Source organism: Megascapheus bottae, chromosome 15 (assembly GCF_031878675.1).
Source record: "Megascapheus bottae isolate mThoBot1 chromosome 15, mThoBot2.hap1, whole genome shotgun sequence".
NCBI lineage: Eukaryota > Metazoa > Chordata > Mammalia > Rodentia > Geomyidae > Megascapheus > Megascapheus bottae.
The window spans coordinates 6,169,099-6,311,519 of NC_143523.1; the positions used below are offsets into that span (position 1 = coordinate 6,169,099).

Genomic DNA, 142,421 nt, shown 5'->3' on the forward strand with positions numbered 1-142,421 from the left:
ATTACATTAATTGCCCGTGGAGTAACAGCTTCCCAGGAAGCTTTTAGCATCCTACGTTATGGCCATGCCATCTCAGGCTCTGTGGAGAGGAATGTGGCTCTTCAATTATACATGCCCTGTGCCTGGCCGCAGAGTCAGCACCCAGGGACAGGGGGAGAGGGGAGAGGTTCGCACTGGCAAGCTGGAGCCTGGGATGCCAATCCCCTGAGACAAGGAAGGAACAAACACTCACTTCTGAGGCTGCCTCACTGGTTCGGCCCCCTCCCCCCTGGGCTGCCCCTCTTGGAGGAACTTGGAAGTGACAAAAGTCGCCTGATGGATGAAGGATAAACAGGAGAAAAGGCACCCCAGTTGCAAATCCCTGCAGAAGAGGGGATTGCCAGAGTGAACACAGCACAGGAAATACTTGTTTCTGTTGGTTTCCGGCCCTAGATCTGGAAATGGAGGTATTTAGGTGACAAGTCTTGCAAAGCATCGAATTCACACCTTCGGTTTAGGGACAGGGATGCTGTGACCCCTCCCCCAGAGCCCCACACAGGTGGTGGGAAACTGAGATGCTTCTCTGTAAGTATAGAGGGAGGACTCAGCCAGACTGCCTGTGACCTGTGTTGACTCATATTTGGTTTCCAGGTCTCAAGGGACAGAAAGCAAACATTGCTTATGGAAGGCCCACATTCTTTAAAATGGGAGCAAAATGGAAATGTCTAGAAAGAAGATCTGTGCTCTCCTGCATAGGGTATAAATGAAGGAAGGAGCGAGCTGGGCGGCCTTGGCCTTCCTCCTGGGGTCTCTGAGTGGTGGCAGTGGGAGCTAGTCCCAGCAATCCCGTCTGCAGGCTGTGATGGACAGAATTGCTTGTTTCTCCCTCAGAGTCGTGTTGTGCAGCCCCTACCCCTTTGGGGATGGTATTGGGAGATGAGGCTTTAGGGGTGATTAGAGTTGGATGGGGCATGAGGCTGGACCCCCTTGTGTCCTTGTAAGAAGAAGCACTAGCACTGAGAGTGTGGCTCAGAAGTAGAACATTTATCTATCATGTTCAAGGTCCTGGGTTTAACCCCTAGCATGAGAAAACGAGAGATAGAGAAGGGTGGGGCATGGGGAGTTTGCCCTCGCTTGTCCTCCTGCAAGTGAGCACATATTTTTAAGCCAGGAAGAGGCCCTCACCAGAATCCAGCCACATCGGCACCCTGATTTTGGACTTCTAGACAATAGAGATTATTAATGCTTACTCAGTCTGTGGTGATGTAACACACTAGCTGTTTTGTCTCCAAGGATCTCTGACTCTTTCTGCATTTAGATGAAATAGTTTAGCAAGGAAAAGACATTGTTTTACTCAGAGCAGTGTCATGCCTCTCTTACTTGGGAAATGTGTTCTCCAGGCATTGGGGTTCAAACTGAATAGTAATTCTATTCCTAAGAGCTTGGATGGCACCTGACGAGCCTTGACATACATTGACTACTGAGAAGGGCTATGGAAAGCAAAGACCAATCAAGTTATTCCCTCTTCCCTGGCCCTTCATGGTCTATCACCTCAAGGGTTCTGCCCCAAGGGAGAGAGAGAGTTAGATTGTGAGCCTGGGGAGACCAGGGCCATGCTTTTCCTGCACTTAGAGAGGACCTCTGTGAATACTGGATGGATGGAAAGGTGATGGAGAGGAGAGTTTTGGAGGCCAATCTTGGCTTTGCATCCAGACTACCCTCAAGGCTATCCCTGAGCCTGCAATTCCTTGGTTTTCTCCAGAGGGTCGAACAAGCCAATGTTGTCAGCTCCTTTCATTTAAATACTCTGATTGCATTGGCATTACAGCCTGCAAGAGCAAGTATCCTGGTATATGCACAGAGCGGATGTCTTCGGGAGGCTTGGCAAAAACGCCTGGCCATGGGTCCTGTGAGACTCCAGAGGCCTAATGAGCTCACGCTGGGACAGAGGCAGCATGGGCCTCCCTGCAGTGCAGCTCCCAGCTCTGGGAATGCATGCAGTTCTGTTGTGGACACAAGGCGGAGAGCTGTAGCTCAGATCATTCTGCTCAACCCAGAGTGGGCTTGATGTCTGACAAAAATGCCATATTCAGGTGTAATTTTCCTCCTGTTATAAATCCATTAGGAAATTAAAATACTCAACTGTGACTAAACTAGGGAATGGAATTTTCTTCAGAGCCCCCAGGTAAAATTTTTTTCCCATAGTAAAAGCAGAAATCCAATGAATCCAAACCTTCTCGCTGATGGCTAAGTTCCCCGAGGTGGCTTCTAAGTGCACTCTTTAAGGACTTAAGGCTGGGACAGTGTGTCGAAAAGGTGATATAGGAGCTGACAGTGTTTACCCCAGGCTGGAACTCTGAGCTTTGGCTCACATACAATAAGAAATAGCCACTGGAGCCCTGAGGTGTGCAGGAGAGGGAGAGGAGAGGCAGGCTAACTTAGAGATGTCTAGGATCCATCCAGACCACAGCAGGTCACAGCTGGTTTTGTGATATTCAGAGCAGGGTGGAAGCATGCTGAAATGATTGAAATAATATTGACCAGGGCTGGCTGGGATATCACTAGGGAAAGTTAGAATACAGCCAGATCGTGGCTGTTTACACCCAGGACTATAATGACAGAATTGGCACAACCAAGAATGTTAGCGTCTGACACGGGAACATTCTAATAATTCTCTACTTGTCTAGAAATCAGAGTTGCAGGAGATCTAGGTCTAGTACAAACTCAAGATCTGGGCCTAGGGATGCAGGATAAGTAACACAGGGCTCTGAGAAGTGGTGCAGCTCCGCAGTGGGAAGAGAGGCTCTGAGTTCTTCCCTGTGGCTATGCTGTATAAAGGCAGGAGTGGAGCTGATCCATCACATGGCCTCCAGAGGAGTAGAGGGAGATGGGTAGAGGGGCTACAGCATTGGGCAGGGGCCGGGGGATCTAAGACCAGCCCTAGCACAGCAGATGCTCAGTCTCTGTAGTAGAAAATAGGAGCATGGAATGATCTCACCGAGGAAACAAAATATTCTCTGTTGAACCCTAAAGTCAGATAATGGTTTTTGCACAACTTGATTCAATCTATGTCCTAGTTACAACACAAATGTTGGCTAATCTGCCTACAATGCCACTGATGGTTTAAAGCTGTCACCCGGAACTTATTGACATGGATCCTGAACAAAGAGTTCTGTCTTATTAGTAATTTTGTGTTGGGGACCCTGTTCTGATTCCATTTTTGTCTATAACTAGATGTGGGACCTGCTATAACAACCCCTTGGAGTCTCATTTTCTGTAAAAATCTATAAAAGTTTGTGTAGATACGGGAGGATCATTCATACCCAGAATTTATATAAAAATCACCAAAGATGATATTTTTAAGATGTGCAAAGCCACACCACACACTGAATCTACTGAGTCAAGACATCCACAGTTAGCTTGGGGAATTTGGATGTCTAACGAGCTTTGTGTGTGATTGTAGCAAGGACAAAGAGCCAGGAAGTGGTCATTAGATAACGCTAGCTTCTTTAGATGAATGACAACCCAAATTTTACTAGTTCAATGTAATCTGTCTTATCCTCATTGTTGTTGTCATCTTTCCCCTCCTCTCCCTCCTCTCCCTCCTCTTCCTTTCTCCTCCTCCTCCTCCTCCTCCTCCTCCTCCTCCTCCTCCTCCTCCTCCTCCTCCTCCTCCCTTCTCTCTCTCTGTCTCTCAGGATTGAGGTCAGTGATTGTGCTTGCTAAGAAAATGCTTTACCACTTGAACCACATCTCTGGCCTTTGTTCTTATTCTTGTAAAATCTAGCTGCTACCTCAGCAGCCATCCTCCAAGGAGCCCTTGGATCACTCTTGTTTTGTCTGTCTTGTGTCTCTGTCATCTTCAAAGCCACCTTGATACCTCTGTGGTCTCCAGGGGTCATCTCTGCTCTCATAAGCTGGAAGGGAAGAATGGAGAGCATGCCATGTGGGTGGTTCAGATGAGCCAGGTGGGAGGGAGCTCATTTCATTTCTGTTTCTCCTCTGAAGAGTTCATGACATGGCCACACCCCCTGCAAGGCAGGCTGGGAAATGTAGTTCATGAACAAAGGAGATGGATTTGGGTGACAGCTGGCAATGTATTGCAGCACTGATATGAATACTGTGTAAGATTGTTTTCAGCAACAATGATCCTGAATGTTCATCTGTTTTGCAGCCAGTGTTCAGTCAGGATGTCTGGTTCCTTCCGCCTTGCATTTGAGATTCTCTGTATTGCTTCTAGCCCAGATGGTATCTCTATAAGCAAGGGCTATGTCTACTCATCATTCTTCCTGTTCCCCAAAGCACCTGCACTCTGTTTTATACATATTATGGACTCAAATGTTAACTGGGTGAATGTCTTAAATATGTGATTTGTATAAAATCCCTAAGCCTGGTGCCTGTAGACTTGAATTCCATCCTGGCTCTATTTCATATACTGAGTCTCTCCTTAAGCCTCAGTTTCAGTAATGTTGGGTGACAACAGAATGGACCTCATGAGGTTGCTGGAAGGATTAATGAGATAATGGCAAGGGTGTGCTGAGTGTAGCATGTGGGCACACATCGGCTTTCCCTCATCATTGTGTGGGTTCGTGCCATCTCCACAAAGTCTCAGCAGAGGTCATGTTGCAGACTGTTCTGCATCTATAAATGGCCTGGAAGCCTGACACCTTGGAAAATAACTTCTAGACTGTTCAATAGTTTCTCCAGGGGTTCAGCTAAACCCTGTGGAGTCCCAGCAGGCTGCAAGACAGCTGCAATGCCACCATCATTCCTTCCATTTTTTGAGTACTTGATGGCACTGTGGATCTTTCACATGTGTTGTCATGTGACTCCAGCTGATTGGCTCAGGGTGACAGAATTCAAGGCCTATAGACCTGTAGTCAGTGACCAATCTGAGAACTGGAACTACAAAGTGTGCCTTTGGGGCGTACCGGCCCCCTGTCCCTCTGTTCCCTGGGCTTCTCATTGCTGAGATCTTGGTGACACCTTGTAGAAGTTTGCTAAACAAGGGACTGGAGCAGGTGACCTAGTGATTGGGCAGCAGGGGGCAGGCATGATGTCAGCACTGCAGGATTGTCCTGTAGCAACAGAGAGTTGGAGAGGAATATGTGTTCCAGAGTAGAGAAAGAAAGAGACTAAAGAATGGGAGAGATGGAAAGACAGAAATAGACTCCTAGACTTCTGGTGATAAAGAGAGAGGGACATGAGGTTCTAATGACATCTTTCTTCTGCCTGCATTCTGCTTACCCTCAAAGTAAGACCTTTCCTTGCCTTCCTGACTGAAGTGCAGCAATAATAGTGCAGCAAGGCTTGGGTTCTGACCTGTAGAACTCAGTCTCAAGGTTGTTCTGTCATTCAGTGTTAGTCCCCAACTTTGATAGCTTTTTACTCCATCAGAGGCTAGGAACCTCCATGGTAAACTGAAGCCAGTTTTCCTGGAGTTCTCTCAAGCTGGGATGTTCCCTGGCTTCTACAGTGTTCAAATCACCCTCCCCTCAGCTCCCTGGATGCTGTCTTCACTTCCGGGAACTTCTAGGGCTGAGGAAGCACTGGAGCAATAGCAGTCCTGATTCTATCCTGATCAATGGACAGAGCTCCTCCCATATGCTGTCCATACTACATAGATACCTGCACAATATATACACCACACACGCATATACACACAAATTATACATACATACCACACACCCAGACACATGCCACAAGATCACATTTACACACAAACACCACACACATCCAGACATCCACACCACACACACCATGCACATCACACACAGACACATAACATATAGACACATCCAACACGTATCTAGACACCCACACAAACCAGACACATCGCATTCATAGGTCATGTACATACAATGCCACGTACTTACAAAAACACATCTACTTAAAAATTATACCATGTATGTATACCACAGACACATGGGACATACCATAGAATATATACAACACACACACACCCCACCACACGCACACGCCACATATTCCATGCCATTTCCTGTTATCCTTCACTGTCAAGGTGACCCTCGCAGTCTCCTCTTCACACCAACTGCATCCAAACTGTGGGCTTCTGAGCCATTCAGCAGTATTCCGGCTGTGTTCCCAGCTCCCCTCATTTCCTCCTATTGTTCCAGGGAATGTGTTTGAAGCTTGTGTGTTTATAAGGAGGAAATGGCAGCAGGATGGCCTGTGGTGGTGGCATTCATCACGGACGGGGTGTGGGGAGGTTTGAAACAGGAGGGAGGCCGGTGATCCTGGCACCTCTCCTCCGGCTCCTTTTCCATGGTTTTGGCATACAGTTGCTAACCACCCACTCACCCACTTCACCCATGGGAAGACACAAAGAACCAGGAAGTCTGGCCCCAAGTCCAGAAGGGACGGGAAGGAGCCACTGGCTCAGGAGAGAGCTGCTGGCTGACACTTGCTGGCTGCTCTGGGCTGTGGGCCTGAGATGGCTAGGCTCCATTTTATTCTGTTTTAGATATGAAGAAAACATGACTTAATAGGATGTGACATCATGATTGGGTTAAAAACAACATGATTTGAACCTGGGTCTCCTGGGACTTGGCCACTAGACTTTCTACCTTGGAGGAGGTGGGGTGGGGGTGGGGAGGGAATCATAGGAAAAGAAACAGCTTCCTATGTGACCTTAACTAGGTGCATAGAAGGCTTTGGGGTAGCCAGGGGAGAAGACCAGGTCTTCCTGCTGGTCCCTAGGTTCTCAGCCACTCAGCCTCTGAAATATCTTCACAAAAGGACTGATTTTAATCAGGTGTACACTAGAGCCAAGTCAGTTATCTGAAAAGAGACCTCAATGGTTTGCTCAGTCACCTGGGAAGCAGCCTTATTCCTCTCTGGCTTTTCCCTCCTGTAGGCCCAGTCTTTCTCCTCCAGCCCCAGGTTCTTATCTCTAGACTATAGTAAAATCTCAAGTAGAAGGTGTCTTTAGAATGACATTGAGTGATCTTTGTCATATAGATAAAAATATGATTTCATTTTCTTTTTCAAATTCTCAGTGGAAGAGGACTATTAGCCCTTTTTTTTTTCTTAAGTATTCAGGGGGCTGATGTAGGGGCAATTAGAGCAGTCACTTAAAAAATCCCCAAAGTGCTTTGAAAGTGGTGTGCTAATGGTGATTGAATTATAAATTCAAGCTGGGTTCATGCTAGAAAGAGGAAAACCTTGCTGAGCTGTGCTCTGATCTGCAAACTGGGACCAGAGGATCGTGATGGTGGAAGGTGCCTTGAGCTAGCAGCAGTGATATTACAAGGTTACAACACAGAGGTGCCCCAGAGGAGGTGGGAAGGGAGTCAGTACAGCCAATCTGAGAAGCAAGCCCTCTCCAACCTTGGGAAAAATCCCTTGACTACTGGATGGATGGACTGAGTATCAGATTTACAAGCTGTTGGTTTCAAATGAAAGCAAAGGTCTCTCAGTCCAAGAAGGATGAGCCTGGACTGGGGATTCGAAATCACAAAGAGCAGGTATGGCTATCCAGAAGCCACAGCTACGCCTTTCCTGGCCATGAAATGGGTTTGTTTTACAAACTCATTGTTTACAGGGAACCCCTGGGGATGTTTTGCAATATGAATTACTGCTTAAAAGCAGGGTGTGTGGGGTGGGGTGGTTATAAGACTGATAATCTCTTTCTCTGTGATTATTAGAATTAAGAGAGCTAATTCAAGCACAGAGTGCAGAGCACTATAGAAATAGACACATAGTCCCTGCAGCACTGTCTCAGACTCTCTGGGAACTGGGTAGATTTAAAAAGCACCCAAATTATCTTCCAAAGAGACTGGGGAAGCTTGGGATGGACCCCCCCCCCCCCAGCCATACTTTCCCAGGTGTTGTGGGAGGGAAAGTACTTCTGGAATGCCAGCCTCACAGGAAATCTCAGCAAAAGCTTGAGTGAAGATTTGCCTAGACCAAAGCTCACTCAGTGGCTTCTGCCATAGTTAAAGCCTTTGAGAGCATTGTCTGTCCTCACTGCCTGTGGTCTCTACTCCCAATCTTTTATGTCTGCCTTCCCGGATGGATTTGTCCTCCTCACGCTTGGTATTAACACGATACACATTTTACTAGAGTCCCTCGGTATCCATGGAGATGGTTCCAGGAACTCTCTAGGATATGAAAATCCACAGGTGCTCAAGTCCCTTCTACAACCCAGCATAGACTTCTCACAGAACTGAACACGCATTCTCTTCTGCACTTCAAATCATCTCTTAAGGACACAGTGACCAAAACAGGGAGCTTGTGTACTGAATTGTTTAGGGACTAGAGGCAAGAAGAAAAGATCTGCACACTCTCAGTACAAATGAGATTTTGTTTTATGAATTTATGTTTTTTTTTAAACAAAATGTTGTTTTCTTGCAGTATGGGGGAATCAAGCCCAGGCCCTCGAGCATGCTAGGTGAGAGCTCTACTGATGAGCTGTATCCCATCCCTTAAAAATCTTTTCAGTCCATGGCTGGTTGAATGTCTGCCTGAAGGCCCCAAAGACACAAAGACTCATTATATTTCTTAGCTTTGCCATCACCAGTTTCCCTACTAGAGGATAAGCTCGCTCAGGGCAGGGATTTCATCTGGTGAACTCAGGACTGTGATTTTAATAACTAAAGTGGTACTGGTTGTTGGAAGGGATTAAATGATTCCCCCCCAAACAAGCATGTAAATTTAGAGACTATGAAATACTCATTTTTTTCCATTGGATTGCCCAACTGAGATGGGTCCCACGTGATCCTCTCTGGCAGATAAGCTCCAGAGGCTGGTAAATGTTCCCAAGGTGACTGGCTCCCAGCCCTGGGCTTTAGCCCCTGCTGCCTCTAACGAACAGCTTGATTCTAGTTTCCCGGATGACTGGTAGGGGTAGCCTCATGTCCACCAACTGTGTTACTGAGTCAAGAGTGAGCAGGAACAGAACAGAGAGTCAAGTTGGAAGTGACCTGTATTAACCCCATGACCCAGTACCTTCCTGTGCTCATCCTCGCTCCTGGGCTGGCCTGCAAGAGCCTCCCTAGCTGCCGTCATTGGGCAAAACATCGATTGCATGATGCATTGGTTAAGATATTACATTTGGGGGTGTAATTAATTTCAAGGCAATTAGGTACTCGATATTTCATATTCTGCCTGCCAGTAGGAATTAATAGAAAACCTTTCAATCACCAACAGCTGCAAAACCATTTCTAGCCCCAAAGATAATCAATATTACCCAGCAGAGCTTCCTTCTATCTGCAGACAGAAGGCTCTTCATTTCCGGTCTTTTTCATACCAGAGAAGCAAGTTCCATTTCCAGCTAGACCGTGTCCCTGTCCTTTACCTGCAGTCTTTACATGACACAGGAATTCAGGTGACTTCTTCTATTTATCTGCATGTCAAGATCTATGACAGAAGTGTTCCTAGAAAATCCTGCCCTTGAGAGTTTGGCCTAGTGGTAGAGTGCTTGCCTAGCATGCACAAAGATCCGAGTTCGATTTCTTGGTACCACATACATAGAAAAAAGCCAGAAGGAGTGTTGAGGCTCAAGTGGTAGAGCTCTAGCCTTGAGAAAGTCCAAGGACAGTGCTCAGGCCCTGAGCTCAAGCCCAGGACTGGAAGAAATTAAAAAAAAAGAAAATCCCACCCTTGAAATGGAGGGGAGTGACAACCATGTCATGGAGAACATTAGTGTTCGCTTCCTGGAGCCCTTTTCCAGAGTTGCTGGTGCCTTTGATGGAATCTTGAGAATACAAGAGCCCTTGGTCTGGCCCCTAAAGCCTGTGACGGACCTGGGATGGACCTAGGTTCTCCAAAGGTCATCTCCACACATCTTCTCTTCCCTCAGCCATCAGACCCAATTCAAGGATGGCGTCCCTTTCCTGCTGACACAAGGATGAAAGTCCTGCTTGCTTGACAAGGCCCTTGCTATCCTGTCTAGCTCTTTCCAGATCCCTCTCCTAGGTGGAAGCTTGATGTGGACGTAGGGGATATGGAACAAGATTTGTTATTTTTGTTGTTGTTGGATATTACTCCTTCTGTTGTATTTTCTCATCTCCCCTCCTTTTTCCCATGTCTATATCATAGAAACTTGAGGGATACTTGAATGATGGAATAAGGGGAATGGGAAGATTTTTCTATGTTAATAGAGGCAACCTCAGAATTATGTTCATGTCACAGGCAAGGGGACCATAGGTCAATCTAGTTATTGAGGAGACACAGAGAATGTTCTAGGAGAAAGGCATCCTCTGTACTGGCTTCTTGGATATGAGCCCATTGGAAGCAATGCCAGGTCTTACTCTCTGCTGAGGAAACGCCACAGGGTGTCTTTCCCACTGCCTTGAATGTATTGTAATGGCCCACAGGCTCCAGTCTTGGAGATGCCATAAGGGTTCTGAACACTGAGGGGAAAGGTGCCAGCTAAACACCTCTTGTAGAATAGAGGGCTGTATCGGCCTCAAAGGTCTGAAGTCAGACAGATGTGACAGGGGCAACTCGGTGGCCAGTTGACCAGGAGGGAGCAAGTGAGGTGGGAGTAAGCCTGGGAATGCATGGGAGTTCGAGAGCCTCCGTGTGATGAGGCTGGAGGAGGCCTCTTGGCCTGGGCCAATGTGGGATGTGTCTGGGTTTTCACAACAAATAAATCATGGTCAGTCTTGGCTACATTCTCAGCCTGAGATAGGAAAACAACCTATTTAAGCAGAACCCAAATTTGTAATATCTATGAGAGAATAAATTTTAGGAGGCTAAGCATCTCAGTGAGAAAACATTCATTCCTAATTACTAACTGGCCCAAGTCCTTCTTTTCCCTCGCTCCTTGTTGCCCTCCATCTTGACCTGGGCTTCCCACTCCTTCACAGAGCCAGCTCCTTTGGTCTGCCAAGCAGAGACCTACCATCTACAAAAACAAAGGCCCTCGTGTCACACTTTGGACACCTGAGGTGCAGGGACACAGAGGGACCCCGCTGGCAATCTGCCAGTGGTCACCAGGCTGAATTATCAACCCGTCAGGAGATTTCCATGTGCCTTCCTCAGCAGGACTCCCAGGAGATTTCTGGATGAGCTCAGCACACTGTTCCTTAAGTCCTGGCGCATCTGGTCATCCACTTACCACACATCCAAAGAACACTTAGGGTACATTAGGCAGCTGCTTTGGGCAGGGTGGCTTAGCGAAGCCCTGATTCTGCCATTGATTCTGGTTTTCCAGTCTCCATGCTAACATGTCCTTGGGCTTCGGGTCTGAGATTTCCTGCTTTGTTTATTGGTGAATGGAACAAGGATGCCACGGCTGTGTTTTCAATTAAGCAGGCTTTTTAATGAGCGTGTGTTGACACAGGCAGTCACGGCGTTGGCACTGGTCTCTGAAGGCAGAGAGTCAATGTATGCTATACCTCTAGGGAGTTTATTACTTGTGTCAGAGTGACAGCTTGGTAGGAGCCACATTGCACCGAGTGTCTGATGTCTTTCTGTGGTGGCCTAATCTCAGTGGCTGTGTGATCTGTTCTATGAGTGACTTTTTGTATCTAGTAAAGGTTCTTTGAAAAGACAGGGCTGTCATAGACTAGTGGGTCCTCAGCTTGTACCTGCTTCCAGTCTTTCCTGCTCCTAGCTTCCAGTGACCCCCTCTACAGACACATGCTTTTGCTCAGACTTTTACCATCCATCCATCCATCCATCCATCCATCCATCCTCCACCAATACTCATGGCCTTTCAGGATGAGGCCCACACTCAACATATATGAGTTTAGAATCTTTTTTTTCTAAGCTGTAGAAGGCCTTGACTCAAACTAGCATAAACTATAGGGTATTTATTGCCACACAATCCAGAACCGCAGGGCAACATACTTTCCAGACGAGATTCCTGAGTCCCCTGAAGCCCCTTTGCTCTGCCAAGTTTGTTGACTTCATCCTTAGTCTGGAACCATCAAAACCAGGGCCAGACTTGCCACTGTCCTGAGGAAGAAGAGAACTCACTTCTCTGTCTCCTTCCCAGGCGTGTTAAGGTGAAACAGGGTGTACAGGGCAGGGCAGGGTAGACAGGAGATGAATTTCACTTGTGTGTTTCCTAATCTGCCAGAGAAGCCAGGGACTGACCTTGAAGTATGAATTTCAACCCACTGGCTGTCTTAGTGGGTCTTAAATCAGGCCAGGCCAGGAAAAAGATAAACAAACAAGCACCATCAGCAAATTTCTGGAACCAAATGCTCCATCCACCAGGCACTGCCATCCTAGCAAGTCCCCATCCTGAGGTTAGCACTGGGCGTCCCTTCTCCCCAGAGCTTGGCATTATGGGTCAGTCAGTGAAGGACAAAGTGTAAGCTGTCTGCTCACCTCCCTACCCTCCTCCCACAGTCCCCACCCACTCCAGGGGCTGACCTCTCCCTGTGCGCCTCTAAACAGACTTCGTGCTTATTACCTTGGGGTCACTTTTCTTCTTGCCCAGGAAGGAAGACAGTCAGCATAATGGCTCCCTTGTGTTACATGTGATACCCGAGGCCAGCCTGCCAGGGCTGTTTGCAGTTTCCCTCTCCCCCCTCACACCAGTTCCTGTGGCCTGTAGCCTCTCTGCCAGTCTAGCAGACCCTCTCAACTTCTATCTGTCCTTCCCCAGCTGTTTTTGCAAAGGGGCGAGGAGGGAGCTCTATCCTGGTCATCTGTCTGGAGATGTCAGCTGTGGTGGATGAGCTGTGAGGGCTTCTTCTGGGTGTATCTCGCCTCTGCCCCCAGCAGCTTGCTCACCTCTCCCCTGGGGCTCCACTGCATAAAATGAAGGAGAGAAATCACTGTCTCACATCAGGGTTCACTTAGCAAATTTGGCCAAGTACCTTCTGGATGCTTAATCTGTGCTAAGTGTTAGGGATTTGGAAGGATCTAGAGTCAGAGAGGTCTATAGTTATGGGCTCAAAATGGTGGCCCTCAGTAGTTGGTAACAAATGAAGCTACGTGAGCCCTCAGAGCCTCACCTTCCTGATCTGATCTGTAAAATGGGTCAGTAGTAGTTCCTCCCCAGGATGCTGAGAATTGGGTGAGGTGAGGGGAATGTGTAAAGCAGTCAGCATTTAGGAATGATAGACAATGATAGCCAACTTCCTCCCTGAGCCACGGGTCACTGTGGAATATGGGCCCACCTCCCTGTAAAGGGGAGGAGAGTGGGGAGGGCGGGGAGAGCATGTGGATTTTCTATGGCCAATAGATCTGCCCCACACAGCATGGGGGCAGGGATGAGATGATGGCCCGATGGCAGCCAGGATGACACAAGGTGCCAGGTGAGCTATGAGTTCTGATCACAAGGGAAATGATGGATGGGGCCAAGAAGACTGCTAGGTAGGCTCTTCTAGGGATCTGAGCAAGGGTAGAGGCCTGACCAGGGGCCATTGCAACAGGGCAGGGGAGGAAGGTCCTCAAGCTAACAAAGGTGCTTAAGTTGGGGACAAGAGCAATGCCCAGGCACTGTCCCACCCAGGCGACTGTCGTTCCTGAGTGAGAGATCAGGGATCTGGGCAGCATGGGGGACAGTGAGGAGCTTGGTGGTGGGTCTGTCAAGGAGCAGGTGTGGCCTTGGAGGGCTCAGAAGAGAAGCCTGGCTACAGAGCACTCAGCCGGCTAAGCACCCAGATTGCCATGCCTAGCGCCTGCCGGAGTTTTCTTCCCTTCTCCTCGGATCCCCGCTGGACACTGTTTGAGGAAGCAGGACCATCCAGTTCCCACATAGCAAAGTGGAGGTGGCAGCACGAGAAGCTCACATGACCCTGGAGCCAGCAATCAACTGTGAGACTGGTGGATCAGTTCAGTGTGAGCAAACCAACTCTCGGCTGGCAGGGTTAGACACAGACAAGCAGGGGCGTGCTCAGAATTAGGGCCTGTCACGCAAACATCATGCCTTCCAATCCTAGGATCCATGCACAAGCAGCCCTCTACAGTCTTTTGTCTTTGAGATTGGAATCCAGGGTGTCGTAACATGCCCTGTCCGAACCTGGCTCTCTCAGTTTCTTCTAAGGGCAGGAAAATGTTATCACCACATTACAAAATACCTAGTGCATGATTGCCTAGTGACGGTAAGGTAAACGCCTTGACTGCTTTCACCTTTTCTCTGTGTACCCTGGATATCCCAAAGGCTTCTTGAAGTCACCCGAGACTCATTGCTCAGCCTCCAGGGAGAAGCCCCATCAGTCCAGATGGGGAGGCTTAGCCTTCATGTCCATGAAGAATCCGGTTATCTGGGCCTGGAGTGGAGCAGACCTCTTTACAGATCAATCAATACTTGCATTTTGTTTTAGCCATTGGCATGGGTAAATAGAGGTGCAGAGGGCTAAATCATTCTCATTAGGGGGAGAAGAGGAGCCGGAAATCCTGCTCTGGCAGATGTCAGTTCTGGCTGTATCCCATCCTTTGGACAGCACAAGATACTAGACTGATAGAGGATGCAGATACCCTGAGGAATAATCCTGTGGGGAAGTGGCCGGCTTAAGAATACAGCCATGCCTTTGGAGCAAGAGGTGAGAGGCCCAATTACCTTTTTATGAAACAGAAGACTATATTCAACAATAAACACTGCTCATGCAGGGCCAGAGACGTTACCACAGTTGGCTCCTTCCCAGCCTGGCTGAGTCAGCAGGAAATAATCCAAGGTGCAGAAAACCTTGTGTTCTGTGGTTCTGGTGTGTTGATATCTTTTAAATAGCAGGGCTGGAAAGTCTGAGGACTGACAGACATCCACAGACAGGCTACCACAAGGGTCCCTGGCCGCTTGGAACTGAGAGAAGGGGAGAGGTGGACAGAAGGGAGATGGAGTGAGGGACTTTGAGAAGGGGTCAAAGTAAAGCTCTCTGGTTTCTTTAATCATGAAATGGGTTAAAATGCACTTTACAGGGCTTCAGTGAGTTTGAGGTTTTACAAGTGTAAGGGGTTAAGCAGGGAGAGCATTAGAAGTAGGCCTATTTATTCATTTATCTGTTTATTGGTAGTGCTGGGAGATAGAATCCAGATCCAACCCAGGCTTGATCAAATTCTCCAAGTTACAGTTATGACTTATTAGCTGTGTGCCCCTGGCTTTCCCCTTTCTCAACATACTGCTCCCGTTATAAAACAGGGCATCAGTATTTCCTATATGAATCTTGCAATCTTTCTCTGTCGAGGGATATTTGGATGTATAATACCCATGAGCTATACAAAATTATCAAAATAGGTGCAGATTCTTGCAATGAGAACCAGGCAAGACACATCATGTGGCTCCTCACGTTACCAAATGGTTTTTCAGGCCTGAGATTGCCCCTGGGCTCCGTGCTCCTCATCCCTGCAAGAGGTAAGTACCCAGCCCATGGGACCAGCTGAATGTGGAAGTGTTTATGCTGTGAAGCTCTGGAGAAAGTCAAAGCATTACTGGTTTTGGTGAGGTTGGTACTTGGGCACTTTGCCTGGGGCAGGTCCTGAGCAACTGTGGGACCTGTTTATTTGTGTTCTGCTTTTAGCCAAGACTTGGAACAGCTCCTTCATCAGAATGCCACAGGGAGGAGTCTCTACACCTAATTAATATTCCAAAAAAAGAATTCTACAGCAGTCTCTATGACTGTTTGATTCATCAGTTATCTGCTCAGTTCTATCTAACAGAATTATGGCCACCTCTCCTGGATAGGCAGTTCTGAACTCTGGTCCCAGCCTGAGAAGTAATGGCTTTGGTTGGCTGAGGATAGGAAGCATGAGACATGTGTAGCTTCCATGGGATCTGAAGGGAGAAGCATCACTCGGGTCATTTGGTGACAAATGTGAAAGGAATCCCCTGGGTGGAGGCTGGTTTCAGGTTTGCTCCCAATATCCAGCAGGTCCATTGGTCCAAGGCCAGTCCCCTCTTAGATCTGGAGAAAGCAAGCACATGAGAAGAAGTTTTGCTGGACATTCAAACCAAGTCAGATTGCACACGGCCCCTGTGCCAATCAGTTGTATGTATCACTTTGGCTGACCTATGAGATACCTATATATGTGGTCAAACAGCAGGTCTAGGAAAGCAGCTTGCCTTTCAGATGTGGGGGGTCTCATCCAGTATGTTCAGAGTGTAGTAAGAAAAATCTCTGTCTCTGTCTCTGTCTCTCTCTGTATGTGTGTGTGTGTGTGTGTGTGTGTGTGTGTGTGTCTCTTTCTCTGTCTCTCTGTCTCTGTCTGTCTCTCTCTCTTTCTCTGTGTGTGTGTGTGTGTGTGTGTGTGTGTGTGTGTGTGTATGTGTTGAGAGATATGCTGTCAGAATATATATTCTCCCTGCCTCCAGCTCCCAAGTGCTGTACCTGTACCTGTACCTGGTTCCAACCTTATTCTGCAACAGGGAACAGGGAACCCAGCAGAGTTCTGACCAATGAGCTGTGAGCTCAAAGTCAGTGGGTTTGAGACATCTTTTTCCTTAGCAATAGAAGAACAATGGAGATACTAAGAAAAACCCAGTTCTGTCCATGCCTTGTGAGGGATAACAGAGATTCTGATGAAACACTGGAGAGTCCTAAGGGACTGTCCAGTCCCACCATTCCTGTCACAAAGAGGGACACGATACACACAGAAGGGTCACAGCAAATGAGGTCTGAGCCCCAGCCTGAGGCCTTGCAGCATTTCCTGAGTGCTCAAGCGCATTTAGCAAGGTTCTGATGGGCTCCTGGGTACAGGGTTTGACCTGGCTGCTTCTGCTCCCCTGACACCCACCTGGAGCCACAGTCACATCCATGCTGGGTGTTAGTTTGGTCAAGGGAGACCACCAAGTCGGCTGCCCTTGAGATACTTTGGGAAGTAGGGGGATGGTGTTGACAGGAGAGATAGAGGGGCAGACGGGCCCAGAGAAGCAGCGGGAATGCAGCTATGGAGCTTCGGGGTCCATTGTATCCAGGGGAAGAGCCCACCTACGTACTCAGAAAGAACCAGTTGTAAAGGTCGAGGGCAGAGGTTTATAATTGGAGGTGGGGTGTGATGGGGGGAGGTCATGAGTCCTGAAACTTGAAAAGGCCATGAGGTTGTGGAATGTGCAGCGTTCAGATCCTGTCTTTGATGTCTGAAATAGAACTTCTCTGGCACTGGGGCGCAAGAGTGCATTTTAAAATTTGAAAGTCAGGCTTGGGACCAGATGATGGCTAACAGGATAGTGGATACAGAAACGTGTGCCAGGAGCTAAGCATAGTACTCCTGCAGGTGCCTGGGCAGGTGTGTGTGGGGGGGGAGGTTAGGCCTCACAGTAAATCAGTCAGCCACTCCCAGCGTCTGCCTGTGGGTGTTCTTTCCTATTACCCTGTTAAGCATCACTTTTAACATTTGACTGTCTTAAACCCTCTGTTGGGAAAGCAGAATTCATTAGGAAGGTGCAAGTATTTCACATTTAGGGCAGGTGATGCTGCTGTAAATGTACCACATCAACAGCTCATTTTATTGTTGGGTGGGTTGTAGATCTTATGACAAAAGCAAGTAAGTAGAATACTCCTGGCTGTAAACTTTATCTTATTGGCAAAATGTCTATTATGCAGCTAAAAACATCTAGTTAATAGGCGCTGCCTGTCAACTACGGGTAACCACAGAGTCCTAGGCGGTGATAACAGTGACATTGTGTCTCTTTCATCACCCGTGGAGGCTTTGTATTGCCAATTACCAGGCATGTGCTCCCTCCTGGCTCAGAGACTGTGTAAGAACAGGTGTACCATCCTGTTGTGTGTCCTCTCATGTGTCCTTATGTGATTGTCCTTCAGAGGGGCTGGCCTGGAGCTTTTGCATCCTCCATCTTCATTGATGGGGATCTTAGGGAATAGAAACAATTGTAGGAAGCTTGATGAAAAAGCCCCCAACCCAGACGGGCCATTCCAACTGGGGTGGTTGCCAAAGACCTATGGGCAGGTCTTCATGTCAGGCTGTGACTGAGTGAGTGGCATATAGGTCTGTGCCCCGGATGCTTTGAAAGAGGTCTGGTCACCCCATCGGACATCTCTCCTGTCACAATATGAGGTTAGACATTCAATTAAAACTTGCCCCATCCTTTCTTCCCTGAAGATTTGGTGCAGTCAAATCTTCCACTTTAAGAAATCATTACTTATTATCCTAAATCTTGTAGAGGTTTTGGATCGGGTATAGGAAATTTTCACAAGAACCCAAATTTCACGTCGATTTGTGATGGATTAGCATACCAAAATTGGCTTAAAGTGCCCTTAATGGATGCATTACTGCAGAAAGGATCTGCCTAACCAGAGTATTTCTAAATTTATGAAAATTGAAATGCACTTCAGGTTACCGAGCAGGCTAAATCTGTCAAAGTCACAGGGTAGGAGGCAGGTCGTGGCTGGTAGCAGAGGGGGCAGGAATCCGAAGCTAGGCCTGCCAAACTGAATCTGGGAGTCTATGCCATGACTCAGAGTTGCCCATGTGCCCTGGTGTACCCTTCGCAGCGGCAGAAGCCGCTGGGTCTGTGTGTTGATATGTTTACTAAGCTTCTGCATGCGTGGGGCATGGTGTGTGACAAGTTTCTTCCTCTTCCGTGTCCCTCGTGCATGATCTTTGTTGACTTGAATCCACAGGCACTGGAGTATGTTGATGGCATGGGTGTGGCCTTTGGGGTTTTTCTAAGTGTTGGCGGTTTTGAGTGTCAGTCTGCCAGTCTGTTTTGAGGGTCGGATGATGGAATATGGGAAGGTGATTCCTTATCACCTGTGGGGCTTTGTAGTTCATTTAGGAGGGACTGACACGTAAGTCATTACAGTCAGCCCCAAGTGTGGGCCAGAGAAGATCTGCTGAATGAATGGACGGCTGGATGTTATTTTAAGGAGATTGTTGGGGCCATAGCCTGTTGGTCTTCTGGTATCTTCTCAGTCTCTTAAACAAGCCTGAGAATTTATTTGGAGATTCTGGTAGTAGAGGGCAGCTCACTGTAGATCCTAGGAAATAGTCTTTCCTAGAAGGTCATCCACCTTGAGGGAGCAGGCAGCTTCAGGAGGGTCACACATGGGGCAGCGAGGGAGAGAGGGGACACCTACCTAGCCAGCCAGATCAGCTGTTAGAGTGGTTGCTAGACATAAGAACCATCATTTTGAGGGTAGCTGCCATCTTACAGAAAGCTATTTTAGTTAAGCCACATCCTGTTATAGGATTGTTTTTCTAGGGGCCGGAGGCTTGGCTCACATGGTAGAGCACCAGCTGAGGAAGAATTGTTTTTTTTTGACAAGTTGGCAAATTTGGCAAGGAATCCTGGTTTTGGTGGATTGTTTGGGAGGGAGAATGCCAACAACCTTTTAACCCCTTCAAATGATTTAGTCATGTAAGACTGTGAAGCATAGTTGTGATCAATCACAGAAAACAACAGTAACATCATTTGGGATTAGAAACTGAGCACACTGCCAGGCATAGGGGGTCTGCAATCCTAGCTACTTAGGAGGCTGAGACCTGAGGATCCCAGTTCAAAGGCAGCCTGGACATGAAAATCTGTGATAACTCTCATCTTCATTTAAACACCAGAAAACTGGAAGTGGCCATGTGGCTCAAGTGGTAGCACACTGGCCTCGAGCTGAAGAGCATAGGGACAGCGAGTGCCCAAGCCCAGAGTTCCAGTCCCAAGACTGGTAAAAACAAAATAAACAGCAACAACAAACGAAACGGAGCACCCTTGCTTACTTGGCTTCTAACAACTGTGTCCTTCTGCAGAAGTACACTGCCTTACTGAGTTCCTGTCGAATGGCTATCCTTATTGCTATGCAACACCTTAATAGGGGCATTTCCAGTGAAAGGGTGACAGGTATTGCAGCCGGATGAACCTTACATTCCTCTCATGAAATCCAGGTCATACTGTTCACTTATTCAGTTAATCCACTGATAATTATGATATGACTATGGCATGCCAAACTACTTTCAGTAATAGTGATTGCTAATGATACCACTAATAGTTTGAGCTCTTACTATGGTCTAAGAATTACACTTAGTTCATTTCCAGTACTTGTCATTAACCTGTCCATCTTCCTGGTGTGGGTATGTATTAATTGGCATCTGTCACAATACACTGCATAGTGTAATGAAATGGTCTGTAGTAGCGTTTTTTCCATGTGCATGTGCATGTGCTTGTAGGTCAGTGGAAGCACAGGTATAGCTGTAGGCAAGGTCTTGGCTGTAGCTTGCAAGTTGAACTCAGGTCTGTACCATGGGAGTTCATACTGCAGTCTTGCTGGAAGGAGAAACTGCTACTTGGAAAATATTTTTTTTCTCACAGTAGACCCCCCCAAACCTAAGAAGGAAGCCCAGCCTTGCACTCTCTGGATCTCTTGCTTCGCGATACACTAAACTACCTTAGGGTTTTTCTAGTAAGAAGACCATGATTGGTTCTTGCGCCTCTACAACAGTGGCCTCATGAAACCTCTTTTCTCTCATGTGGTCTCAGCCCCAGGTATTTTATTATGGGAACACCGATGTGAGGAGAGCTAATTCAGTAATTCAGTCTACCACTGGAGGCTCAGAAAGATGTGACAGATGTGACTTGCCTACAGCTACTGACTTAGTAGGTGGCAGAGTAGAGCTAGAACCCAGGCAATGAAGACTATAATCATAGAGGTCCAAGACTTGCTGGTTTTCGTCAGGTATCTGCCCTGTTATCACCTGTGACTGGCCATTGCTGTGTCAGCATGAGTCCAGGCAGTTATACATCCACTCATCTACCCACCATCACACACGCCTGACATTTGCATGTGCACTGATCTTTCTAGAATAACAGGCCCACGTGTAATTCATGTATTTTTTTTTAACAACAAGTTAATATTGGGGGTGGGGGTAGGAAATCACTCCGCAGTTAATCAGACACATGTATAATGCCACTGGAAAGTCCCTGGTTGGACTCATATCAAAGCAGCACCATGACTTTACTTAAAAAAAAATTTGTTCCACCTCAGCCATGATTTCTGACACCTGAATTTGGAAGTCATCTGGCTGGGCCCTGTGCCACCCCAAAGGGCATGAGTTCACATGGTCTGAGGAGAGGATAGACCTGTATGTGTGGCCCTGGAGTCGAGTGTTCCACATGTCCTTATGGAGGGAATTTCCTCCTCGGCTGTTTCCATTGAACCTTCCCTGTGTTTGCTTAAACCAGCTCCACACTCTGCTCTGACAGCTGCCTGGCCCAGGGCCTTCCTTCCAGACGACTGAACGACTCACCCTCTTTAACAGCACCCTGCACTGTGTTCCTGGTGCAATTACTTGCATATATAAACCACACTGAAAGGCAGGCTTTTCTTGGGAGCTAATAAATAAGCCCTGAAGCCACAACGTGTGTAAGACCTTGAAAAATGGCATCATCATCTATTGGGAATTGTGAACCCTGCAAAAAGCGGCTCATTGTGTTTTCGGGGGGGGGGGGAAGAGGTTTTTGTTTAAAAAAAATAATAAAGAACAAAATCACTGAGCAGAGTCTACATGGAAAAAAAGCAATCTAGGCTGCGACTCGAAGGCTGGTTTCATTGCTGCATTAATCTTTCCTAGCAGGTTTTATGTAAGAGGCATTACTTGTAGGAAAACAAGACAGGGTTTAAAGAACTCCCCTGTCATCCTGGGTCCCCATCTGCAGTTATAATCCTGGTTTTTGACTTCTGAATTAGTTGCCATGGTTGCAGAATGGAAGTTTAGGATCTCAGGGTGATTTTAGCTTCTGGGGGGGGGCAGTAGGGGAGAAGAAAAGGTGCTGTCAAGAATCACCCCCTCGGCACATGCCAGGCACTGTATGGTTTAGATTCTGGTTCTAGCTATCAACCCTGAGGAAGCTTTCCTGTCCCTCAAACTCGGTTTCAGGGGACTGGGCTTGGCATTATAAGAGCCCTCGGGGTGACTCTTCAGTTTCAGGTGTGTTTTCATGATCTGATTGGCCTCTTCAGCCCAGGACCAAAGGAGCCTCTTTCTCCCCCTAGATAGGCCCAGGCGGCTCCTGGGAGCCATCAGTCTCCTCTGGGCCACTGCGGCTGGCTGGCAGTGAGTCCAGCAGTGAGCCCAGCCGAGCCCTACTGCCCGAAGAAGCAAACACCCTGGGCGGGGGAGCCAGGCCGGCCTTCGCAGGATGCAAAAGCACCACAGAGGGCGCCGAACCCACCAGCGCCATGGCCTTGAATATCAATGTATGGGTTGTTTCCAGACCGCCAAGTTCCTTACAGATGTCTGTGACGCGTGTGGGGGGGGTAGGGGTGCCTCCGCCAGACTCGGGGGCCTCTGGGTTCGCTCATTTGGGATCGGGGCGTCGCGCGAGCCGTGTTTACTTGGCAGGGGACGGGGCAGACCCAGCCCGCCGCGGGGCGCACACGCCCGGGTCTCCCGTTCCGGCCCGGAGCCGCGGGGTGTCAGCGCCCCGCGGGGCGGGGGCGGGCCCTGTTCGGATGTTTCATTCGCCATCTGCACGTCACTCCCAAACTTTTCCTCCCTGCGCTCGGGGAGTCAGGTTGACGCGCCCTGGATGCGGGGCGCGGGGCGCGGGGCTCGGGGCTGAGCGCGCTCCCGCGGAAGCCGGAGCTGCGGAGGCTTCCGGGCTGGCGTCGGGCTGTTCAGGTACAAGTTCGGGAGCCAGGTGCGGGGAGAGGGTTCTGCGGAGCGGTGGGCGGAGGTCGGGTTCGGGTCGCGGAGCCGGAGTCCCGGCGGCGGAGGCTGCGCGCGGCGCGGAGGCGGCGACGGCCCAGGCAGACAATGAACTTGCGAGCGCGCCGAGCCCTGGCAGGTTTGGGGCCCGCGCTGCTCGGCCTGGCCAGGCGTCTCCCGGCATTTTGTGACCCCCCCCAGTGGGCGGCGTCCCCCTCGCCGCCGGTCCCGACCGCGCTCCGGGGTTCCCGAAGGGAAAGGCCGCCCGCCGCGGCGCGGGGCTCGCACGCCCCCTCCCCGGCCGAGGGAAGGTGGCCGGAGCTCCGCGACCCGGGCCGGGCGGTGGCGCGGTGGCGCTGTGGACCGCTCGGAGGCCGGCGGAGCACGCACGCCGCGGGGCGCGCACCCGCCGGCTGTCCCGCAGAATCGCCCCGGGAGTCGGAAGCGGTGTCCCCGCTCCGCCCAGCTGAGAGTGGCTGGCGGCGGGCGGGAGGACCGACGGACGGAAAGGAGCCGCGGCGGCGTGAGCGCGCCCCGGGGGACGTGGAGAACCGGGGTCCCCGCCCCGCGCACTTCGGGGAAGTTCCCAGGCGCTGCCGGGGGAAGGAAGGTGGGTGTCCGCCGAGGTCCGCCTGGGTTCGGGCCGCCGCCAGCCCCTAGCTCCGGACGCACTCCGGGTGGGGAAGCGTGGGGGGGAGCAGGGACGGGGACCCCCCCCCCCGCCCGGCACCGGTCATGGAGACGGGCCTGGAGGGACTTAGGAGGGAAACCAGGGCGCGGCTGAACCTCGAGCGACCTCAACTTTTGCTCCCGGCCTTTTCCTCCCGCCCCGCCGCCCCCCGCGCCTCCCCGTCCACTCCCGCGCTGCGTCTCCCCAGGCGCGGTGACTCCGGAGTTGCCGGCGCCCCCGCCAACCTGGGCGCGGCGAGGCGAGCCGGCGGGGCTGCGGCGGGCGCGCGGCGGGAAGCCCGGCTGCGGGCGCTGAGGCCGTGGGGAGCCGGGAAGGCGACAGCCCCGGCGCGGCGCGGGGGCGACGCCGGCGACCGCGATGGGGAGCCGGCCTGCCGGGCCGCGTGTGCCGGTGGGAGGACGCGGTGGCTGGGGGTGGATGGTGGCGCGGGATGGAGCCCAATCCTCTCCTCCCTCCGGGATCGCGGATGGAGGCGCCGCGGCGAAGGGGGCCTGGCCTTGGGGCAATGAATGAAGAGCGGCTCCAGAGCCTTCCGACTGCTCCGGGCGATCCGGCCGGAGCGCGCGCCCGCGCCCGTGCAGGATTCCCGGCCTCTGAGCTCTTGGGCACCGCGTAGCCTGCACGTCCGGCCCCGCCGAGCGCCGGGGGAGCAGCCGGTGTGGCCGCCGGAGGCTCTGGTTCGGTTGGTTGTCTGCTGCTGCTGCGGGTGGACGTCGGCGCCACCAGTAAGCAGCACGGAGGGCCAGGGCCAGGGCCAGGGGGGCCGGGACCAGCTCCGGGGCTGTGACAGCGAGGCTCCTTTTCCATGGCCGTGCTGGATAAGTTTAGTCATCTGGAGTTTTTAGGAATGAAGTTGTGGCTTGTGAAAGCTTCTGGAACGAGATGGAAGGAGGGACTCGCACTCCCACAGCCCCTCTTACCAGCTGCCATTTCTGACTGCAGATCAGAGGGGCCGTGCCCGCAGGGAAGCCCCCACTACAGTTCCTTCTGAGTGCACTCACCACCCAAGAAGGCTAGCTGGGGGCATCTGCAGCCCCGGAGGAAACCGAGGCCTACCAATTTGCTACAAGTTTCCCCCTCATCCTTCTCCACCTGGAGCTGTCCTGTGACCCCTGCTTTGCAAAGCCAGGATTTTTCCTTCCAGAATTTGGCCCCCTAGGGACTTAAACATGTGATTGGCTGATCAGTGAAGACACCCAGATCACAGGGCTTTGTTCAAAATAGCACGAGGACAAAAATGTCTCTTAATTAGGTTGTTTGTACAGAACAAGGTTTTCTCCCCTCAAACTGATGGAAGACTGGGAGGGAGATACTTATCCTTGTTGTTTCCTGGGTGAATCCAGTTCATCCCTTTTTGGGAAAACTGAGTCAGGATGTGAGTGGCTCCACTAGGCGATAAGCCAACCAAAGGTAGACTGCTCACCCTTCGGGTTCTACCTCTGCAGGGAGCCATTGCAGCTCCTCTTTCCCCTGAGAGAACTGGACAAGATCATTGTCTCTTCCTATGGGCATGGCAGGACAGCAGCAGGAGGCAGGTGTATAGCGTTCCTTTGTGGAGGACCTGTGCAGTGAGGCTGGCTTGCTTTTCTGTGATGATTAGAGTCTGTAATGCTTAGACCACTACCCCGACCAGGGACCCAGCTCCATGGCCACTGTTAGGTTACCCATTTCCTTCCATACCTTCGTCTCTCCGTATTGCTGCTACTCCTCATCAGCAGGAGGAAGAGGTGTAAGAGGATTGCTGTCACATGCCTGAGAAAGAGAAGGCTAGTTTCTGCAGCAGGCAGAAGCCAGCCTTGCAGAGAAGGTTGGGCAGATCGCAAGCAGGCTTTGCTCACTTGGTGCCTTTAGGAGAATAACCCTGAGTTAAATTGCTGGGTCCTCGGAGCTTGGTTGGTTTGAACCTGCATGAGGAGGAGCAGCTGCTGGAAGGTGCCTGCCAGGCAGGTGGGGAGGGATGGAGCATGTTTTGAACAGGTGAGCACATGTCTCCCCTTCCTGGGTTAGCCTTCACTCTGCCTTAGCTGGTTGGGTAAAAGGCAAAATTGACAGTTTAATTTCAATGCAATTCTCAAATTTGAGAAGTATACTGGAGGAGTAGAGTGAGTGCCCTATGACCCTTGACATCTTGCTCTGTGTTTTATATATTGTGTTTATATATCAAGGAGGATGTCACACCGGGGGTGGGGTGTGAGAATTGGTGGCTGTCTGTCTCACCTGGCTTGGGTCTGGCATTGAGACCTGCCAAGGTCCTGTCTGTGCTGTGCTGTCTGTGTGGGTCTTGCATTCAGAAGCCAATCCATGAACCCCATCATGTGGACAGTGAATCCTGTCTAAACCTTCTCATATAACTTTATTTACTGAATGGTTCTCACAGTTGAGCCTCTAGGAGAAGGGGTTTCCCAGGGGGATTAAGACCAAGTCCCAGTCTTCACAGGGATGGAGCAAGAATACCAGTAGCAGACAAAGGATGCCTAACCTGTGGTTAGACCTGGCAAGAAGGACAAAGCAAAACAGGAGACATTTGTGTGTGATGTAGGGTGGAGTGAGTGCAGGGCCTCCTTTTCCTGATGTGACAATCGAGGCTCAGAACATAGAGTAGCATGCTGCTTTATGATTACTGTGATAGAACCTCTTAGAAATGTATAGGTGGGTAAACACTCCACAGTTAGTAGCCCTCACTTGTCCTCTCCTCATGTCCTAACCCTGTCTCCCTATCCAGAAATGCCAGGGCTCCAGAAATGCCATTCGCAGCCTATTTGTATGAGAGAAGAATTTGTCTTAAATTCTAAAAGCAGACTCTATTTTGTTTTGCCAGCCCCTAGGCTTGACCTCGGGGCCTGAACACTGCCCTTGGGCTTTCTCAAGGCTAGTGCTCTACCACTATGTATGTGGTACCGAGGAATTGAACCCGGGACTTTGTGCATGCCAGGCAAGCACTCTACCACTAGGCCAAACTTCCAACCCCCAGACTCTATTTTTAAAAGTTGTTGCTGGCTTGAGAGGGTCATATGTTTGAGCCATCATTCAAAGGACATGCCTTTAGCAGTGTGTGATGTAGAAGCGACTAGCCAATCACAGGAGAGAATAATTCAGCTTGCTTCTCCTGGTCCGTAAATTGGGAGGTTCAGGTTACTTCAAAGAGTAAAGTTCCCAGGCTGGAAATAAAGAGATCTTGTTTGCCTTTAGCTAAATGTTCAGAGAGCATTTCAATGTGTGCAGTCTGTTTCTTTATTGTCTTGAAGTATGTGGGTTTGCTCTGTTTGTTTTCAAAATAAAGCTCCAGAACAAAATGCTGTATGTATGAAGGTCTGTGTCTGCATGGTGTGAGGGGAGTCATAAAGCTGGTGGATCTACTTACTATCTCCTGCCTAAATATTCGAGAAGAAAAGCAAAGGCTTTGGGGTTGCCCTGAACACACATAGAATTTTCTAGAAGATAGCGTTGGGGAAGCAGGCAGTTGACCCTGATAGTAGTCATTCGAGTTGTCTCTACAGGTTCCCAGATGGCCTCATGCCAGGTCAGTCCCACAGGTGTGTCCTTAGGGGACAGGGGACTGCTAGAAGTTTACCCCTCCCCCGAGGTTCCCCATGCAGAGTTTAGGAGACAGGCTCAAAGATGGTGAAGGAAGGTGGGAGGGAGAATAACAATGGTGGTTCCAGAAGGAGAAGACAGGCTGAATCACCAAGTGGTTAAGTGGGGAAGGTGGCAAGTGGGAAGCCAGTTCCCAGTTCCATCTTTGCAGAATTTGCCAGGGCGTGGTGGACAAGGAGATCCCCATTTTCTGTCTTCCAGAGCAGCCAGCATCTTCACCAATGTGTTTCCTCAAGGTGTGGCCCTGGGCCAGAGTCAGCACACACACAGCTCTGATTAGTGGGAGACTGAGCTTGTGCAAGTCAGAATTACATAATGCTGCCGACAGGCGTCTTCGAGGGGCCCTGGCAAAGTGCAGTGCAAGTGACTTGGAGAGCTGAGCGCTCTGGGACCACTTCACCCCATGTCCTATAAGAGTTAAGCCCTGCCAGGTGCTTGGCACAGTGCCTGGTAGACAGTAAACACTCAGTAAACACCAGCTCTTGTGGTGTCCTTTAGTTCTAGAGACTGCAACCGAGAGTGGACGATCTCGAGGAAACGTCTGAAGTTGCATGTCTATCTTTTAATGTGTATGTATGGATTTCTTAGGGCGGGGATGATCGCTGCCTGAAAAAGCCTGACATCAGGAGGAGGCCCTGGTTTTCTTGCAATCCAGCCAAGTTTCCCCTCTCTGGTTGCTTTACCTGTCTGGTCTGTGTCTTCACAGTGGATGGAGGAAATGGGGTCAGCATCTACCCATTTCAGCCCAGTGGGCGGGCTGTGGACTCATTTCCGCCAGGTCCCCGTGTAATGCAATTAAGCAGGGAAGGCACTGGGCCACTTTTGGTGGAAATATGCTGCTGTGGCTCTCCATTGAATGTCACATCTTGGGCACCCATCTAAGCCTAAATGGGTCCTTGGTTTGTGTGTTGGGACAGTGGCCGGGGGGGGGGGGGGGGGGAGGGAAGCCTCTACCCTTGGACAGGTACTCTGTGTCACTCATCCTGGTCCAGGCCTTTTACATTTCAGAGGAAAGTGTGTCGGGCAGATCCTGAAAAGCAGAGGGTGTCATTATAATGGAAACTTGGACACTTTCCACAATTGTGTTTGTGGTAGAGGTATTGAAACCGTGAGCCTGGCCACCTAGGTGCCTGGAAAATACACCAACATGGGCAAGTAATTAGATTCAGGCCAGGCACAATTATGTATTTCCTACCCTGTGCTGGAACCTGGGGTTTTAGTTTTTACATTTTCTCTGAAAATGGAATATCTACTTGCCTGGCAGGTTTGCTCCCTGTGGTCACAAAGACAGTAGGGTGGCTTTCAGGAGGAGGATAGAGCAGGTTGAGGTCCTGCCCTGAATGTCTATGTCCTTGTGAGTAGCTGCTCCCCTGAGTCTGATCCAGGGAAGCTTTGCCAAGAGGCCCAAACCTGGCTTTTCTAGTCTGGAAGGTTGGAGAAGGTATAAGATGCGCTCTTGTTCTCCGTGATTCTCCACGGGGCCGGGCAGCCTGGACGCCCTTTCCCACGCTGGTGGGAGGAGGGACAGCCCATCTTCATGCTCTCTTCAGTGAATGCTGGGGGCCCAGCTGTGGTGTTCTGGCAGCACAGGGAAGGACTGTGCATAGAGCACTGGCCTAGGCCACTGTGTGTCTCTCCTGGCCAAATGTCCTAATCTGTGCCTCAGTTTCCCCATCTATAAAGTGGAGTTCATAATCTCTTCCTTGTTGAGTGATTGAGTATTGGAAGGAGAACGTTTTAGTGTTCATGGAGCTCGTCGGTACGATGAAATTTGGCTCTGTTCTGGTGAATTTGGAACGTGTGGAGAGATAGATGATGGGGTCAGGTGGAGATCAAATGTGATGTTTATCTATCTGGAGCTGAGGTTGGAGAACATGGCTGAACTAGTGTGGTAGGCAAGTGTGCAGAACTGGGAATCAGAGGTCCATTCTGAACACCCCTCTGTCTCTCTGGGGCAGCTAGCAGGGGAAGTGATGGCATCTTATGGTGCCAGGCTGGCTGGGCTGTGCATGCCTTACTCCTCCTTCCGCACTCCCAACACCAGGCAGACATTGTAAGGCACAGGACCCTCAGGTGTGGTACCTGGAGAGGTCTCAGGTGGCACTCCCTCCCAGGAGGAAGCAGTCACATGCTGCTCTGTGCCCGTGGGGTTGATGCCCCGCTCTCCTGGGGGTATGCCGTGGGTAGGGGCAGCCACAGCCACGAGCACAGGGTGCTCATTCTGTGAAGTCAGCTGCTGTGGGACTTTATCTGGCTTCTTAGCAGACTCAAGGCTACATTCTAACCTGTACACAGTACACTCGGACTGGAGGTAGCAGCTCACTGCTCGTCCAAGTACCTTTTCTGCCTCTGTTCTGCCTTTGTTCCTGTCAGGTTAGTACTTTATTTCCTCCCCTTTTCCCGTCCTCCTTCCCTCCCTCCTCCTCCTTTTTTCCCTTCTTCTTCCCTCCTCTTTTCCTCCTCCTTCTCCTTCTCTTTCCACTCCCCCTTCCCCTTCTGTCCCCTCCCTCTTCCAACCTCCTAGACTCAGCCAATGTTCCAGCCTCCCTAGTATTGAGATTATAACTGGATACCACCATACCCAACACTGGCGTGCACTTCTCGCCAGATAGAGACCTCTATCTTTTTTTTTTTTCTTTTTTCTGCCAGTCCTGGGCTTGAGCTCAGGGCCTGAGCACTGTTCTTGGACTTTCTCAAGGCTACAGCTCTACCACTTGAGCCTCAGCACCTCTTCCGGCTTTTTTCTATGTATGTGGTACCGAGGAATCGAGCCTGGGTCTTCGTGCATGCTAGGTAAGGACTCAGCCACCAGGCCAAACTCCCAGCCTGAGACCTCTGTCTTTGCAGTGCATTCTCCTGGTGATCCTGGATGTGGCTGTGTTCAGGTCTTGCTCCAGTGCTCACCTTCATTGTGTGCTTCCCTCCCCCCCCCATCACTGTCTCAAGGAAACCTGGCTAGTCACTCTGTTTATCTCCCATGCTGCCTCTTTGCCCCCATCTGAGTGCTGTCTTCCTTCTCTGTCACATTTCTCCTCCTTCACCCTGTCCACATGTTGATGGGACCGTGTTCCAGTTTCCTGGGTGCAGGCTGCCTGCCCAGCCTGGAAGGCTCCTGGGCAGTAAAGGGAGTGCCTGAGACCTGTGGCACACTCGCACAGTTGGACCCAGTCCTGATTACCAGTGGCTGCCATTGGTTTGAATTCGTGCATGGATTAAAATGATCTTTTGCCCTAAAAATGATCCTTCCAAGGGCTGACTTCTCCTGGAGATTCTGTTATGCACACAGAACACAGCAAGAAATCCTGATTTTTGTAGCAAGCCACAGAGAGTTGACATTTGCCATTGAACCTGCAAAGAAGTCCAGAGCCTGGAAGCTTGGACTTCCTGGCATCAGGTTTGGGGGCTATTAAAAGGTAGTAACCACAGCTTTTTTTTTCTTTTTTCATCTTGAGAGTTTTGGGGGAAAACGTGATGGAAATGTGGTTGGTGTTACAGGAATACAAGCAAGAGTCATCTATCTCCTCAGGCAGGAGCCGGGGGTGGTTAGCAGTTCCTATAGCTGGAATAAATAGCTCCTTTGTTTGGAATGTAAATATTTGCATTAAAATATAAAGTATGTCCTGGTGTGTATTTTTAGCCACCATAATTTTCTAAACCCCAAATCAGACTATTGGCCTACAGAGGATTCTGTTCCTCCAATTTGTGAACCTGTTTATATAAAGAGCTTTCCAAATATACACACCCACAACTCACGTTTGCTTTGTGCACATAAAGAATCTCCAGGGTTTTGGGAAAGCGGGGTGGCCTGGGGAATGTGGGCACTGGTGGTGTTTCCAAGCACACGCTACTGGTTCTTCTGTCTGCTGGGTTACAGATACGTTGGGGGCCGAGGTGGAGCTTAGCTGGAGGCCTGTAGGATGGTCCAGCCTGGCTCCCTTGTCCTCTTTGGGCACTCAGGTTGGGGGGGGGGGCTGCTGCTGGCTGATCTCTGTATGCTATAACCAGGCCCTTGATTTCAGAGGAGAGGGATGTTGGGGACTTTTCTGTAGTCTGACGAAGGGAGGCGGATGGTCTCACTGCTTGATCATTATTGAATTGGGAGGGCAATTCTGTGTCATGTACTCCCATCAGAGACTCAGGAGCAGGTCAGCTTTTTTGGTTGTTCTTAGGAGAGCAGCCCAGATCTGTCACATACTCACTTATTTTTCTGGCCTACTTTGTTCTCTGGGTAAGAGGCCAGGGGAAGCTGGGGAACTGGGCTAGACAAGGCACTTTAATTCCTGAAGCTTTCTGTGATAGAAACTGTAGCCAGGTGCCTTCCCCTCTCCCTACTGCATTTCTTGGCTAGATTACAAATTAAAGTGACATAAGACAGATGAACAAGAGGAAAGCCACATTTAATTACCTGCATACAGGAGTCCCACAGAATAGGAGACTGGGAGAAGATGTGGGATGGTTGAAAGTCAGTGGAGCTAGAGAAAGGACAGGAGCTCAGAATCCTAAGGGTGACCTGGCACCAGAGGAGGGGACGGGGCAGACACCAGGGTGGCTTACTTAGGCACTAATGGCTCTCAGGTTCCTTGTTTTGGAGCAGCCCTCAGGAGAGCAGGTGAGCCCTTTTCTCCTCTCAGGCCACCTACTTTGGTTGATAAGAGCCCAGGAAGGGACTCCTGAGCTTTCCCCTCGGGGCCCCTCTCTAGACAGATAAGGAAGCCCTGAGAGACTCTGCTTATCTCCTTTTCCTTATGTGGTCTCATTCCTTGGGATCATGGTGCATTTGGGTGGCTTTTCTTGAATTTCTCCAAACCCTCCGTGCCAGTGGGGCATGGTGGCACAAAGGTGGTGGCACTTGACTGTCATCTCAGCAGGAATGTACACAGGAACCTGAAGTGGGAGATTGCATGAGCTGAGGCAACTTCCTATAATTCTGGGCAGTGTAGCAAGGTTCCCCTCTCAAAAAAATGACCAAACCAATCAAATGTACCTTCTGGCCCCGAGGCTTAACTAGAGAACACTGGCGGGAGTCAGCTGGCCTAATGAGAGAGCAGACTGGTCTGCAAGGAGACCCCAGATTTACAGCTGGCTTTCTACCTGGCAGACTCCCTCTCAGCACAGGAGGAAGGGAGTCTCACCAGCTGTGGTCCTCAGTTCTGGCTCTCCAGAGGCTGGAATAAAGGGCCTCCATTATCCATGCTTCTTCCAGCCTGTGGCCCTTTCCACTATGGACAGGGCAGTTCCTTCTTCATCCACTGAACAGCCCTAGGTGGGGACCTGGAATCTTTATGATGGCAGGATCCCTCCATCGCTCCTTCCCCGTCTCCATCTCAGAAGGCCCAGGTCCTGACTTTAGGAGCATTCGGCATCCTTGAACTTGGAAACCTTCCTTTCTCTAGGACACTGAGCCCCACATGGACGAGGAAGTGGTGAAGGGAGAGGGGGTCTGAGGCAAGGAGAGTCAGGAATCCTGTGTTCAAGACCCACTCTGTGCCATCCACTGCCAAACACACAACTTTCTCTTTGCTCCTTTGACCAACTAGGGAACGTTCTTCCCCTGGATCACATTTTATGGACTTAGGAGCAGGGCCTGAGAAGACCCATCTTGAATATTTAGGTGTTTCTGGATGGTAGAAACACCATTCCCTTTCCGGTGTTCTCACTGTGCCCGGTCCACAATGCTATGACCTTCCTCCTAGTTCTGTGATATCATGTGTCCAGTCATGAGAGTTCATTCCCCTGGAGGTGACCGGAAGTAGCTGCCTGTGGCCGAGGTATGCTACACTCACCTGAGAAAGTTATAGCAACACCAAATGAGGGGCTGGAAGGCCTGCAAAGGAACGAGAACTGTATCAGCCTGACATTTTGTGTCATCTTAATTTTGAGAAGCTATTTATACTCTTGATAGCAGTTTCAGAAGAAATTAGATAAAGGAAGGTATGAGTGGGAGAGCTGGAGTTGGTGAGTGGAACCTCATAGGAAGGAAATGTCTGAAAAGCCAAAACAAAAATCATGTGTTCACTGATGGGTATTTGAAAGACCATATATCCTTCGCATTGTACACAATTTAGCATCACAAAGCAGGTGAGCCTAAGTGCCATTTGAGTGGTCGAAAATAAATTTGCTTTCAGCTGTCACAACTGAAACAGGTCGATAGCAAACTGCAGACCTGCCCTCTCTGCAGTTCGCAGGGTTTTGGGTTACAGGAGGAAGTCCCGCCCACTGAACAGCCCCTGGGATGGCTCAGGAAAATGCAGAATTGGCTAGCTTCTACACACACACACACACACACACACACACACACACCCCTCTCACAGGCACACACCCCTCACATGCATATACATCACACATATCCCACATGTACCTGCATGCCTACAACACAGACTCATACACAACACATGTACATATACATACATGTTACATACATAAACCTGTACATATACATACACATATGTATATATGTATATATCCATATATTCACAAATAAATATACATATAAAATACATGAAACAAAACTGTCATGTGACTGGTTTTGGAAATGTTGTAACAGACCTTCCTTAACCTGTTTAGATGATCCATTTCTTTTTCTCATGGCAGTGGGGTTTGAACTGCAAACCTTGTGGTTGCATGGCAAATGCTGTACTACTTGACCCCATGACCTAAGCCTTTTTTGTTTATTGTTTTATTTTCAGATCAGGTATCAAGATTTTACCCGAAACCAGGCTTGGACCACAATCTTACTTATCTCTTCTGTATAGCTGATTATAGGTGTGAGTTAGCATGCCTGACTAATGAAGCTAGAGTGATTTAATTCACTTGCTCTATAATTAAAGTATATAAGCCAATGTTTAAAAAACACATTGAAGATATGTACATTATACCACCACAATCAATTTTATTGTTTCATCACCTCAAAAAGAAACTTTACAGCCTACAGCTGTTACACCCTGGCTCCCCATTCTCTCCCCTCCGCTCCCAGCCCTTGGCAGGTGCATGTCTTTCGGTCTTGACTCAGTTCCTCTATTTTAGACGTCGGTATGGTAGAGTTGAGGAGGGTGTGGTCCTTCACGACTAGCTTCTTTCCCTCTGCGGGGATAAACATAGATTATGTCCTTTTTAAGGCCAAATAGTGATCTACAATACAGGCGAGACCACGGCTTTGTTTTTCCACTTGTTCATGGGTAGGTATTCGTTGGCTGCACACTTTGACTCTTATAAATAATATTTTGCATGCTTGTGCACCCATTTTTTTCACGTGGATATTTCCATTTCTAGGGTAATTTTTTTAAAGGTATTTTTCTTCCTCTGGCTTGAGAGAACTCTCAAGTTTCAAATGAGGTCCTGTTCCTCCTTGCTGTGGTGCTTGCTGAGATACTGAATAGTTACAGTTGTGGAGCTGAGAGGAATACCATTCAGATCTCCTTCCCTCCCCATCTTTGCCAGTACCAAGGTTTGAACTCGGGGCTTCACACTTACTCAGATTGCTTATTTGGCTGGTGCTCTACCACTTGAGCCATACTACCAGTCTAGCTTTTTGCTAGTTACTTTGGATATGGAGTCTTATGGATTTTTCGGCTCATATTGGCTTTGAATCTCACCCCTCTGGATCTTAGACTGCTGAGTAGCTAGACTTATAGGTGTGAGTTAACAGCATCTGGCTTGGACTGTCTTTATAGATGGGGAAACTGAGGCCCCGGGAAGCCATGAACAGTCAGGATCGAACCTAGGCTTTCAAGTTCCTCCTGTTCTCCTAGTAAAATTCCAGGCTGCCTTTTCTTTCTCCTTGCCCCTCTCTCTTTTCCTCTTCCTTCCTCTTTCTCTTGATGGGCCTAGGATTTGAACTTAGGGCCTTGTACTTACTAGGCAGGCACTGTCTACCTGCGTTACACCCTCAGCCCAGGCTGTCTTCTTGACTGGCTTGGGTAGTAGACTATAGTTGGTGGACAGATGGTGGCTGGCAACTCCTGCCCACTGTTGTGACCCTCTGATCTGACACAGGCTTGAGAATGTGTCCTATCCTCCCCCACATGGCAACAAGAGCCACACTTGTGGCGCCAGCATCTTTCTAGTTCTTTTCCCCTGCAGCAACCGGAGGCCACTGCTCATCCGGGGAGTAATTAAATTAGGAACCAATTCAGAGAATGAAATTTTATCTGATCTGGCCAAGCCTATAAACAAGGGGCTGTGACTGTGTCTCCACGATGCATTATGAAGTTGTACTTGAAAAAATCATGCTGGGCTGCAGCCTTGAAAGAACTGTGTTAGAGCCCCAGGTGCAGACCTCCCTGGCTGGGGCTTTGCATGGGCTGGGGGCGGTCTGGGGGTGTTGGCTGTGTCCCCAGACCAGACTTTCAAGTGCTTTGTGTCCAAGTCCGATGTGGTTCCCATGAGGTAGATATACGTGCTTTGTGGGTGGAAAGTTCTCTCTGCTTGGGAACCTTCTGTCCAGTCCTCATGGAGTGGCTCTTGTTCTGCTTTATTGAGGGTGCATTTTCCATGGCTGAATCCACTAGTCCTGGCATCTCTACTGCTGATGTTTTCAGAAAGGACAGGCTGGGATGTGTGTTGACACAGGTGACAGTAAAAAGTAGCTGTATCTCACTTAGGCCAGAAGCTGAATAAGTACTGGAAGGATGCTAATGACTGTAAGTCAAAGGGAAAATTGGATGCCTTCAGGGAACCAGGTGAACTCACCCAGAGGAAGGTAGAAGAGGCAGATAACGCTGGGAAGGAAGAAGAGGATGAGTTAAAACTGTGTCTCTCTCAGAAAGAACCTAATGGACCCTTATCATCTCATGGTTAGTGGTACCCCAACACCCTTTCACAAACGTGGCAAGCTATCAATTTGGGGGAGGCACCAGTGGCTCATGCCTCCAATCCTACGTACCCTGAAGGCTAGAATCATAGTCAAAACTAGCCCAAGCAGGAAATTCTGTGATACTGTTGTCTCCAATTACCCAGCAAGAAACTGGAGGTGGAGCCGTGGCTCAAGTGCTAGAGTGCCATCCTTAGGTGAAAAAGCTAAGGGACAGCACACAGAGCGTGTTTAAGATCTAGTACTGGCACACAACATACACAAAAGTCAGTTTGGAAGGAAATTCAACTGGGGAAGGAACATATCTGCAGTTTTGATGTCACGTTGAAAATCCCATGAAACCTTTGGAAAGAGATGCAGGGTCCATGCTGGTGTTGGGCTGGATCTGGGCACTGGGTGTGTGTCTGGGTGTGGGAGTGTGCATGCATGTGCACACGTATGTGGACCTGAATGTGTTACACTCTCTAGCTAAGACACAGTACTGGAACTTGGCAGCGGTTGTAACTGGTCTTCCGGGACCATCTCTAGTTCTTCCTTGGCATGGCTGAGGCTGGAGCATCACTTGTTCTATGTCTGGGCTTAGACTTCCACTCTGACTGGCTTTGGGTCCTAGGTCCAGATTCCTCAGATGTAACTCATAGGTTTTCTTTCATTGCTGCTTTCTGTAGCAAGGGCAGATGGGTTTTCCTTCTCTTCATGAAAGACTCAGTGTCCCCACAGTGGCCAGGCTTCAAGCACACATCTCCTTCAACACGTGGCAGTCTAGATTTGCCTCCTTTCTGTGTTGACCACTAGAAGGTTCTGCATCCCTTTGGAGCAGGAAGGGTGTGTTATTCAACATTGTGTTCTCAGGGCCTAGGCCGTGGGAAGGAGACTGGGAGCAGTGGTTAGATGGGTAGACAGAGAGGTAAGAGAAGGGAATGAGCAAGTGTGTCTTGAATCCTCGAGAACCTCGGGCCATGGTGCACTGATGGCTAGAGACTTTCTGATTATTCTGTTCCCCTCTTGCACAGACTTTGTGGCCTGGGAGACTGAGACCTGCAGGATCTCATTTGGGAGCTTGAGTTCTCATCTCTTTTGGATCAGCTCTGCCTGCCTTCCTTTGTAAAAAGGTCTTTTGTCCTGGGAACTTACCATGTTGCCATGTTGTCCTCAGAGAATTAGATAGGTCTAGAGGCAGATAATGGACAGACTACAGATATTGGGGAACAGGGATTCATTCCTAAGTGCTGAATGAGGGAGGGAGTGATTGTGGTCTTGGAGACAATCCTACCAAAGGAAGCGACACCTCAACTCTACCTTCAATTACTGAGAGGCGTGGGTCATAGACAGGCAATGCAAGACCCTGAGTGTGGAAGGGACGCCAGACAATGGGACAAAGCAAAACTATGTATGGGAGAGTGACCGCTAGCTTAGGGGCACATGGGGGTACTCTCTCTTGGTCTCCACCTTCAAGTTGCTGTTTGTAGTTCTCTCTAGTTTTCTTCACCGGTGAAGAACACCTGTCCAAGCCGGACTGGCTGGTAGCTATGGCAGTTTCAGAAGCACAAGAGATCCCCCTCCACTGGGGGGGCCCTTGTCCTGTCTTGGAGGGGGTTGTCTGCAAGCAAAGCTAATTTTATATATTCCCATGCCTGAGGGGGAAGTCTTGGGGTGAGCAGCTGAAACCACACTCTTACAAATAAGACCGAAATAGTCTGTGCTGTCCCCAAGGTGAGCACGGGCTGCTCATTTGCCTGCAGCGGCATTGCCAGGCAGTTTGATTCTGGTCCCTAAGTGAGGGATGAGGCGTAGAAAATGACACTAGTGTGGCCCCTTCTTGACTCCTGGACTCAAATCCCCTTAAGTCTTCTCAGGTAGAGGTCTTTCCTTTCTTCCACCCTGGCTTCCAGATGTGCATTAGCACATTGGCTCTTAGAAGGTCTTCTTTAGGCCAGCAGGCTCTGGCTGCCTCCTTGCCCCAGATTCGGCCATCACCTCAGGAACTGTGGCCTCTCTGGAACAGTGCTTTGGCCTCCTGTGTCCTCCTTCAGGATGCTCTGCGCCATATCCACATTAACAGGGCTCAGTACCCGACTTTCTGACCTGAACACTGTCAGGTCCTCAACGGAATGTTCCTGCCTCGTTTCTCCAACCGAAGTCGCTCTCTGATTCTCTCTGGACCTTCTTACAAGTGTAACATTGCAAAGTTTTCCTAACACATGGGCGTCAGTAGTCGTAGGGGTATTACACATTTCCGTTTTATGTTGTTCATGAGTAATTTTTAAGCTGTAGGTAAACAAACATCCCTGTGTATTTGTAAATAGCAAGATAAAAATAGTTTTATTTTCCCTCCCCGATAGAATCTGGAATGGTTCTATCCCCAACATTCCTTCTTTCCCCAGTCGGTGTACTGCCTCAACTTCCTGGAAGCCAAAAATCTGCCCAGAATCTCCTTCACCTTTTGGCACTTCTACAGGCTGCTTCCTAACTTTAGCTTTTTATTTTGAAGAATTTTACACTCACAGGGAGTTTCAAAAATAGTACAGATTTCCTGTGTAGCCTTCACCCGGCTTCCCACGGCCACAGTATCTTCCTCGGTCTGTGACAATGCCCTGGATGAAGCTGCGGGCTGTATTCTGCTGCCTTCTAATTCCACTGAAGCTAGGCACTTTGGGAGCAGCCTAGCATTACATAATTCCAACATTGTTGTTTTATCTTCTGGTTGGTTTTGGATCCCTTCCACTTGAAGTAAAATTAGTTTCCATCCGGTCAGTCAGTATTAGAAGAGCCATATTGAATGCATTGTATATGTCCCAGGAGCCCACGTGGTGTTTTGTGGTGCATTTTCCCTGGGTGATTCTTGGAAATGGGGAACCATCCAGAGCAGTTGGATGGAGAAAGAATGTAGGACAGGGCACATGAGCTTGAGTTCTGATCACAGTGTCCACATGCCCGCCATATTTAGTGTGTGATAGTTATCATGTGCCTAGTTTCATTTTATACTCCCAGCCACCTTTGAGGTGGATACGGAAGCAAAAACTGAATCCAGGGGAGCTTATCCTGCTCCCTGGGGGTGAGTTGGTGGGACTTGAACCCTGGTACCCTGAAGTCAGAGATGGCTTATTTGCCTCCCAGGGCTCCCTTCTTGGTTCAAGCCTGCACACTTTTGGGTGCCAGTGCTCACTGGAATGCTTTATGTCCATGAGCTGCTTGCTTGACATCCCTGAGCCTGCCCATCCCTTTGCTTCTGAGCAAAGTGGGTTTTCCTGGTGAGCTAGAAACATTCAAAAGACCCAGGCAACATTCCTGCCCTGCCTTTTCTAGATACTTTGAAGGATGGGGGAATTTCTGCAGCCTAATTAGGTTTGATGGGAACCTCAATTCTAATTGGATTAGGCTCTGGTGTATTTTAATTAAGCCATCTACAAACAGATTTCTTCAAGATACAAAATCCCTGTCTAGTGGGCTGGGCCAGCATCTCTCTTAGTCAGCTCAGCTCTGCACTGGAATATTCTTATCCTGACCAGAAAACTTTTAACTGTATATGAGTGTGTGTACATGTGTAAGCATGTGTGTGTGTGTGCACGCGTGTGCACGCGCCAGCACGCACACATATGCACATATCCCTACCTCTTGGCGACACAGACAGTGCTAATTGTGAGATGTCACCAAAATGGCATTTAAGGGTTTTATCTGCGTAGGCATAATTGATTTTACATTCCCTTCCAAGGAAGGCTAGGATGGAGCCTGTTTGTAAATGATATTTAAACTGTGCAGGCTTGGAGACGAGTTGTAAAAACTAACAGAGCAGGGCGCTGGTAGGACTTAATTTTCTCTTCAGATCGTGGATGGAGCACATCACTCAGACAAGATAAAGATTTTCCCATTTATAGGGGCTGAGCGGGCATAAACCTCAGCTTGTAAATTTCTCCAATGACCACTGGCTTTGCCTGAGTGCCTGTGGGATGGCCTGGACTCCGGGGATGAATGTGTGATTGCATTAGTGTGATAAATTAAAGGGTCCCCTATTAAAAAAACAATTACGAGCCAGCTCTGTATTAGAGAAAATGCTACTGGTAAGGGGATTTCTGGTAAGCTGGACTCATGGAAGATTCTCTATCACGTTCTGAAACATGGACAGATCATGAATGGAAATGTGCCATTTTCTAAGCTTTTGTCTGTCACAAAACTCACCCAGCTTCCTGGATGTGTTATCCCTCTCCTTTTAACCCCAGTTGTTTAACTCTTTATCTGTCTTAAGCACCAGTCATATAATTTGCTGGGCCCAATGCAATGTGATGATGTGAGTCCTTTATTTAAAAAGTATTGAAAGTGGGCCGGGAGTTTGGCCTAGTGGTTAAAGTGCTTGCCTAGCATGAGCGAAGACCCGGGTTCGATTCCTTGGTACCACATACATACAAAAAAGCTGGAAGTGGTGCTGAGGCTCAAGTGGTAGAGCTCTAGCCGTGAGAAAGTCCAAGGACAGTGCTCAGGCCCTGAGCTCAAGCCCAGGACTGGCAAAAAAAAAAAAAAAAAAAAAAAAAGTATTGAAGGTTTGGGTGCCAGTGGCTCATACCGTAATCCTAGTTACTCCAGGAGGCTGAGATCTGAGGACCGAGGTTTGAAGCCAGCTCAGGTAAGAAAGTTTTTCAGAGTCTTACCTCCAGTTAATCAGCAAAAAGCCAAAAGTAGAGGTATGGCTGAAGTGGTATAGCCCCAGCCTTGAGCAGAAAAAGCCGAGGGTGACTGTGAGGTCCTGAATTCAAGCCCCAGGAACTGGCACAAAACAAAAAGCATTAGGAATTTCACAACAGGGACAGCAGTGCATTAAATCAAGCATGGGGAGGGTGGGGCCCATTGTGGCAATGGATCACTGATGGGCCATTCAGTCCTGGCTACAGAGTTGCCTCTGGGACCCTTTATAGTAATGAAGAAATGGATTTACCATCCATCCCTACCCTGCGAGACTAGATGGTAAACTTCCTGAGAGAAGAGGCAGCACTGCCTCACCTCCTGTCCTGGGCTCCACACAGGACACCTCGAGTAGGCACCTGGTTGAGTGCACATAGGGAATGCTTGCACAGCCGAGTCAAACACTCCCTTGACTTGGAGGAGATTCCACGTGGCTCTCAGGTTCTAAGTATCAGGAGTCTGAAGCAATCTACCTATAGCATGTTCAGAAGGGACAAGGACAAGGACTAAAGTTCTCTAATGACTGCTGACAGCTCTACATTGGAAGGAGAAAATCTGGACACAAAACTTTCAGATTTTGTGGTGGGGGTGCAGAGAGAGGGGGGAAGGAGGGGGAGGGAGGGAGGGGAGGAGGAAGAGGAGGGAGAGGGAGAGAGAGAGGGAGAGAGGGAGAGAGGGGGGGGGAGGGAGAGGGCGCCCGCCCACACTCTCTTCCACAAAGTGGAAAAGGCTGTGATGCATAACACGCTAAGGGTGGGATTCTATCTGTAGCTCTGTAGCTCCATAGCTTTGTCCCAAGTGTGGGAAGCTATCTCTTTTCTACTTGGCTTTTTATAACTCTTACATGTGTCTGTTGAAGCTCTGCCCTTTTTAATTGGGTGGGAAGCCCTTGGAGACAGCGGAGGATTTCAGGGGACATTGGAAATCATCCTGATCACTTCTGGGTCATACCAGCTTGGAAAGTCAGGAGGTGGGATTGAGGGTCTAGTCCTCCCTGGATCAGAAGTGAACATCAGCCATGCCTTCCCTCCCCTGGAGCAAATGGGATTAGAAAGGGGCGCCCCTCCTTTGTGTTGAGTCTTTGTGAATTCAGTGTGGTCCAGGCATGCAGAGAGGGTGGGGGGGGCAGAGGAAGAGAGTTTAGGGGGAGAGTCCCCCTTTCCTTTTGGAAGCCAGAGTAGTATCCAGGGCTGGGTGCCAGAGAAGGGAGCTTCCAGCCAAGGAGAGCCCAGACTTTTCAGATTTAAAGTTGGAATTGAGGGTCTTGAATGAGGATTAAAATTAGCTTTACATTGGCGAGGGAATTGACACTCTGCTCAGAATCTGCTGTGGGGGCTGTCCACTGTGACCATAGAGCTGCCTCTGCTGGGAATGAACTGCTTTTCCTTCATTGCTTCTGCCTCTGTCCTCAGCTTTTGCCGAGGCCTCCAGACGGGAGCTTGCGGGGAGCTCAGAGAGAGCCAGGATGCTGTGCCATGACCTCATTGTCACAACTTAATGGTCCTGAATGGGACTAGACACTTGAAGAAAGAAAGCGTCTTTTATGCCTCTGAGCTGTGGGGAGAAAGCAGGGCAGGAAGCCAGCCTTTGTGGGCCAGGCACAGGGAAGTCTGTGTTGTACCTGGATGTGTGCAACTGGATCCTTCAGTCATTTGAGAATTCAGCCAGGGCCTAACTTACTCAGTGAAGAACAAATATAGCATTTGCATGTTCAGGCTGGTTTATTTATCTTCCCTGTTAAGACATCTACAATCACTGTTTTAATTTTATTTTTTCATTGCCTTTAAGTAGTCATCAAAGGAAGCGCAGGTCAGCAAATCAGTGTATAAGTACAATCATCTTGACCAATGTCAACCCTACCATGGTTCTCCCCATCTTTCCCAACCCCATCCATATATATATATATATATAGTATATATAATCTCATATATATATATATATATGGAAGATAAAATGCTAAGCTTCACTATACTCTTACTATACTTTTGTTATCTCATGTGGGAATCTGGAAGAACTTGACTAAGTCTGATTTAAAAATATTGGTGAAAATATATTGCTGCCCAAATCACAGAGAAGCAGCAAATAGGGAAGGATGAATGTGCCTAAACCATTTCACTGTCAGTTCCAGAGGGGCAGGGTGCCATCTGCCACTTCCACCCACTAAGCCCCAGGGTTGGCACAGCCACACTCTGGGGAATCTGTTCATGAATGGATGAGCCAGGTACTAGATTTGCATTAGAGACTGAATCTTGGGCAATAGCTTCAAATGAAAGGAAATGATAAAGATGGAAGAAAATTATACTGTCACAAGCTGGGTGCTAGTGGCTCATATCTATAATTCTAGCTACTCAGGAGGGTGAGATCTAGGACTGTGGTTTGAAGCCAGCCCTGGCAGGAAAGTCCATTAGACTCTTATCTCTAATAAAATACTCAGAAAAAGCGCAAAGTGGGGCTGTGGCTCAAGTGGTAGAGCACTAGCCTGGGCTTAGGAACATGCCCAGGCCCTGAGTTCAAGCCCTGGGACTGGCAAAAGAAAAAGAAAATTATACTGTTACATTCCACACATATGGCTGAATCAATCTCTCCACACCCCAGAGGCAGATGGCACGATACCTACTTATAGAGAAGGCAGTGGAAAGGAGGTGGCTTGTCTGGGACCACCCAGTGTGCAGTGACTAGGCACTTGCCCCCAGTGTCTTCTAGACTAAGAGAGCCATAGGGGCTGAGGAAGTAATGCCCCTTATCAATGGCCAGCTGTTGTTTGGGATGCCTTGATGACTCCAGTTTGATCCCTAACCCACTGAGGGACAGAGCCAGACAATCAGTCAAGCTGGGGGAGGCAGGGGTGTCAGGTCTTGCCTCATCATGCCCCTTGTGGAATTTAGAGCTTAGAGGTAGACCAGATGGAAGTTCTCAGTTGACAGTCTAGTTTTAGTTGAGGTGACCTCCACAGAGGAAAGGCATTCGCGGTGTGGTATGTATGTCCTTGTTCAGTTAATACAGTAAGACCACTTTGGCGGGGGGTGGGGAATATCACAAATCTCTAGGTTATAGTACAGGGAACTTGGAGGACAGACTGGTTGCAAGGGAAGCTCTGAGCCCAATGGCTAGAAGGGGCGGCCTTCCCCATCCCCCAGGGGCAGGACCTGCAGGTGTTCTGCAAGATGGTATCAGCTGTGGAGAACATGTGAGTGAGGGTTACACAAACCCCAAGAAGGTATCCGGACCTTTGATTCTCTTGCAAAGGCTGAGAGACTAAGGTAGAACCATTGTATGTGGAGACTGGGTTGATTATCATGGCTGGCTGGTTTCCCTCAGGCCGCTCCCTCCCTTTCCTGCACTCAGAATTGCACCCACTTTTTGAGAGGCAGGTTTGGTGTCTCCTGTAAGTGTCTTCATCCACATTTAGGGTTCAGGAGGCTTGTTTTCTTTCTTTCTGGGGAGATTTGAGAGAGCTGGGACATTCTGTGGAAGTAACTTGGAGAGTAGAAACTCTGGGGTAACAGCAGAAGGGCTGAGATTGTCCTGACTCCAGGTGTTAGCCCTATGAAGCCAGGGGCTACCAGCCTGGGATGGAATAGCAAAACGCCATCTCTGAGGAAGTGGGAAAAATTGGGCTCACTTTGGGTCATACTGATTTCTGCCCCCAGAAAGTCATCTGTAGAGAGAGGCTGAGGAGAGTATGCGATGGCATCTCCTTCCTGGGATGTCTGGCAGCCTGCCAGGTGGCTGCCAAGCAGAGCAGTGCCTGTGGCCTCCTGCTGAGTTTAGAGAGGGTGGTGCCCTTTAAGACCCTGGAAATCCATGAATCCTGGCACACAGGAGGTCATTAGCTCTCTGACTGCAACATGGGCCATAAAACGAGCCCTAAGTGGTTCTCAGCTCTGTTAAACATTATTAGAGGGAGGAAGCTTTGGTTTGGCACCTCTGGAGATAGATGAGCATCCATCTGATGGGGGAATGCTAACCTTCAAGGTAAGGTCCAAGGGCAGACTTTTCACTCTAACCCCCTCACTTTGTTTAACTGTATTTTTATTTGCATTTTATTTTTTGGCAATGCTGCGGTTGATCTCAGGGCCGTTCACTGGACAGGCAAGGAGCCCCACCTAGCCCATAGACCCTATGTGTAAATTGGTGTATATAACATAAAAAGAATCTACTATAAGCGGAAAGCTTGATAGTTTTTTCCTTTATGTTAGTACTGGGGCTTGGACTCAGGGCCTTTTGCTCACATTTAGCTTTTCTGTTTAAGACTGGTGCTCTACCACTTGAGCTATACCTCCATTTCTGGCCATTTTCCTGATTAATAGAGGCTAAGAATCTGTCAAGATTTTTTCTGTCTGATCTAGCTTTGAGCCCTGATCCTTAGATTTCAGGTTCCTGAGTAGCTAGCATTACAGGCGTGAGCCACCAGCATGATTAAAAAAGATCTGTCTGTCTGTCTATCTATCTATCTATCTATCTATCTATCCATCTATCTATATCTAGACAGCTACCACCTAGGTCAGCTGGCTGAGCAGCATTCCAGAATTGCCAGTTCACTACCAATCTCCCCACCCCAAACCACAGAAACCTCTTTTATTTTTCCTCCACAGCTCAGATTTGCCTTTGGATTTTATGGAAATGGGTTTACACAGTTTGTTCTCCTTCATCTCTAGTTTCTTTTATTTCAATACTAGATTTGCGGATTCTTTCCTGGCCTTCTTGTTCATTGCTATAGCTGAATTACACTGGCCCATTGCCATGGCAGACATTGTAAGATTTCCACTTGGGACTTTATCAGTAGAACTGAGGGTATGCTAGCTGTCTTTTGATCAGCACAGGATGCCTTTCTGGCCATATGCAGAAGTAGAAGGCTCACCTGGGATGAGTCAGCTGAGCTTCAGGAGATGCTGCCAGCCCTGCAAGCAATGATACTGCTCTGCAGTCCCCAACAGCAGTGCAAAAATATCCCAGACGATGAAATAAGAGCTTGGGCAAATGGAAGATGAGGCAGAATCCCCTTGTTCTCTTCCCAACTTCCCCAGATGACCAATGGATGAACTGGGGAGTGAGCAGAGAGTGGGTGCAGTAGTGCTCCAGAAGGGTGGACCTGTCCCTATTGGATTTCTCCTCCCTACAGTCACATCGGACACTGCTGTGTGACAACTTGTGTGTGGGGGGGGGAGGAGACCTTGGTTAGACTCCAATAGCCCAGAATCAGCATTTTAAGTTTCTGTGCTGTTGTGTGTATGCTGGCATTGAATTAAGGCTTCAGATCAATCTTTGAGATGAAAGTGGTAAGATTGACAGCTAGCCTGGGGTTCTCTTTCCTGGGAGGAGGCCTGCTACATGTACTCAGTAGCCCAGGAAGGAGGACATCAGGAAATTGAGGAGAAGACTTCGCCCTTGGGGGTTTCCCCTCCTGCCCTGCCCCAGACCTAGGAGGTTCAGTAGTTCTGGACAAGTGGCCTGAGAGACTTATTTCGGTTTGGGGAAGATGACTTCCCAGTACCTTCTGCTAGCAGACAGACAAGAAGGGGATGGTGAGATGAGCAGTGGACCTGGCCCCCAAGCTCTGGGCCCAGGGTCCCTGAATGGCAGAACTTCCTCGAGGCTGGACTTGTTGTGCGTTTGCACCATCTACCCCAGTAACACCAGCCTCACAGGGCCTGTGAATGCCTGTCATGTGACTTGTACCACTGCAGAAATGAAATTTTATATTTCATTTAACTAATTGAAATTTAAGAACAGATTCTCACTTCAGTTACAGGAAGACTTTAAGAGGGTTAGGAGCAACTTGGGTACTTAACTTCTATAAAATTTAAATACATCAAGTACTTAGGATAAAAGTTTAGCATCCAAATTGAGATGTGTGGTAATTTCCCACTGAGGCACATCGCAATTTCGATGCTAAATTAATGGGTTTTTGAAAATGTAGTGTGAAAAAAACGTGAAATTTTTTTATTAATAGCTTACATGATACTGATTACACATTGAAGTGGTAATATCTAGAATAGATTGGGCTGAATAAAACATATGAAAGCTAACTTCTCCAGGGACCTTTAAACAGTGGTGTTTCTATTAGAGCTTCTGTGAGGATTCACTTGTCTTGCTAGAACTTTCCTGGAGCCAGAGCTGGTGGCTCACACCTGTAAGCCTAGTTATTCAGAAGGCTTGAGGTCTGAGGATTGTGGTTCACATCCTGCCTGAGCAGAAAAGCCCCATTAACCACTCAAAAACTGGATGTGGACCTGTGGTTCAAAGTGGTCGAGTGTTAGCCTTGAGCAAAAGAGATCTCAGGAACAGCACCCAGGCTCTGAATTCAAGCCTCATAACTGGGGGAAAAAAAAACAGAATTTGGAGACTTGGAGAGGTCTCTAGTTGTGTCACTCACCTGGGAGTTGCTCCGGGTTGTCACCTGTAAGCATGGCCTCCAGGCTGCCTGTAATGTGTTTCCTGGGTCTGGCTGGTCCATGGTAATCCTGACCTTTGGGTAGTTTGCTTCAAAGTCGGGATCCTGGCCTTTCTAGTATTTCTCTCCAGGTGATATCTTTAGGAATAAGCATCTTCCTTATGCTCAAAGCTGGCAAGGGAGACTTCAGGCCTGGGTTATATTGCAACCTCAAGCAAGCAGGCCCTGACCGCCGCCATTCAGGGTGAGAACTCTGCCTTTAAATTCCCGTTTAATTAAATTAATCCAATTCTCTGCCCCAGTGAGATAGAGAGCATTGCTGTGTGCCAAGCCACAGAAGTGTGGCCCAGAAAGCAAATAGGGTTTCAGTTCTGTCTCCCTGTTTGCCTGCCTGTTTCTGGGGGAGCTGTGGGAGTTTTGTGGGGGCCACTGGAGGCTGCAGCAAGTTGGAGCACACTGAAGTGTCAGCAGATTCTTTCCTTTAGCCCTCTGATATGTCTTCACTGAATTCTGGATGCTTCCCTCTAGCCTGTTAATTTGAAGCATGCTGTCTTACTCTAAAGGCCAGATGTGGCTCTGGAAGGTGGGGAGAGCCACCTCTGTGACATCTCACCCCCAACAGTAGACACAGGAGATTTCTGGAGATGGAGACTTGAGTTTTTGTCTTGGATCTCCACTCTACTTTATCCTGAAACTCTTAATGCCCCTTCCTTCCTTCCTTCCTTCCTTCCTTCCTTCCTTCCTTCCTTCCTTCCTTCCTTCCTCCTTCCTTCTTCCTCCCCTCCTTCCCTTCTCCTTTCTTTCCTCCCTTCTTCCAAACTATTTTTTGAACAACATTGTAATAAGTATACTTTGCAAAGAGAAATCTTTTCATTTGTGTCGATTCTGTCTTTATACAACACTGGCCCAACAGTCCTTGTCATTTGCTCCTGGGGCATGCTGGCTATATCACCATTTTCCTGGCCTCTGGTATGCAGATGGGGCTGTCTGAAGTCCTACAAGTACAGTAGTACAGCTAGGCCTTAGAGTCAGCGAACTAGAAGTCAGCCTGAAGAGACTTCTTTACTCTGATTATGTTCCACACTTAGCTCTCTAATGTATAAATCGTGGTCAGTCAGGCCTGGGAGTGGATGTTGAAGTCAGGTAGTGAGAGAGAAATCTGTGCCCTCAGGCAGGATTAGGGTCTGCTCTGGTAAGGACAAGCTGGCCATCTGGGAAGCCACAGTCTTATACTGGTAGTGTGCCCAGGCGTCCCTCAACAGGAAGTTGTAGAAAAAAGCCTTCTCCTGTTTGTGGATCCTCTACCCCATCACCCTGTTTAAAGCCAGTGACTCAGACTTCTGCAGCCTGAAGCCATGAACTCAGACTCCTGGGACAGTTTAGCTTTCCCAGGCTAGACTCTGCATGGAACTCTGCTTGTTCATGTTTCCTTTTGTATTATCATTTAATGTGACATCACACAATCTGGGATGGGTATACTCAGACAAGTTGTCAGAGACTCTGGCCTCCCACTGTTCCCCACACTCCGAGGTCATCCTGGATGGTTTTTAGACTGCTCTAGTCACCTTGCTCTGCCATTGTCACCCATGACATCCCTTGTCTCCCTCAGAGAAGGGGCCCCTAAATTATCAGGGATGAACTTGAAGTCTGCAAGACCCTTGTACTTCCCACCCATGTGGCAGTGGTAGGTAGTGGAGCCAGATCTTCAGAATTCAGTTGACCGGGGTTGGGGAATGTGATAGGATTCAAGGGGAGGAGCTTACAATTGGCCTGGGGAATTCCAACCACAAACTCAGCCTCCTCACTTGGGAAGAGCCTGAGGGGAGAGATGCTGAGCCCAGGGCTATTTGTGCCATACAAAGAGCCACCCTCTGCACTGCCACGGAGATGCTAGCACATCCTGTCTGACCCCGTCTCACTGTGCCTGCTGCAGAGTCATTTCAGGGCCTCGTATGCTGACGGCCTTCTAGTGTGGATTAGCTTCTTGCTACATTTTCCTTGTGGACTCAAGGCCTGAAATAGCAGAAGACCAAACATTCTAATATAAAAATGGTCCCGTTTTTATTGTTTGGATTTCAAGATGAAATGTTTTACAGTTATTCAGAAGACTAGATCTCTTTTAAAAGTGATTGTTTTCTGTGTTTTCTGATGTTTATTGTTGTTATGGTTTGTATTGGAGAGTACAGATATTAAGACAGGTGATGAAAGGATTTAAAACAAATAAGAGCATGATTCTGACACCAGTGACTGGGCATTAAAATGCATGTGTTTTGATCTCCTTTTGTGGATTAAAAGATGAAGGAAAAGCTATTGTAAGAGACAGTAAAGTAAATCATCTTTGATGTATTTCATCTAGCCAGGCTTCTAAAAGAGACCAGAGTGGAATATAGAGCTACCCAGCCAGACTGGACCAGACCATACACACCCTGCTTGCCTGTGTCAGTAGACATAAACCCATGAGTAGGTACCACTAGGGATGGTGGTGGTGGTTATCATAGTAAAGACAGCGCTGTTCCTCTGGCAGTGACAGGTGCCAGGCTCCTTGCTTGGCACATTTTGTCCTTATTTCCGCTTTCCCTGGAGTTCTGTTAGCTAGCCATTGTCATCGCCACCCCTGTGTTTCTTGTATGTGTGAGCTGATACTGGGACTTGTGCTCAGGACCCTGGGTACTATCTCTTAGCATTTCCCACGTAATGCTGGTGCTCTGCCACTTGAGCCACACCTCTACTTCTGGATTTTTTATTTAGTTTTTTAAATTGTAGTGTATAGAGGGATTGCAGTTATATTCGCCAGATAGAAGGTACATTACGTCTCACACACTGATACCCCTGCTCATGTTTTTGTCCTCATTTCCCTTCCCCCACCCCTCCCAATCATCTTGTTTTCCTCCCTTCCCTTTTACTTCTGGATTTTTGCTGGTTAAATGGAGATGAGCGTGTCACAGACTTTTCTACCCGGGCTGGCTTCGAACAGTCATCTCCAGATCTCAGCCTCCTGCAGAGGCAGAATTACAGGCGACTCACCATGGCCCACCTTGCCATCCTCACGTTTAAGATGAGGCATGAAGGGGCTTGGTGACGAGAACCCCGGGTGTCTAGATAGCTCATGTCTCTCTAACCACCACTCCGCTCGCCAGTGTTCAACATCTAAGCAGCCTGGGAATGGAGAATGGACGCTGCCATCCCCAGAGTAGGTGAGAACTTGAGCCAGCTCTGCCGGAGAATTAGCCATATGTGAATTAGCCATATGCTTATTTTGTGCTTCAGTTATTTCACTAATTGACTCCAAGGTGTTGGGAGTTTTGACATTAAGTATCTGAGTAATTGCTTCAATGTATCATTTTCACATTACATGCTTAGACACAACCTTAAATGGAATTTGAATACCCAAAGTCTACTTGGGGAAATGATACTAACTTTAATTTCAAACTTTCTTTTGGAAAGTACTTGATGGCTTATAAAGGCTTTGAGTTATAAGTTAATTTTCCAACACATAAAATTCTCTAGCTGTTTATTGAACTTGAAGGCCAACCTTGACCATGGACAGATTGCCTGGTCCTGCTCATTTGGGGAAGGAGGTCTTTAAACAATACTGTTTCTCTGATGACTGTATTAGAATTTGTCCTGTCCCAGACATCCCTTTGCTTGCCTTGATTGTCCACTTGGGATGCAGGACAGAAGTATGCCTTCTTTGCTTTCCTCCAATAGAACTAGGGCTGATTACTGAGCAAATTGGTCTGAGTAAGTCTGGAAGATGCCAGGGATTTCAATGAATGACACGAATGTAAATTACTGCCCAGAAAAATACCTACAGAAGATAAATATCCAAGAGCTTCATGCTACGTCTAAAAAACATTCCTCATCTTTCTTAGTGATCCCCTAAAGATAATTTATGGAGTCTTGACATAGGTTGCTTGTGAGGTCCTGGCATATCAATCATGTCCTTGGTCCCCTGGTAGGATACGTGCTATTGTCTTGTCACTTGAGGCTGGGAGCCATGTGCCTACAGATGCTCTGAGAGGCTGGTCAACTACTCTGGGATGTCGAGGCAGCTCCTCAGTTCCAAACACAACCTTCTTCCAGGGTGGGCCAGATTTTCGTAGGATGGGGGCAAGTGGGACAGAGGAGGAGGCAGAACCTGTGGTATATGCTACCGTAGCCTTACCTTGTGTTTCAAAAGCTGTGGATTGGCTGGTGGGAGGCTAGGAGAGACATAGGAAGACAGCAGCCTGAATGAGTAGCCTCTTGGGTTGGGTCAACTCCTATAGCAAAGAGATATTTGGCAGCATGTTAGGCTCCCTCCTTCCCAAGATGAAATGCGTCCCTGCATCCATCCATGCATCCATCCATGCATCATCCATGCATCTGTCCATGCATCCATCCATGCATCCGTCCATGCACGCATCCATCCATCCATTTATCCATTTTCAGTGCTGGAGATTGAAATCAGGTTGGTGGTCGACCACTAAGCCATACCTCCACCCAGGATTGTACTGGTTATTGTTGAGATGGGAGTCTTGCATCCTTCTAGGTGCATATGCCTAGAATATGATCATCCTATTTTTCTCTTTCTCCTCTTTCTGGGTTGGCAGGCATATGCCACTCTATTCAACTTCTGCTAAACTGGAGTGTTACAGGCTTTTCTGCTTGGGCAAATCGGTTCATCAATTTTAAAAAAATTATGAAGTGAATACTTTTGGCCATGTCTGGGGAAAAACATCTGTGGGACGTGTTCATGATTACTCATTTTTGTTCAAGGTTTTGGGTGTGGAAGCCTCAGAAAAACATCAATGTCGTCAATTGTATCATCATCTGAAGGTAAAAATAACTCCAGCTGAAAACACAGAGGGTCACTTCAAATTGTGACAAAGGAGACTTACTGCTGTCAACCAGTTTCATAACAGCTGGAGCAGGGTGAAGTCAGGAACAGAGGGTGGAGCAGTAGCTCTTGTGTTTTGACAGAGGTGAACAGGAAGCCCGGGTTTGAGTCCCAATCTTGCCGGAGAGGAAATTCAGTCTCTCACTCACCCCCAGCATCGTTTTGTGCTGAGTGATTCCCACTCCACCAGTTCCCAACGTCGAATGGGATTATGAACATTATTTAACCCCCAAATCCAGTCCTCCATAAAAGCCAGTAAAGGCCTCAAATGAATTCAGTGGAGATAAATCACACAATTAAAGGATGTAGTAGCTTATCTTTTCTGAAGTATAGAAGGGGGAGCATGTAAAGGGGGCAGCCAGAATTAGAGAAAAAGGGATAAAAGAAATGAGAAGGAATTGATTTTTCTTGAAGCACTTCCAAATTTCCTTATGGGATTGGAATGAGAATGTCCACAGGGAGGTTATTTTTCCCCTTTCTTTTGTCCCGAGCTCAGTACTTGGGATTTTGTGGAATGTAGTAGAAAATGGTGGCATCTGAATGCACTCAGAAATTTGCATGAAAGGCCTGTGTGTAAGAACTAAAATGGGGCAAAATCCAGCAAAATGGGAGAAACAGAACTTCTGTCCACAGATAAGGATCTTATCATTTACTGAGAGGGGCTATCTATCAAACTGTAAGCCCTGAGTTCAAATGCCAGTACTGCCAACCTCCCCCCCAATAATTTTATTAAGACTTATCATATCATTTGGTGTTTTCTTGAGTGTGATGTTCATTTAGAAAAGGCAGGGAGATGCCCTTGGGTTGGCAAGAATAAGGCACATGTGTGCCATGGACCCCGTAGGATTCTCTTGTTTCTGCTCCCTGGCAGGCTGGGTAAGGTGAAGAAGAGAGGAAGGTGCCCTGGGGAACCAGGTATCTTCAAATCAACAAATCCAGGGCCACAGAGAGGCCAGTGAGGACTTCCAGCCTGTGAGACATCAAGGGATGGGTTTTCCATGACAGAGACTAATCCTAGAGAGGCAGAATTTAAAAACCTGCAGGAATTTAAATTCTATGTTAAATTCCAAAAATATAAACATTCATTGGTTGTTTTCTATCTATGATGGTGCTGTCTTTGTGTGTTGCCTGTTTCCCACCTCTCTGATTTTCTTCCTTTGGGGTATTTTTTTTGAGGGGGAGGGGTATTCTTAGGGCTGGAATTTAGGGCCTGGGTGCTGTCCCTGCACATAGCTAGTGCTTTACCACTGGAGCCACAGTGGTAGTTAACAGGAGATAAGAGTCTCCAAGACTTACATGCTAGGGTGAACTCAGTCTCCTGAGTTGCTAGGATTGCAGGTGTGAGCTACCAGTGCCAGGCCATTCAGGGTGTCTGTCTATCTGTCTGTCTGTCTGTCAGTGTATATATGTTTCTATCATCTAATCTGTCTATCTAAAATTTATTTTTTTTTGTAAAAATGAACAAGCCAGGCCAGGCGCCAGAAACGCTGCCCTGGGCAGGAAGGGAATGGCACCCCATAGGGGCATGGATGGTGCTTACAAGAATTTGCTGATGTTGGGCTGACATGAGGTCTGAACAGCTGTGTACTTTTGCCAGATATTTTTTTCTGAAGGAGAGCAGAGCAACTGTTGATAGAGAGTCAATCACAAGTCTCTCCTTTCCTTCCTTCCTTCTCTTCTTCCTCTTCCATTACCTTCTTCCCGCCTTCCTCCTTTCCACTCTTCTTCTTTCCTTTTCTTCTCCTTCCCTTCTCCCTTCCTCCTTCCTTCCTTTCTGTCTCCTTCCCTCCTCCCTCCCTTCTTCCTTCTCCTCCTTCTCTCTCCCTCTTCTTTTTCCTCCCTCCCTCCTTCCCTTCCTCCGTCCTTCCCCTCCTCTTCCTCCCTCCCTCCTTCCCTCCCTCCTTCCTTTCCTCTTCTTTGCCTCCCTTCCTCTCTTTCCCTCCATTTAGCCAGGAGGAAGTATATTCTCTGAGAACAGCACTAGCCTTCACAGTGAGACTTCGGGTCTTTGTGAGAATTGTTCCATTCTCCTGAGGTTCATTTGATGAGGTTACAGATCTCTCATATCGAAGATTGTTTGCTTTGTGGGAGTTAGTTTGTCTGAGCCAAGAACCGCTTACTATTTTCTGAAGATTTTTTTATTAGCTTGTTTACATAGAACTGAGGACATGGAACAGTTCTCATAGCTCAGCTGGCTGATTTTATACACTTTTCCCCATTTTCCCAACCAGCCTCACCTAGCTGTAAGTGGCAGTGCCCTCTAGGGCCTACACTGTCTTCAACAGGGCAAAACAACCATGGCCTTAGGCCATCTTAGCTATGCTAGAGACAGACATAGGTACTCTTGGCTGACATACCCTTGCTATAATACTTATTCAATGTTTATCTCTCCAGCTTCAAACACTGAAACTTAGGTTTGTTGAAAAACAATTCATATCCTAGCAAATACTTTTAGGTTGTATGGACTAACAGTAGGGGAAATAAGAACAACAATCCATTTTTAATAGACTAGGCATCCTCAAGTTCAGTACCTTGGGTAATATGGCTATAAATAAGTGCTTGTTTGACCTTGTTTACAGAGGTGGGAATCAAGACTCCAGGTTTGAAAGCGGGTCTGTTTTCTAAAAGCTAAAGGAAGTGCAAAGGAAGGGACCTTTCCTTGCCAGTTTGTTTTCCCTCCTCTGCAGCAGCTCTGACTCTGCAGGTGCACCAGTGGTCCTGGCTCGGCACCACTCGGGCAGTGGAGATGAGGTCTCTGCACCGGCTAGTTCATACACTGCTGGTCTTCTGTTTTCATCCTGCCTCAGGTATTCTGCCATGATTCTTGGGTATGGATGGAGAATGAGATGCCAGCTGCAGAGACTGGGGTTAGGAGGGAGGCAGGTGGTGGTCATGGTGGGCATCCCTGTGAAGCATTTGCCTGGGTGATCTGTTTAATCTCAGTTCTCTCTGGGGTAGGAGGTGTGGTTTTCTCCATGATGCAGGAACACAGACAGGCCCAGAAGAGCGAAGCAGCTGGCCTGAGGACACACAGCTGAGAAGGGTTGGAGGCAGCCCAGCTGGGCATATGTGCATTTATGCAGCACTGGGATTTGGCTTCTTTGTTCTCCACTACATTTCTATTTCTACCAGGGATTCGTCCACACCCTACATGCTTGCGGCCATGTGCTCTGACCAAAGCTCTTTGTGCCCAGAACCGCGTCCTTCATGGTCTCATTGTCTCTTTTATTCGCCCACCTGGCACAGCTTGGCCTGTGCATGTTTATAAAAGTGCACTTGGGGAATTCTGTGGGCTGCTCTGGGGTTTCCGTTATTGTGACAGTGTCCTTCTTGGGCTTCCTTCCGATGCATCCTTCTGAATCAGACAGGCTTACCATTCCTAGGATTAGTAGGAAGATGCTGTTAGTTCAAGAGTAACTTGAGAGCCTCAGTGGTAAGTCTGCACTCTGCACACTGCACCTCCAGCCTCGTCATCGCTGGCCTCGGCCTCCTCATTTTCATCTTTCTAGATGGTGTGATCTGGGAGGTAAGATATGCATTTTTTTTAACAGACTGGGAAATGGAAGGTGTGATTCACAACACACTGAATGTGAACTTGTGTCCTGGAATTTTTGGCCCAGCTCATTTCTATCTGTTACACCTGCATTGTTTTTATTTTTTCCTTTTCTTTTCTTTCTTTCCTTCCTTCCTTCCTTCCTTCCTTTTCTTTTCTTTTTTTTTTTTTTTTTTTAATGTGTGAGTCAACTTGGCAGCCATATCGGAACAATGTGAGTGTCAAAGCTGTCTGAGTCCTAGGAACTAGTAGATGTGCGATGTGAATGGAGGCCTTGGGCTTGTGTCTAAGTCCAGCTCAGCCTCTTGCTGGCACTAGCTGAGGAACATCCTCAGTTCTACCTGAGTGGCTAAGCAGTCACACCCACCTACTGTCAGCAGTCAGGAGAGTTCCCAGCACAGAACCTGCCACTAAGCAGGTGCTCAGTTCAGGCCAATTCTTCTCTGTGGCTCTCTATCAGGACTTAGGCCAAAGACAAGGAAGACAAAAGACTAAGTTCACCCACTTAGTAGTAGATCTGGGTGTAACCTGCGTTTAAAACCACATTTAATCTGGGCTAGGTGGCTTATGCCTACCTACAATCCTAGCTATTCAGGAGGCTGAGATCTGAGGATCAAAGTTCAAAGCCAGCCCAGGCACTGAAGTCTGTGAGTCTCTTATCTCCAGTTAACCACCTGAAAACCAGAAGTGGCCTTGTGGCACAAGGAGTAGAGCGGTGTCCTTGAGCTGAAGAGCTCAGGGACAATGTCCAGGCCCAGAGTTCAAGTCCCACAACTGACAAAAAGAAACGAACACATTTAAATCCTTTCAACATGGGAGCTTCATCTTTGTATAGCAGATTCATACAGTCCCCTGGTACCTCTCTGCACATGCATGTGGGGTCCCTCGTTACCCCTCGCCAGCACTGGCCTGCCCAGGGCTGAGCTTACCAAATCCCACTCAGCTCATCATAAACCGCTGCAGAGGACTTTGTCTGTAGGTTGCTGTTTTTCTGTCAGAACAAAACGGACTCCAGTGAAGTAATTTGGGGGCTGTTCCTCTCATTCATGGGTTAACTAGACTCTTATTTTGCTTATCTTGGGAAATAAAACAATGTTGGAAAGTATTCAGATCAGCGAGGCCATCTGTTGGGGAGCAGGCAGCTGCTCCCCTTTCAATTGTGCTGCCTCTAATTTATTCGTTCTAGGGTGCTGGTGTGCATCTGCAGGATTATTCTTCACAGTTGCTTCTGAACGTGGGAGCTGGGTGTGCACTCCAAGCCTTTGGTCTCTGCCCATCCTAATGGCATCTCTACTGCTGAGAACCTTAGCCCCTCTCTGAAGTCATGTCCAGAGGGCAGGGGGAGTCTGGGGATGTGACAGGGAACAGAGCCATCCTCCTAGGGTCCTAAGATATCAACTTTCTCCTTTCCTCTGCTTATTCTTTGTTGGAAGGAAACTAGAATGTTCCACTGTACTTCTCTCTGTGGTCTAGCCAAAATGAACCTTAGTCTGACAATGAGTTTCTCCTGGTAGTTAGGGTTTGGTGTCAAGGATGCAGGAACGCTTGAAAGCATGCAAAAGGGGTTGCTTGCAGTCATGTGGCTGGTTAAGTATGGTGTTGAGTGCAGGCCCCTGCATCCCCAAGGCCCACCCAGACCGGCCCTGTCCTGTCTCTGTAAGCCATGCTGAGGAGGAGGCAGATGGCATTAGTGTCTCTGGACCACAATTGTGCAGTCTATAAAATAGGGATAGTAATTGAGCTTTCCTCTTAGATTACTGTGATATTTAAACAGAATCATTTATGCTAACTCCAGGCTGGCATGTGGATCCAAGCCAGTGTTAGCTGGAACTATCCTTATTACCAAGCATCTAGAGCCCTGTTCTCAGGAGTGGCTGTGTGCATTCATTTGTGTTCTCTAGCTCATTCTTTTACTTATTAACTTAGAAATTTATTGGGCATCGTCCTATGTGAGGCATGTGCTCTTCAGGGTTGAAATGACTGGTTCCTTGCTTTTGTTGACCTTCAGTCTTGCCCAGCTTCTTTACCTGTGAAATAGATGGCTGGCCCCATATGGGTGGCACTCTACTCTGTGAGCCTCTGCTGGTGACAGGCATGTTATGGGGTGTAGGAGAAATCTCACAGACTTTGCAGCCAAGCAGATCTGCCGTTAGACTTGACCCCACCCCCACCAGCTGTGTGATTCAAGGAGCTGCCATCATGAATTTCCCTAGCGTGGTACTCTGCACACAGCCAGTACTGGGCTAGTATTTATTTCCTTCTCCTTTCTCTGTCATTTGAAACTCTAGATGGAATCCATATGATCCTTTGAAATGCTTCTCAGATCTATGGCACTGGCTACTTGGTTGCCTAGAGCCAGTCTGGCAGGTAGCTTCATAGCAAACTACAAAGCTGGGCTTCAGTGGGCTCCACATTAGCAGAAAACCATAGTTAGTGGCCAGATGTGCTTGAGTAGAAAAGTGTACTACCTACACTGATTTGAATCACCACTGGAAATAATGAGTGCTCTGAAATAGCTTTTTTCCCCCATTGGGTTCAGAAAAAGAAAATTACCGGTTATGTCTCAAAGACCATCAGATTCTTTTATGCACACTGAAATTATTGGAGGACAGCTGCTATGTGAACATATTTGAAGTCTCTTGTCCCCCCTGCTTTTGCAAAGAAAACTCTAGTACATCAGGTATTTTAGAAGGACTGAGGCATTTTGACTCAGACACAGTGGGCCTGAGTGGATCATTCTGTGGAAGCAGATGGAAAGGCCCCATTACCCACTTATCTTGGCTGCCAGGAACTGTGGCTTTATGCATCACCACTATTGTTTCACAATTTAAAAACTCTCAGATATCTTAAAGAGCCCTGATAGACCTGGGTAGGCTTCAGAGAGTTATCAACCTGATAGTGTAAGTCCATAAGAACTTTGTAGTTCAGCCTTGTCTTTCATAGGGAAGAAACTGAGGCCCAATAGAATTTTACACTCCCTGATGACAGTAACACAAAAGAGCTGGGTGACCACCATTGAGAGGTTTCACATTGTGAATGGTGTCCCCTGTGACATTTATCTGCTGTTTACCTCCCAGCTTAGAAGCAGCTGGCTTTCCTTTGTCTTTGAGATCTGGCATATTCCTAGAGATCTGGTCCTACCTGTTTCGTACTGAAACAAGTTCTACTTGGGACAGTTTTCCCGTATGGTGCATACCCTGAACTGGCTTCTCCAGAGTTAGTACCCTTGGTCTGGCTGCACAGCTACCTGGATGGTCCCAGGCAGCTCTACTTTTCAATTTCTTGCTTCTGCTGTCACGGTGCATTACTTCCTGTGTCTGTGTGTCTGCCTCAGACTTGCCTCTGCCTCATCCTACTCATTACTGTAGAAGTTGACATTTGTGCCTAAGCAATGAGGGATGAGGGCTCACAGGGCTGTGCAGTGACGTGAAGAATGTGCTTTCTTTACCGAGGCCTCCTATGTGTATACATCTCTTTGCTTTCCTGCTGGGAGACTGCCACAGTTTGATTCCCATCTTGTGGCTGAAGACCCGTGTTATAGGATGGCTCACTTCATTGCCTGAGGTCATAAATCTGGTAACATTTGAGCCAGATGGAATGGTGGTTCTGCCCAACTCCAAAGCCTCACCTAAGGCCTTCATTTGGCTGTGCAGAAACCATTTTTTGCCTTGCCCCACTTTTGTAACAAGTGAGGACTCTGGGCTCCACAGACAGGTTCAAGAGAGGGGTGACTGTACATTGTGGGGATCTCTGGGAAGATGTGTTTTGCACAGATAGGGTTCATGAAATGAAATGATAGCCTATGATGTCATTATACTATCAGGCATGCCAAGAGGTCATTACTAACATAATTGTTGATGATGAACAGAGAAGAGTATGCTTGAAAAATAACCACCAAAAAGCCAGAAGTACAGCTGTGGCTCAAGTGGTAGAGTGCAAGTTTTAAACAGAGGTGAGGAATGGTACTCATACCCTGAGTTTAAAGTCCTAGGACTAGTGAATGCACCCGGGGGCGCACGCGCGCACACACACACACACACACACTTTGGAGACCTCTTGTGGCTTGCATGGCACACATTTTGGCTGAGCTAAGATCTTCCCGGCCACAGCCACAATGATTACCTTGTTCAAGACGGCATAGGAAAAATGAAATCAGGCAAGGAATCATCTATAAAGGTCAAATTACAGGAGCGACTTGCTCTGCAGAGAGGAAGCAAGAGGCTAGAGAAAGGCCTTTCCACCAGGAAGTGGAGGAGTGGGGTCACTTGTTAAGATAACTAAAACAGAACAGCTGTAGTTGTCATAAGCACACGTTTTCCAGAAGATAATGTGGCATGTGATGTTTGGAACAGTTGTGTCTTGATTTAGGAACAGCTTCCATCTGGCTTTCCTGAATTATTTTAGCATATCTACTTCTGGTATCAGTGGAAGAGTTCTTTAAGGAAAAAGCATCAGTTTAGTGGACTCACTGTGTCCTTGGTGAGTTGCTTGGGCCTGCACTGCCTGATTCACAAACCCCTCCTAAACAAACCCAGTGACTTAGAGCACCATCCTTGATTCTCTCTCCCAAGCTCAGCATGGGTGTGCTTGCCTGGGCTTTCACTTGCCTCTTTCCATTTGTTACTACACACAGAAACTAATTGTGATTGGCTGGATCAGTTGGCTGCTGGCTGCTCCAGGTCAAACCCAGCTGGGTAGTGGTCTTCCACAGGTCTGCCATCTTCCTCTTGGCCCAGCCACGTTCTTCCATGGAGATGCAAAGATGTCAGAGGATGTGACACTTACATATCCTAGTGCATGGGCGTATGACTGGCAATCCGCACTTCTCTTGGTCAAAACAGGGGAAGTAGAGACAAAAGTCCATTGCTTTAGTTGAAGTAGCTAATGACTTTGAGAATACACTGAGATATAATCAGGCCTACTAAGGTAATCTATCACCAGTGATGCTTATTAACCATAACTGATATACTTCCTGTAGTCCAGGGCTGTGCATATGTAATACTAGCTAATACTGGTTGAGTATTAGCTCATGTGGCTTCATCTGCTTTCTAAAATCAGTCTGCGCAGTACTGACAGTAATGCTATGATTCCTCCCAGTTTACATCAGAAAACAGGGAGAAGACAGGTTGAATGTATTGCTCAAGGTCAAATCTGGGCAACTTGTCTCCAGCATCCAGGCTGTCAACCCCAATGCTATGTGTGGCATGTTGCCAACAGGGATGCCATTTGAGAACACAGAGGCCTAGATAACTTAGGTGGCTTGTCTGGGGTCCCTGGTTAGATAGGAGTTCAGAGTCCCAATCTGTGTCTTTTTCATGATGCTAGAGGCCAGTGAGTATCAACTGGAGGTACACCTTTATCCTATTAATTGACTATGATGCAGTCAAAATGTAAAACTCTTGGACACTGCTCATTTATTGTTTGTATAAAATCCTCTCGTCTTACTAGCTTTCTTTTGGGTTTTGGTGACATCTCTTATGATGTCTTTGAGCTAAATAGAAAAAAATCCTTTCTCTACTTGTTGATTAATATTCCTTGAAAAAAATGTATTTCCATATACTTAGCCCAAAGAGAGATGTCAGCATTTAGACATACTAATCAGAAAAAGGCTTTGTGTTCTAGTAAAGGTTAATTAAGAACCATTAAATTTTCCCCCTTAAAACATAAAAGTAAAATAATGTAATTAGCTATTTTTCCCTTTCTCCCCACAGAGGGCAAATGTAAATGTTTCACCTAAAGGAAGCTATTCACTTAAATCCATCCAGATTTCTTTTGAAGTTTTCATACATCTTTCTTCTGCTCTATCAGCTTATGGCTGCAATAATTTAATAAGTTTTTCCTAGGGTGAAATTGGATGCCCTTTATCGATCTTACACTGAGGGGGCATTCAATTACTTAATCCAAAGTGATATTTCTGTGTCTCTCAATTACAATTTTGTTATAAATGGCTTGCTAATGATGCTAAGGGCGCATAGGTTAATAGGGGGCATCCAAGCAAAGTCTGGGTAATTGAACGCTTTCTATTTGGGGACCAGTTATCTGATCTCTCACAGTGGCACTGGGCTCCCACACTTATGTCTGCATCTGTGGGGCACCAAATGGAGCCAGCCTGGGCTGGGAAGCAATTTCACTGAAATGTATACCTGAAGACTCGGGTTTTAATACATGAATGGTAGTGTGAAGGGTCCTGCTTAATTAGAGTCGAAAGGCACCAAATGTGGGCATTCCAGACAGGGGGAGTGCAGGGGTACAGGGCATTTCTTATTTCTCAGGAAGAACCTTGGGTGTTAGTTTTCTCAAGGACTGTTCATGGGATAACCTGTGGCATAAGGAAAAGACCAATTAAGGAACATGATAGCAATCTATTTTTTTCCAGTATAGGCACATTAGTTTTAGTTTTCTTCCCTGAAATGTGTTATTTAATAGCTACACATCTTATGAAGATCTTTTTGAAAAAGTACTTGGCAAACCTTAATTTCTGCATGTAAGTAAACCTCTACCCCCTGACTTGGGCTTTCAGTACCCTACAATGTATGGCTCCTGTTCACCCTCCTGAGCCCCGGTCCTAAGGCTGTGTCCCAGGCTTTGGCTCTCCAGGGTCTGGCTTCTCAGCCACTGGGAGAAGCTTTCCTCCCGTCATTCAGCCATCGCCTCAAATGGCTTCTCAGGTGAGTTCCTCCCTGATCACCTTCTGCATGGCTTTCCTTCTAAGACAGTAATTCTAACCTGGAGGTGATTGTACTGTGCTCTTCCCTTCCTGCCTAGGAAACTTTGGTCCTGTCTCCCAACAATTCTGGTTGTTGCATCTTAGGAGAGGATTCTACTGGAATCTGGCAAGTAGAGGCCATCCTGCAATGCCAAGAGCAGCCCCGTGACAAGGAATGACCCAGCCCTAACATGTCATTGTGTCAGTGAAATGCTCTGCCTTGCTTTTGTTGTTCTTGCCCTCCTAGCTTCCTCAACCCCTTAATCAGCCCCTGAAGTTATCTGACTCATTATAACTTCTTTATATCTTGTTGTCTTGCAGCCCCCAATCCTGGTGTGATATTACCTAACTCAGACAAGGATAAGGCCTCTCTCTTTTGGTCACCTCCACACCACTGTCATCTCCCTGAAGCTCCAGGAAAGCTTCACCTATGAAGTTGCTGGGCAGTGTAATCTCACAGATTGGTGATGATATTCCATATGCCAGTAGCTGCATATTTTGGTAAAGCTGGCTAGTGTAAGATAGTTTTGCATTGGTGTCAAAGAGGAGTCATCTCCCCTCCCTGTGTATTTCCTATACTAACAAATTCTCAACTCTTGCATTGTAACCCAGAGTTTTGTTATCCAACTATGATGCTGTCTGGAGTTTCAGACACCACTCACAGTCCTGGTTCCCCAGGTCACCCACACTCCTGTGGGAACTGGCCAGAAATGTGTGTGTTCCTACACCGTCTCGTGCAGTTCTGGTAACTCAATGTAAACATGGTTGTTAGGGAACTGTTCAGTTATGATCAGCAGTTTGTCACAAAAGATGCAGGTCAGAACCAGCCAGCCTGGAGAGAAGGAAATGGAGTGTCCTTGTCCTGTATGCCTGCTCCTACACGTGTTGTCTGACCCACAAGCTCTCAGATCCTTTAAGTATTTTTGTGGAGGTGCCATTAAGTAGGTGCGTTGATTACACTGGTGATCACTGATGATTAGCATCTCCAGCTCTACTCTTGTACCATCGGTTTGATAAAGTTGGGCTGAGATATGCAAGCTTCTTTCCAAGGTTTGGCCTTTCTGGGAGCCAGTTCTCCTTCTGAAGCCAAGCCACTTAGTGGCCTATCAGGAGCCACTCATTAGCACAAATTTGGGCATGGCTAAAGGGGCTTATATGAATAATGAAAGATGCTTCTGTCAGGCCCTACCAGTCAGGAGACTCCAAAGATAGAAATCTGTGTACTAAGAGCTGAGGATGAGTGAGTGAGTGAATGAATGACAAGTGATAAGAAAACACCATCTTTGACGTTTTGCCAAGGCTCAGGAGCATCTCATTTCTCTCCCACTGTGGAGACCGTCTGCTCTCCCTCCCTGGGTTTATTTACTTTCTTGAAATGAAATACCTTCGGCTTTGGTTAGGAATGTTTTGCCCATTCTGCTTGGTTCAGATTATGTACATTCTTGTCTTGTGGCTTCAAAGTCTGTGTGTGTGTGTGAGTGTGTGTGTGTGTAGAATCTAATTAGACCTTCAGCAGCTGAAAGACAGAAGAGTGTGAACTGCCTCTTGGTTGGACTCTTATTTTTAACCCCAGCTTGGCCTTGTCTTTGACATGTGAAAAAATGTTTTCTTGGCTTTAGCGATGGTGTTTCCAAGCAGGGGCTCTTGCCCTTTTGTTTCTTTGGTTTGGCAGAATTGTTTGTACCAAGTGATGGGTCAAGGGTGACCGAGCAATTTGGAAGCAGAAGCTGGAGCCTAAAAGTTCCTGATATACCCTCCAGCTGTCCTAAGGCATGGAGAAGGGGCCAGAGAGGGCAGCTCCTCCCACACTTCCCTCCCCTGTACACTTCCAGCTGTCTGGGCCCTGCATGACTCCCAGCTCAGCATCTACTGATCTGCCCTCCATCTATATGACATAAGACCTTAGTGAGAATGCCTTGGCTGACTATGTTTTGCCAGTTTTGCTTCTTATATTCCTGGCTATGGATTCACAGGGTTCATTATCATATTGAAGACCCTGAAAGTCCTGCCATAAAGAATCTTGTAGACTTTTTTCATCCCCTTTCTATTTTTCTCCAAATCCTTCAAGTACAAATACAGACAGCATGCAGAACATTTTGTGAGTGGAAGATGCTTTGCGAAAAACACTGCTTGGCTATTTCTTGGCCAACGTGTTTCAAGAAAACATGGGCTTTTCAGTCCAGGGGGCAGTGAGCATTTCTTATGTTGGGTTCTGATTGCTTGGTCCTTTAGCCAGTAGGTGGAGGCTCTGAAGGAGGGTTAATTAGTGCCACCTTTCTGAGTACAGAAAGGGGTTTTGAGAGTTGGGGAGGCGGATATAGCTGAGGCCAGTCTTATCCCATGTGGGTGTCAACCAACAATCAAAAATAATGTGGGTTGGGATTTTCCCATCTTGGATTGCATTTCAGATGTTCTTGGAATTAATTGGCAATGAAGATCTTAATAGTTATAATCATGGATGATGCTATTATTATCAATGTTACATGTCTTGATAGGGTATTAAATATTTTTCAGGCATTATGCAAACTCTTTACATATGTTAACTCATTTAGCATTTGTTACAAACTTACAAGGGAAATAACTATTTTTATTACAATTTTACAAGGCTCAGAGAGACTGAACAGCTTGCTGAAGGTCATATAGCTGGTGGATTCAGGTCTTACCACAGCTAGAACCTAAGTAGGTCTCCTCTGATTTTTGCTCATACAATGCTCCATTTATTGTCTTTAAGAAAGTGTGGTATGAACAACCACAGGATCACATTAATGGGAATTTTAAGAATCATGTCTTCTCCTGATGATGAAAATGAAAAATTACTTCAAGGTCTGAAATTTTATGTTGCTCCAAGGAATACTGTACATTGGATTTAATTGCTTAATAACTTAAAGTCAAATGATTTTTTTTTATGATGCACTCTACTGAAGAAGAGAACCATTTCATTGTTTCTAGATTTTCATTAACTTTTGCTTCCTGAAGTGATAGTAAAGATTAGCTGTAGCTGAAACACTGCTGCTTCTGGAGGGGCGGGGGGTAGGCAACCCTATTTTAACCCTATTTGTCTCTGCTCATTTAAAAATCCTTCTCATTGATGAAAAGCACTGACATTTTACTTCATCCTTAAAACTCAGGGTCATTATTCACACATCTGAGAATGGTAGCAAACGCCTGACTTTAGGGATGCTGTAGCTTGGCTGTATACAGGCAGAGGTACTGGAGGAAAATGGAATGGTGTGTGACATGTGGGTGGTACTGGTGGTGTTGGTGTTTAGGGCCATATTTGATGGCGGAAAAGGAGTTCCAAAGCCAAGCACAAGAACTTTCAAAGTGTGATGGTCATGCCTATGTTCTCAGCTACTCTTAGGTGGAGGCAGAAGATGGAGACTTCAAGATTGATAAAGGATTAAGACCCAATATTAAAAACAAAACTAAAGGACCAAGGTGGTAGCTCAAGTGGTCCAGTGCTTGCCTATGCTCAAAGCCCTTGGTTCAATCTCCAGTACCACAAGGAACCTGAAAGCTTCCTGTCCCACATCATTTTCTGAGATTTGCTTATAGCTGGGTAGGCATGGTGGAAACTTAAGAAGCATACGAGAGAAGTGCGAACATCTAACGTCTTCCTGGGCAATAATCCCTAGGTATCACTGTTACCACATAACAATATAATAATGTAATAACACTTATTTTCATTCTGTTTAGGAAATCTGGAATTTTTCAGTGTTTGCTCCAGGGGAACACGGGATGTAAAAGTGGAAGCCCTCTGTGGTGACGTGCCTGTCCATCCATCAACAAGACAACCATGATCTCTCTTAATCTCTCACGTCTCTCCGTGGTTTCCAGCAACACTGTTCCCACCTTTTTGGTTACCATGGGTAACACCTGAGCCAGGCAGACTTGTTTTTGAACTTGTGACCACTGTGGCTTGCGCAGAACATAGATGATTGGAGATTGTTTCCTTTTATGGTCTTGAAAAACGGAACCAAAGAATTTGCTTCCCTGTTCCCTAGTGTGTTGGTGTTGTCTCATTTTCACATTAGCCTCTGATGCTCATGCCTTTCTGACCGTCGTATGGAATCCTGGGACACCCTTACAGTTTCCCAGCACAGCTCACATGCACAGCGATTCCTTGGGGGTTTGCCCTTGGCCTGCTAAGCCGGCTGCCCAAGGGCACTATCATGAGGCACTGCGTTAATCCCTGTACACAGTTGTTACCTGACGACACCCACAAACAGCAAATTGGCTGCCGAGAAGGCCCCCATCACAGTCATCAGGTGTGCTCCACATGCAAAGGAGAGAACAAAATTCTGTTTCGTGTAGACAGTAAGCAGATGAACTTGCTTGCTGTGCTTGAAGTGAGGACCGAGGGGAATGAGAACTGGGGTGGGTTTTTGCGTTTTAAGAAGGGGAAGCGATGCAGCCTGGTATTTGGTCTGATAATAATGACCTTAGTCATGGCTTCTTACATCCTATCTGGGGCCCACCAGGAACTGCTGATCTCGTCCCCTTTCCATTCTGGGGGCTTTCCCAATAGCCCCAGCGTGATGGACAGTGACAACCCCAGTGACACGAAAGAGTATCATCACCAACCTTTTGTAAATAACATTTCCTACGTAAAGGACTATCCAAGCATTAAATTAATTATCAACAGTATCACTGCCAGGATTGAATTCACCACCAGGCAGCTTCCAGACTTACAAGACCTCAAGAGGCAGGAGTTGCATGTGAGTAGCCTCTTGCTTGTCTTGATTGACTTGGGAGGGAAAAAAAAAAATGAGGCTTTTCTTTCCTATCACCATCTTTGGGAACACAAAAGGAAAATGATAGAAATTTTTCTCGGATGTACCCAGGATAATATTTCTTTTCATGATAATGTCAGGGTTGACACTATGGGCCTTGAGCTTGCTAAGCAGGCCCGTTACCACTGGAGCCTTTGCTTATTTGTTTGACAGGATCTCATGGTTCTGCCTGGGCCAGCCTGGGCAGGGATCCTCCTACTTAAGCTTCCACGTATTTGGGCCCATACGCATAAACCACTAACTGTTCTGGGTCCAGGCTGCTTGTTGTTTTTTGTTTGGAACCGAGAGCCTTCCCCATCTTTGTCCCTGGAGTGGCTCCATGGTAGATGTCAGCCATGGCGCCTAGGCAAGCAAGGGTCATCGGACAGCTCCGCAGAAGGAAAGGTAGCTCCGTGTGTCGGTGCTCTGGCACCCTAAGCCGTTCTGAGCGGCCCCCTGCGCACGGTCAAGGGCTTCCCCGCTGCTGTCCGGACCGCACGGGGCCTGGCGCGCAGGCGCCACGGTTACAGCTGCCGTGCAGGGCCCCGTCGTCCACGCTCTGGTGTGTGCGGAGGGAGCACGGTCCCATGGCCCCTGACAGACGTGTCCTCTCCTGCTCCGGCCACTGCTAAGTCCCTGGCCCTCCACCAGCGTGGCCGACCCGCCCCTGCCGCGCCTGGCCCTCCACCAGCGTGGCCGACCCGCCCCTGCCGCGCCTGGCCCTCCACCAGCGTGGCCGACCCGCCCCTGCCGCGCCTGGCCCTCCACCAGCGTGGCCGACCCGCCCCTGCCGCGCCTGGCCCTCCACCAGCGTGGCCGACCCGCCCCTGCCGCGCCCGGGCCCCCGGACCCCCGGGCCCCGGGCCGGGTGGCCGCGCTGGCTAACGGTGCCTTCTCCCTGTGCGCCCTCCCTTCTCCCCCCGCCCCCCCCCCGCAGATGTTCTCGGTCATCCCCCACAAATTCCTCCCCGGCAGCGAGAGCCCCTGCTGGTACGAGGAGTTCTCGGGCAGGAACACCACCGACCCGTACCTCAGCAACTCGTACGTGCTCTACTCGCGGCGCTTCCGCTCCACCTTCGACGCCCTGCGCAAGGCCTTCTGGGCGCACCTGGCGCACATGCGCGGCAAGCACTTCCGCCTGCGCTGCCTGCCGCGCTTCTACATCATCGGGCAGCCCAAGTGCGGCACCACCGACCTCTACGACCGCCTGCGCCTGCACCCCGAGGTCAAGTTCTCGGCCATCAAGGAGCCGCACTGGTGGACCCGGAAGCGATTCGGTGAGGGCGGGGCGGGGACGGGTGGGCGCACCGGGGACCCTAGACGGGGGACCCTAGGCGGGCCCTGTGCTGCTGAGGGACAGGCCGGACCCCGGGAGCCTGGAGAGAGGAGGGATTGACGCGGCTCCTGAGTCTGAGGACTGCAGGACCAGACGGCATGGCCACCATCGGGCAAGGGTCCTCCCCCACCCCTCCCTCCTTCCCCGGACAGCATGGCGGCTAGAGAAACAAGGAGGCAGAGCCGCGCGCGCACAGAGGCCTCGCTTGGTAGTGAGCCACTCGCAGAGGAACGGAGTTACTCCAGGAAATCAGCACGTACCCCCTTTGCGGGCAGCGCCCAGTGACTCCATCCCCTTCCACGAGCCCCATCCCCACTCAGCCCCCCATACCGGAGACCCACCTCCCATCCTGTGGGCCTCCGGGGGACTCGCGCAAACCATCTCCACACCGTAGCAACCGTCCTCGGGCAGGGCCCACCAAGGCCTAGAGCTGTTGCCAGCCACCCAGCAAGCACCGACTGAGTGCCCCCTGTGTGCAGGACCAGGGAACTGGTACAGAACGGCAGTGGTTTCTGCTTCTGTCGGCTTATGTGTGTGAATGGGCGAGGGCGCGTGGCTAGAGATGGAACTCAAGACCTTGCACACGCAGGCAGTTGCTCTTGGTGCACGACTCTAGCAGGGAGCAATGTATGGCAGGACCTGGTGGGTGAGAAGCAGCCTGCTGGGCTGTGATGGCTTGCATGCAGCTGTGCGTTGTGCGCTACTTCATTGGAGCCCCTGCACCTGGAAGAGAGGCATCTGCTTCCAGCCTTGGCTTGTGTGTCCTTTCCTGGCTGCCTCATGTATTGTGGTATGAAACATAAAAGTAATATCTCTGGAGAATCTTCTTTCCACACTGCTTTGCCATGAGTTGACCATAGATACTCTGTCTATCCTTCCCTGTAGGCTGGTTTCTGCTCTAGCCCAACCCAGGCACCCTGGGGCACTCTGGTCACTGTTTCCTCTTCATAACCTTTTCCATTCTGCCAGGAGACGTTTGGTCACAGGAGCTACAGGATGATACATGGCCTGTGTTCTGCCAGAGTCTGGGCGGGCGGATCAGGGTGTTTTCCACATAAAGGGACCCAGGGACCCAGGTTGTTAGACAAGACTCATAAGTTTTCCTTAGATTTCTTCTTAAGAGCTTTTTAACAAACATTGCTTTTGATTTCATCGTCATGTTGTTCATCCTAGACTGCACAAAAAGTATTTTGTTGTTGTTGTTTTGTGGGTTAGAAGTAGCTGCTTTGGTAGCCAAGGCTTCTGGTCTGTATATATTTACCACAAGTTTGTGAACACACTTGACTGCTACAGGTTTCTAACTTCTCTCCATGGCCTCTTGTTTTCCCTTAATGAAAACTAGTTGCCCAGTGTCAGGGGAGAGAACAGAGCATGACTCAGAGGCTGGTATTCAGTGTTGCCTAGATCATAGTCATTTTAGTTGCTTAGGTATTGGGCTCTGTGTGTGTGTGTGTGTGTGTGTGTGTGTGTGACTGTTTACTAAAACTGGGTGCTGTTGGCTGACACTTATAATCCTATCTGCTTGTGAGGCTGAGATCTGAGGATCATGGTTTAAATAAGGCCTGGGAAGGGCATCAGACTCTTATCTCCAATTAACTACCCCACCTCTAGAAGTGGTGCTATGGCTCAAGTGAGAGTACCATCCTTAAGTGAAAAAGTTATGACTGTGCCCAGGCCCTGAGTTTAAGCCCCAGTACCAAATACAAGCATGCATGCACACACACACACACACACACACACACACACACACACACACACACGTTTGCAAGTAGAACTTGCTCATTTTTAAGTTTTAAATAAATTCTTATCACAGGGGTGATATACAGAGGAGTTACAGTTTCATAAGTCAGGTGTTGAATATATTTGTTTTTTGGACAGTGTCACCCCCTTCCTTTGTTCTTTCCCAGTTTTTCCCTCCTGGTCCCACCCACAAATTGCATAATTCATTTTCAACATAAGGTCTAATGAGTACCCCTGCTGTATCTCTCCATATATGTGAGAACTTGCCAACAGAGATCAAATTTCAGCCACTTGTAGCTGATTCCAGACTATGTCCATCTAAGAGATGGTGAATAGGCAGCAGGCTGCTGCCAGGCTTACACAGAAAGAGGCACTGGAGGTGCTAGGATGTGGCCCCTCTGGCTTGGCTGTCCTTTCTCCCTTCTCCTGGTTGACACACTGTTTGACCTGGGTGCCACTGCTGCCAGTCACTGGAGTCTCACATGGTGCCATGGTAACCAGCTCTAAACTCCGGCCCTCCGCATGGACACTTTCGGCGGTGTTGAATTAGTGTGCCATCCTGTCATTGGCCTCTGCCCGTCATGGCGGGAAGCACACATACATGTTCAGAAGGAGTACAGCAGTTCCCAAAGGTCCCTGGGGTAACCTCTGCTGATACTTCACCTGCACTCTGCCTTTTGTTGCTGTGGCTGGGCCCCTTGGGCCTTCACTTCCCCTTCCTGGTCATTCTCCAGGAGACTACCATCCCAGCAATAGCAACTTTGTCCTTAACCTCCTCTTGGTTCTTGCAGGAATTGTCCGCCTGCGGGATGGGCTGCGCGACCGGTACCCTGTGGAAGATTACCTGGACCTCTTTGACTTGGCTGCACACCAAATCCATCAGGGACTGCAGGACAGCGCCACAAAGGAGCAGAACAAGATGAATAAGATCATTATTGGTATGGCTGGGGGCAGTGCCAGGGCTTGTGCGAGCAATTCCTGGGGCCAGCTCCGCCTCATATGCAAAGCTCTGAGCATCCCTTCCCTTCCTCACCAGGCTGTCTCTTGTATATCTGTGTAAATGTTCCCATCACCTCTACCAGTAACAGAAAACAGAAACATTTAGACAGCTTGTCCCTTCTGTGAAGACTTGGGGAAAATTTTTTTTGTTTTTATTGACCCAAGTGAGACTACCGATTAACCATTGATTTAATACTTGGGCTTTTGTAACCTGGGCTTCTGCTATCATATGGGGAATAAGGCAGCATCTCCTGAACTGGGCAGTCCTGAGCACCTTCTGGACTCAGTCACTGGGTAAAAACAATGGGCAACCTAATGCCTGTGGGAATTCAAAATGAAGTTGCTTGATTAATCACTTCAAAATCTGTAAGACTGTTGGGGACATATAAATAGACTTTACAGAGTTCATTTTAATTGTGAAAATTTAGTTGTTCACATGTTTGGGGTTGTATTTTTGATAGTTTCAGGGTTTGAACTTGATCTCACATTTGCTGGTTGGGTGCTCCGTTGCTGAGCCACTTCTCTAGTCTTTTTCTGTGCCGGTACTGGGTTTGAACTCAGGGCCTTGCACTCTTGCTTGGCTTTTTTGCTCAAAGCTGGCACTCTATCACTTGAGCTACACCTCTGCCTCTTGTGATGCTTATTTTTGTGCTAGGGTCTTGTTCTGCCAGGTGTATGCTTGTGCTGCAATTTTCCTATTTTAGACTTCTGTTAGAGATCGTAATGCAGGCATGTGTCCCACACCTAGCTTCTTTTCATTGAGAAGTAGGAGGCTTGCTGACCTTTCTGCATAGGCTGGCCTGAAATCACAGTCTTTCCCATCTCAGCCCTCCATGTAGCTTAGGATGACAGGCATGTGACAACAAGTTGCTGTTGATTGGTTGAGGTGGTACGTGGGGGTGGTGGTGGTGAGTTCTTGTGAACTTCCTTACCTGAGCTGGCCTCAAACCATGATCTTCCCATTCTCAGCATCTGAACTAACTTGAATTACAGAGATGAGCCACCTGCTTCTGGCTTACATGTAATATGTGTACATGCAATATACACAATATAATAGGATCAACATATATTTAATAAACATAGTGTATATGTAATGAAATGGTTAGTGCAACCAAAAAAATTGAGCACATTTATTTCTTCACATAGCTTACTTTCTTCTTGATGGTGAGAGTACCTGAGATCTACTCTCTTGGCAACTTACTACATGCGTTATTACCTGTAGTCAGCAGACTGTACATTTAGACCTCTTAGTCATCAGTCATACTCTTTTTTTTTTTTTTACTGGAAATCATCTGTGGACAACCTGAGTATTGCTGATGCCATTGGAAAGAGAGACATTTCATCACACCTTTTGCTTAAATTGGTTGCTGGCGGTACTAATCTAGTTTTGAATTTTCCTGGGTGTACTATATTTTGATTCTGTAAACCTAGCAAATTTCTCCATGAGCAGGATGCATTGCAATCCACTGCTTGTATAAGAATCTCTTTGTGACTGTTGCATCAAGTGGTTATTAGTCTATGCCAAAGCTAACTCAGAAGTTACATCATTAGGAGATAGCAGATGCCTCCCACCTGCAGCATGAATTGGTTGCTGGTTATTTTTTTTTCTCAAACTTAGAGGCCCAAACACCCCCAAATATGTATAATTAATATTTTGTTGTGTCTCCCATACCATGTGACTCTGGGAAACTCTAAGGTTCTGTGAAAGAGGGAAAATTATTCATCCTCTGTCCAGGAAACTGAGACTTAGATAATAAATGAAAAGTCTGATTTGTTTTCTAACTTTAGTTACTGTTATGTTTTAAAAGAAATAAAAATTCCACACTGGTATTTACTCTAAGCTGGAGTTGATATGCTTTATGGTAGCTTCATGAAATGATAGGCAGGGCAGACAGACATAAAGAGCTGGCATCTGGCCCTGTGTATTGTCACCAGCTATGTGATAAGTGAAGCTTCCGTCCTGAACTTGGTTTTTGTCTTTACAAGGAGATTAGTGGGCCAGGTCAGTTCTGGGCTTCTTTCCTCCCCATAATGTGACTCAGCTCTGCTTCGCCCTTCTTTCCCTTTGGAGCCTTGGCAGAACCAGAAGGCCCTCTCACCACCTTGGGCAAGATCAGAGGGAGTCTTTCCTTAGCAGTCTCTGGCAGCGAGAGGCACACAGGAAGCTGGAGATTTGGACACATTGAAAGGCCTCTGCTTCTGTTAATATAGCACCCTGCCTTTCCAGGCTCTGTACTTTGTGTGGTATCTCAAATTCCCTTCCTCCCTCCCCGCCTCCCTCCCTGCCCGCTGCCCTCCCCTGTGCTGGGGGGAAGGGCACATTCTCCTTTAGGGTCCTGCAGCTGCTGGGCAAGTGCTTTATCACTGAGCTATATACTCATAACCCTCTGATGGATTTTCATTTTTCCTTCCAATACTGAGGATTGAAATTAGGGTCTCATTCATGTGAAGAGCTTAAGTTGTACCACATAAGCCCCATCCCAGTCCTTTTGATTTTAGTTTGTTTTTGAGATAGGTTACCGGTAACTGTGCTTGGACCATTCTTGGCCCGTGCTCCTTCTACCTCTGCTGCCCAAGTAGCTGTGATGACAGGGTGGGCTATCACACTGGCTCTTAATGACTTCGTGAATTATCGGTTCTTCTCTTTAGGCTGTAAAATCTGAGTGTTTTGCTTTCTTCAACTGTGTCCAGTGACGAGCACGAAGAGGGACACAGATTAGATACCAAATGAATGCTTTTTAGGCAGATAGAGGATGGATGATGGATGGGTGGACAGACAGACAGGAAGAAGAACAGTTGCCCCTGGAGTTCCTGGTATCAGTTCCTTTTTGAGAGCTGAAAGAATTTATGCCAATTTCATTTTAGGTACGCCTGTCTTTTGTATTCCCTATTCATTGTGGGAAGAATTCTCAAAGAACTTCTGATTAAGTTGCCTTTTCATATCCTAGGGAATTATGTCTTACAAAAAATAGTAAAGGAAAGCAGGCCAGAAGAGAAATGCTCAGCTGACGTGATTACACATCCAACAGAAGAAATGCGCTTAATGCCTTAATGCGCTTATCACTGACCAAAAACGCTGTCTTTTGATTCAGATTTTCTCTGAATGAAAGATTTGAGATGTGTCTTATGGTTCTGTGCACCGTGTCTGGGTATTGATTATAGAACTGATAGATTGAGTTGCCTTCCCTCTGAAGCTAGTCTTTAAAAGATTATATAGAGAATAAGCTCAATTATCTGAGAGAGATTGTGTTGTTTAGATCCTTGTGCTTTGCCCTGAGTGCTGTCCTTTGGAAAGTATGCTTAACAGTGCCACTTTTCAGTCATGTGGACTGAGAGAAAACAGAGTTGGGACCTGTTTTCCCAGCCAGCACTGAGGGGAGTGCTAGCAGTGGGAACGGTGGACAGCTGGCCTTGCAGAAGACAGACCCAGGCTGACACACCCCATGGTCTTCTGGCAAAGCCTTCTCCCTTTTGGTCTTAGAGTGTGCTGTGAGACTAACGAATTACAGTTCTCAGAAAAGACAGATGAGTATTGCGTCCAGCTTTCCAGTGAGGGTCAGCTTCCCCAGACAGCCTTTCTCCCCGACACTTTTTGGAGGAAACCATCTAATACAATCTCAGTGGGCTCTTAAAATGCCACAGAGCATTGAGTTGCCAGCAGAGTTAAGCATTATGTAGTGGAAATGTTATGGATACAACTAGAAGTTATTTGTGTTAATCCTGGAGAAAGGAGCTGGGGCAGAAAGGGATGCTCAGTGTGGTACAGATTGCCTGGATTTCCAGACAGTGATGGGGGGAGGGAAGAAAGGGGCCTTAGTGGTCGGGGGCTCGCTGCAGTGGAGGTAGGAGGGCCCATGTGTCCTGTCAGGGATGTCTGACCGGCTTGCCTGTGACAGCTGTTTAAGAGGAAGGCATGAGAGCCACACCTGGCCTCTAGCTCAGCTCCAAGTGGGATCCTTACTCTATACCCGAGCAACTGCTCATTTGCTGGATCTTCTGTTTTCAGGAGAGGCCAGTGCCTCCACCATGTGGGATAACAATGCCTGGACCTTCTTCTATGACAACAGCACAGACGGCGAGCCGCCATTCCTGACCCAGGACTTCATCCACGCCTTTCAGCCCGACGCCAAGCTCATCGTCATGCTCAGGGACCCTGTGGAGCGGTGAGCCCTGGGAGGGGGCAGGGGGCGCCGTGCTGTGCATTGGGTGGGAAGACAGGTGCTTTGGAGCACAGTGTGTGCCTCTCATCACAAAGAGGATGTTTTACTAAATTTAAGAGAAAACCAAACAAAAATAAACAAACTAAACTTGCTATGTTACTGCTATTTCTTACGTAAATGTTATTTTAATACAATCCTCCCAGCCTTTAAACAAACTGTAGACTGTTTTCTTAGCAATTTTGATGCTAGGCTGTGGGTCAAGGCCTCTGGAGGGTTTGACCTAGGAATGTGGGGTGATCTTAGGATGTGGAGAGGTATCCTCAAGATCAAGGGAGTCAGGGATCTTTGTGTGAGCTTACAGCAAGAATTTCATACCTGCCTCACTCCCCCTCCTCCAACTTGGTTGATCCTTTTTCTTTGAACTGTGCACTCCAATTTTTCTTGAGACCCAAAGGAAGAAACAGAACTGCTTTGCCTTTAAGATCAGGAGTTGCCTAAACTGTGATTCTGAATGGACAGTACTGGGGTGACCTGGCAGCACTGGAGGGTGATTGACATCCATTACAGGGCTACTAGGGCCTTAAGCTATTTAATCTAGTGCTCCCTCTAATTGGCACCATTTAAGAAATAGGAAGGGGGGGCAGCCCAGTCTTCCCAGAGTCCTCTGAGACAAAAGCTCCTATTCCAAGATGGCAAGCCTAGGTTGGAAAAACCCAGTTCTTCCTGCTTTGAGGCCAAGTCTGTCTTTTTGGTCGCATCATACATTGGCCCCATTGTCTTCTCTCATCCAATGCTAGTTTTTCCCAAGGGGCAGCGCATGTTAAATATTTAAAAGACAGAGAAGGCCATAGTTCTTAGTGTCTTGTTTTTCTTTGGGCCAACTATGTTTTGTTACGGGGTGAATCATATCTTCAGAAAGTATGTGTGAAGCCCTAGGTCCCGGTACTTGTGATTGTGTCTTTATTTGGAAATAGGGTCTTTGCAGATGCACTCAAGGTAAAGTGAGGTCATGCTGGGCCAGGGAGGCACTTTGAGAAGAGATTTGGGGTATATGGCCTAAAGCCAAAGAATGCCAGTGATCACTGGCATTTGATCTGGGATACAGGCTTGGAATAGATTCTCCATCAGAGCTCCCAGAAGGAACCAGCTGTGCCAACACCTGGATTTTAGATTCATAACTTCCTGAACAACAAAGAAACAAATTTCTGTTGTTTTATGCTACTACATTGTGGTGATTTATACAGCTTTGCCCCAATGGTAACAATAGGCATATTTTAAAAAATGGAATGGACTATAATACTAGCTACTCAAGAAACTGAGATTTAGAGGATTAGGATTCAAGGCTAGCCTGGATAGAAAGTTTGCTAGACTCCATTTCTAAAATAGCCAGCCTAAAGCAGGACTAGAAATATGGATTGAGTGGTAGAGCATTTGCCTAGCAAGTGTGAAGCCTTGAGTTCAAGCATCAATATTGACCCAAAAAAAAAAAAAGTGAAAGGCAGGGAGGAAGAAGGGAAGAGAGGAGGGAGGAAGGGAGAGAGGAAAGAAGAGAAAAAGGGAAGAAGGGAGGAAGAAAGAGAGGAGCAGAATGGTAGAAAATACTTTAGGAAACTATATAGAAAACTTTTTGCGTGGGCTGGGAGTTTGGCCCAGTGGTAGAGTGCTTGCCTAGCATGCACAAAGACCTCGGTTTGATTCCTCAGTACCACATTCATAGAAAAAAGCCAGAAGTGATGCTGAAGCTCAAGTGGTAGAACTCTAGTCATGAGAAAGTCCAAGGACAGTGCTCAAGCCCAGGACTGGCAAAAAAAGAAAGAAAGAAAGAAAGAAAGAAAGAAAGAAAGAAAGAAGGAAGGAAGGAAAGAGAGAGAAAAAGGAAGGAAGGAAGGAAAGAAAACCTTTTGCATATACCACACCGATAATCTCCCACTTTGATCATTGTTGTTTACACTTCCCTGGGTTTTCTTCTAGATTTCTTTTCTATGCACATGAGCCTGGTGTGGTGAGTACACAGTTGAGTAAATGTACGACCTAGCCTCTTCTTTCACTTGAGGACATGCTTGCTGAACTGAGGTCCACAGAGGCCTCAGAATATGTGTGGCTCCTGAGAGAGTGAGTGAGTGACTGCCCGAGGGATTGCCCGCAGAATTGCCCTCAGGAGCCACCCCTGTGCACAGCATAGCCTGCCTGGGCCAGGTCCAGGGCAGCTGCTGCATGCCTTCCCTCTTTCCCACAAATCTCCTAGCCTCAGGAGCCCACATCAGCTTCAGGCTGCCAAACCCTACCTGCTGCCCTCCTGTGAGCTCAGCTCTCATGGAGTGGGCTGTTCCCTGGGTCAGAACAGCTGTGCTAGCTGGATGTGCTCTTCTGGAGACCCAACTGCAGAGTTTATTGCATGACCTCTTGCCCGAGAGGACAGGCTTGCCCAGGGAACTGACCCCACACCACCTGCTGAGGTGTTTTCACAGCTGTTCTTCCTCCCTCCCCTGTGCCCGCTAGCCCAAGTTCTCAGGGTGGAACAACTGTACACTGTCAGTTCACCACGTGGCTTCCCATCACTCCTCCTGATTTCCAATTCCCAGGAAGGCCAGGCTGTGCCCAGCTTCAGGGCCTGGAGTGTAAACAGCAGGGTTTGGTAACACTTTGGGCAGAGGTAGGGACCAGTCCATCTGCAGTTGCTTCTGTTTATGTTCCTCTGCTCTGGCTAAGAAGGGGGTGAGGCTCATGGGCTAGTGGGGTAGTCAGGCAGGGCCTGCAGACTTAGCAAGAACCAGAGGTGGGGAGGGTGTAGAGGCTCCAAGTGAGAGGGGCCACTGCACTGGAGCAATGCCAGGTTGGGTTTTAAAGGATGAGAAGTAGTTTATTTGCCACACAAACAAGGGAGTAAGAGGAGCCAATGGGAAGAAGCATTATCTGCAGAGAGGACAGCTCTCCACGGAGGCAGAAATGATGTGTCCTCTGGAGAGTGGACCCAGCTTGCCTTCCTCCCTGGAGTTCTGCCTCTACTTCGAAGGTGAGCCTTTGAGCAGGTAGGTAGCCAGCCTTAGACACTGGGCCAGGAGCAGGACTTGTCTGCTTTACCTCCAAGACCCAGGCACAAGCCCGCCATCTTGGAAGAGGTTCACATCGGTGACTGTCCCCCTGAGGGCACCAATGTTTTTTTTGTTGGGTTTTGGCAGCAATGCTGGGGCTTGAGCTCAGGGCCTCTCATTCTTGCTTGGCTTTTTCACTCAAGGCTGTTGCTATACCACTTGAGCTGCACCTCCATGTCAGGCCTTTTGCTGGTTGATTGGAGGTAGGAGTTTCTCAGAATTGTCTCCCTGGGCTGGCTGGAGGATCCTCAGATTTCACCGTCTTGAATAGCTAGAATTAAACAGGCATGAACCACCAGCATGTGGCAATAACTTTCTTCTCCTTCCCTCTCCCTCCTTCCCTCCCTCCTTCCCTCTCTCCTTCTCTCCCTCCCATTCCCCCCCTTCCTTTTTTCCTTTCTTTAAGAAATACCCTATACTAGGCACCAAAGGTCCTTGCCTCTCCGCTCCTTACACTTGTGTCAGATTGCTCAACATTCTTGGGTAACCTGCCTTCTGCTGTGTAACAAGATGCTCCAAAGACATAGTAGCGTATAGCAATACCCAATTATTATTTTGTAATTTCTGAAAGTCAAGAACTTGGGCAACTCTCTACTGGTTCTCTGCTTCAGGGTCTTTCTCAAGGATGTAGTTGGCGTGCCCCCTTAACTGGCTGTGACTTGCACTGTGTCACTTGGCTTTAGGTAGATTTAGCTCCTCAAGGGCTATTGAAACAGGAGCTTCTGTTCTTTGCTGGTTGTTAGATGAGACTGTCCTCACTCCCTTGTCATCAGGCCTCTCTAGCATGGCTGTTGACTTCAAAGCAGCACGAGGAAGTTAGGAGATCCGAAGTCATGGCCTTTTATTGACTAATCACAGGAACATTCCATCACGGTTGCCGTAGTCTATTGGTTCTAGAAACAAGTCACCAGCCAATTCAGGTGGAGGGGAGTAGCTAGGGATTACTGAGGCTACCTTAGAAGTCAGCCAACTCTCACCCCTGCGTTCTGCATTCCTGATCTATGGCTCAGAAGCCTCACTTCTGTCCTGCATCCCAGAGAAGCCAGCCAGCTTTGGACCGGCTCCTGCTACAATGGGTGGGTGTCCTGCGCATGGTTTCCCCTGGGTTACTGACAACAGCAGCTGTTTCATTGCTCTGGAAACGTTTATATAAATATGCAACCATAGGAATCTCTCCTTGGGAAACCTAAAGCCTCAGGGCCTATGTGAAGTGGCTGGCTTCCCCATCTTAGCCATAGAGATGGTGATAAATATTGTGTTTAGGTCACTCTTGAGGAAACAAACAGTGAACCCCAGGCCCCATTAGTCTAACTGGCTTCTAGGCCTTTCGCCCACTTTAGTCATTTTCTGACTTTGCACTTCTGCACGTGGGAGATGCCTTGGGTTGCTCCATGCCAGTTGCATTGGCCCGAATGATTCTTTTCCTTCTGCAGATCTGCTTGGCAGGAGAGGGTAAGGGGATTATTTCTAGTTTTATATTTACATATAGCTTGGATTTCTATAATTAATCCAAGGTCAAGTGTGTAAAACACGCTGGGGTTGGAAGCCAAGTCAAATTAAGTTTCCAGAGAAAGATGTAAATAGTCCTTTTTTTTTTTTCTGGAAGAGATTATAAGAATAATGGAAAGAAGTGGGCGGGATGGTTCAAATGACAGGGGCCAGCCAGGAATTTGTGTTCCAAGTTTCTCTGCCTAAGAGATTGCAATAATTTTGAACTAAGGTAATGTATTCCTCTGCTAAATCACCTACTTAATTAGGAAAGAACTGCCAACTGCAGGCAGAATTTTTCATTTAACACACTTACATGGTCAGCAGCTCACATTCAAATGCAGCTTACATTGGCCTCCTGCCTCTTCATTTGTGACTCAGAGGCCTTCCAGCCTCCATTGGATGTGACCAGTGGCAGGAAGGTTCTGGCCCTTTGACCTCATTGTGTTCCTCTTCCATTCCAGGGAGAAGGGTCAGGCACCGTCTGGTGTGGATTGTTCCATTTTGTCTCCAGTTTGTCTGTAACTCTGCATGGACTCGCAGTACAGTGTCCCAAACTGACCACCACATTTCATACGAACTCAGTTACTGAGACTTGATTTTGACCCACATCTCTGGAGCTTTGGAACTTGGGTAGCCATTTTCCTCATCTGCTTATATAAACTGATTTAAAAATAAAAACAATCCCTGGACTGTCTAAATAATTAATCTACTTATGATGATAAGTGAATGAGGCTTTTAATGAAAGACATCTGTTTATATACAGTTGCCCGTGGGGACATGGAGTAATAACTTGGCTAAACATTTAGATAGGAAGCAGGATTCATGATTTCTTTTCGTCTGAAGAGTATGGAGTGGTCATGTGGGCGTGTATGTACATTCTGTGTGTGTGTGTGTGTGTGTGTGTGTGTGTGTGTGCGTGTGTGCGTGTGTGCGTGCGTGTGCGTGAGACATGTGTCTCAGGGTCATGATGATAGAAATAGTTTCCAGGTATCCAAATAGTCCACATTAGAGCCACAGGTCTGCCATTCACTGGCTTTCCTACCTGGGGCAAGTCATTTAATCTTTCAGTGCCTCATTTCCTCCTCAGTAAAATGAAGGAGGAAATAGTACGGGAGGGAATAGGCCTTCCTTTAGGATGGCAGAACAGAATGACTCAACATTCATAGTAGTGCGTTTAAGTGGTGCTGGAAAAATGGAAAAATATTATCTGTTGTTATTATTAGGTATCAGCAGTAGCTAATAAGGACCAAGCTGACCACATAGTCTTGATAAGCCAGTACACACCTAGGAGAACCAACCATCCCGTGGCCCTCCCTTGTGGAGCCTGTGGCTAAAGGCAGGGCCCCAGTAAAATCCACACTCTAACATGACTGCAACACCTGTCCCAATTGACCTCTGTGAGTCCTGCTCAGATAGGGCCTCATTTGGGCTTTGCCAGCAGGTGGGAGAGTTGTCGGGACACATGCACAGGTGGGGTATATAGGCTCAGAGGGGTAAAGTCACCCAAAGTCATCTAGGGAGTCTGTCAGCAGCCACACTGGAGTTCAGTTGCCTGTGGTCTAAGAGCCAAGCATTTCACTTCTGTCACGAGTCAGTTCCTGGGGTCCATGCATGAGACTGCCGCTTGTGTGAAGCGGGTTTGTGGAGAGACAGGCTGATGGAGTGACTCGAGCCTTGAATTGGCCCGCAACCCTCCACCCCCAGCTCTCACTCCCTCCTTGGCTCTAAGACTTGGGGGATTGAGAAGGGCAGGGGTAGGGGGAGGGGGGTTGCGGGGGCCCAGGCCCGTAGCTTACCTAGCATGCATGAAGCCCAGGGTTCGATTCCTCAGTACCACATACACAGAAAAGTGGCCCTGTGGTTCAAGTGATGAAGCACTAATCTTGATCAAAAGTGTCCAAGGACAGTGCCCAGGCCTGAGTTCAAGCCCCAGGACTGACAAAAACAAAACAAAACAAAACAAAGAAACAAAACAGTGCAAAGGGGTCTGGAGAGAGTCCTTGCACTGCTTGTCATCTGTGCACTGGTGCCTCATGCCTCTAGTCATTTTTCTGTTGGTTTATTTTATTTTTACTTTTTGGTAGTACTGGGGATTTGAACTCAGGGCCTCCCACTTGTAGTCAGATGCTTTACCACTTGAGCCATTCCACCATCACAGGACCTGTAATTATTATCCAACCTATTCTGAAGGCTGAGATCTAACAAGTATGGTTAAAAGCCAGCTGGGTAGAAAAGACTCTTTATCTTCAAATAACCAGCACAGAACTATAGAGGTGTGGCTCAAATGGTAGAGCATGTACCTTGAATGAAAAAGCCAAGCAAGAGCACGATGTCCTGACTTCAAGTTCCAGTACCAGCACATAAACAAAAAAGTCTATGAGACTCTTAATTAAACCTCCCAAAAGCGAGAGGTAGAGCTGTGGCTCCAGTGGTAGAATGTTAGGCCAAAGCAGGATGCCCTGAGTTCAAGCTCTAGTATCAGCATGCATACGTAAAAACGGCTAGCTGTTAATTTCCTGGTGAGTTGAGGCATTTCATGTCTCAGAAATCTCCTGTTTGGGCGTTACCGAAGACCTTTCTCAAAAGTAGCCTTTAAGGCTATTGTAATGGGACTGAGCCATCCAACCACCAGAGGGGGGGCGGGGGGGGTGAGGGCAGCGGTTGGCCCATGCCTCCAAGCAGGGAGAGGGAAGCATCAGCAGGACGCAAGGACAGAAGGGGCCTTTGTGTTAGTCCTCCTGAGGGTTGTTCAGGGGTGACCACCTGGCATAAATAGTGGGGGAAACTATCATGCTGGAAATCCCAGTATGTTCCACGCTGTTTATGTGGGGTGGTGGTGTGGGAGGTATTTGCAAAGCCATCTGTGGTCTTTAGTCCCACAGGGGCTGTTTGCAAAGGGTGATTCATGGGAATGTTTTGGAGATACCTTGAGGCGAAGAGCTTCTGTGCTATTCCACAGGCCAGGTAGGGAAATACACTGTGGGCAGCCAGGGAGAATTGAAGGATTCATTGTCCAGAGTCCTAGGGCCTATGAGCATTGGAGGAGTGGTTAGCATGTGCATCCAGGTTTCAGGCCCAAAAGCTGGCCTGGCCTGTCACCTGAGTGGCTGCTGGGAGCTCCTTATTTTCTCCTCCATACATCTGTATGGAGGAGGGCTCTCAGAGGTGCCAGAAATGTTCATGCTATGCCACTGAGGCCCTGGATACGGGCTTAGGACTGCAATTCCTGGAAGGAACCCAGCTGTGCCCAAGAAATGTTGGGCTTTGAGGGGAAGAGATGACCTCTGTTCCCTCAGTGGCCTCGGGGTTTTCACTCCTTTTTTGTGTATGTACCAGTACTGGGGCTTGAACTTGGGGCTGAGTGCTCTCCCTTATCTTTCTCCCTCAAGGATGGCTCTCTGCTGCTGAGCCACAGCATCACTTCCAGCTTTTTGGTGGTTAGAGAAAAGAGTCTTATGGATATTTCCCCCCCAGGCTAGCTTTGAAATGTGATTGATCCTTAGATCTCAGCCTCCTGAGAAACTAGGATCTGAAGTGTGAGCCACCAGCACCTGGCAGTTTTGTACCCTGTACGTAGGTCCAAATATGGGTGCCTTTACCTGGTAGAAAGTGATTCTCATCAGCATCACCTGTCCAGCCTAAGGTGGAATGCCTAAGGTGACCTTTGGCATTTCCTCCAGGTGAGCTAGCCTGGCCAGGCCTGCCTTATGCCTACTGATGACATACTCATGGCTTGTGATTCAGGGAGACAAAAGGGCTCCTTTCCAGCCACCTGCACTGGCCTTTTGTTTCTTGAAGAGAACATGTCCATAGTCATTATCATTGGCACTGTATTAGAGGTTGGGGAGTTATTGATCAGTGATTTGATTTTGGATGCTGGCAGTAGAGAGTAATGAGGCCAGTTGCACGAGCTGTCATGTCTGTGACCGCATTTATTATGGCTCTCCTCTGCGGCAGGACTGTGAGGTGGGGTTTGTGAATTGGAGGACGTAGGTATGTGGCCACCTCTTGGGCTGCTGGGTGAGGAAATGTGGCTTTTCACCTTGGTGTTGTTGAGAAGCTGGCAGGCAGGGGCTGGAGAAGCACAGGAGGGGAGAGGTAGTGTCTCTGGAGAGGAGCAGTCAGGAGGAGTCAGAGCCCTATGCCCCCCACATCAGCACTCACCACAGATCTTTGCTCAAGGTCAGATGCACACAGTGGTAACTAGGTGAAACTTCCCAGCTGAAGGCCATCAAGAGCTTGCACATGTTTGAGTGTGTGCTTTGGCATGCCTCTAAATAGGTTTAATGATTTCGGATATGGCCCCTCTAGGGTCTGGCCTGCTAAAACCAACAGGCACTTATTGGGATGATGGAAATGTTCTGGTGTTCGGCAGTGGTGTTATGTATAAAACTTCATGCATATCTTAAAAACTACTGAGTTTTAGAGGGTGAATTTTATTGTGCATGGATTATATCTCAATATAAAAATGATATGAGCCAGACACCATTGGCTCATACCTATTGCCCTAGCTACTCAGAAGTTTGAGATCTAGAGACCAACCCAGGCAGAAAAGTTCCCTGACTTGGCCTCCAAGAAAAACTAGTAAAAAACCGAGCGGGTGGCTTGGCTTATGTGGTAGAATGCTGTTGCAGCAAGCTCAAGATCTTGAGTTCAAACCCCAGTACTACCCACATACACACACACACATGCACACGCACACACGCACACGCACACGCACACACGCACGCACGCACTTACTCATTCTCAAAACCGAGAACAAAAATACTATAAAGGCGGGGCCAGGAGTTTGGCCTAGTGGTAGAGTGCTCACTTAGAATGCACGAAGACCCAGGTTCCCTTCCTCAGTGCCACATACATAGAAAAAAAAGCTGGAAGTGGTGCTGTGGCTCAAGTGATAGGGTTCTAGGCTTGAGAAAACCCAAGGACAGTGCTCAGGCCCTGAGCTCAAGCCCACGACTGGCCAAAAAAAAAAAAAAAAGTAATAATACTATAAAGGAAATCAACTACGTTTGATTTCAAGACATTTCACCAAACTAGTGTCCTTGGAAATGGAGCCTTCAGCGTCCTCACAGGGAGGTGAGGCTGCGGAAGAGGCAATTCACTATTAGGAGCGAAACTTAAAGTTAAATGAGCCAATCCAAACGGGTCTGTCCCCACTAGCCTATCTGTATGAGCCTGTCCACACAGCCTGTGTCTGTGAGTCTGTCCAGCGTGGGCCTAACCACAGAAGCCTACCCATGTGGGCCTGTCTACGGGGCCTGGGAAGGTGGTAGGAGGCCATGCAGTGTGTTCTGGGAACAGTAGCTGTTTATTGTTGCTGCTGTCATTTCTCTAGCTATCCGGTGTGATGCTCCATCTGCTCCGCTGCCCTTGCTGAGCATAGCAGTGGCGTTTCTTACCTTCTTTGCCAATGTTTGATTACCGCCATTACCTGTGGTTACTGCTGTTGTAAATTGCTCACCAGTCTCCTGTGACTTATCAAATGGTTCTGTGTCAGAACTGACGTTCTTCCAAATCACTGTGTACCTAAAGTGATCGAAACATCAAACTAAAGCCTCCAGACCGTCCTGGGGCGCTGCACCATGAGGACAGGGCGTTGTCCGGTGGGTCAGTGGGCTTCGGAACCTGCTGGACCTGGGTTGTGTGATGCTGAGTGAGTTCCTGAACCTCTTTGAATGTGAGTCTCCTTTCTAATTTCCTAGAGTGATGGTGAGGAAGGAAAGAGAAAATTCATGCTGTGCTCAGTGGGGCCGGGGACATCAGGCCTTCGGCAGCCACTGTCCACACCAGCCAGACACTGAGTGAATTATAGCCAACCAACTGCAGTTTGTGTGAAGCCACTCACTAGTAGCTGTTCTTTGGTATTGTTTTCTCAAAACCAAGCAGGCACAGAGGGCATGTGCTCTACCACTGAGCCACACCCCATCCCCCCCTCCTTCCTCCCCTTCCCTTCCCTTCCCCCCTCTCCCCCCAGCATGTTCAAAGGCATTAGGCGTTCACTGTCTTCCACTCACATCACCTCCAAGCAGAGCTCCCTAAAAGTCACTGGATGAGTTCCCATCAGTGGCTATGGGAACCTGCCCAGGTCATATATGAAGGGGTCTTGGGGCTCCTGGGGGAGACGTGGTTACTTTCAGAGGGTGCTTACTTCCCTACTTCTCTAGGAAGCACACACCAGCCTTCCTGTTGCACCAGGACCTTGCACTGCATAGGGACAGGGCTGTACAGCTCTGGCCCAGTGTGGTTGGGTCTTACCAGCAGCCTTCAAAAATAACCACAGCACAGAAGGCCTGGAATGTACTTGGGCTTATATTTGGAATTGCCATTGGAAACAGTGCTGGCCAAATGTAACACCCGTCTGTTCAGGATGGTTTAGGTCTGGATCAGGGGGAGCTGGGCAGCCCAGAACTCAGGGCATGTCAGGTTCTGTGGCTCCACGCTACTCCAGGGCCCCTCTTCCAGACAGGCTGGGGTCCCTGCTGCTGAAACCACTGTCCTGGTGGTGGGTGGGAGTTCCCTTTTATGAAGCCAGTCTTTCTAGGTGGACCTCGATCTAGTGTCCCAGGAAGCTTAGAGCTGGCTTCTGCCTGTGGATTTGTTCCACCCTTCCGCTCATCTCAGCACCATTTCTGTTAACTTGCCCCTTCGGGCAGCACCAGTGCGACCACGGGTGTGTGATGATGCACAGCTAAACTAATACAGATTTTTCATGTTCATTTCTTTGCTTCAGCATGGTGCAGGTGATTTTGAAGACGGCAGCATAGACCTCGAGGCCTGTCTCTTTACATTGTAGCTTGTTGCATGAGTGTGTTCTGCTCCAGCCCTGCAGGCTCCATTAGGAGTCTATTCATGTATTCATTGTCTTTCTCAGCGTCTTCTCCTGCATGGTTTTAATCCATGCTTTCAGTTGTCCATAATGGTCAGCTGACTTTTTTCCCAGAGAGCAGTGTGGTGCCATTGTGGCGCAGTTTACCAACGCTACCTGACCTCACCTTTGCTCCCTCTCTGGAAGAACCCATAGAACCCCTCTGAAGGAAGGAGTAGCTTCTGCCTTGCTTTGGTCTCCCTCCTTGTTTTCTTGGGGCAGATGTGGCCATGTGGCCGTAAGCCTTCTGCATACTTGGGTCAGTCCGAGGGTCTGACCAGTACAACTCAGCCTTCCTTGGAATTTGAGTTTAGAAGCTGGATCTCTTCCCTAGGGCTATTCTAATAAATTACCGCAAACTTAATGGCTTAAAACAGCAGAAATGTATTTTTCACATTCTCGAGGCCCAAGTCTGTCATCTAAATGTCTGCAAGTTCCTTCTGGTAGCTCTGAGAGAGAATCTTGCATCCTGCCTGACCCCCAGCTTTTAGTGGGTTCCAGCAACCTTTGGCCTTGTGTGGCTTGTAGCTGAGCCATTTCTATCTCTGCCTTGGGTTTCCTTTGGTGGTCTTCTTGTTTGGAAAGGACTCATCTTAAATCTCAAGATCTTCAGTTTAATTGCATATGTTGTTGCTGTTGTTGTTGTATGAGTGTGTCTGTTCTACCCCTGAAGGCTCCATTAGGTTCCATCATATGGGAGTGAGGGGGCTGCTACTAACTACAGAATCTGGGCAGAACATAATTTAAGGTGAATCACGTCCTGTGCACAGGTTTTCTGGAAGCAGAGTATTTATACCCTGGGCTCTAACATGGTCTCTAGCTATGGCGTCAGATCCAAGGAACCTGGAAGCAACCAGGGAACCCTCAAAATCTCTCATCTGCTGTAGAAATAGCTTGGCCTGATGGAGCAGGCTCACAGGAAGTGTGCGTATGAGTTCCTTTCAAGTACCCAGAGCACGTGTAACGCCACAGTCTCCCTTGGGTGGGGGCAGTTGCCTGGGTGGGACATTTGGCCTGTCCCAGTTTTCTCGCCCAAAGATTACTTCTTGATCTCTGAAGAATTGTATGGAATCAACAGACTTTTTCAAGACCTTATTTTGTACTGAAAATGAGAGCAGGCTTAGGTACTCTTGTTTTATTTATGAGCCAAATGTCCACAACAAATGTTATTACCACCAGCAAAAGAAAAAATAAAAATAAAAATCTCAGTGTGGAAGGAAACCTTGGACCAATCACTGTTTTTCTCCCCCCCCGCCCCCCGAGGGAATTTATGTGCTACAAATCTAGTTCCATCAGACAGTCTGGAGAGTTCTGTGGACATCCTTGGTAAGAACTGTTACATGGAGGTTTGGGCCAGGGTTTTAGAGGCATCTATTAATTTTCACAGTTATATTTCCTTGGGCTGAGCCATACTCTTAATAGGACTGATGGGAAATGAATAGCTGGTAAGGAGACCCCAGCAGAGGACTTCATGGGATCCCTCAAAGCACAGCTCAACCGGCAAAAATCAGCAGGACTCTCTTCTGGTGTGCGCATGGATTCTAGGCAACCTGTGGGCACCATCCAAACATCTCAAGATGCCAAAGAGGTGTCCTCTGTGGTCTTTGGCTAGCAGTTCCCAAGGGTGGTCCCCAAGGCAGAGTGCCAGGTGGGAGATGAAGAGGCAGATAAGATCTGTCCCTGTTCCTAAGAAATGGCCTGTGGGGTGATCTGACATTACCAGAGGTGTGGGCAGTGAAAGCCCCACCACAAATCTTGAGTCCCTGGCATCCGCAGGGGGTATGTTTGTGTCTGAGGCAGAAGGCGCCATTGTCAGTGCAGTTGTACAACCCCAGATCCACAGTCCAGGGTAAGAGTGATGGAATTTCCTTCACTGGGGAGAGAGAAGGAAGAAGATGCTGGAGATTTCGGAAGTGCAGGGCTGAGTGGGATGAGAAGCAGATCTCGTCTCCATAGAGACTCAGCAGGAGGTAGGGCTGGGACTGGTGTGTATGAGAAAGGTGTCACACAAAGCTATGGGGCCATAAGGAGATCTGTGCAACGAGTGGGATAGGAGAAATATCTGGAAAAACAAAGCAAAAGTGATTCTTAAAAGCCAAAAAAAAAGAAAGGAAATTCTTACCTTCTCCTTATGCACAAACAGAGGAGACTCACAACCCAGAAGCTCTGTGAATGGAAAAAAAAAAATCCTGACATCTGTAAAATGTTAAAACACATTTCTCTGGGCTTTTACTGGAGGTGTAGGGACTGATGCGATTGGGTTTTGCAATAGGGGAAAGAGATGGGCTCAGCTCCACATTAAAAAAAAAAAATGGGACATTTTGTAGTCAAGGAGCAGGGAGCTGGAAAGCTTTGATGGTGAGGAGGCATTTTGCCTAAATCAGCCTGAATAGGATTCTTGGTGAAGGAAGCCAGGGAACCAAACACCTCCTGGCCCAGGAGGTACCTGATTAGACAAGAAGGTGATCAGATTTGGAGGGCAGAAATTGCATTGTCTCAACTCCAGATTCTCGTGGATTTAGTTTAAGGGTCTAGTTGGTTTTGGTGAGTAGGAATCATGAATGGGCCAGCACATTACACTTGTCACTGGTACATTGAGGTAGATGCTGTAGGTACAATGTTTAAGAAGTACAAATAAGGAATGAGAGGTAGACTTTTTCAGAGTTTTCTCCACATTGTCTTACAGCAGTGGAGACTTCTTATCTTGCTGGCTCAGGTTGACTGGGCTCCTTTTGATTGGCTCCTGAGAATCTTCCTGTGTTACAGAAAAGACACCCCACACCCCCCCCCTTATGTTTTGCACTAGAGATTGAACTCAGAGGTACTACATCACAAGCTAGAGGTTGGCTTTTCCAAGTGAGGTTTGCTTATTAGGGACCTAAGGGAGAGACTTTGTTCTGTATAACCACTCCCTGGTTTTATGCCAGTAGTGAGGCTTGAACCCGGGGCCTTTTGCTCCTGACTGCTCTTTTCTGCTCAAGGCTTATCCTCTACCACTTGAACTACACCCAATTCCAAGACTCCATTCTGGTTTGGTTTTGTCTGCTAGGACTAGAACAGAAGCTCAGTCTAAAGCAATTGCCTCCCACAAGTTTCTTGTAATAGTGAAAATCTTGCTAAAAGGAGATGATGCAAAGACAGACCTGAGCCACTGAAAGTCGAGTTGTATTGAGGAAGGCCATCAGTTCCTGTGGAAGAGTTGGTTACCTCTGTGGGATGGTATCCATGCACATAGCTCTGAGTCTTTGCATGCATAAACAGTACCTGCTGTACACACGTCCACCTGCATATCTGCACCGGTGGGGCTTTGACACAAGGTTAGAAAACAGGTGCCTGTAAGCTTGTGAATCTAGGAAGGCAGAGTTAATCCCCCCACCCCAAATGTTAGGAGCATCTATAGGACAAGCCAGGAATTTCACGTGTCATTGTAAAATGGCAAGAACAACAGATGCTCTGTATTCCCTCCAAGAGGGGAGACATGGATAGAAAGGTACATAAAATTTTCATGGCTTCTCCTCTCTGTGGTATAATTTTTTTAAATCTGGTATTGTGGAAACAGAGCCTCAATGTGAGGTAGCTAGAAAAAAAAATGTGTGTGTATGTCAGTCCTGGGAACTCGGGGCCTGGGTACTGTCCCTGAGGATTTTTGTTTGTTTGTTTTTGTTGTTGCTATTGTTGTTTTACCCAAAGTTAGCGATGTACCACTTGATCCACAGCTTCATTTCTGGCTTTTTGATGGTTAATTGGAAATAAGGTCTCAGGCGATCTCAGCCTCCTTAGGCGTCATTACAATTACAGATATGACCTACTGGTGCTTGACTTAGAAAGAATTTTTAAAAATACAAACAGAAAATGTAGCTGGTGGTAGACAAGTGCAGGGTGGGAGATCAAGAAGGGAAGCAGGAACGGAGCCTCCTGTACATGGAGGAAGAGAAATGGTTGCGTTGTAATGAACAAAACTAGCTAATGTAATTGCACATTGATTCTCATTGTCACCCAAATGGCATGATTTCACATTCTCACATGGTAAAATTATCCATTTATGTTATTCACAGGTTGTACTCAGATTATCTCTATTTTGCAAGTTCGAATAAATCTGCAGATGACTTCCATGAAAAAGTGACGGAGGCTCTGCAGCTGTTTGAAAATTGCATGCTGGATTATTCCCTGCGCGCCTGTGTCTACAACAACACCCTCAACAATGCCATGCCCGTGCGTATTCAGCCAGGGGCCTGTCGCCGAACGGGGCCTCTTTTACTGTTCTACTGCCCAGGGAGCATCCTGGGGCGGAGTGGAGCCCAGGAACAGAGAGGGAAGCATTTGAAAATGCAAATGTCGCTCTGCTGTCTTTGAGGGGTGGCTCATGCAGAGACAAATATTCCAGCCTGCTCCCCCCTCATCACCCCGCCAATGTGCATCATCTGTCTCCTCCTTCAGGGAGAGATCTAGGGTGCGTTTAGGAAGATTACCGTTTAGCAAGGCTCAGAAGCACACCCAGCAATTAGAGATGGTAGACAGGACACCAGCTCTCAGATTTTCCTATGAGCATTTCTGTAGTGTGGATTGTTCTGCAGGTTTTAAAAATTCCCCACCAGTGACTTTGAATGCTTCTCCACAAGCCCCTTCAGTGGGTCTACTGAAACATACTCCCTCCTGACTGCTCTGTGAGCTCTTGTTTCCCTTTAAGGAGCACACCTGTTAATGCCCAGCCTTTCTTAGGCAAAAGCAGTGGTTAGGGTGAATCCAGGACCCCTAGCCTAGGGCAGGCAGCTGGGCTGTGGGGTCCTCTTCAGCAGGTGGCTTTCCACATGAGGTGAGCTCTGCCACCTGCCTCACGTGGAAAGAGTGAAATAGTGCTGTGTAGCCTCAGAGCCCCCAGGACGGTGGGGCTAGCTACCCCAGACCATCAGACCTGAAGGCAGAGTGCATGGGTAGCTGTGACGGTGGTCTCTGTAGTTTGGCAGGGAGGCTGTCAGGAAGCCAGGCAAGCTCAGAGGCAAGCAGTGGTGTAGGTTCACCTCCTGGCTCTAGAGTTTACTGGCCGTCTTAACCTCTGTGAGACACAGTTGCTTCAGACTACTTTGCCAGGCTGTCACAAGAATTGAGATGGATGGTTTGTGCCCTTACTCTTGCATTGGCTCCTTCCTCTGTGTTCCTCAGTGGGGTGGAGCCCTGGGCTACAGCAGGGACAAGATAGACATGGTCCTTGTCCCTTAGTGTAGTCCAGAGGGGAGATTGGTGCAGAGGCTAGGAAGTGGATCTTTGGCACCAACAGAGGCTGCTAAAGACAGAGCACCAGGCAGGCTGTGACAGGGGGAGGGAATGTCTGTACGGGGTGCATTGGCCAGGGAAGGAGAGTGCCACCGTCGGGATATAGAGCAGCCTCAAGAGAGGCTTTAAAAACACCTGCCCAGGCTCTGCAGGGGAGCTCAGCAGCAGGGAGCATGAGCAGGGGTTCGGGTATGGAGAAAATTGCCCAGAACCTAGTGAGCCTCAGAAGTCGTCCACACAGAGGCGTGTGTGTGTGTGTGTGTGTGTGTGATATAACATGTAACATATAAATACATATAATATTAGTTATACTATGATTTGAACTTGGGGCCTTCAGCTTGCTAGGCACATTTTTACCATGTGAGCTACCCTCCTGTGGTGCAGAAGAGCAAAGGAGAATTTTCTTTCTTCCTCTTCAGATTCCCTGGGGTGATGTGGCTGCAGACAGATCAGATAGGAAAAAGGTGTACGGATTTAGTGCCGGAAAGGAGGAGAAATCACAGTCCAGGGGTAATCTCAAATAAGATCACCCACCAGCCTGGTGTGACCCAGAAACTCACACACCCTTGTCTCGGGGAGGTGAGGGGACGGGAGGGGGTATCAGGAACAGTGCATGATTTTTAGAGGAACCCCATTTGTTTGGAGAACATTCAGTAGTCTAGGACAAAGTAACTTCAGTTGCTTCTCTATGGGGCTGACACAGAGGAGAATGGTGTGTGACCTGATCTGTTGAGGTGCAGAGCAATCCCAGCCTGCCTTCTTTTCTGTGCCTGATGGTGTCGAGAAGCCTGAGGGAGGCCATTCTTCTGGGGGTCTGGCTGAAGGGACTGTGCAGAAAGCCTCTCAGTGTGCTAGGAGGGGCCCGTCCACAGACAGCAGCCCAGGGAGGCACTAAGATCTCTCTGCAGTCAAGGTACTAGTCTTTGGGGTATTGTTTTCTGAGCCCCAACAATAGTGTAGGTACTAAACATGCCTTTTCTCACTCAGTGCCAGGTTCGTGGCTTAGACTCCTGTAATAAAAGATTAATAAAAGGGGCTGGGAGTTTGACTAGTGGTAGAGGGCTTGCCTAGCATGCATGAAGACCCGGGTTCGAGTCCTTGCTCTGCATATATAGAAGAAAAAAAAAAAGCCAGAAGTGGTGCAGAGGCTCAAGTGGTAGAGCTCGTCTAGCTTTGAGAAAGTCTGAAGACACTGCTCAGGCCCTGAGCCCAAGCCCAGGACTGGCAAAAATAAAATAAAATTAACCAGAGGAAAGCATGGCACTTATTTAATAGGCATCCTGTATGACTCGGAAGTCTTCCTGTGCTCCCCGATGTTGAGGTTTGATGGTGAGTGGTCACCCTCAGCCAGGCCTGTGTGCTCAGCCCTGGGTCTTCAGGGGTCAGTATGTCCACTTCATTTGTGTGCGGGAGGGCACTCTCACCTGCTTCCGTGCAAGGTCGGGCAGGACTCCTGGCCCACTTTGGGGAAGCAGGATGGGAAGGTGAGAGGAAGCTCCTCTCCCCACCGCAGATGGTACAAGGTGCCATCTCCAGGGACCATGTTACCTGAGCCCCACCTCAGCTGCCATGGTTCTAGATCTTGGGAAGATGCTTGGGGCTGGGGGTAACTGAGAGTTAGGGTGGCCTAAGAAGGAGGTATTAGCCGCAGTGTGTTGTGAGGGCCATGGCTATAAGAGGGCCATGGTAGAGGCTTGGAGGGCAGTGGAAATGTGTAGAAATAGGCCTTTCGGCCTAGTTCCCTCTGGGATGGTGACGCTTCCTCAGCGCTGTGGTGTTTAGTAGTTGCCACCTTACACCACCTGGTGGCAGGACCTGGCGCCCGAGGGAGAAGGCCAGTGGGCTGTGAGCGGGGAGTGGGTGATCTGGGCCAGGGCTTACTCACGTGGGGCCTTCTCAAACTGACTGTGCGGGACTGCACACTCGCCTGGTGGGCTGGGTAAGACAGGGAAGAAGGGCGGCAGGACAAGGGCCGTGCTCTGCTCCCAGGTAAGCCTTGGGGTGAGGCACCCAGCTCTCACAGCTCCCTGAGGGGAGGGAACCTAGCTGTAAGCCCTGCTACCACCCAGGTGTCAGGGGAGTCAGCTCAGGGCCGTCCTGAGCTGGGTGGGTGTGATGGGCCAGGAGAGGCGGGTACCTCATGCCACCCAGGGAGGGCCACACTGCCTCCCCTGACACCTTCTCCTGTGATAGGCATTGCCCAGGGCCAAGCAAGCTGCATGCATTTTGCCAGTCTCTAGTTTTCTGAAAGGCTGAATTTCCGTGGTCACTTCCTCTACCCCAGAGGAGAGGGTGTGACCTTCCCCTCACTTCCCGGCTACCCTCAGCCCTGAACAAGAGAACACTGCTGAGACTGGAAGTGGTGCTCTCCACTTTGTTGTATACTGGAAACATCCTCATCAAAGGTTTAAAGTTCCACTGGTGAGATGGCAGGAAGGATCTGATCCTCATTGTCACTTCTATGCCCTGTCTTAAGCCACCCCCTTCCCCAAGTCCTTCCCTATTTTCCTGATGGAGATAGTGACAAATGGAACGAGAGACCAGTTCAGGCTGCTTCCCAAGTAGGGTGGCTTTGAAACTCCCTACTTGCCTCTGCAGCCAGGTGGAGGCTTCCCTTGCAGTTCAGTGCCTGTGGTCCAAGGGAGCACGTGAGGCCAGCCGTGGCTGCAGCAGGTTGATGGCTAATCCCTCTCCAACCCCTTCCTGGAGGAGGAATGGGAACCTTCCTCTAGGAGGTGACTCCATAGTTCTGCAAAGAAAATGCCCCTCCATCTATCAGTCCCAGCCCAGTTTCAGCATGAGGAGGGGCAGCGCCTTAGGACAGAGGGGACTCTGCATGTCCTCTCCAGTGTGTACTGCCGGGATGTGGCTCTTGAATGATTCAGGAGGCCTAACTCTTCCTTCCTTTCCCTCCCTGACACTCAGATGGCTACAGACTCCACATGGGAGCTTACAGGCAGGGTTCTAAGGAACTGGTCATAAATGCAAATGCAAACTCTTCTCCCCTCCAATGTCCCGGCCAGGTGTTTGGCAGTTATGTGTAGATGGGAGGGTGCAGGCAGGGACCACAATCTGTCCAACAGGCCTTCCCGTGAGTGCTGTGTGTCAGATTTGGGTTCTCCCTGGCCCTGCGGCCTGTCCACCATCCATCCCCTGGCTTCCTGAACACATCTCCCCTGCTTGTGGAAGGACTTCTCACCCCTCCAGCTTTTCTAAGTATGCATTACAGGTGTTTTTGTAGCTCTGTGGCCACCACTAGATGGCAAGTTCATGCCAACAGGGCCATGCCTATGAAATAGCAACTTGTCTCTATGGCCTAGTAAGGCACCTTTCTTACAGCAGGAGCTCCAACTCATTTCTAGATGAACAAGTGAGGGAGCGAATAGAGACCAGTAAGGAGGCTGGGTGGAGAGTCTCAGCTGATTGGAGGGCAGAAATACAAGCTTCCTGTCCAGGTCTGGCTCCTGTGAGGAGCTCCCTGGACCTTTCCCCACCAAGAGGCTCCCTAGGTCTCCTCGATGGGCTCCCCCAAGATGGGAAAAGCCCCTGTGCTTGAGGACTTGGCCTCCTAGCCTGACTGTGAGAATATGGAACGCCGATCCTGGCACAGCCTCTCTGGGCCTGTCTATCAGGGTTGTAACATGGCTTGCGTTCAAATATATTGGGCCCTAGGTGTCCTCTCCACTTTGGTTATTTTGCTTCTCACCCCACACTGGGCAGAGGTGAGGGAGAAGGGAGCCTGAGGGAGCAGCCTGGGTTTTTTGTTGCACTGGGGTTGATTGCTGCACCCAGCCCACCTTCCTTGAGGTGAGCAGAGCTCCCCCTGGCTGTCAGGAGGCGGAGATGCACGGGAGTAGGCCGAGAGGGAGCTCTTCCCCTGGGATGGGGCAGAGCACCCAGAAAACCTCTCCTCCCACCTGGGTGAGGAGGAGTGTGTGGTACACAACTGGGCCAGAAGACCTGGTCCACAGGGCACTCACGGAGCTCTACCAAGGTGGTGCAGAGATAGCTTCAGCCGCTCTAAACCTCCAGCGTCCAGCCACCAACAATCAGCTCCTCTCCTCTGGAGAATTGTCAGGTCACAAACTCAGGCTTGCTGAAAGAAGTACAGCTCGGGAGACCAGACTTCTTTTTATTTGTACGGTTTGATTTTTAAAAAAATAGGTATTTAAATCATTTGTCTTTATATTTCCTTTCCTAATTAAAAACTGTTAAATTTTACCATACAGGTGATATACAGGGGTTGCAGTTAGTTACATAAGTGAGGAGATGAGTACATTTCTTCTTGGACAGCGTGACCCCTTCCCTTGCTCTCTCCCAGTCCAGCTTCCCTGAGGAAGGGGGGGGGGGTGGAGGACCGAGAAGCCTGCTGGGCCACGTCTTAACCACAGGACATTCTCTGTGCTGGAGGTCAGACATCCATTTGTTTCTGAGACTGGCAGGCACTCATTTTCTCTCTGGCTTCCTCCCAGCTTCTTTTATGATTGGTGTATAGGGTCGCAACAAAATGTGGCTGGAGGCAGGTAATGAATTCTGGAGACAACTTTATTTGTTTCCTCTAAGTGTTTTTCTTCCTCTTTACCCTCTCATATGTCGTTAGGAAAATAATGAAATGGCAATGGGAATCTTGAGAGCTGAAGCTAATTAGCATCTGCCCATCTCTTGTCTAATGTTTTATTATCACACTGTGGAATCACGTTCAGCAGTCCCACCCACAACCACACTGCTGTGTGTGCCATGATTAATGGCCAGGCAGTGGTCTCTGCTCTCAGAGAGCTCGAGGTCAGGCTGCACAGGGAGGACGTTGGATGGGAGAGTGTCTGCCTTAAGAAACGGGACTCCAAGGAGGAGCGCTAAGGATGCTGGGAGGTGCCCTTCATGGGAGGCATGGAAGCTCAGCCTCAGGGTCCGGCCATGCCAGCTCCCTGCTTTCGAAGCAGTGGTGGGCTGAGGAGCGGGACTACAGAGATGGGCGTTGGGCAGCCCAGTTAGGAGCTGTGTGAGTCCAGAGTTGAGGTGAGAGTGGACAAGGGTGCAATGAGACCCGCTGCCACTGCTCCGGCCCTGACACTGATGGGAGCTGTGGAGGAGCGTTCCCAAACCACCCTTGAGTTGCACGGAGCTCTAGAAGGGCTTGCCCAGAAGGTGGCCGGATCTGTGGTTAGGATTTACGACAAGAAAGGGTGAGGTTGGGTGTCACTCAGGGAACATATACAAGGTGCCCCGCCCCCAAGTCATGCTAACACCTCCCAGCCATGATGGACGGGTCACTACCCCAAAGCTCTGTGTCATGTGGTTACATGCTGCCTCCTGGCCAGCCTAGAGTCTTCAAGACTCCCCTTAGGTCAGAGCTGACACCTGCCTTTGTGTCTAGGGTCTCGATTGTAAGCGACCGTGTTAGCCTGCCGGGTCCCCAAACTCCAGTGAGTCCAGGCCTCACAGTCCAGGAGCCAAGGTCAAAGGCTGCCCCTATCCTCAGTCAGGGCAGTTCTTCCCTGCCTGGTTTACTTTTCGGCACCAGGAAGGGGCAGGAGGTTGCCGGCCCAGAGCTCAGTAGGTGGGAAGGTGGAAGGACTTGTACTGATCGGCTTCCTTCGAGGCTGGTTATATTCACGTGTGTGCACACTCTCACCGAGCGGTCATAGCCCTGTCCCTAGAGTGCCTGGGATATCTTTGAGGCGTCTGAGCCCCATTTTTCTCAGCCTGCTGGACATGGTAGCACCAGGAGCAGGGCACGTGCCATGTGGAGAATGTGGATACCCTCAGTCATTGCAGCTTTCACCCCTGTGCTTTACCTCAACAGGTGTGGATCTGTGCCAGAGGCATGAGGCTGCCTCGGGGCCACTGTGAGGATTAAAGGCAACCCTGGATGCAGGACTTTTTTGCACATGTAGCATGAAGCATCTCAGGAAAATGCAGCAATGCATAGTATTAAAATGCAACATCGGATGGTAGATCTGTGCTAGGAGCCTCCGTCATTGGTTTGAGGTGACGGTGCTTGGGAGGAGTGTTTCCTGTGGTGCCAGCCTCCCTCTCTGTCCTAGGTGAGGCTCCAGGTCGGGCTGTATGCTGTGTACCTTCTCGACTGGCTCTCTGTCTTCAGGAAGGAGCAGTTCCTCATTCTGCGCCTGGAAGACCATGCATCCAATGTCAAGTCCACCATGCACAGGGTCTTCCGGTTCCTGAACCTGGGTATGTATTGTGTTTCTGACTGAGAGGCACAGAGTGAAGCCTGGACTGCTGGCCCCTACTGAGCCCTCTGGGTCAAGTATGGGTGGGACGAGGAGGGTAGGGACAGGCTGCGGAGAGGCCAGTCCTGTATCTGTGTCTGGATCAGCAGAGGCACAGGGGTCATGGTCTGGGATGTGGTGAGGGGCTCCCCGGGCGGGGGAGGAGGTGACATCCTATCTGGAAGTTAGTTGTCTACTGGAGGGCGAAGAGGAGGCCGCCTCAGGTCCATTCCTCCAGTGGCTGGGAGAGGACCCCAGGGAAGGGGAGGCCGGCTCTGCTACAGTAGGGGTCCCAGCTCTTCAGGATGGTGGAAAGAGACGATAGTGTGAGCCCGGCAGAGGTATGTGGTGGGGAGGAAGGAGCTGCCTCTTACTATCTGACACTGCTGGGATCCCTTAGAGTCAGAGCCCTGGGGTGGTGGAGGGAGGGAAAGTCCCGGGGGGTGCTAAGGCTGTGCCAGACACTACCTGGCAGAGGTGCAGCCATAGAGTAGGGAGTTGCCCCAGTGCATGGGTCACCCAGGGCCAGTGGGAGGGCCGCAGCAGGGTCAGAGCAAGCCATCTTCCTTCTGAGGATTTTCCTGGGACTTCCGTTAGCTGAAGTTATGTTGAAATGTGTCTGCCCCCTATTAGAACTCAGGATCCTTAAGCCATTTGGTTTTCTTTTTTCCTTCTCTTTTTGTTTCTTGCTTTTCCTTTGAGATCCGGTCATTGGTTGGAGGCAGTTTCTCACCGTTGAGTAGGCTTCCAACCAGTTTTCTTTCATTTGATCACCTGTCACTCTTACATCAATAAGCTTGTCTTTTGTCCTTAAGAGGATCAGTAAGGCCACTTCTCTATCTTGCATAGCCCTAGGACACAGAGACATGCTAAGGACTTCATTCCCAAGAGCTGGGTCTGGAGGCCTGAGCAGTCAGCTGTGGTCTAAATCAGCTAGCAGCTGGTGGTCTGCAAGCCAGGTCTGGGATGAGGGCCTCAGTGGCAGCCTCTGCCACCTCTCCTCACCAGTGTGCTTGCCGTGGGTGGAGGTACGGCCAGCAGGGTTCTAGACACTCTCTCCCCAATGGCCACTTTACAAGAAGACATGAAACAGGATAAAACAGGGCCAGGTACAGGGACCTTCGACTCCATCAGGAGGCAGCCCAGGTCTATGACTGTGGCAGAATTCCAGTGGCTGCTTAGGTGAAAACTAAACCCCAAGACTCTGGCTGGCCGGCTATACTTCCCCAGTTTGCAGAACAGGCTGACGGGCTGCCAGACAACCCCTCTGGGGTAGCTGGGCACAGGTGAGGCCTACGGTGGACGTGAGCTCACTCTAGCATACCAGCAGTAGACGCTGGGCCTTGGAATTGCTTTGCAACTTTATAATGATATTTCCATCTTCCTCCAAATAGAACTAGCCAAAGAATTTGAATTCCCTAACACATTCTTCTTAAAGGAAAACACGTGTCTCAGCATGCAGTGTAGCTGGGGGGCTGGGAGGAGGGGGTAGGCCTCCTGCCGTGCCTCCAGCATCTGAGATTCTTTTTCTTTAATTCAAGGGCCTCTAAGTGAGAAGCAAGAAGCTTTGATGACCAAGAGCCCAGCCTCCAATGCACGGCGCCCCGAGGATCGCAACCTGGGACCCATGTGGCCAGTCACACAGAAGATTCTGCGGGACTTCTACGGGCCTTTCAATACCAGGCTGGCACAGGTCCTGGCTGATGAAGCGTTTGCCTGGAAGACACCGTGAACACGGAGTCCTGCTGCAGTTGCTGGACTCCATTTTTGCCATGACTTTAACAGTCTCTCGTGATAGGAAGCCATTCAATCACAGTGCGGAGGGGACCCCAGGTTTCTCCCCAGGCACCTGTTTGTTAGAACCATTCCACAAATCTCCCCTGTGACGCTCAAAGCTCAGCCCTTGACCCCTCACCAAGCTCCTCCACCAGAGGCCGAAGCGAAGAACGCTTCAGCAGGAATTCACTTCTCCCAGAGCACCGAGAACTCAGGGATGGGAGGCTGGCACCAGGCCAGACACAGAGAGGAGGCCTCCAGAGGCCACAGCCCCGCCCTGCCCACTTAGACCCTCCTGAGGGATTTGGTGACTCTGGAGTCCCACTAAGCTAGCTTGAGGCCTTCTCCAGGCTCGCCTCAGCTTACACTTCAGATACAGTTTGGAAACATGCTGTCTTCATATTTGAGAATGGAGCCTCTTTCTTTTTAAAAATCTTATTCCCAAGTCAACCCTTCAGTAACATCAGAAATAAGCCCTGTTCACTACCCTGTTCCAAAGAAGAAGAAAAAAATTATTTGGCAACACAGAAAATTCTCCAATCTCTTCCCCTTTGTTCTTTTTATTTATATTTAACCAGAAAAGGAATACCTATAGGACAGACTACTTCCTGTATTACTAGCCCCAGCTTTCCATTCTGCCTCTTTTTACTTTTCTTTTTTTTTTTTTTTTTTTTGTTGCAGTACTGTGGCTTAAACTTAGGGCCAATCTGCTGTCCTTTAGCTTTTTTTGCTCAAGGTTGGCATTCTACCACTTGAGCCCACAGGTCCCCTTGCAGCCTTTTGATAGTTAACTGGAGTTGAGTCTCATGGACTTTCCTGCCCAAGCTGGCTTCCTAAGGTCTCAGCCTCCTGAATAGCTAGGATTGCAGATGTGAGCCACCTCTTTAGATGCTTTCTTAAAAAGTTCAGTTTGTATCTGGAAGGGTAGTTTTGTGGCTTCTTTTTGTTTTGTTGGTTTGTTTTTGCTGTCAAAGCCAGGACAGAACCACCTCAAGGGACTGAACACTTCATGGGAAATCTGAGAGCTTGAGGCCCTTATGTGTACAGCGTCATCTGAGAGCTGAAGGATGCTTCAAGTTTTGATTCAGGCTGTCCACCCACATCCTCCCTTGTGCATGGTCAAAGTTCTTCCTCACCAAGAATGTGTAAGATCCTCAGGTCCTGATTCCAAAGCTTGGTGCACTAGCTCCACTTTAGGCCACATGTGATGTGTTGGGACTGGGGCCATGTTCTTAGTGGAACTTTCCAGGCCTGGTGGCAGCTTGGTTTGTGGGTGGATGGGTTGAAAGCCTTGTCATTTCTTGGAAAGTCCCAGGGAAGATGGGAGACAATGTCCATTGGGTATTCAGGGACAGCTGGGAGCGGAAGAGTTTAGCACTGGAGTGTTGTCAATGGATGCTTCCTGTGAACGCACTCACACCCTCCAGTCATGGTCCCGTCCACGCAGCTGTCACTTGTATTGGTCAGACAGTCCCAGCTTGGGTGGTGGGAGGACCAGCGGGCTACACCGAGCACTGAAGATGCACGGAGAGCCCTTGGCACTGGGGCTGCTCTGCTCCCAAGGGAGCTGTGTGTCCCCAGTGCCCTTGTACAGAGACAGTCTCCCCCCACCCCCACCCCCTTTCACAGCCAGCACTCAGCAGCCGCCAGGGAAGGAATCTGGCCGGAAGACAAAGGCGCCAAGGGCGATGTCCCTTCAGTGTGTGTGTGTATTTATTTGGAATACAGAGTGTGTGTGCATGCATGTAGTGGGGCCGCATTTTCTGAGTGGGTTCCCTTCTGTTTTGGTGGCTGACGAAGCTCCCCCTCTTTTCTGGACACTGTGCATTTATAGATTAATTTCCCTTTCAGTTAATGCCTCCTTTGCAGTATCTATTTTCCTATTCCACACTAATAATGGTTACAAAGGATTTTCTTTACACACTCCTATGCATGTGAGAAACATGTAATTCTGCTTCTTACAGAAGTATTATTGGGGATATTATTTCCAATATTATTTGGTTCATTACTGATCTCTTTATCTCCGCGGGCCCACCCTTTTGTGCCACCCTCTGCCCCCAAGTCACTGTGTGTTGCCTTGCCTCTTTCTCAAGGCTGTCTCTGGTGACAGCACAGTAATGTTTCAGGCAGTGACTGTCGCCTGTCGCCCCACACCGAAGTGAAAAGGAGCATTTCTCACGACCCGGTGTTGCACTCGCCCTGTGTCTCCACGGCCCCTGACTGTATTGAATTCCCTCTGCCTGTGACGTCTGTGACCTGCATCACCATTATGCCGTGTTCTCATGAATATTTAACACAATTAAAGATGGGCCCACATGGCTGTGCCCACCCAACACTCGCACGCCCATCTGTTCTTTCTACCCCGTCCAACATGCGTGAGAAGGTCACAGGAAAGCGTCACTTATTCAATACTGGTCCTGAGCAAAAAAGCTAAGGGACAATACCCAGGTCCTGAGCTCAGAGGAGCCCAGTCAGAGTTGAGTGGTCCTGGGAAGCCCTGTGGGGAGCCACTGCAGTGAGCTGGCAGGCTCCACTGGGCACCTCCACATACCCTTATCTGTTGGGCTTTGCAATAGCTTTGAAGTAAGCACAGGCCTCACCCCTGGGTCCTGAAGAGTATCAGTTTGGACCCCGGTGTCTCTGGGGCATGTCATTATCAGTGGACCTCAGCTCAGGCCACCATCACAAAGTAGGACACGCTGGGTGGTTTTGACAGCAGGTGTTTTTTCTCAATTCTGAGGCTGGAAGTTCAAATCAGAGGCCAGTGGCTGGTTTCTCTTGGGTTGTCTGCTGCCACTGTCCCCTCAAAAGGACATGGGTCAAGACTGGACGAGGGTCTGCCCTGAGAACCCATTCTAACTTAACTATCTTTTTAAAGATCCCATCTCCTATACAGCTGGGTTTGGAAGTAGTGGGGCTACAATGTGGACACATGGATTGGGGGAAGGGAATACAAGTCTGACCCCTCATACTTGACTCTCATACTTGGACCCTGAATCCTGGCCTGCCCGGGATCGAGCTGGATTGGCACCCCAGCTCTGGGAAGCTCTCCCAGAGAACCTGTCTTCCCTAGCATTGTCCCCGTCATGTTGTTTGGGGGTCACTGGTGCTGAGACTGGAAAGGGGGAGAACTCCAGCCTTTTATCACAAGCCAGCCAAGTTAGCTTGCTCAGGAAGAATGAGCCTGCCTGGAGGAGGCCTTAGTCTAGGACAAGCCAGCCCTCTTGGACATCTGGTGTCACCACGCCTTCCTGAAACACTTCCATAACCCCCTGCCATGTGCCACCAGCTCCCCATGCCGACCTACAGTTCCATGAGGTCTAAAGTGGTGAGCTTCCACCAGCCCTGAGGCACAGGGGAGGGGTGTGGTGGCTTGTGTGCAGAGGCCATAGTCTCTCTGTTGCTTCAGAAATCTCTCCCTCAGGCAGCCTTCTGTGGGTGGGGCAAACCTTGTGGAGACTTGCAAGAAAACATCACTTTGATGAGTGGGATTTTCCAAGAGCTATGGAAATCCTGGCTCTCATTGAGGGCACCAGAAAGCATGCAGGGTGGGGCAGGGTGGGGTGGGGCTGGGCAGGGGCACATAGCAGAGAGAAGTAACACCAGGAGCTGGTCAGGTTCCCTGCTGCTGCTTCAACAAATCACCCTGACCCAAGTGGCTTAAAATAACACATTTCTCATCTTACACTTCTGGAGCTCAGAGCTCTAGGATCTTCCTCCCTGGGCTCAACAGCCTGTGAACAGGGCTGTGTCTGTTTTTCTAGGGCTGGAGGAAATTCCCCTGACCTTTTCTAGTGTCTAAAGTTCTCAAAGTCCCTTGGCCCGTGGTTCCTTCCTTCATTCTGGCTTAGCATCTTCAGTCTCTGTGCTTTGCACAGAGACTGATTGCACTGGACTCACTGGGTAGTCTTGGGGGTCATCTCCCTACCTCAAGATCAAAACTGCATAGTCTTTTGCCATGGGACATATCCCTGGTTTCTGGGGCTATCCTATGGACATGGTTCAGCCATCACTGGAGGGCAGTGCACTGGCATGGCCTGGAGAGCAGGAGATGGAGTGGGTTCCCAGAGGCTGGTTCCGTGTAATGCACCAGCAGGGCTGGGAGGCAGCGGCTAGCTCACAGAGGACTGAAGTAGTGACCTGTCCTGTAATGGAAAGAGAAGGACAAGCGCTCTCCTTTCCACCCTGAGCTGAGACCCCTGTGTCACCAAGACAGGAGTTTCTCAGCTCCACAAGTGGTAACTTGTTGAGTGTTTACAGTTTTGTTTGTTTTTTAATTTTTGTAAAGCTACTTCGTCAGTCCCACTGGAGACCCATTAGAGCCACATGGGTAGTTTCCAGTCTCTGAAGTGGGGCTGTTGGTGAGTTCATCATGCTTCAAGCACAGCTCATGAAAGTTGTAAAAACAGAATGTTTTCCCACCCCAAGAGATCTCTGGGGCTGTCACCTCCCCACCCTGACCTTTGCAAGGCTGACCTCCAACCTCGCTGGCATCCGTCTGCTGCAGAGTCCCAGGCTGGCCTGGCCTCATGACCTCTGTCCCATCCCAGCAGCCTGGGTCCCAGCCCTAGCCTTCCCGGAACGGCCAGTCCCGAGGCTCCCCTGTCTTCTGTGCAGTAACACATGTCACTGGCAGACGGATGGAGAGCTAGGGGCTGTCCTGGGGTCCTTGGGCTTCCAGTTGCTGCCCTTTGAGAGCCTGCATAGTTACCGAGTGAGGACAGGGCGGACATGAAGAACAAGCAGGTAACCCCACCCAGGAAGGATGCTGTGCTAGGGAGGAAAAGTGTGTTTCCGTCACCAGCCACCTGTGAGTGGCCATTCCTCCTGTGCAGGGCACATGGGGTCCGATCAGGCCTGCCCCTGCGTTTATGGTTGGGTGGTTGGCAAAGCTGGGCTCCTCAGTGAGTGCAGAGGCCTCTGGAGCCCGGTGAGGAGCTTCATGGGGTGGGGGGTACCCCTAACTGCTCTGAAAGATCCAATGAGTCAGGCTCTGGTCAGATCTAGAGAGGCTGGAACATGGGGGCTCTGGCTTGCCCCAGGCAGCAATGAGAAGATCCACTGGAGCAAAGGCTGGGCCAGGGGATAGAGGGAGAGCGGGGTTATCTCCCCCAGCTTGAGTGGTGCGCCACCAAAAAGAGTCCCACCTGAACCCCACAAGACAGCCCTGGGGGTAGGACTGGGAGGTGGAGCCCGGGTCAGAACCCTGTGGGGCTGATTTCCCCGCTGGTGCCCAGCAGAGGGCCTGGGATGGCCCACTCCTGACTTTAGGGAAACCATTGGTCCTCTTGGCACATACAGGCCAAGGTCATAAGCAGGTGTCGCATGAACAAACATAACCTGAATGTCAGAGTCCCTATACCTGCCCAGGGTCACAGAATGTCCACTTTCTTCTTTTAGACCTTTTAACATCAAGCTTTTAGTTTCCGTGCCCATCCCCAGTATTCCAGTGGCATTTTGAGTGTGAGACTTCTAACGCTTCCACCAGCCCCCTTTCCAATGTCTTAGGGCAGGGCAGAGGTTTCTGGGGTCCTCTGAGCTGGGCCAGGGCTTTAGTGGACCTGCTCAGCCAGGGGTCTGGGTGGTGATGGAGCTTCTGGGGAAATCAAAGGGTAAGTACAAGACTTGAGCTAGCCCCAGGCCTGATTGGTGGAGACTTAGCCTACAGGTCTCTCTCTTCCCTCCCTACTTCCCTCCCTCCTTCCCTCCTTGCCTCCCCCCTTCCTCCCCTCCCTCCCTCCTTGCCTACCTCCCTTCCTTCTTTCATCCCTCCCTCCCCCCTCCCTCCCTGCCTCCCTCCCTCTGTCTCCCTCCTCTGTCTCCTGTTCTGCTTCCATCCCTGCCTGTCTTCCTCCCTCCCTCTCTTCCTGCCCAGGAAAGCCAGCCAGTGGTCCAAGCTTCAGGTCCCCTGAGGCCTGAGTCCCAGCAGAGTGGCCAGCCCTGCCCTCTGGCGTCAGCCCTGCTTGACCACCTCAAAGGCTCTGAAGTGCACACCCTGGCTAGAAATTGTGTGTTTCATTTTCTCTGTAAATATTTTCTGGTCAGGGGTGGCCGGGATGGGGTGGGGGAGGCTCATTTGCTGACACTCTCAGGGCTTTTTCACCGAGGCCTAGCGTTGGAGGGAGAGCTCACTGCGTCTGCCTGTGTGACGCTGGGGCTCAGGGCCAAGGACAGATATGATCAGAAACGGATGCAAAGCTGCGCGTAACTACGACAAGCAGAAGGGAGGTGCTGGGAACAGTGACCGGCCTCTCCCACCGCTGCTCTCTGTCACATCCCGCTGTGCTTCAGGGACTAAGCCTGAGGGCCTGGGCTGGAACTAGTGACCTGGCTTTCCCCAGGCCAGGGACCCATCCCAGTGTACTTGAGGTCCTGCTGGAGCCCACATGGGAGAAGTCACCCAAAGTCCCTGGGCATCTACTCTGAGCCCCCTAGGGCCTGTGGCCCCTCACCCGCACAGAAGGCTGCCTTAGCCTTCCTGCTCTGGCTTGCACCGGCCCAGGATGTTCTGTAAAGGGCTGCATGGTAAATGCGTCCCTGTGTAGGCTGATCAAGAGACTCTAGGTCTTAGCCAGTCCTCATCCTCCATCACACATCCTGCTGGTGGCTCTCAGTGGTGAGGGCAGCCTCATGTGGGGGCAAGAGCTCGGCCCCATCCGTCTCCCACGAGGCCAGCTCCCGGTCCACCCATCTCAGCCACTCAGGAAGCAGGTGGGGGCCAAATGCCTGAGCTCAGCCAAGCCATGAGCCCTCATCCCGCCTCACCTTCCATCTTGACTTTACATCTCCTGTGCTGGGACCCTCTGCTTCCTCCTGGTCTGACCCACCTGACCACACCAGTTTAACTCACCAGGACTACTGCTGACCCCACCTTCAGCCCTGTCCCAGGCTCGTCCACACTGCCCTACAGTGAAGACTCAGAGTGCCAAAGTAATGACCAAGACAAAGACTTGGAACTGGTGCCCCCCCCCCCAAGGTGGGGGCGGGGGCAAGGAGAGAAGGCTTCACGCTATCCGGAAGGGGGCTGGGTTAGGTTAGTGCTTTTGCAGGGTCTGTAAAGAGAGTCAGGCAAGCTGGATAGAAGGGAAAGTCTTACCTAGCCACATAGACGTTTCTGAAACATTGTGTTTTCACTCGAGCTATTGAAAGTAGACTTATTTGTCTGCCTTTTGATAAGGTGCCAGGATCTTTTCTCAGCAGGGGTCTGTAGCCAGAGTGCTAGGGTTTTCTTCTTCCCAGAAACCACAGTGAAAGAAATCAGCACTGATTTCCTGTTCCGGTTTCCCTAGAGGCGGGGGGGGGGGGGGGGGGGGGGGGGAAGCGTGGGAACCTCAGGGCACTTGCGAAACAACCGGAAGGCAGAGTCCTTAGATACGTCTGCTGGTTTTCCCTCCTCTCCCTCTAAAACATCCCCTTTGTCTTTCAGAGACAGCTCTGAAGGTGCTTTCCTTTCCCAGTGGCTTTTATTTCATCAGTACTCTGCTAGGGGTGGCCCAGTAAGCCCCGGGGTCTTGTGATCCATTAGGAAAATAGCAGGCAGTGTCATCTATCTTTCGTGTTCTCATTCTTTCATGATTGCACAAGTAAAAGATTTGATCAGCCCCCTCTGCCCTCTGAAGATGAAGATGATGTTCAAATAGTTGTGCCAGGGGGTTCAGTGTAAGATGGCATCTGTAAGTAGACTGCATCTGATTGGCCTCCCCCTCCCACCACTCCCTCGTGGCTGTAATTATTTCTCACATATAAATATCAAGAGAGGTATTGCTTATAAACAAGTGCTCCTTGAGATCTTAGGAATGCTTAAGAATGTGAAGGCATCTTGGGACTCAGCAGTTTGAAAATTGCTGATTTATATGTTGAATTAAGCTGTGTGTTTATGATGCCAAGAGCAGGGGGTATAAAAGAAGCTGGAGAATGAACATAACTGGCCTGGAGATATAAAATGGAGAAGAGGGCATTTTAGAGTATGGCCAAGCACCAGGAAAGCTGTGCATCGGCCAGGGTGCTGGGGATGGGGGAATATCTGCCCCAGGAAGGCCCGATGGGAGCATGTCTGACACCCTGCGGGCCCTGGGCCTGTCAAAGCCACCTACGATTCTCATCTAGACCTTGGCGTGTGGTATGCGTACTCTGGATATGCTATTTTTGTCAAGGTCAGAGGATGGAGACTCTGAATAATGTGCACTTGCTTGCCAGCCACCAGTGAGGACAAAGCAGGAGCTGGGTCAGGCCTGGATTCCTAACATCAACTTTTCAACTCTCAGTCCATAGAAGAAAGTTTCTGCAAAGACAAGTAGGGGCTGCTTTGGGGCCGACTGGGGACCCCAGGCACGGTGAGTGCCGGTGGGTCTGTCCTTTGGAGATATGGCAGAGCTGACTGGGACAGCCAATGTATGCCCGATAGAAACCCGTGTCCACCCAGGCGGCAGGAAGCTGAGCCCTGTGCTGCTGGCCCTGAGGAGGGGTCCGCTGACTCTGGGGGGATGCCTTCCAGAGCCCAGGAAGTGGGTGCTGTGCAGGGAAAGCCAGCTCTGTGGCTAGTCTGGGGCTCTGTGGCCAGCAGGTCCAGCTGCCGTGGGTTCAGGTGACCGTGGAGGAATGGAGGTGAGGCCTACCAGCCCTGGCCACGAGCGATGCAGGGGCAGCTGGACTGTGCGATGGTGGCCGTGGAAACTGCTTGCTTACTCCCACCCCCACATGAGATAATCCTGGAACTGCCGCATGGTACACTTTCATCAAAATGGAATTCGGGGAATTTCTTAAGCAGGCGGCTGCGTGGTTTTGGCAGGCAGGCTGTCTGTCCACACTCACCTGCTTTCCACCTCTGTGTTCCCCCCATGGTTTCTCCACAGTATCAGCTCACTGCAGCCCAAGGCCAACTGAAAGAGCTGCTGCTTCTTCCTTGAGGGCCCCACCTTCCTGGATTGTCCTGTCTCCGCTCCTAGATGCCCAGAGAAAGAGAACTTAATTCACTCGGGATCAAGAAAAAGAGCCAGCCAGCCTTAACTAAGTGACTTCACGGCTTTCAGTCTGTGTCCCCAGCTTTGGAGCCAGGAGGGAGTCTGGGGGTCTTTTAGATCTGCACTGTTTGCGCCTTTTGGAAGCTGGCCCTGCAACACTTGAATTCCTGGGGTGTTTTGCAGAGGAAGGGTGTGGAAGACAGGATGGGGCCCCATCTGGTGGACTTCTCATGCCTCTGGCATGAGAACAACCAAGGCAGACAGCCTCTGGATACCAGGAGGTCCTGAAAGAAGCCCTGCTCTTCCCTCTGGTGGCCAGTGTGGGAACTGCACCCAGGAAGCCCTTCTCACTTGTCCCAGCAGCCCATCTGACACCCCTGCATGGGCCCAGGGCCGCCTCAGCCAGAGGATTCCGAAAGTCTACAGATGAGTCATGGCAAGAAGTGAGGCCCCTGGCAGAGTGGCCCTGCGCACCTATGGGTTTCCAGTTTTCCCCAGCTGCCCTCTCACAAAGGGTGGCCTTGTTCCTGTTGGAAAAAGAGAGAGAGGCTTGAAAATGACCCAAATTATAGACTGCTTTGGATTGATAATGATGTAAGAAATGATTTGTTCTAGGCACAGTGGCTCACACCTGTCATGCTCGCTACTCAGGAGGCTGAGATCTGAGGATCGTGGCTCAAAGCCAGCCAGAGCAGGAACGTCTGCAAGACTCTTACCTCCGCTTAACCAGCACAAAGCTACAAATAGAGAGAAGCACAAAAGCCCTGAGTTCAAGTTCCAGGACTGGCACAGTGCCCCCAGGGAAAAGGTGGTAGGGAGAGGGTCCAGTGGATTGCTGGACTGACCCCCGGCCCAGAGTGTCCATCTTGGGACCAGCTGAAGATGGGCTGAGCTGAACCATCCTGACCTAGCTTCTTGGGAACTGGGGTATTCTGGGCACTTTCTCCCATTTCCTTCTCACTCTGCTCTTCTATCCTTGAGCTTTCTCCCCACTCTCTCCCCAGGTCTCTCCCACTCTCCCTGAGCCAGCCACACCTCCCTCTCCATGGCCACAGAAAGCCGTTTCTGGAAGGCCCTGTTTACGATCCGGTTTCACTTCCGAGCTCTCACCCAGCTCCTCAGGCTGGTTCTTCCCTATCATGGCGGATCAGACCTGATAACCTCTCCTGAGCCCTCTGCAGCCTTCTGGAGCCTGGGCCACCTGTGTCTGGCGGTAGCACAGAGGGCCTGGAGGTCCAGTTCTCCTCTTGATAGCATCCGCTCACTTTCCTTCATGCCGTCTGTCACCTGAACGACTTCCTGGGGGTTTTATTGAGGCCTGGGGTTGTCAGGAGTGGGCTGCCAGCATCCTGGCATCCTGTGTCAGAAGGGCTCTGGGAGGCAGTCCATCTCAGTGTAGCCAAGGATTCACCCTCCCAGAATGAATTTTTGCGGGTAGTTTTTATTTGGGATTTCCCTCTTCCATGGAAAGTAAAGACAGACTTTCTCTGACTGGGGTTGGAGTGGGATGGGGTGGGAATTTTAGCTTCTCTTAGGAGACTTCCCTCGTACCTTTTCAAGCCTTGTTCCAGCTACTTCTCCAGATACTTTGGCTTTCCTGGTCATTCTTGTAAGAAGGGGCAGTTTTAGCCAGGTGCTGGTGCCTCACTTCTATAATCCTAGCTACAAAGAAGGTAAAGATCTTGGTTCAAAGCTAGCCCAGGCTACCCAGCCAGAATACTTATCCCTCATTAACCAGCAAAACGCTGCAAGTGAAAGCATGGCCTAAGTGGCAGAGCACCAGCTGTGAGTGAAAAAAAGCTGGGTAAGAGTGAGAGAACTCTGGTACCCACGCAAAGAAAAGGTGAGCAGTCTTCCAGATTCCCTGCTTTCTCCAGCCCTCAGGACACAGGTACACCGAGTGTCCCCAGACTTCCGTGGCGCTGGCTCATGAATCATCCTGTAGCGGTACTGTCCTTTCTACTTGACTTCTACCCTTAGCGACTCCCTCCCTGACTCCCTCCCTGGACTCTCTCCTTGGACTCCCTCCCTTCCTCCCTCCCTCCCTTCTTTCCTTCCTCCCTCTGTCTGTGGAATTACAAAGAGGACGTCTATTTGGGGGCAGAGCTGACCAGCAGGGCAGACAAGGAGATTTTTCTGGTCAACTTTTCATGATTAGTTCAGTGTAGTCTGAGGACCTGCCTCTCTGAAAGATCTCAAGCCCTTGGAATTTGAGGTGTATTTTATGACCCAGCATCCGTCTGGCCCCTTTTAGCTAAGGCTGCATGTGGACGTCACATACTTTCTGTCCAGTGTGGTCCAGCGTGGCGGTCCATGCATGTAAGCACAGCACTTGGTAGGCTGAGGCAAATCAAACAGAAGAAGCGTATCCTCTCATTGAGGAGTTTGGGCTGGTGGTGCTTTCCCACTCTCCATTCTTCCTGTCATTCCAGCTATATGGGAAGCATAAATAGGAAGATCACAGTCCAGGCTCACCTAAGCATAAACATGAGACCCTATTAGAAAAATAACTAAAATAAACAGAACTGGGAATGTGGCTCAAGTAGCAGAGCACTCGCTTAGCAAGCTTGAGGCCCTGAGTTCAAACCCAGGAAAACCAAATTCAGTACGAATAAGTAAAAATGATGTCACCCAAAAGTAATGATAGCTATCATCCAAATAGATGTGCACTGTGTTAACACAGTCTGGAAACATCCATGCCCAACTTTTTACTAGTGGGGAGGAGGTCCCACAATCCCTTGTTTTGCCCAGGCTAAGCTTGAACCCAGATTCGTGGATCGCAGGCTCTCAAGTTGCAAGATGATAGCCGCGAGCCACCTGTGCCCTGCATGTCTGTCTTCAGTGATGCCTGTTTTTCTTTTATACTCATCTTGCTGAGGGCTTGCAGTGATTTTTAATAGGTAGACAGTGTCTGACCTTGGTTTGGGGAGATTGTCAGCTGACAGTTCTACAGGTCTTCTTTTCCCTCGTCTCTTTCCTCTGTCTGGGCTGTATCACATATAGATTGGGCCTTACACTTGTTCTACATATTCTTTATGTGCACGTCTGTGTTTTCTATTTTTCAACTCTGTGTTTCAGTGTGAAGTTTTAAGGTTGATCTTCTTCTAATTCACTAACCCTCTTTTTGCAAACTAACAATAGTTATTAACACAGACTACAAATATACCTACTGCATTCTTAATTTTAGTTTTTGAGATTTTTAGTTTCCAAGTATTCCATTTAATTCCTTTCATGGCTTTTCATTTCTCTGATGAGAGTCTCTATATTTTTTTTTCACCTATCTTTTCCTATGGTCTTTACTCAGTTTCCAATTAAGGTTGCTTTTCTGATTTCTTTATCAGAATGTTTATTATTGAGGTATAGAAAAACTACTGATTTTTATACGTTGATTTTTGTATTTTGTTACTTTATTCAAAGTGCTTATCAGATCTAAGTGATTTCTATTGGAATATTTTGGGCTTTTCAGGTATAGAAGCATATCTCTTCTAGAGATAATTTCACTTTTCCTTTTCTAATTGAATTCTCTGCCCTTTTTCTTCCTCTTATTTTATTGCTCTGACTATGAATGTAAGCGCTAGATTGAAGAAGAGGCAAAACAAGTGGACACCCTTCTAGAATTTCTGATTTTAGAGGAAATGCTTTTTGTCCCCCATTCGGTATGATGTTGACTATAAATCTGTTGTATATAGTCTTTGCTATGTTAAGATAAAATCCTTAATTCCTACTTTCTTCAATGCTCTTTTTAAAAAAAGAATGAAAGTATGTTTCATTTTGTCAAAGGTTTTTCTCTGTGTTTATTGAAATGAGCATATGATTTTTGTCCTTGATTATATTTAGGTTTTGTTTTATGTCTATTGCTTTGTGTATGTTGAATCAGACTTATATCTTGGGATGAAACCAACTCGATCTTTAAAATGTGTGTTGAGTTTGGATTTGCAAGCATTTCATGGAGAATTTCTGCATCTAGGTTCACAGGGAAATTGTGCTGCAGTTTGCTTTTTAAAATTATGTCCTTATCCTAAGATGGGTTAAGATGGTAGCTGGTGATAACTCTCAGAGATCTGGGAGATGGTGTAATTGATTTCTTTTCCAATTGTGCCTGCAGCACCAGGGGAGTCACTGTCATATCAAATCCCAGCGCTTCTGAGAACAGTGGACTTCACTGGTGGCTAGGCCAGCCTGTCTCATGGGATTGTGGCTAGGCTCACTCATGGGTGTGCTGGTTAGCTGCAGGATGTGGTTGGGATACCGAGTCACTGCTCATGGCACTAGAATCAGCTCCCAGGAGGATGTCCCTTCTTCCTTGACAAAGTACAAAGGGCAAAAGGAGGAAGAGGAGAAAGGCAGGTGCATTCCAGCATCTGGTGCATCAGGTTTGCTGACATCGCATTGGCCACCGCAAGTCCCATGGGCACAGGGAGGGGCAGAATGCAGGCCCACCTCAGGGAGGCTACTGCAGGTCTCACGGACAAGCTAGGGCGCAGGGGTGATGAAGAGCCAGAGCATTTATGCTTGCAACGTACAACTAGAAGATACACCAGCCAGCCAGTCAGCCAGGAAGGCAGACAGGTCAGAGCCCCCTGCATCATCCGACGTGGGACACACACACACACACACACACACACACACACACACACACTCCTGCTAACTCCCCTAGACTCTTTCTTTAGCTGGGTTGGTGGTAAAGCTCTCCTGGGGGCAAATAAAGGGTAAAACCAAATAGAAAGTTTGCAAATTCTTGCCTTTTAACTTCCAGACCTTTAGTGGAGGATCAAACAATACGCAAAACTTTCCCTCCATCAATCGTCACTTCCCTTCCTGACTAAGCTGAAGCCAGATGGCCCAGAGTAGAGAGCGAGGGAGGGAAATATACACAGTAGAACTGGGGGGAAGGGGGGGCTGCTCACTCTCACATAAGCTTCATCAGCATGGAGGCTGGAAACAAATGCGTGGGGGGAAAAAGAGAGTCTGTGACAAGTGACATGTCTCAGTGCACTCAGAGAAGCACAGTTCAGAGCTTGCCAAAAACTCACCAAGAAGGTGCCAGGCCTTGGGGTCCTGTGGTCTCACAGAACCTTGCACTTCAGCAGCCAGTGCCAGCAGCGCCTCTGCTCCCAAATTAGGAATTCCTAAGCAACTGTGAGCTTGCAGGATTCAAAGTATCTTCCTGCCCCAGTAAAAAGAGCCTGCCAAGCCCAGCTACAGACGCCCAAAGCTCAGCCAAGTCAAGTGAAAGCTCTGCAGTCTCAGGAGTGGAGAAAGGAGGAAGACCATTGTTGCCCCCTGGGTTTAACGCAGCAGGGTGACTTCCTCAGTCCCTTTGTGGGTGGGCCTGGGGGCCAGAGGCTGGTCCTGCTTGATTCAGGGCTTCTGTGGTTCAGCCCTGAAGCCCTGCATTCTGGGTAGAAACACCTAGCTGAAGCCATGCATGAAAGGGGGTGTCATGGCTGCCCTACTTTCCCACCCCAAGGCCATGGGCTGCTACAAATTCTCTTAATGGGGGGGGGGAGGGAGAAACAGAGAATATATAAATCTTGTTGGTGCCTGTACACCACTTTCTAACCCAATACCTGGAACAGAGCTGGGTTGAAGGTTCCAGGAGGAGGAGGCAGGCATGCAGTTCAGGGTCTCCTCGGTTGTAGCTGATGAGAGCCTGTAAATCCAGGGTCTGGGTTTGGCGACTGCTCCCCCCACCCCAGCACGCCCAGGAGAGCTGCTTGCACCCAGACTTAGCCTGCTACCTGCACTGCGAGTGAGGAGTCATTGCCTTAAAAAATGAAAATAGCACACAAACAAGTTGATCTCATTCTCAAGAAGATACACGCTTCTATCCTCTGACACAGTCACTGCTGGAGGGAGCAGAGGTGGGGTTGGGGGCTGAGAACTGCAACGTTTCCTGGCTGGGGCCGGGGCGGGGGCACTCCTGCCTGTTTGGTCCTGAGGGGCCAGGCAGCTGGGACTCAGAAGAAAAGGGAAAGTCGAACTGCACCGCCCTGTACATGGATGTGTACCTTCACTGGTGCCGGCACGGGTGTCCACGTGTATTGCTGTTTTGCTGGCGACAGGGAGATGCATGGGGATGACCCAGAGGCGGGGCCACAGGTGGGAACTTTGCTCATTTCCTTTCTGAAGGGCTCTGTGTTCTAGAGAAGTCTTGCTCCTGCTCAACCAATTCAGGATCAGGCTGAGTATGTTGCACTCACCTGTTACTAACACTCACCAGCAGAGGGCGCTGGCTTTCTATGTGTCTCATAGAGTCTCAGGAAGGAGTGGGGGGCAGGGGGAGAGAGAGAGGGGGGAGAGAGAGGGAGAGAGGGGAAGAGAGGTAGAGAGAGAGGAAGAGGGGGGAGAGAAGGGGAGAGGGAGGGAGGGAGGGAGGGAGAGGCTCCCTGTGCATACGTGCACGTGTGACTGGTCTGTGGCTGTGTGCATGGGCGTCGGTGTGGGGTGTTTGTGTGTGGAGGATGCTTATGTGTGCAGCTGGGGATATGGAGGGCTCCAGGGCTGGGTCCTGCAGACAGGGAAGGAGGCTTCTCTTAGAAATATCTGGGTCCTGGTACTTCCTAGCCAGAGCCACCCCTGGGGCGTGCTGGTGAGGTGGGGACTGGGGAGCCAGGCCCTCCAGTGGCTGTCATGCTGTGCCAGGCTGGGTACAGTGCCCAGGACCCAACCTTGAACACAAGAGCCTTGCCGGGAGGGGGAGGCCATTTCATACTGCTGTGAAGCAGTGGGCCCTGACTTCCAAGTGGAGTCCAGTTAGAGGGAGGGAATGGCTGTTCTGCGGCTGGATCTGTAGTCAGGACAATTCATTCCTGCTTCAGCATCCAGCCCGTGATGGTCATGAATCCAGGGTCCTGGCCCGGGGGACAGAAGCTCTGTATTTTCTGTCACTGATATCTGAACCACTAGCAGTAGATGGAGAAGCAGTCTAAGATGTTCCTGGTATTAAGTTTGGGCCATCAGAAAAATTCACATCAGCTGGTCTTGTGCTCCTTTGACTCCCGTGGGACTAGAACATGTGTTTTGCCATGAACTGGAGAAATATTTGAAAAATAACCTGGTCTGACTTAATGACATTATTAGAAGGGGGGGGAAACATCTCTCAGGCAAACTAGCCAAAGGCTGTTTTCTTAATAGGATTAAAACTCTTTGCTCCTAATTGTTGAGTCAAATTATCTGAGGCTCTAAAGTTTTAGGGGTCAGAATCCAGATGGCCTGGGATCTGCTTTTAGACTCACATCACAGAAGCCAACTTTGCTCTAAGAAAATGCCAGGAAGCCCACCCTTGCCCTGTTTTCGCATCCCAGTCGGGCCAGCAGGGGGCAGGCTGGACCCGGGAATGTGCTGGCAGGGCTCCCTTTCCACCTGCCGCCCTCGGCCTCCCAGGGGCTCCTCAGATCAGCCTCCTCCGGAGCCTGCTGGCCAGGCCCGTCTCTCCCTGGGGTTGGTGTCATGTAGAGTGGGTTCCCTTTTCCCTCCTGCTGCCCTTTTGGGATTGCTCCCTTGGGTTCCTGCAGTGTCCCTGGCTCCTAGGACTGCCAGCCCCGAACCAGCCCCGCTGCCTGCCCTCTAATCTAAACCTCACCCCCACCTCTACCGCCAGGGCTCAGAGCCCCGCTCAGCCGCACAGTAGCAGCGCTGGGCTCTCCTCCATATCATCAGAAATGAGGCTAAGTCAGTCAACACATGGGAAGAGCTTAGAAGGCTAAGATGACAGGTGCACACTCCCTCCCTCTGTGCCCCCCTCCAGTTTCCAGCATCCTTGGCTCCAGGAAGAGCCCCCCCCCCACCAGTGAGAAGCAGCCTGGGCCTGGCTTGTCATCCAGAGGCTGGGGGAGCAGCGGTCACCCCCCCCCCCGCCCCGCCGTCTGCCAGTGTCTGCACCTGGTATATTGCTGTGTTTTCTTTAAAAGGATTCCCACTGCCAAGCGCTCCTCCCCCAGGGCTATGACCGGAAGGAGATCAGGTTTGCCAGTTGTTCTTTTAAATGTATACAGGTGGAGTTTCAGCCCAACCTCTGGAAAAGTAAGGAAACACTGAAATTGTATACAGGTCCAGATCATTCCCAAAGCCCCTGGAGGTGTACAGTGCTTCCAAGAGCCCCAAGACCCTCCCGGCCTCCCCCACTGCCCTCCCTCCCTATGGCCTGGCACTGCCAGTGGATACTCAGCCAGGACTGGGGTGGCGGCTGGGGAGGCAGGGCAGGGCTGCGGAAGAGGCTGACACATTGGCCCTTATGAGGGACACAGGAAAAGGAGCCATGCTTCTCACTGTGTGTGGCTCCTTTGTTGGGCTTAACCCTGGCCACCCCACCCCACACCAGGGGAGGCCATCCTTTCCAGCAAGGGCCCCTGGGAGCAACTCGGGTTCCTCACTTTTGGCAGAAGTTGGCCTCGGCTGCACTGGGACCTGCCTTTTATTCTGGATGAATCCTGGGTGTGGACATTGCTCAGATTCCAATGCTCACTCTTTTGGCTCGCATCCTCCTCACTGCTTTCTTCTGCCTAGTGTCATCAGAGGACATGTTAATGACAAAAGATGGGAGACCATGGCTGAGCTCTTTCCTCTACAGAGGTGGCAATGGCCTGCGGAGAGAGATCTTAGTCCCAGGCTATGGCTCCTGCATGGCCTCTGGAGCCCCGACCTTCATCTTCCTCTTGCTACTCACTGAGCTCACCCTGGGGTGCTGATTCTCTGCAGGGCGGTAGGGGACCAGGTGCCTCACAAGCTTCTGGATCTCAAGGAGGCCCTACGGGCTGGGACTCTTCCAGAAGAAAAGTGAGAGCGCTGGGAAGACCTTTTGACTTTGGGTGTGGGACCAAGTTCCTTGACCTTGGGGCTCTCCCAGACCCAATTCATGTTTCCTATGGAAACCTGCTCTTGCTGATGCTTTGCCCGTCATCTCAGGGGTCTGGTGGGGCTGTGTCTTCCTCCCAAACTTGAGGGAACCGGAACGAGTTTGCTCTGCAGGGCAGGGCCAGGAGCAGATTTCCGATTTATGAGTGCGGAAGTTTCTAGATTCCAGGTCAACTGGGAGTCTGTTGACTTTAAGAGTAGACCCACCAGTATGATGAGGTCATTCAGTGCAATACTGAGGAGTCTGTATGAGCAGAAGCTTGTACATTCTCAGGGCCTTTCTAGAGGCCACTATTAGCGAGAGAGATCCAGAGTGCTGCCAAACTACAAAGGTGACCCTCCCAGATCAGTAGGTGGCTGGCCTTGATGGAGGTGTCTCCAAGGGCTGCAGATGGAGCCCCACTGGTGGAGAGGAATGGGAGGGGAGGGCGAGCCGGCAGGGGGGTGGATGCAGAGGCTCCCTATCCTGGATCCTGAGGGCACACTTTCCTTGAGGCCTGGTTCTTATGCCGTAGCTGGTGAGAGCAGCCGGCGCTCAGGTGCAGGCTGCCAGCCCCCACCCTGCTTTCTGATCTCTCCCTTCCTGCCTCCTTCCTTGTCTTCCTGTCTTTCTGGCCCCCACCTCCTGCACTGCCATCCTAGCTCGCTGCCAGGGAAGGATTGGCGTGGGGGAGACCATGGCTGTGAGGGTGTTAGATGCCATGCCAGGTCTCTGACTGCATTTGGGGGCCATGAGACTTTCTCTTAATTTCTCTAAATCCAGAAAGCAGATGTGCATGGGGGGTGAGGGAGGAGCATGGGGGATGAGGGAGGAGCATGGAGGAGAGGGAGGAGCATGGGGGGTGAGGGAGGAGCATGGAGGTGAGGGAGGAGCATGGAGGTGAGGGAGGAGCATGGAGGTGAGGGAGGAGCATGGAGGTGAGGGAGGAGCGTGGGGATGAGGGAGGAGCATGGAGGAGAGGGAGGAGCATGGAGGTGAGGGAGGAGCATGGAGGTGAGGGAGGAGCATGGAAGAGAGGGAGGAGCATGGAGGTGAGGGAGGAGTATGGGGGTGAGGGAGGAGCATGGAGGTGAGGGAGGAGCATGGGGGTGAGGGAGGAGCATGGAAGAGAGGGAGGAGCATGGAGGTGAGGGAGGAGCATGGGGATGAGGGAGGAGCATGGAGGTGAGGGAGGAGCATGGAGGTGAGGGAGGAGCATGGAGGTGAGGGAGGAGCATGGAAGAGAGGGAGGAGCATGGAGGTGAGGGAGGAGCATGGGGGTGAGGGAGGAGCATGGGGGTGAGGGAGGAGCATGGGGATGAGGAAGGAGCATGGAGGAGAGGGAGGAGCATGGGGTGAGGGAGGAGCATGGAGGTGAGGGAGGAGCATGGAGGTGAGGGAGGAGCATGGGGATGAGGGAGGAGCATGAGGGTGAGGGAGGAGCATGAGGGTGAGGGAGGAGCATGGAGGAGAGGGAGGAGCATGGGGTGAGGGAGGAGCATGGAGGTGAGGGAGGAGCATGGAGGAGAGGGAGGAGCATGGGGGATGAGGGAGGAGCATGGAGGAGAGGGAGGAGCATGGGGGTGAGGGAGGAGCATGGGGATGAGGGAGGAGCATGGAGGAGAGGGAGGAGCATGGGGTGAGGGAGGAGCATGGAGGTGAGGGAGGAGCATGGAGGTGAGGGAGGAGCATGGAGGAGAGGGAGGAGCATGGGGATGAGGGAGGAGCATGGAGGAGAGGGAGGAGCATGGGGGTGAGGGAGGAGCATGGAGGTGAGGGAGGAGCATGGAGGTGAGGGAGGAGCATGGAGGAGAGGGAGGAGCATGGGGCTGAGGGAGGAGCATGGAGGTGAGGGAGGAGCATGGAGGAGAGGGAGGAGCATGGAGGAGAGGGAGGAGCATGGAGGTGAGGGAGGAGCATGGGGATGAGGGAGGAGCATGGAGGCGAGGGAGGAGCATGGGGATGAGGGAGGAGCATGGAGGTGAGGGATGAGCATGGGGGTGAGGGAGGAGCATGGAGGTGAGGGAGGAGCATGGGGGTGAGGGAGGAGCATGGAAGAGAGGGAGGAGTATGGAAGAGAGGGAGGAGCATGGAAGAGAGGGAGGAGTATGGGCATCTGGGAGGAGCATGGAGGTGAGGGAGGAGCGTGGGGGTGAGGGAGGAGCATGGGGATGAGGGAGGAGCGTGGGGGTGAGGGAGGAGCGTGGGGGTGAGGGAGGAGCATGGAGGTGAGGGAGGAGCATGGAGGTGAGGGAGGAGCATGGAGGTGAGGGAGGAGCGTGGGGTGAGGGAGGAGCATGGAGGTGAGGGAGGAGCGTGGGGTGAGGGAGGAGCATGGGGTGAGGGAGGAGCGTGGGGGTGAGGGAGGAGCGTGGGGGTGAGGGAGGAGCGTGGGGGTGAGGGAGGAGCGTGGGGTGAGGGAGGAGCATGGAGGTGAGGGAGGAGCATGGAGGAGAGGGAGGAGCGTGGGGTGAGGGAGGAGCGTGGGGGTGAGGGAGATGCAGTCCCAGCGTGTGGCATTGCCATGTCTCTTTTGGAGCTGAGGAAGAAGACTTCTAGTTTGAGTCTGAGTTTCGTCACCGACTTGGGTAGCGCATTCTTCCTCAGGACTGGCGCTCTCCTCGGTGCTCACCACAGCAGAAACAGACACCTCAAAACACTCCCACCGTGGGTTCCGCCCACTAACACACGCACTAGACGAGGCATGCTTTCAGCTACTCGGGTTTTCAAGACTGTTTTTTCCCGCTCCATGTCCTATCTCCCCTTGGCTTCTGGGAAAAGCGAGAGCATGGTCTAGTAGGAACACGGGGTAGGAGGCCAAGGGGACCAAATCCAGCCTGACTGGAAAAGGTGGGTCACAGACAGGCCCAGGCCTGGCAGGAGCCCACCTCAAGGCAGGGCTGGGGAGAATGAGTGATGGGTGGCCGGGAAAGGAGGGCTTCCAAAAGGTCAGCATTTCACACTGAATCTTAACCTCGTCTACAAAGAGACGCATAAAATCCTAATATAGTTCCAGACTGTCGAGCTTATAGACCGAGCATCAGCCAGCAGGGCAGAGCCAGGGGCTTGGAGGGGGACCAGAGAGCTTGCAGAACAAATGCACCAGGGAGGGCTTTGGACCAAAATAACAAAGCCGCCTCTCAGCAGGGCAAGGAACGTTGGACAGGAGTGGTCTGGCTCCCTCGCCTCGTGAACAGGCCCAGTTATGGCGCAGTCCGAAGGAATCGCTGTTCTTGTTGAAGAGCCAGGCCAGGCCCAGGCCTGGGAAGGGAATCAGGGCCTGGGCAGCAGAGGCCTCTGGCTGACTTATCATTGACAGTCTACGGTGGCCTGGGCAGTGCTGTTAGATCTTATCCGTGGACCTAGTGGGATGACAAGAATGGCTGGAGATGGCTGGGAAGCAAGTGGGGGACAAGTGGTTTGTGGGAGCTGAGAGACTCCTGTGGGCTTCCCGGGGAGGGTTCCAGGCTGGCGTATGGAAAGGAAGGGCATTCCAGGCAGGGCAGAGGCGGAGAGGCTGGCTGAGCAGGCTTCAGGTCAGGAGTGGAAGACAAAGCAAAACTGGGCACTGTTACTTAGGGACAACTAACTTGCGCAGCCCCTGCTGGCCTCAGAGGCTGGCACTGGGGTGAGCTCTGTGGAAACATGGCCTCACACCTGCTCTTCTTTCTCCTCGTGCCCTCCTGCCGCCATCCCAGCCAGCGGGGCATCCTATACCTTGGATTAACTTAATGGCTTTTTAATTTTTTTCCCTGTTATGTGCTTTTGGAAAGTAATTTCCAAATGTTGTTCTATGTGGAAAAAATGAGGAAAGATTCAAGCTTTCCCTGGTCTAAGACGAAACATGAAACATAAAGAAAATGTAATAAGGCTCAGCTTATTCTACTTACAGCAGTATCCTTCATTCTGAAGTGATGATGGATCTAAATTTCGGCTGCTCAATTGGCTGCTTTTAGTGGAATCGTGGTATCTAAGTTAACTTGAAATTATTGGCTCCCGAATCTCTAAAAGCCAGGAACTGCCATTTGGATCTCTGCTAGTCTACTGTCTAGAACATGTCAGTGGAGCATGGGATGGTGGCTTTTGGATATGCATACATGGGAAGACAGAACAAGTCGGATGATAGGAGAGTGAGACTCAGGTTTTCTGCAGCTGTGGAGTGAGTACTGAAAAGTGAGAAGATAAAGTCTGGTGTCAGGCCTCTGCCTCCATGGCTCTGGAGGGCAGTTATCACTAAAATGGTGGGGGGGGAGGGGGGCTCCAAGGGTGAAGGAGGTGATATCATAAGGTTGGAAACTATCAGATCCTTGTTTCTTCAGGCTGGATGTTTCAATCCTTTGTCCCAGACATGAATGAAAGCAGAAGTCACCTAAAACACAGATAGCCGGTCACTCTGACATTCTGCACCCAGGCTTTGTCCTTTTCCTAAGGTCAAAGGCTCCAAAAACCAAGTTGACATTCTACCACACAGCCCGTGTCCTTTAGAGGACACCTTCATAGTTTTGTGGCAGGGGAGACACTTGAAGCAAAAGACAGATAAACAAGAGAGAAACCACCAGGCATTTCATAACAAGTGTACTTTATTATCATACACAAGTAAGAATGATGAAGAAATATCGAAAAATGGGATCTGTAATTCAGGCTTAAATACTACTTCCCTCTGAAATAAAGAGATAAGATCTGGAGAGAGCTGGTAAGGAAGAGGGGACATGCACAGGCAAAGTACCTTAAAGAAGAGCAAGGCTTGAAAGGTACATTGCTAACATGACTTGGCGCCCCCTTCTGCCCAGGAGGACATCTCACCAGGGAAGGCTGCTTTGTGGTTGGAAATTTTCCCTGTGGTGGGGCAATTTCCATTCTGTGTTCAGAGCTTCTCAAAATTATCATCTCAAAATAGTCCTTGGTCCCCACAGGCACAAGAGAGGAGATGGAATTCTCCCCACCCCAGTCTTTGATTGTATTAAGGCCTTCATAGATTAAATGAGGCCTTGTCACACTGGAGAGGGAAATTCGCTTTACCCAGTTTACTGCTGCAAATGCTAATTTCATCCAAACACATCCAGCATAACATTTTACCAAATATCTGGGTGCACGTTCAAATCAATCTTCGAAGGACCTCATACACTTCTGGAGCTCATGCTCTCTTCCCTCCAGTGCCCAAGTGGGCCACCTTATGATGGGAGTGTACCTGAAGCCCAGGTAGAGTCTGTGAAGAGGAAGGACAGCCACATAGGGGGCATGATGGGAGGTCAGGGTGAGTCAGGTCTGGTCAGGAGGCAGTGTGCAGTGTGGGATTCTAGAGTTCAAGACTTCATCTTGACTGTCAGGTTGTTAAGAAAGTGCCTTTGTAAGAAGGTGTTTTTATGGCCTCCTGGCTTATTGCTTGACGGCTCACTTTGTAACCATGTGGGCCTAGGGTAGGTACAGGATCTACATATGCACACCCGGTAGGTCCCCTCCTCGAGGATGGAGTCCTGGGGATGTAAACTTCCAAGCTGAGGGCACAAGGAGTGTTCTTCACATAGGCCTTGAGCCTGGTAGGACGCCAAGGGCCAGGGAGGCAGGGAGGACAGGTGTGGGAGACCATTTATAATGTAGATCTTGAAAGCTAGGGGCAAGTGAAGTCCAGTTAAATATGGTCAGGTCATTGGCCTCCACTCCTACCCAAACCCCACCAAAACAAAACCTAGTGAGGGGGTTAAGAGGAGGCCCAAGGGAACAAAGACAAGACGGGATACTGGGGGGCTGACAGCAGGCGCAGTCTGCTCAGCTGCTGTAACAGAGCACCACCGATGGGCTGTGTGTAAATGGCAGAAACCTACAGTTCTAGAGTTTGAAAGTCTAAGATCAAAGTCCTAGGTCCCAACAGATCCAGTGTCTATGGAGGGTGAGTTTGTCACAGCTCAGGAAATGTGGAGACAAAAGCACCATCATAGAGAGAGCACATACCTAGCCACAAATCCTGGAAAATATAGTTTTGACCAATTCATGTAAAAATCTACCTGTACCCAAAGATGTCAACATAGTTGTGGAGAGGAGATTGTAGAGGAGGGCAAGGCAAAGAGCAGCTGATGTTCCTTTCTCAAGAAGAGAGAAGGATGGACAACGTGGAAAAAGCATTGAGAGGGGTGAGAGAACTTTCTAGAAGGAGAACTTACTATATCTTTACCTCCAGTACATTGTACCTCAGGGCTCTTCACTGGACCTCAGTTCCTTTTGTTCTAGAATGAAGGCTCAGCGACGTGTAGAGTTGAATTATAGAACAAGGCCCCCGGGGCAGGTGGCCTTTTGCTGGGCTTTTCTAGCAGGAAGTCAAATCTGAAATACAAAGTCATTTCAAAATGGAATAACTCAAGTTCTTCTTATTTTATATTGTTCCCTCACTTAACTTTGAAGGGATCTTTTTGTTCTTTTTATATTTCTTGAATTTGTTTTTAACGAGCATGGTGTTTTTTTTTTTTAACAGCAACAAAAAAGTCATTACTTTCTAAACATTTCTTTTAAATTTTCTCCTTTCCATCTGGTTTGTTTCATGAAAGTAAGAGGGGGGAGGGTTTGTGTGTTTGAGGGGGAAGCAGGGCTGCAGGCTGGGGCCTGGGGAAGTGGTAGAGTCACTGCTTTCTGCTGAAGGGCTCTGTGGGTAGCCAGCTTCCCAGGGAGAGAGCAAGTGGCAGGCTGGTGCTGTGGCGATTGTGCTGGGGTCAAGGCTCACATGGAGGGGCTGCTTGGGTGGTATGGATTTGTGCAGGACAAGAGGCCTGGGCAGCAGGCCAGCAGTGTGTGTGGGGTGGAAGGGCTTCTCTTCTCCATGGAACCTAGCTGGCTCACGCAGAGAGCTCTGGAGACAACCACAGGTCATCCAGGATCTCCTAGGAAATGGCCATACCACCTTCCTCTTTCCCTGAGTTCTGTGCCCCCCCAAAAGGGGCACAGATATGTGGTAAGGGGCCAGCATATCCCAAATCAACAACCAACTAGATATCCTCCTTTTTGACCTGAAACCCTGAAGGCCCCATGGACAGAGAGAGACCGAGCGTGTGCATGGGGAGGGCGTGATAATCCACTCATTCCCTCCTGACCGCTCCCTGGCATGTGCTCAGGCTGCTTGGCCTCTGGGCAGGGGGTGCAGATTCTGCTTGGCAACCACCAGGAAATTCCCCTCGGACTGGGGACACAAAGCCTATTGGCAGGACCTTGTCTTTGGTCCAGGAAGGGAAGGGGGCCCATCTGGAGATTGGCCATTTCTCCACCAGACTGCCAAAAGACCATGGTGCAATGTGGCTCTTCTGTAGAAAACCTTCTCCTTTCTTTAGGGGTGAGTCCCAGCAGTCTCGTGTCTTCCTGCCTCCAAGCCAGGCTGACTGGCCCAGGGCTGGTGACACCTGCCTGGCTGGGGCCAATAGGAATGAAACAGTGCCAGATTGGTTCACATTCCTACCCCTGATTGACAGGTTGTGTGGGGCTAGGCATGTTACTTGCAACACTCTCCTGACTGACCCAGATGGGGGACAGGTATGTACAGAGGTGGAAGGAGGCCTTCTAGAACACGGCACATGAAAACAAAGCTGAGCACGTGTGGGCTCATGCTATTTACCTTAGTGAACTTAGTGGCAGACATGGTGTATTGAAACTATTACAATGCTGCTACCCCGGCATCTTCCAAGGCCATCCTCTCACTAAATGCTCACATTCTTGTTCTTATTCTATGGACTGGAAGGTTGAGGCTGAAAGGTATTCATCACTTGTTTAGCCAGAGGTGGAAGAGACATTTGAACCTGGAAAATTGCTACCCCCCCATTCCTTGGCTTTAATCCATGTCATCCTTTCTTGTAACATGTGTAAGTATCCATTTTCCCCCCTATCATAGGTGAATAGTCGAATACTTAAAGGGGAAAAAAGAACCAGAAGATCCAGAGAGCAGGGAGGAGACAGGAAGGAAAGAGCAGGCTACCAGGATGGGTCTGAGATGCAGTCATGGAGGAAGCCTGGGGGCCCTTGCTGGCCGTCTGGGAGGCAGGCAGGCTGCTTCTTTGAAGGACCTGTGATGAAAGGCACAGCACAGAGCCCCAATATCCAGCCTGAGCTCCATTGCTTTTCCATGTGCATTCTGTAGTTAATACACAGGATGGAATGCCTCCACTGAGGTCTGGTTCTCATTTAAAGCAAAATGAAAACAAGCCCAGGATTTAGAAACCCAATATAGAACAAAAAGCCTTTTAATCTGGCAATTTTACTTAAAAGAAAAAAGGAGCTTGTCTTCCTCTCTGGTCTTGCTGTGTGTGGCCCCTACCCTGACCCCCAATCCCAATCTCCTTGAGATTTTACTGCACCCTCTCTGAGGCCTTCCTCACCTGGCCTCTCCTGGGGTCTTAGGACAGGATGACAAGGTTTTCCTTCGGAGGGAATCACATTAGAGACACATGGGACTCAAACTCTGGGCCTGGGCAATATCCATGAGCTTCTTTAAAAACAAAACAAAACAAAAAATCAGAACTTTTATTGTGAAGATGAGTACAGAAGGCTCCTATTTAGGTAAGTAAGGTAAAGAGCACTATTATTATTATTTGCCAGTCCTGGGGCTTGAACTCAGGGCTTGGGCACTGTCCTTCCGCATTCTCAAGGTTAGAGCTCTACCACTTGAGCCACAGCACCACTTCTGGCTTTTCCTATTTATGTGGTACTGAGGAATTGAACCTGGGTCTTCATGCATGCTAGGCAAGCACTCTACCACTATGCCAAATTCCCAGCCCGAGTACAAATATTTTCAATTATTTTATTATTTCAATTTTTTGTGGGTCATGGGGCTTGAGCTCAGCCTGGGTGCTGTCCCGGAGCTCTTAAGCTCAAGGCTACTGCCCTACCCTTGAGCCAAGCCTGTTTTCTGGAGGTTAGATGGAGATAAGAGTCTCAGGTCCTTTTGTGCCCAGGCTGGCTTTGAGCCTTGATCCTTAGATCTCAGCCTCCTGAGTAGCTAGGGTTACAGGCGTGAGCCATGGTGCTCAGCTTATTTTCTATTATTTTTGAAAAGTGTTATTACCCTCTCCCCTATTTCCTCCCACTTTCCCCACCCCCATTCCTCTTTCTGCCAAGTTGTAACGTTCATTTGCAATATAGTCTTGTCACTGTTGCATTGCTTGTCCAGAAGCTCCTTTTGTAGAAGGTGAGTGCTCTACTACTTGAGCCACAGCCCCACTTGCAGCTTTTTTTCTTGAGTAGTTTCTTGGAGATAAGAGTCTCATGAACAATGTATTTGAAGTAATGCACCTTCTATCCGGTGAATAGAATTGTGACCCTTCTATTAATTACATTAAAAAAAAGAACTTAAAAATTTTTAAAAAACTTAAAAAAAAAAGTCTCGTGAAGTTTCTTGCCTGGGCTGGCTTTGATCTGTGCTTCTCAGATCTCAGACTCCTGAGTAACTAGGGTTATAGGCGTGAGCCACTGGCACCCACCAAGGAGGATTTTTATTCATCCCAGCCGCTCCTGTATTCTCCTGGGTCCCTGTGACGGTGTGGGTTTATTGTCTCTTGTAGGTAAACAAGGAAGTCCTGTGAGATGCTCCAAGACACGGCCCAGGGATTCAATGACACCTTTGCCCTTGGCTCTGAGCCACAGAAATATTTCTTTAGGTGACGATGATCTGGCGGGATAAGATCGTTGGCCTGCTCAGGATTTGCACTGGGCTAAATAATCTTTGCCATCCCGGGGCTCTGCCAGAATGGGTAGCCCTACTGACCGTCCAGTAAGCCCCCTGAGGAGCATGGCCGGCGATGTGGCCCAGGGAAGGCCTGCATGGAGCTGAGACAGGAGAGGGTGGTAAGGTGTGGGGGCAGAGAATATCTTCAGCAACGATCTCCCTCTGTTTCTGAACACCACCCGGACTTTCAGGTGTGCTGCCTCAGGTCCTTAGCCTGGCCTCCGTTTCTCACAGCCTTCCCTCCGCGTTTCCCGTGTGCTCGTCTTCCTGGTTGAGGTGGAATCTCTGTGCTTTGGCTGCCAATCCACCCAGTCAGGCCAACTCCACTCCACCAGGGCTGGTCCACCTCTCACCTCCCCCTGGGGCGGGGCTGTCAAGCGAGGGGATCCCACGGAACAAGAACCCTGAGAATAGACTGGGGATCTTTTGTGTGTGTGGTTGGATAGATGGATTCGTCGAAAGTGATGGCACATGAGGACAGATGTGTGAGAGCCGAAGACCTGGGCGGTTTCTTGGTGTTACCTTCAAAGGAGACCTGGATGGGGATGGGGGTGTACATTGCCTCCTTTGGGGAGTGCTACCCAACCTTTGCAGGGCAACACCCAAGTCACTTGGTCCTGCTTCCTCCCGAGGGCCTAGCAAGCTTTCCAAGTGGGAAAACAACATGGCTGGAAATGTGTGGCACAACGGTCACCCTGGCTGTGAGGAGAGGGCTGGGGAGGGCTGGGGGAGGAAGGAACGGAGGCAGGAAAAGCAGTTAGGAGCCATGGAAATCTGGACAAGGAACAGCAAAGGCTGCTCTGAGCGGAGCCGGGAAGGGAGCGGGGAAGGTTCACTGCTGGGGAATGGGGAGGACTTTGTAGAATCTGGAGCCTGACAGCACGAGACCAGTGCCTGGAATAATGGCAATGCCCACATCATTCTACACCATCAGGGAATAGCAGCAGGATTTTGTAAACTTAGCTTCCATTTGTCATTGCCTACGCCACAGAGACTTTCCAGGATTTTTTTTTTCTCCTTCGCAGGTTCAATGATGGTTGAAAGATTATTTTGTTCATTCTCATCACGTGTGTGCCTGGAAGCATTTCTTTATTGCACTATCTCTTCTTTGTTAATATTCAAGACAGTTCTTTTTTGTGATTCAAAGACATGTTCGTGACTCTTCCCACCGACGTGCCCGCGTGGTTCTAGAGAAGCAGAAACTGGCAGGTAGACATGGAACAAGGGTGTGTGTGTATGTCCAGTGCCCTCAGTACCACGAGGACGGGCAGTGTCTGCAGATCTGCACCAGGGCTGAGTGGTCTCAGCTCTGTCCTGTACCTCCAGTGGAGTTTGGTAGAGTCCGGCCTCTCAACCTCCCTCCCCTGCCTCTGTCTCTATCCTGCATTTCCACAAGGGCAAGTTCCTCCCCTCCCCTCTTCCAGGTGACCCTGCTAACAGCTCCTCCAGCTTGGAGAGATGAACCCCAACGCAGTTCAAGGGGAGAGGTGAGGCTCGGAGAGAAGCAAGGTTGAGGAACAGAGGGCCCACTGAAACTTGGGCTGGGTGGCAGGCCAGGTGCTGTAACAACAGAACGGATGGAGGAATGGTTAGGCCAAAGGTCTTTCATGTCTTGCTCATGAGGAGATCTGGCGGCTGGCTCTCCTCCTCCTGTTCTACCTTCAGAGAGCTGGAAGGAGAATTGTTTGCCACTCTACCGAGTATTGTGCGTTCTTTAAAATAACTCTGGTGGGGTACACTTTTCATAGCATGAAGTCTACCATTTTGAGTGCACAATTCATTGTTTTTTGTTAACCTTACCAGGAGGTATAGCCATCTCCAGAAACCAGGTTTTACTCCCTGGTGAGATCCTTTGTGCTCATTTCTTGCTAATTTCAGATATTCCTTTCATTTCTTTCATCTTCCTCTTCCTCCTCCTCATCATTAAATTTTGTGTGCCAGTATTGGGGCTTGAACTCAGGGTCTCACATTCCTGCTTAGCTTTCTTCCTTTTGCTCAAGGCATACCTCCCCTTCTAGCTTTTTGCTGTTTATTTGGAGATAAAGGTCTCACAAGCTTTTCTACCCAGGCCAGCTTTAAACCTTGATCCTCAGATCTCAGCCTCTTGACTAGCTAGGATTACAGGTGTGAGCTCTGGTCCTGTCTCCTATTGCTCTGCCCTCTGTGTCTGTGGATTTGCATATCCTGGATGTTCCAATTAAATGGGACCACCTAGCATTTGGTGTCTTGTTTCTGGTTTCTTTCAGTAGTGTCATTTTGAGATATATTCTGAGATAGCATGTGTCATAACTTGGTTCCTTTTTGTTAGGAAAGAGCACTTCCTCACAGGGGTAGACTTGGGTACCTTCACATCTTTGTCCCTTCTATTTGCTAGGATGTAGGTCACACAGCCAAACCCGAATCAAGGGAAGCTGGAAGTGAAGTCTGTGTGCCCAGAGGAATGGAAAAAAAATCTATTCTGTGAACAGATAGGTCCTCCTTCTCTCCAAATGACTCCATAAAGATTTGTATACACAGATGCTGTACAGATGCCATACATGGTGCGTGTGTGTATGTGTGTGTGTATGTGTGTGTGTGTGTGTGTGCGTGTGTGTGTGTGTGTGTGTGTGTGTGTGTGTTTTAATTACAGAGTCCAGGACTGAGTTGGCCTCTTGAATACTAGAGAGTGTGTGTGGGAGGAGATGAGAGAGGGTGCAGACCCCCAAATTGCCTTGATTCCTTTCCTGCTCTCCCAGAACTGTGCAGTCTAGGGACCACAGCAGAAGGAGCATTGCAGGTCCAACCCAGGAGCTGGGAGGCAAGGAGACACCTTTGACATGGGGGCTACAGCTGGAGGAAGGATTTAAGATGTTTGACCCGGCTTTGAGGAGACAGCTCCTGGTATCTGAAGGCATCGTTCTTGTGCCTTCTGCTCACACATGGATAGCACACTGTGGCGGCTTTTAAGCCATTGGTGCTCTGAGCCAAAACTGGAGCATCAGTTTTAGGGGGAAAAAAGGTATTGCCTCTCCTTGCATTTTTGGAATAATCATCAAAGGAGAAAATGACCTCCAGGAGATGTGCAGTTTGTGTAGGAGAAGGAAAGCGTTACCCTCCTGGGCCTTGCCTGAGTTTGAAGCTCCAAAGGCGGATTCTGCAACTGCAAGTTCAGGGTGAAGAGTGGAGGAGTTACTTAAGGACACATTGAACTACCTTTCATTCCCAGCAATGTTTTTCACTTAGTATTTTAATTATTTGGCAGAAACATGGAGGTGAGCTTTCAAGGCCAGAGAATTCCATGACTTGTAACCATAGTCTGGGATGCTGACACTGTCTGTGACTGGCTGGCTTCTCTGGGACACCTGGGACCTTGCACCTGCTCTGTGGAGACCGTTTCAGGATTCCCGAGAGCAGCCACGCATCCCAACGAGGGCAGGAAGTGCCCGGCTTCTCCCCTCTGGAAACGGAAGGGTGGCAGTGCCAGGCTTCTGTCTGTTGTCTGGATGGATGGGGGAGGGGTTTCTAGGAACATTCCACAAATAATTCTGAGGATGCATCTTCAGATTTACTGTGCCCCATCGGGAGATTCTGCCAGAGGCCAGTGTGTCTATTCGAGGAGGTGAGAGCTGCTGAGGAGCTGGACGGGCTCTTCCTTTCCCATAGCAGTAAAGGAGCCCAAGTCAGGTCTACATGCAAGATCAGGGGCTTTGCACAGTCCTGAGGGCAAGGTTAGTGCTGCAGGTATGGCACACCCTGTCCTAAGCTGTGGACGCTGCAGGACAGCCCCGTGTGGAATTAGCCGTCCCGAACTAAGACTGTGGGTTCCTCTGCCACCGCCCCCTCCTCCCCGTCTATATTTTTCCCCTCCTTTTCCTTCTGGCAGAACTTGGGGTTGAACTCAGCACTTTGTGATTGTTAGGCAAATGCTCTCCTAGTTGAACATGTCCCCAGCTAACTATGAGCTTCTTTAATTACTCTCCCCAAGGACCTGTCCCCACCTTGTCTCAGGAGCCAGACACAACTCTCAGAATGCCCTGTGAACACAAACCGGCCTGTCCAGGGTGGCTGGAACGCTGTCTCCTCCATGGGGACAGAAGATCAGGAGGTGAAGACCTCCCGCCGGGCCAAGGTATCTCTGCTTCTAGATGGGTCTGTATGTGAACGGTCTCATCGCAGTCTCGTCTCCACCCTCCAGGCTGTCAACCCCCAAGCACCCTGACTTTCACCAGCTGGTATGCAAATGGCTCTACCTTACTGCCAGCGGAGCTTCTTCTATGAGCTCCGTTCTTGTTGTTTTCAGACCTAACCTCATCTCTCCATACCTCAGGGGCAGAACTTTCCCTGGGCAGGGCCGCCACAGGTGGGAGATTGGCTCTCTTGGACCCTTCTGCTGAACCCCACATCCTGCAAGCTGGCAAATCCCTGCCAGCTTCCCGGTGGCCATAGTCTGGTGACCTGGGGTGTGCGTGGCAGGCTGGTGCATGGATGCCTCCCACTCCATATCTACCTGTCTGGGTGTGGTATAGGCGCACACCCAGCCTGGCTCTTCTGAGACAGAGCAGTGGTGTCACCTGAGCGCTTGTCCCCCCTTTACTCAGCCTGGTGCCACGCTGCCTGCCATGACAAGTCTCCTTTTAATTCCACTAACCTTGCATTTGGTGTGGGTGTGGGTGTGGGGGGGAGTTGACTCCTTTTTCCTCTATTTTGAAGATGAAGACATTGAGGTAGAGGCTGCTCAGTATTATTAGACAGAGCCACTCAGCAGGCTAGGAGTGAATGCAGGGGTTGGAACTTGGACCCATCTGACTCCAGACCTCCTACACTTTCACATTACCTCACTGAGAGCCACCAGCAAGGCCACAGCCGTCAAAATCTACCAGCACCCACAAGAGAGAATGTCCACCCGCCTGCTTTCTGCCTGCCTGGCTTTGCCTGTGCAATTTTTCTCGTTTGGCTTAAATACTTAATTCCTGCTTCCAATCTTTCCTAAAGCAGGCCCAGGTAGAAAACATCACCATAGCAACCCTTGCTACCAGGACCGCACATGGCTTCAGAAAAAAATGATACCTTGGTTCCCAGTACTTAGAGCTCCGTGGGTCTGAGGGACGGGTTTAATTGGCTTTGTTCCCAGAGAGCGCAGTGGACACACTGATGTGGTTTCCAGGATACCAGGAAACACAATGCATTTGTTCCTAAAGAAGCCAGGGGTGGGGGTGGGGCTGGCTGCATCCTTTGTAATTACAGGGGCTTGTTTATCTGATCAGAGGGCTTGATAGACTGGAGCTCTGGCTGGCCCATGAAAGCACCTAGGCCCAGGGCCTCCTGTCCCCAGGTCACCTGTGTCCTCCAGTGAGGGAAACCTGGACTGTGTCCCACCTGCAGCCTCAGAGGGCAGCACACCCATCAGTGTCTGGCTGTCTCAAGACTTCATGCTTTGTGACCTAAGAGGTATTCTGTTGCCTGAGCCCTTGCTGCTTCCAGTGTCATTCTGTGAGAAAAGAAGCACTGACCATTAAAGGAAAGAGAGAGAGACAGTCAGAGACAGAGACAGAGAGACAGATTAAGAGACATGGAAATAGAGATAGAGAGAAAGAAAAACAGAGACACAGAGTTAGAAAGAGACAGAAAAACACAAAGAAAGAGACACAGACACAGAGACTGGCACAGATACAACGAGAGAGGCAGAGACAGAGAAAGAGGTAAATAGTGCGATACACGGAAGTAGAGAATAGATACACTGAGAACAAGAGATGGCAACAGAAACACAAATAGAGAAAGACAGCACCAGAAAGAGAGACAAAACCAGAGAGAGATGCAGATAAAGAGGTAGACAGAAGGACACAGAGATAGAGACAGCAGGAGACAGAAACAGGGAGACAAAGTGATGGACAGAGACAGATGGAGACAGAAAGACACAGAGATAGAGGCAGAGGAACCCACAGAGAGAAACAGAGATGCAGAAGCAGAAATATAAAGCTGGGAACCCATTTTTCCACAGCACATACATTGATGTTTCTTTGAGATAGGAAGAGTGTAATCTTAGTTGAAGTCAAAAGGGACACACACTCCCTCCACCCCCTTGGCTCTCAGGGAGCCGAGGTCGATCATGTTGCTGGGGGGGTCTACAAGTGGAGATGGGGGGTGAGGGAGGGGAAGGGTATGGATGCTTGGTTTGTGGCCGTTGGGATAGATCTTCTCTAATTTGTGAAGTCTGGGCTGTAAGTTTAGGAAAATCAAAAACTTGCCCTGAAAAATAAAACCCATGCCCAAGGCTCTTTCTTTCAAAGAGCTTGTTTCTTTCTCAGGTAGGCAGTCAGGATGCACAAAAGAGAAAAGGATGGTGGAGTTTGGTTTCAAAAACCTGTCAGGAGACCACTGGAGAAGTGAGAGACTTTGTTCCTGGAAAGGACAAAATGCTCAGCTTTCAGGGAACCTGGAACTCCAGATTGTAAAGACAAGCACGTTTTTGTTTCCTTTTGTTTTCTGTACCTCATTATCAACAAGGCTGGAAGTTGGCCAGCGTGTTTTCTGATCGTCATTTGGGGGTGAGATGGAATCTCCAAAGTGGCAGAACCTCTGAGAAGGACCTCCATGTCCCTGTGGCGTCCTGGCCTCAGCGAGTCTTCCCCATCCTCTTCATCAGAGGTGCTCTGTGGGGACCCATGGCTTCTCTGGGATCCTTTATCTGATAAGTGCTGGGTTCAGGGCTAGGGCCAAGTGCAAGCTCCTTTTATACCTGCTAGTACTGCCTCCGGGCCTGTTACATCAGAGAACTTGGGGTGATCTGGTCTCTCCCTATCTTTGTCAGGAAGGCTGAAGCCCAGAGGGAGGGGGTGCAGTGTAGCCAGGATGTGTAAAGGTCCTGGCTTGGTTTGAGTCTAGCAGTCCTTGATGACTCTGAGCCTCAGCGTCCCCATACGGTAGGGATAACAGAAGCATACAGGGTCCATACACCGCCCCCTCACCCTACATTTGAAGGAACAGCCTGGTCTGTAGCCTTGAATGTGGCTCCTGCATGGAAAGTGAGGAAAAGGGATCAAGAACATAGGAGGAAGCCCCAAGAGAGAAGCTGAGAATGAGAAACACGTGGGACGTGGTATGTGTTTGTAGAGACTGGAGGGGAGCATGGGGGCCAGGGCCCAGGAGGGGAAGGAAGGGGACAGGTGAGGGAGGGTGGGGAGAAGGGACTAACAGAAAAGAGGATGATACTGGTGGATTGGAAGTTTGTGACAGAACAGAGATGTTTGAGGGACCCTAATGTTTGCGTCACACCATTTCCCTTCCTTTCCTTCCCAGGGCTGAGTGAGGTGGCCTCTCCACGGATGGGGAAGCATCATGGTGCTGACGCTGGCTTCTCTTATTTTGGAGACATGTGAAATATGAACAATCTTCTGTGCTTCTCATGCCAGGCAGAACCTCTGCTCCAGTCTGCCCCCCACCCCCTGCCCCGCCATAGCCCAGAAGAGCGACAGATGCTTCTGGAAATCTTCTTAGCTCCTGACTCATCTGTCTCTTTCCTTATTGAGCAATCTCCTAAAAATGCTTTGGAAAGCTAATTTCAGTCCCCAAACCTTAGTTTCCTCCTCTCTAAAATGGGGACAACATTAACTCCAGCCTTGTCTAGGAAACTCTGATAATTCTTTGATGATGATGACGATGATAATGATACTGACAGTGAGGGTGATGATGATAATGACGGTTGTGATGCTTGCTTCTCTGGCTGGCTCTTTGCTCTCAGTTTCTTCTGGCTCCATCCCTTATATTGGCTCTTTTTCTTCCCAGCCTTCACCATCTACTCTAACTCATAGGTGTCTGATAGCAAATGAGGCACTTACTGCCATGGGAAGAGCAAGTAGGACTTGGGATGGGGTGAAGAGGTGATTTGGCTCCTATTGGATTTTCTGAGACCTCCTGTGATCTCTTTCTTGGTCTAGGCTCTTCTGATCAGGGCAAGATTGTATTCATAGACTCATGCTTTCACAGTCCAAGAGACGGCCTGCGTCCTGGCTCAGCCACTGAGGCTCTTCCTGGAAGTCCCCTCCCTGCCAGGGCCTGAGCTGGTCCCTCAGTTTACTGTTCTTAACCGCAGTACAACTGCTTCTGTGCCAGGCCCCAGACATCTGGAAGCTGCCAGCTCAAGACTGTATTCATTTAAGATGAAATGTTTTTGTGCCATGGGCCATATTTTAAGTGAGGCATCGTCAACTCTTTTGTGAGTCAGGCTACTGTGTTGTTTCCTGTTGTACCCTGGTGCTAATGGGAAATAGTTAACACGATTGTGTTGTGTGCACAGCGTTGGGACAGGCCATGTCTCCCCATCGTCTCATAGCTTACAGGGAAGGGAGACAGTGGGTATCAGTGAAGTATCTTGTCAAGAAACGTGGAGCTGGCTGAGGGAAGGCAGCTCAGGCTTGTGGGGAGGTAGAGGCTGGGAGTGTCCATGCCAAAGGCCCGCCCCTGAAAAAAGCCAGTGAGTCCCGATGTCCTCCTGTCAGCTGGGGGTGATTCAGCTCTTGAGGGGCCTAGGTCCAGAGATGCCTATCTGAGGCTGGTCCTGGGAAACACAAGGCCCCACCCCACAACATAACCAGAATGCAGAAGGGGCTGGTGGCAGAGCACCGGTGTTTAGAACAGAACGCTCCGGGTCTTCTTGCAAGGGACTGGGCCAGCCTGACGATTTTGTCTCGGGAAAGCCTCCGCCACTGCTTCTAGTTTTCCAGTGAGAAGTCCCTCCTTTCGGCCTGGCAGAATGTGTGACGAGACTTTGGATCAAGGAAAATGTGGGGCGACCTTCTGACACCTGCCAGTGGGATGGACACTTGTCCCAGTGTGAGCGGCATCAGGTCTAAGCAGGAAGCAACTCACATCAAGAAAAACAGAAATCTGGGCAGGCAGGGAAGCGAGGTGAGTGGCCCCAGCCACTGCCTCCATGTGGCAGGAAAGAAGGGCTTCGTCCCCAGAGCAGAGGCTGCAGGCTGAGTGCCCCGAAGGTCCAGGCTGGGTCAGGCTGGGTCTGGTTCTCACGGGAAGGTCTTAGGATTTTGTTTTTCATTTGGGGTTTGGAGGACTGGATGATGTCTCCCAGTGTGTGTCTACTGGGCATGTTTGGTTGCAATTTTATTTAGAGATAGGTCCTTTGCAAATGTGACCAAATTAAGATTCGGTCAGATTGGGTTAAAATTACCACTATGTCAAGGCATGCCTCGTGCTCTTATATGTAGAGGGAAATGAAATTTCCCTAAGAATCTGCCCTCACTCTCACCTGCTCCAGAGGTCGAGTTGAGACCTTGTCTCTAAACCACTTTGCTAGGTTATATGGTGGGGCTTATAGTCCCCCAGGTAAACACACACACACGCATACACACACACACACACACACACACACACACACACACACACACACGGCACTATCTTCCTTGGGTTCAAACATCATATCGTACAGTGCCAAGGGCAAAGGACAAAACTCTCTTTGGGTGAAGTTAATGATTTTCTCCATAGTAGCTGAGTATACACAGGGGCACAAGCATAGAAATCTACATAGAAAGCCTGCATACAAGTATATCTATACATACATATGCACACATTCAAGTCCACAAACATATACATCTATATGTAAACATCTGCATATAGACATCTATACACACATACACATACATGTACAGAAGTATACAAGTCTACACATAACACCATACATATGTATACATATGCGTATTCATGTACACGGACATACATATATAGCATTCATGTCTATGTATCTACCTCAGGCATATGAAGTTTTCTATTCTGGTTTACTCAAGGAGTCACCCGAGAAAGATTCCATCGCCTCTCCCTTTGTTAATCAGCACAGAGAAAGCTGAGTCTCTCTTACTCCCCTGCCCCTCCCATGGGTGGTTTTCTGCCCCTGGCAGTCATTCTGTCTCTTTTTTAAGTTTTCAGGACCCTGCCCTCCACTCTGAGGTATGTCATTAGTTCATACTCCATGGTGGTGTTACCTGGGGTCAAGTTGGCCCCACTGGAAAGGCTAGACACGGGAACGTTGGCAGTCAGCTAGGGTGTGCTGGTAAATCCGGGCATGCTTCATCAGCGAGCTCCTTACCAGGCTGTGGATTCTGTCTGGGCTCCCCGGTCTCTGTGAGTATGAAGGGTCCGGGCTCATGGAACACTCAGCTGTCCAATTAAGATGGATGTCAGGAAATGCCTGGGTGAATTGTCTCTGGGGCATTTTTGTACTGACTAGTTGGAAGTGCTCACTGGATTTATTTTTTATTTTTTTTCTATCCCAGCTTTTACCGTAACAGGGAAATTAAAAGCACATGACAGCTCTCAAGCATGCTTTGAATGTTCGGATTCTGAGTCCTCACTGGAGGGCTGCACACATAGTCAACCTGGTTCTGGGCCGTGGTCATTCAGGGTGAGGCTCTGACAGCAGCACTGCTTTGAGGCAATGTGTGAGAATTGCTAACCCGCATTCCCAGCCCCATGAAGTACCCGGGCCCCTGCCCTTTCCCAGACCTTGTCCCTGGAATGTTTTAAGCCCAAATAAACTGAGCAGAGCCATGAAACTGATGAAAGCAAGGCACCCTGTTGTTTGGATTCTGGAGACAGCATCCCAAGTTCAGATGCTGCCATGTAGCATGCCGGAGGTCTGGGGTGGGGGGAAGGGTATACAGGGGATTAGAAGGGTCTGACACCCACAGCTCCTGCGTGGACACAGGCTCTGGGTTGTTCCAAGGAAGCTGACAAGGCAAAAGGGTGATGCCTCGCACCAGCACTCATGACTGTTATCCTGGCTATTCAGGAGGCTGAAATTTGAGGATCACGGTTCAAGGCCAGTCCTAGTATAAAAGTGAGACTCTTCAGTTAACCAGTGAACAGTGCAAAGGTAGAAGCAGAAGTGCAGCTCAAGTAGTAGAGCACCAGCCTTGAATGAAAAATCCAAGGGAGAGTGCAAGGCCCTGAGTTCAAGCCCCAGTCCTGGCACAACAACAAAGCCAAAAATATTTAGTTGCAAGTTTACCTATTCCACGGGTTCGATTTAATGGGTCCCTGAGTGGTAGCTATGTGTAAGTGTGGGGTCAGGTTCCTGGGAGAGGTGGGTCTTTTTCAGGAGCCATGCCACACAACTTTCATCATATGCACCTCCTTTCTTTACTCTGTGGAGATAGACTTTACATAGGGAAAAACACAGTCACGGAAAATCCTCCTTTGTAGTTTCTGTTGGAAGCCCTGTCATCTCCCGCAGGTACACTGGTCTGTCTACTCTGGCAGGATTCACGGGAGTTCTCGGAGCCCAGGAACCAGTGTTGTAGTTTCTGTTGGAAGCCCTGTCATCTCCCGCAGGTACACTGGTCTGTCTACTCTGGCAGGATTCACGGGGGTTCTCGGAGCCCAGGAACCAGTGAGTCAGCTCCAATGTGAGTTGGCCAGGCCAAGTGTCATCAGACTTGGGGTGAACCAAAGCTCTCAGGTTTCTGTGTGTGAACCTTTGCGGGGGCAGGTGTGCATGGGTGAGAGGCGATCTGTCCCTGGCCAGGAGGCTTGAAAGGCCCTCAGCACTGCCTTGCCCATGACTTGTGGACGGAGGAGCCTGTGTGGATGCTTCTGGAATGGTGGGAGGTTTGTAATTATAAAGGGCTAGTTAGGGGCTGGTAAAACAGGTGGTGAGTGGAGCCCAGGGCCACATAGAACAAGTGAGTGTACAGACTCCGCGACTAGCCTGACAGTGCCAGCCCTATTGTGCCACTCGTTTGCTATGTGAGTGTGGGCAAGGAGAGCAACACTTCCAGTGACCTGTCCAGCTCCTGCCTAAAGTGAACGTCACTTCCGGTGGCCTGTCCCACTCCTTTACAAGGTGAGGCTGACGGGGAGCCGGAGTGAGTTAGTGATGCGTGTTTACAACAGGACCCAGTGTGTGGAAGCCCCCGTAAGCTTTTGCTCTCCTAGTTATCTGTAAGGATTCCTAGTTTCAATTGTTATAACAAGGATAGGAGATGAGTGCTTTTAAAATGGCCTTGGTGTGGGCCAGAACCAAGGGAGAGACCTGGTCTACCTTCACTGCAGGGTAAAGCAAGCAGGCAGCTAGAGGAGGGGCCTTGGGAGGGCCTCAAAAAGGAAGAGAGGGAGGGAGGTAGATGGACTTTCCTGTGGAAGGAACAACCTTTCCAAGGTCAGAGATGAGCAACAGCTTGGGGTGCAGAGGGAGACACTCATGGGATGTAGCACAAACCTGGAAATGGAGACGTGGTGAGGTGATGTCAGCCGAAGTAGGTAACCCAGTGTCCAAAATGACCCTGCTCTGGTTCCTGTGCTAGGCCCTGTGCCAGGCCTGGACACCCGGGAGTGCTCTGTCCCTACTCTGAGAGGCTCTGTTGACTCGGGTACCATTGGCTGGAACACACAGAGCATCTAAACAGCAGGGACACATGGCCTGCAACTGGGCAGCACAGAGCTGACATAGCAGCCCATACCGTTCTGTCATTCCCTTACGGTTCTTGTCATTGTCGTCTGTGTACTGCAGCTGATGCGCTTTAGATATGGCACTCATCTCATCATCCCATTTCTATCCTGGATAGGGAAAAAGAGAAAGAATAGGGCTAAACCAAAAAGGAGTCAGGATAGCTGGACTTAGGGGGAGTTGGGAAAGGCTGGATCTGAGGGTTGGACTTACGTGGTGGAGTATCTGCTTAGCAAGCATAAAGCCCTAGTTCAAACCTCAGTAGCATAAAGAAAGAAGAGGAAGAGAAGCAGGAGGAAGAGGAAGAGGAGGAGCAGGAAGAGACAAAGCAATAGGAAGAGGAGAGGAGAAGACAGCAAGCTCTCCAGAAAGCCAGTGTAATGGGAAGAGGATCCAGGAAGAGCAATCGTCTTTTTGTGTGTGGGGGGGGGTCATGGAGCTTGAACTTGGGCCTAGGCGCTGTCCCTGAGCTTTTTAGCTACCACCCTACCCCTGGGCCTGGGTGTTGTCCCTGAGCTCTTCAGCTCAAGGCTACTGCTCTACCCTTGAGCCAAGCCCCATTGCCCATTTTTCTAGAGGTTAATTGGAGATAAGAGTCTCAGGTTATTTTGTGCCTGGGCTGGCTTTGAACCTTGATCCTCAGATCTCCGCCTCCTGAGTAGTTAGGATTACAGGCGTGCTTGAGCCACCAGTCTTAAGAGCAACAGTCTTAATGGACCCCATCATTCTTTTGTTCTCCGCCCTGGACAAAAATCAATGTCCTGCATGTTCTAAAGAAGAGGGAAAAGCTATTCAGGAGGGATCTGGTGGTGTCTGTCTTACAAGAGGTGAGGTAAGGGAGATGATTGCAACCGGCAGTACTGGCTGCCATTGTGGAGAGACGCCCAGGCACTGGGCAGGGGTGCAGCCTGGTACACCATCAGGAAGGACTCGAGGAGGAGACTTCTGCACTGAAGTTTAAACACGGCAGGGGCTGGCTGTGGAAGAGGAGTGAAGAGTGAAGCAGGGGAAGGAGATACTTCCATGGTAAGACTGGCTTCGGGTGGGCAGTCACTTGCGTTAGCCAGCAGAATTTGATGGCTGTGTGTCCCAGGCCTTCACAGTTTGCCTCCCACCCTCCTGGGATCCACCCCAAGAACAGCTTTCTCTGGACCTCTTGTCTGAAGGGGTGGCAGTGGACACACACACACACACACACACACACACACACACACACACACACTCTTTAGGGCCTTTCCAGACCTATGATCCTACTAGAAATCATCATTGTCATCTTCCTCCTCCCCACCCGTCTTCCTCTTCCTCCTCCCCCCCCTCCTCCTCCTCCTCCTCCTCCTCCTCCTCCTCCTCCTCCTCCTCCTCCTCCTCCTCCTTCTTCTTCTTCTTCTTCTTCTTCTTCTTCTTCTTCTTCTTCTTCTTCTTCTTCTTCTTCTTCTCCTTCTCCTTCTTCTTATTCCTCTTCCCCAGTCTTGGGACTTGAACTCTCGGCCCTGACCCTGAGCTTCTTTTGCTCAAGGCTAGCATTCTACCACTTTGAGCCATAGCATCACTTCTGACCTTTTCTGTTCATGTGGTACTGAGGAATCGAACCCAAGGCTTCATGCATGTTAAACAAGCACTCGACCACTAGGTCACAGTCTCAGCCCCTTACTAGACTTCTTAAACCTTGTATGCATGCATATTACTGTGATCTCATGGAAAATCAATGTAAATAAGCCATTCTACCTCTTGTGCAGGTGTTTGAACCAAGTTTCTACATGGGCTATAGTTATAAAGTATCAAGATATCGCCACAGCTATAGTTTAGGACAGAACCTCAATTCTTAGGGGGCTGTCAATAGACACATGTTGAGTAAATAAATAAATGACTACGTGAGCCATCGATCAGTACACACCTGAGCAGAGGAACTAGACAGGTAACCAGAAGATGAGGGGGTGTGATGGGTAGGCTGGGGAAGCTTGGAATACAAGCCTACAGGAATATTGCAGGCTCCTCATTTAACACCCTGGAGACAAGAATGTCAGTTTCGTTGGATGTGTGGGGCTTACCAATATTTTGGCACAGGCATAAGATTTCCAAGAGGATGTTTACAAATTAAGAGTGTTTTGTTAGAGTTGATGCATTTCAATTACACGCACTCTATTATGCGAAACGTTTGTACAAGCCACTCTGTCTCTGCGCATGCTCATTAGCAATCAAGCCACCGATATGTTCTGCACATTTAGCAAAGGCTGGCAGAGATGATCTTTGATTCACTAGCAAACCAAAGTAATAAGTATATACCATGCTTCTTAATAATCTCTATTGCTTAATGAGCCTGAAAGTGTGGCGGAGAGCTACGCAAACATTCAAGCCTGTCTTCTTGAGCTTGAGGAAGAAAAGGGTGAGGGGAGGGTTGTTTCAGTGTTAGAGAGAAAGAAATAATGGGAAACAATCATCCAAGCCTAGTTGCTTGAGCCTCTTCCTGCTAGTATGAAGCAAAGACAAGGCACTTGGCTTAGGAATGGCTGAATCCAGGGTCTCCTTCTCCTCCCGCCCTGTGTGTGGGCTTCCCGAGGGCGGAGTCCAGCTGGCCTGAGGTTCCAGGGTCAAGCGCAGTGCTGAAGTGCATTCAGCAAGTGCTCATGTGTTATGTGCTGAACGGAGACAGGATGGGAATTGTTGACCTTTCATAAAATGTGTTAATTTTTACAGGGAAGTTGAGAAGAACCTTTACCCTTCACATAGATTTGATTTAACATCTTTGCAAATGGGCCCTTCTCCTTTCTGTAGGATGTAATACATACATATATAATCTACCTACATTTACATTCTATAGTGACTCTATCACATATATGTGCGTATTATATATCATGCATTATATATAACATGCATGCATTTTAGATGATTTATGTGTAGTCATGGATCTATATAATAAATGAATCACTTGAAAATCGGGGCCAAGTGTAAAGACACTTTACCCC

General features: G+C 49.4%; 1 protein-coding gene across 3 annotated transcripts; it reads left to right on the plus strand.

Annotated features, from left to right (window-relative positions):
* Positions 1-22,356: 22,356 nt before the first annotated feature.
* Chst15 (carbohydrate sulfotransferase 15) lies at positions 22,357-101,873 on the plus strand. Of its 3 annotated transcripts, none has more exons than XM_090345670.1 (8): positions 22,357-22,470; positions 65,494-66,515; positions 67,507-67,846; positions 70,437-70,583; positions 74,651-74,807; positions 90,311-90,467; positions 97,571-97,718; positions 99,298-101,873. In XM_090345670.1, exons 2-8 carry the CDS (start codon positions 65,970-65,972, stop codon positions 99,486-99,488), a joined length of 1,686 nt encoding a protein of 561 aa, XP_090201796.1. In that variant the 5' UTR covers positions 22,357-22,470; positions 65,494-65,969; the 3' UTR covers positions 99,489-101,873. The 3 variants fall into 3 exon arrangements, with proteins under 3 accessions (XP_090201796.1, XP_090201797.1, XP_090201798.1); XM_090345671.1 differs by lacking the exon at positions 22,357-22,470 and adding an exon at positions 22,985-23,107; XM_090345672.1 differs by lacking the exon at positions 22,357-22,470 and adding an exon at positions 29,135-29,155.
* The last annotated feature ends 40,548 nt before the right edge of the window (positions 101,874-142,421 follow it).

What these genes read in the sequence shown, in the direction of transcription:
- Chst15 (XM_090345670.1), top strand. Translation starts at nt 65,970, where the DNA reads ATGAGGCACTGCGTTAATCCCTGTACACAGTTGTTACCTGACGACACC. An exon ending in CCCTCAACAATGCCATGCCC is followed by an intron (nt 90,468 to 97,570) that starts GTGCGTATTCAG and finishes TCTCTGTCCTAG; the next exon opens with GTGAGGCTCCAGGTCGGGCT. An exon ending in CTTCCGGTTCCTGAACCTGG is followed by an intron (nt 97,719 to 99,297) that starts GTATGTATTGTG and finishes CTTTAATTCAAG; the next exon opens with GGCCTCTAAGTGAGAAGCAA.